Below are 144,179 nucleotides of genomic sequence, written 5' to 3'. Positions count from 1 at the left end.
CATATATGCATGTAGTTGAAGCAATTGATCTTTGAGTCTATGCACATCGTGGGTTTGGGTTTGGTGGTCGATTTTTAAGCTAGTATAAATTAGGATAATGGCCCAGTTAGTAGCTTAGCACCATGTTATTATTTTATTGAAGTAAAAATTTAGGATGAGGTCAATACATACCAAGAGGTTCCCTTTATTTGACCAAAATGTAATAGCATAATTTTTGTAAGCCTCTATTCTAATTTCTTATGCTTCTTTAGTGCCTCTCTAACCTGATGTGTATATATATGTGTGTGTGTGTGTGTGTGTGGTGTGTGCGTGTTAGTATCAAACCAAATTCGTATATCACACTTCTACACACATTTGTAATATGTATATGTGTGTGTGTGTGTATCGATATTTTGGGGGTTATTTGGAGTTATTCTTTTGTCTTCCAGGTTGCACAACTCATAGCTATAATAATCTGAAATGGTAGTCAACTTTAAGGTATGGCATGTTCCATGTTTATTGTGCCATTTCTAATATCGTTGATATGTGATATTTCCCTCATGTTTATATGAAGGGAAAACATCCTTGTAACATTAAAGTAGCATGAATGGATTCTTATGTTTCAAGCATGTAGTAAATAATTTGAGACACCCCTTAACTAATATGATACATCCATCGTCATCCCTTAGGAGTGATAATTGTATGACTATCGGGTTGGAATCCTAAAAACCAATTGAAGTGAAGGGTGGTGCACCTTGAAATGACGCCATCTTTCATCAATTCGAATATGTTTAAAAGGAAGTGGGCGAAAGCACAAAAGGTGTCACAGAAAATGTGAGCTACTGCTCAATTATACCATTAAATACAAAATTGATTCACATTACATACTTCAACCGAGATGTGGCTTGTCTCTCTTCTCACTTATTTGCTTCAATGAAACTTACTAAGTATGGAATCATGCAAACTCTAACTAGACTTGGAGTCTTCTTCGACTAATTACTTCATACAAACTCACACTCAAAAAAATCACATTCAGCTTGGATCTTTCAAGAACCACATGCGAGAGGAATTACTATTTCTAACACTACCCAATAACTATTACCTCATAACTCAAGCTTAACTTAATCTCACTCCAACATAACTTAAACATGTTTGCTAGTCTAAGTCTCAACTAGGCTTACAATGACTCAAAAACGTTTTACAATGTTAGATTTTTTTTTTGTTTCTTCCACATTGTATTCCCTTGAAACTACTTCATTCTCAATTGTGCTTTCTTGATGTAAGATAAATATTTCTTCACTTTTTGTTTCTACAATTTTTTGAGACATGTTTTTGGCAATAGTCGCATCAAAATTCATTTTTCAACACATTTCAAACCATCTAGTGTGGTTCTTCATCGTGTGGTTCATTGTCTTGATGATGAACCACATTAGATGGTTTGAAACGCATCAAAAAATGAATTTTGATGTGATTATCGCCGAAAACATGTCTCAAAATCTTGATATATATCACAAAATCCTAATTTAATAATCTGCAAATTTTCTTTGACTTCTCTTGTATTTGTTCTGAAAAACAATTTAAGTTTTCTGAGTCTTTCTTCTACATCTTCCTCTTCATTTTTTTTTTCATTCATGGACTGCTACCACAACTCTTCATTTTCAAACTGTGAACTTCTCTTTTCTACTTGTGTTTCATATTCTTAATCTTCTTTCTTCCATATTTCTTGATAACAAAATTTTATCTCTTCTTGACTCCATTGCTAAAAGGTTGTTTCAATTAATTCTTCATTGTCTTTAGAAACTTCCATATCCTTTCTTCCATCTCTTTCTTCATCTTGTATTTTAGTTATATTTGTAGCTATATTTTTGTCCTATTTACCTACACACTCCAAATCAATTTCAAAATCATATTCATGATCCACAGTGAGAGATTTCTCCTCTTCCTCTTCCTTCTCTGCCTCTGCCTTCTCTTCCTCTGTCATTGCATCATAATATTCATTTTCAACTATTTTTACTAACCTCTGTGTCTACAAATAGATTGTCTTGTCTGCCACTTGGATTCTAGACATAAGTGGTCTTCTCTCACCAAATTACATAAAAATACTAAATTTCCATACCATTTAGAAAATGTACTTGAGAAATTTAATTAAACATGGCATCACTGAAAATAGTTTAATTTTCCAACAAAAATAAAACAACAAAAAAGTATTGAATTGCTGTACCCTTCTACATAAAAATAATAAATATAAAACATGTGAATATAGATATTTTATGTCCAACCACCATTTTATAATCAATATATAGCATATAAATAGGTCCTTCTTAGATAATAAATTTGAAAACATTTTAGCCACCTCATCCATTAGGGTTCTAGTGGACAATTAATGCATGTCCAAAAAACCTGGAAACTGAATCCAACGGTTTCATTGTTGTATTGATCTGTACAATTTACATCATTCTTAACATAGTTGAACTCATTTTCCAATAAGTGGTTTCAACAATGGTATCAGAGCATTAGTTTATTTGCTTTGTTGATTAAGTTGAGCCACTAGTTTTGTGGCCTTCTCTGTTGAAGAGATTGAGCCACAAGTTTTCTAGCCATCCTCGACATTGGGCACTCTTTATTTATCAACATTTTATGCCCCTATTCATGCGTGTTTTTCACTCATTGTTTTGGCATGTCATGGACGATGTAAGGGGAGCGATGGTGATATGAACTACCAGTATGTTGTACAAAGTGCCGTGAGAATCAATGCGTCTAGTAGTCAGATAAGCGTGATGCAGAGGGCCAAATATTCAGTGGAGTGGTTTCAAACTTTTATACATAAGGTATGCCAATTTGTATTCCTGCATTTGCATTAATAACAAATACAAGTTTTGTGGTGATTGGCCTTTGAAGAAGACCTGACACTACTATTTTATGAATAATGGACCCGATCCTTGTTGCTATGAGTATGGAAATGTAATTTAAGAAGGTGATATGAACCACGTTTTGTTTCAATGAAGACCAATGGTTACAATTTTGAGCTCCTGAGTAAATGTGAAATTTTTGCAGTCGAATATAGTGTTTTTAAATATATAAAGATACTCAGTTTGGGTGGAGGGAGGGAAATTAGTTTAATGATTATTCCCTGGTGTGACAGTCCCATCTATTGGAATAAGGAAGGTGCTCATTCTCTTTTGGAAGCCAACCATTAACATACACAAACTTTGACAAAGGGATCGGGCTGGTCTGTTCCAACAAGTTGCTTTTCTAGCGGATCCGTGAAGCGCCAGGGAGGTCGTGGAACATCATTTGTTGAGCATTCTACAATTTCTGACTTCAAACCGTCCATGTAAAGTGTGGTAGAAGCAGTGTTAAAATTTGAACACATCACAGCCCTTCTGAAGCCCTCTAGCACGTCAGAGAAGTGCTCAACAAAATTTACCAGTCAAAAGAAATTTAAATTTTGATTTTTACAAGTTTAAAAAAAAATTAAAATAATATTATAAAATGCCCAATGAAGGGTTGCCTATCCGTAGGACATTTCAAAAAATTCCAGTTCTCTGTCTGATGTAACACTCTAAAGTCTACAGGAGGTTCTGACAACACTCAAGAAAGTGCAATGGGACGTAATGGAGGTTGTTCATCCATTCTCAGGCCATAGTCATAATGGCAACACTGATAGAGTTAGCAGTGATGATATGAGGTTTATGTTCGCATTCGTTGATAACAGAGGTTTCTTTTCACATTCATTGATAGCATAGGAGAAGTAGCTATGTATTGGTATCCGTGAACATGCATATTTTGAAGGTATCAAAGATTTAAAAGAAACAAATGAAAAAAGACAGAATTAACGATGACTGAGGTAGATTATTCTGAGCCTATGAATCTTGCCTGCATTGATTTTTCCAATCCCAACCTTACGGCGAGTGCATCACAAGTTCGCAAGGTATTTTAACTCTTAGTTATAATTTTCAACTTTCATTTCCCTCCCTTTCATTCAGTTCATTGATTTAGGCAGAACCGATTAAAATTATTATGTATTGAATGGTTGATTGATATTTATATAGTCATGTGTAGAACAAGTTCGCAAGGTATTTTAACTCTCAGTTTTAATTTTCAACTTTCATTTCCCTGGCCTTTCATTCGATTCATTGATTTAGGCGGAACCAATTAAAATTATTATGTATGGAATGGTTGATTTATCTTTATATAGTCATGTGTAGACTCTGTATTTTTTTATATCATCCATCATGTCATCGATGAAGATTTTTTGGACTAAGTCTTTGAGCAAAGTTGATGGTTTTTTTCCCTTCCTGAGGAGGAAAAGATGAAATTGTTGCGAAATGAGAACCATCAAGGTTATACTCGGTATCAAGCAGAATCTCTTAATATTTCCATTCAACTCGAAGGTTTGATGTGGATTTCTGTCTCCTTATATTTACTTCTACTTGTAATTACATCTTGCTCTGCTCAACTCTGAAAAATCAATCCATTGAAGTATTTCACTTCATATTTTTTCATATATTCGTTTTTCCATGGATTGGAAGGGGAGTTATGAAGCTTCTGAAGCGTCGATAAAGGAAAGCGATTTCACGGTCCCAATCAATGGCCTTCAACTAGTATGCAATGAAACATTTGAAACAATATTTTTCATACTTGTCCAGTGATTAAAAATAGATTAAAGTGACAATATTGACATTTTTACATCATAACCACATACTACATTTTCTGTGGTATCTCCATTTTCTTTAATTTGTAAAATTTTATTCTTTCTTGTCAACTCACCATTCACACAAGATTGTTCAATTATGAGATTACCTCATTAGACTTACTGATTCACAATTTTTTTCATCTTGTAAATAACTACTACCATCTACTACATCTTCGAGGATGTTGAATATATTCGAGTACTGATCATCCTACCACTATGAAAACAACTTCCATCCTACCTTTATGAGGACATATTCATGACATTACTTTGATGTTCCACATAGATATCTTGACATAGTATAATAAGGCCGATAGGGTTCCTTACATTTTCCATGAAGACATCATTACTTTGAAACTCTGATGTTCGACATGGAAATCTTGAGATAGCATAATAAGACCGATAGGGTTCTTTATTTAGGGTTTCTTTTTACCGAAAATCAGTATATAGACAAAGTAATCTGTTTATTAATTTGAGTTCTTATTTTATAGTAATAAATGAATAATTTTTCATTTTATAGTAATAAATGAATAATTTTTCATTTTATAGTAATAAATGAATAAATTTTCATTTTATAGTAATAAATGAATAATTTTTCATTTTATAGTAATAAATGAAATAAATTAGTTAAAGATGTAATTTTATCGTGTTTAAAAATAGATTAAAGTGATAATATTGACATTTTTACATCATAACCACATTTTTTGTTGTATCTTCATTTTCTTTCCTAATTTGCAACATTTTCTTTCTTTCTTGTCAAGCAACCATTAAGACAAGAATGTTCAATTTTGACAACCATTAAGACAAGATTGTTCAATTATGAAATTACCCCATTAGATGGTGGTAACTACACTAAGCGATTCAATAATTTTTTTGTATTCTTGTAAATAACTACTACCATCTCTTTTCTATTTTTAGATGATTCCGTGACTGACAACCATAATGCTTACAAAAGCCTAGCATTTCTTCCATTTGAACTTACTATAATAAAGCTTACTATTAAGCCTAGCATTTGTAAAATCAAACTTCATTTAAAACAGTGTATTTCTTCTCTTATCTTAAAAATCCTTTTTCTTTACTAACTCTCTAGTTTTTGAAAACATAGAAATTAATGCTATAAAAAAAATTGAGAAATAATAAATGTGCTTCCCATAAAATTATGTAGAGTTTTGAACCAGGGAGAAGTGTTAAAAAGAAACTCTAGGGCTATTTAATAACCACACAACATAAGATTGGTGTGCCTACATGGCTACAACTTAATTTTCTTTTTCTGGTTGGTCTTCCCAAAAGATATAGAATGCCAATAGTTATCCATAAAACTACTATTGTGTCTCTCGCTTCATTTTCTCCATTCGACATCTAGGAAATAAGTTGTGTGTGTGGGTGTCCATGTAGCTGCTGCTATGAAGGGTTTTTAAGTTGATGTTGAAATCATAGAAAAATTTTAATGAAAAGAAACCATATTATTAGAAAAAGACATCAACGAAAAGAAACTACATTATTAGATAAAGATATCAACAAAACTTGAATTCATTGTAAGGACCAAATTTGAAAACCATTCTTAAACAACAACAAAAACGACCAACCAAGCCATACAACAACAACACTGCAGATGTGTATTACATATTATAATATTTCCCCAATTAGATGTGGAAAACTTTCCTTATAATTACATAATTTTTTGAATCTATAAAGCTTGAAGTTTTTAATGGAGATGAAAGTCTATTGATAGTGTTCTTTGATTGAGCAATGTTAAGAGAAAAGTTCAATTCCCTTGGTTGTTGAAGGTATATATTTATTTTTTTGGTTTGCTTTAAATTGTTTCAAGCTGAACAAAACATATAGTATAAATTAGAAACAAATGAAACTAATTTTTTTTTTTTCCATTGTGCAAATAGATTTATATTTTCAATGATGTAAATTCAAATATTTTTGAATTTTATCTAATGAATAGAAGAAACATATGGTTACCTTTTTTCAATAGAATTTGAGAAAAATGTTTGCCTATTTACTAAATTCTATTAAGATTTTATAATATTTTAATGTAGCCACTTTTTAAATTTTAAAGATTCACGACAACATTTCATTTTGACATTTTTTTTTATAAAGAGTTTATTTAATATACACTTGTTAATAGAAGTATAACTTTTTTTATAACTTTTCATCTTTGAAGGGTTAGATAAATATATGCCCTTCCAAATAAAATTAAGACAAGCCCTTCACATTTGATCACTGGGTAGAAGTGAAATGAGGTATAAAGGTTTAATAATATTAGTTTATTAATTAGAATCCGGTGGAGCTTTGATGGTTCATTGATAAACTACATTGGCGTGAATGAATTTTTAAAGGGAACTACCTTAATTTAATAATCTTATTATTAAAACCTAATCTCCAAATCAGTATTTATTTTCATTGATGCCAACGTGAAGGGTGAGTGTTAATGACCTATTAAGAAAAGTTTGTAGTGCTTCAATGAATTAAGAGGCCAAGACTTTGGAGTGGTGATTTTAGAGGTTATTCATTTGCGCCCAACCACTATTATTGATGACTAGTGACTGACTACCTGACAATGATTTCTAGCATGTAATTGAACCCAATGTTATTGGTGTTGTTCCGAGAAAACCTCGTTGTCTCAAACAAAGGTATCATGCCCTCAACGAACTGTTTTATGTTTTTTGAGGTTTACAAATCTTCAAATGTTTTTTCTTAATTGGTTGCAACATTTTTAAATTAAGCTCGTTGGCAGAAGTTAATACTTGAGGCACAATTATTGATTTATAAAGTGATAGTGATTGAAGTGATTTTTATGGTTGTGGGTCATAATTAAGGAGTCTTCGTTGTTGTTTTATATATATATATATATAAATGGTAGGTGCCTCAATATTCATACTCTTTCCTGTGATTAATTCTAGTATTTGCACAATGTGTTAATCCTATGGTAATTCATATGTGTTGAATGATGCATCAATATTTCATGCGTTGGAGCCATGTTTTCATACATGTGTTGTGTTGGGCATTTTATATGTGCATTGGAAAATGACATATTCATAGCCTTGGTATATGTGTTGATGTTTGAATAGAGTCTTGGTATGTTTATTAAGTTATGGTCACTTCTCATTAGTGTTGGTTTATATGTATGTAACAATATATGTGTTTGTTTGTATAAGTGATGGTGAAGGCATTGGGAACAACACATGTGAGTTTCATAATTGAGAGTGGTAACTTATTTTAAAGGCTAGTTATCTTTTATGAATTCTTGTAGAATATTATTGAAAGTTATATTTTATCTAACATTTGGGTTCCATATATATTTTATTGGTTAAATTGCATTATAAGTGGGTGCATTTTCGATTGACCCTGAAACCCTTAATTTTGTGATTATAAAAGGCCAAACTTGAGGAAGTATTAGAGTTACTAAATACTCTAATGATGCTTAATATTCATATCACAGTGAAAATTAGTAGGGACACTCTAACATTCAAAGTTGTTTATAAAATGGTCAAGACAAGATTGATTTTTTGGAGCTTGAGTCACAACCACAATGAGAAGAACTACAACAGAAGGGACACTCTAACATTCAAAGTTGTTTATAAAATGGCCAAGACAAGATTGATTTTTTGGAGCTAGAGTCACAACTACAACGAGAAGAACTACAACATAAGGGTCGTGATTTTGAATTGGTTCTTGTTCATAATAACTCCTTATTTGAGTCTGAATCCCATCAATAGTCAAATATTGATCATAGATTCATTTTAGGAGCAAATTTGCATGCAGATGTGAAGGCTCAACTTGTAGTTCCCAAGATCTTCATTGGACCTTGGGAAGAGGTTGTGAACAACAAGAATAAAATTGGTCTCGGATATGACAAGGATGTGTCCTTTCATATTCCAGAATATTCCAAGCCCATCCAATTCCACAACTCGAGATTTCTTCAAGGTGATCCATATTTTCTTGCTCTTGTTACATAATAACCATAGATTGTCAAATACCAACATTGTGATTGAGTTGGCCATGTGAAAGGTCGGTGTTTTGATCTTCATCCTTGTTAGAATTGTGGTAAGCATACTCATCATTGAGAGAAATGTTTGAGAATAAAAACTCCTGCAAGAATGAAGATTGAGCTTGGATGGATCACTTCTTGGAAATGGTCTTCAACAACCAAGAAGATATACCAGTCATACCATTGAATTTGTTCCCAAGTATTGTCTAATATTGTATAGAAGACTTCTCCATATTCTCACATTGTATCTGATAGGGGGGGAATTCATGGTTAATTAGCAGCTTCAAATATCTATCATTCGAAGATTTAATAACTGAGCCTAACCCACATCCTGAACTTGTTGTCTGAGCATACAACTAGAGATTTCCATAGCCAAATTCAAAGTTGTTTCCAAAGACAGAGTAATGCCCCCATGAGCATGCATTTTTTTATTGGTGGCCTTCCTTAAACCATCACCTACAAAAGATTTTGGTTTCTACTACAATTTGTGTTAGGGAGCACTTCCACTAGCATAAGGCTTCAACTTCTAACCATATTAGGAATTATTCCAATAATTGCTTCAATAGTTCTAGAGTTGGTGGTCATCTTTAAACCACCACTGGTTGAGACCTCGAGTTCTCCCACCTTTTGGTTTGTTTGTGGTTTTCTCTTAAAAACCACCATTTCAGAGAGCTTATTCAACCATTGGTTGTCATGCATTTTTTCATTTTAGCTCTCTTCTTTGACTCTCATATACACCCCTTCATATTAAGGGGGGGAATGTTAGCCACCTAATCCGTCAAGATTTTGGTGGATAGTTAATTCATGTCCAAGAAACGTGGAAACTAAATCCAATGGTTTCATTTTTGTATTTATATGTATAATTAACATCATTATTCGCACAATTGAATTCATTTTCCAATACATAATTCCAACAAAAAAGACGTAAATAGTTAGATCACAAGAACATATGGAATCCTTCATCCATATGCACAAATAATTATGGTTATTCTTTGAGGAATGAAAATAGGTAGTAAATATTTTGATCAAGGGAGCATGAGGCATCCTTCATTCAAATGCATAGTAGAATCATAGTTATTCTTCAAGGAATTATGAAGAGGATCTTCATCTCCTCTTCATCATCGAGAAAAATGACTTCTTCCTATTCTTTATTTTGCACCTCACAACTAGCTACTACTTCAAAAATATAAGCTTTAACTTCTTCAAATATTTCCTCTAACAAAGAGACTTCAACAAGTATTTTCCATCCATAGTCCATGGAAGCCTTATCAAGTTCCTTCTTTCTGCTCAAAACGATGTATCCACAAATTTCCTACATAACATGATTCACTTGAGTCTGTAATATCTCAAGGTTTTCATAAATATATTGAGAAATTTTTAACATTACAGAAAAAAAATAATATCTTGACACCATCATCAATCAACTACATTACACAAGGAAGAAAAAACTATGTTATTGAATTGTACCTTAGGAAACATAAAAACTCTTTTTCCACAATTTGCAATGAGAACATTGTGTGGTATGTTGTTATTTTGAAGGTAGGTGTAGAGCTACCAACAACATTGTAGAGGTCCTATAAAGTATTAACCCCTTCAAAAACAAGGCCTCTCATAGGATAGTAGTAGAGCTTAGATATTTTGACCCCACCTTTCTCAAACTTCAATGGTACTCTTTTCATGGGTGATTTTTCAATAGGGAGAGGAAATGTCAAGTAATAAGCCTTCCATGGTGGTTTGATTTATCATGAAAGATTGAAAAATTATCAAACATCATAATTTTAATCCTATCTGTGTAGTTGAAAAAATGTTAGTGAAGCTAATGAACTAAACATTGAAAAAAATGGTCTTCTTTAACATCTTGTTACTATTTAAAATCTATATAGAAACACTTTCATCAACCAAAGCATCAAATTCTGTAAAAAAATTAGTAGAAAATCTTGAAAGTGCAGATGGTTTATAGTTGCAAAATCTTAGAGGCTATATAGACAAGATGAGAAGATGTGTTGCTAGCTTCAACAGCCAAATACAAAGCCAATATTAAACTATCATGGTCAATGCATTGGGGAAATTAATCCAATATTCTTGGCATGAGAAGCACATGCCCATATTAAATTGGACTCACCTGCAATATCAATGATGGTCAATGATCTTCTTTACGTAGAAAAAAGTTTAGACATTCTCCAAGTTCGTAGAATTCAAGGCACTGATTGAGAAAGAAGGTGAAGGATCTCAGGAGCAATAGTGATTGTGAGTACGTTTCAAATGAATTTAAAAAATTATGTGCAAAAAAAGGCATTCGATGACAGTTGACAACACCCCACAACTCACCATAGAATGGGGTGGTTGAGAGAAAGAGTAGTAACATTGTAGAAGTAGTGAGGGTGATGTTGCTTGACCAAGGCCTACTTCTGCATTTGTTGGCTAAGGCATGCAACACAATAGTCTATTTGCAGAACTAGAGTCCTCATTGAATTCTTGGCATGATTACACCAAAGGAGGATTTCTAAGGGAGGAATCTAGATGCATCACACTTCAGGATTTTTGGAGCCTCTATTTACTACCATGTCTCCAAAGAGTCAAAGAAGTAGATAGAGTCAACAATAGACTTAGGGGTATTTGTGAGTTACACAGAAACTCCCCACAACTATTGTGTTTACTTTTCATCTCTCATAATGACAGTTTTACAAATGGGTGTAAAATTTGATGAGGAGAAAAACATGCAGTGCTCTCTTGAGAGTGAGCTCCAGATCCTACTAGAGAAGGAGCATTTATCTCCAAAGGAGGAACCTTAAGAAGTTGTGGAGAAACCACAAATTGAGGAGTAGAGAGTGGAGACAACCACTCAAGCAGAACCATCTAGAGAAGGCATAAAAAGGACTAGGGAAGCTAAGAGAATTATGTAGAATGTGAGGGAGAATGTTGGTTCTCCTTGAAATCAGCGCAAGTAGAGAAGGTCATCAGATCGGTGCACTAGGTACATGGATATAATGAATGAGCTTGTAGAGACTAAGCCATCCTCTTTCGAGGAAGTGGTAGAGAAATATGTATGGGTTGATGCAATGATGGAGGAATATGAATCCAATGTAAAGAAAATTGTTTGGGAAGTGGTCCCAAGACGAATAGGTAAATCAGTTGTGGGTTCAAGATAGATCTTCAAGGTAAATAAGGTAGCATATGGAAGCATAGAGAAGTACAAGGAAAAAATTGTGGCCAAGGGGTACTCTCCAGTTGAAGAGATTGACTATGAGGAGATGTTTTATGTTGTAGTAAGGTACTAATCCATTAGATCAATTCTTGCTATGGCTGCATAGATGGGGTGGAAGATCCACTAGATGGATGTAAAAATAAGATTCCTTAACGGATTTGATGAGGAGAAGGTGTACATCAAATAATAAAAAGTACTTGAGACTTTTTATCGAGATTCTCATGTGTAATTGAGTGTTGTACGGTCTCAAGAAAGCATCCTGTGTTTGGTACACCAGGATCGATATCCATCTCACTAGTTTGGGCTTCACCAAAAGTGAAGCAGATGCAAACCTTTATCATATTTTTCTACAAGGTAAATTGTTGATTGTTGTCTTATATGTTGATGACTTTATTTTAACTGGTGATGAATAATTGATCAGATCTTGCAAGGAGGACCTTGCAAGAGAATTTGAAATGAAGGACATGGGCCTCATGCACTACTTACTTGGGTTGGACGTATGGAAAGGTGATGGGGAACTGTTTTTACTCTCAAGGCAAGTATACAAATGAGATACTACATATATTAGGTCTCATGCACATCTTCGTCAGGTTGGAAGTATGGAATGGTGATGGGGAATTGTTTTTACTCTAAAGGCAAGTATACAAATGAGATACTACAGATATTCAACATGGAGAGTTGCAAACCCATGGAAATGCCTCTAGTGACCAACAAGAGGAAGGAGGATGCCAATTCAAGTGAGGAAGTCGATGCTACCATTTATCGACAACTAGTGGGTTTACTAAGGTACCTAGTGCACTCACAACTAGATATGTGATATGTAGTCAACTAGCTGAGCCAAGCAATGGTTAGGCCAACCAAATTATTTTGGGGGGCAGCTAAGCATGTTGTACAATACCTCAGAGGCACTACCCAGTTTGGATTGTTACAGACAGAAAGAGGGAGTGAAGTTTTGTGGCTTCATAGATGTAGATTGGGAAGGGAGTGCATCACATCGAAAGAGTACATCAAGTGGAATTTTCAGTGTTGGGTCCACAATAGTTTCTTGGTACAACAAGAAGCAAAGATCTGTGGCGTTGAGCTCGGAAAAAGCAGAATACATGGTTGCAAGTCAAGCACCATGTGAGGTGATTTGGATGAGAAATATAGTTGTTGGATTGTTTGGTCAGATGCTGGATCTAATTGTGATCTACTGTGACAATAAAAGTTGCATTAATCTGTCTGAGAATCCTACTTTACATGATCGATCCAAGCATATAGATATCTGATATCACCATATACAGGATAGTATAAAGAGATAGATAATGTTGTTGCGGTACATTCCGACAAAGGAACAAGATACTGACATTTTGACAAAGGCCTTGTCAAGAGGGAACTTCAAGTTCCACAGGTGCAGGATAGGGGTGGTTGATAATCCCTTTGTTATTGAGAGGGAATATTGAAAAATGCAGCAAGAAAATCTCAATTTGATTTTGACTGGATTAAATTGAGAAAATTCAAATTTCCACATGAGAAGACAAATTGGATGATGTTAACTTGTGTGACATGGCTTGTGTCACCTATTTTACATAGTAAATTCGAGATTGAGGATTTAGAGTTCAATTTAACACGTGTGATTGCTAATTTGTAGCAATCAAGGTCAGTTATCTCTAGTTTTTTCAATTAAACTAGTTCCAACTTTTGGAGGAACTATTGGAAGGTTAGTTAAGTAGTGTGACTTCAGTCAAACTCAGTGATCATCCAGTTAACTGATCAATTAACCCAAAATATATAGTGCATGTAGAGAATTCGAGTTCCCTAGGCTTGATGGAGATTCCAAGGAAGTGTAACATCATTTGTAGACCAGTATTGAGTGTACAGGTGTTGCATGTAGTTAGATGATCAACCTATAGGAATTATGAAATTAATTTGAGGAATTTCCTAAATAATAGGTGCCTAATTTCTCAAGGAACAATGCAAGAAAATAGGATCTCAAGCAGAGGAAAATTTTTACCAAGTCTAGGTCAAAGCCTTTTGAGTGAGTAGAGAGATAGGTTCTACACTTGTAGGGTGTGCTAAGTTGAGAAAATAAATTGTAATACATAATTATTCTTCTGATTTAATGCAAGCAGGCCTTGGGGTTTTTAGTAGTTTGATTTCCCCGGGAAAAATACTTGTTGCATGTTTGTTATTTCTTATTACATGTCTAAATTTTTTGTTCTAGATTGTGAATCAATGTCCACAAAGTAGTAGAATAGGTTTTCATCTTTTGATTTTGATTAAAAATCATTAGTAGTTGCAAATATACATCGTAATTTCTACAAAGTAAACAGGACTATAAATTGGAAAAAATAATTATTGGTGTTGTTACACAAAAAAATTATTTACTACTGGTAAGAAGTAGCATTCATCACATAAATCATGTTGTTGTGATTAAGCAAAGATTCCCATATTAGTATAATGAAATATGGCAAATACAACTACATATTGCCCTAGTACCTTACTAGCAGTAATGACAACATAAGAGTTAGTCCTATGGACAATAAAATAATAAACCATTCCCCAATGCACCATTAAAAAATGTTTCAGACTAGAATGCAAACATAGATTCACAATTATATAAAATGCGTGAAGAACACTTATCTGTAAGTTTTCTAGGCAATTGAGTCAGGGACTATGACTCTCCACCTAACTGTAGATAGTTGCAAACAATCTTCACTTACATATATCACCCCCAAGAAAGATTCCAAAGACTGACGGGTCTATTTTTTGGGGAGTTAAGCATATCTATCAGTTAAACTAGGAACTCGTAGATTCTACCAGTTCTTCTGTCTAATAGAGTTGCAGTCAACCATTGCATAGGAAGATTGTGGTTTCACCTAGATTTATGTACTCCAGAACCAAAACCAATTGAAATATACATCAATTAGCTTTCATAAACCTTCCAAGGCTTTCCTTGGAGTATTTACTCCACCCTAGCCCTCAGGAATTTCTTAAAGATACGATATCCACCCTCTGGATCATGCAGATTTGAGAGGCAAATACCTCCTAACCTAGAATTTTTTTCTTCTAGATTTCCTTCTAACTAGAAAATTGTTTCTCCAATGGAAAGTTGGTTTGCACAACTTGGTTTGTTTCTCCCTCTATTCAGTAGATTGAACCCAATATTTTATTCAACAATTTTAAGTCTCTCCCCCATTCTCTACTCCGTTTCTAGCAAAATCCGACTCTCTCTTGTTCTTCCTCTTCTTCAACAATTTGAATATCCTTTATTATTGTTGTTGTTTGTTCTTTGAATTTGAACCATACTCTCCACCACTCCTACATTGTCCTAGCTAAAATTGATTTGTCTTTTCCATAAGGAACATTAAAAAAGGCTCCATGACAATCAATCTTGTCAGCCAATTAGATTTTTGCACCTATCTGCATATTATCAGGTTGTTAAATGCCATTTTTAATTTGTTTTAGTGAATGAAAAAAACACACCAGCTGGAAACTTCTTGTTTCATTCATTTTTAAAAACTTGTCCCTTGCTCTAAAAGCACAACTGACGGGAAAATTTACATTTTTTCTTTTTTCCCAGCTGTCAGATGTTATGCTCCAAGAAAAATTCTTTGTGGTCAAGAGAAATTTAACATTTTCCCCAGCAAGTAACCTCCCCAAATCTAGAATCTATTTCCCATTACTCAAGCCATATTATTATTATTCTTTTAAAAATTATTTACATTATATTGATGAGAGGAACATGGTTGGGTTTGTCACAAAAAGCTCCAGGTACAACAACACATGGAAAATCATTCCATAGTCTCATATCTCTTTAAATATATTTTCAATATCAAACATCCTAACTAGTTGTGGCCTTGTCATTAATGGGTACCTAATACCTAACGAGAGTTATAAAGTGGAAAATTTTAAATTAAGCAAATATCTATTACTATAAAACGAGCCTTATTCAAGTAGGATGGCCACATACAACATTTAACTAACTCATACATAACCTGAAGTAGAATGTTTATGATGGACTCTAACATGCCCTACCCTTTTGAAAATATTGTTGTCCTCATGGGTAAAGATGAAGGAAATGGATGCAATACCATGGCTGGATCTCATGTTTCATATTTACGTTAAATGTTGTTCGACTATATTAGTACTTTATTTGCCATGATACTTCTCTAATCATGATTTGACACAATTCAAATTCTCTAGTATCCAATATTGCTTCCATCTAAATCCAAATTTAACCTTATTCATAAAGTTATGGTAATCTAATTTATGCCTTGCAATTTGATCACGTGACATTTTTTAGACAAGACAATGAAATCTTGGATGAACGTTGGAGTGTGTTAGAATATCTAGTTTGTAATCCACTTGTCCAATACCTTGGATCATCTCGTAGGGCCCATACAATTTTGGTGCTAATTTATAAGGTATTTTTGTCTTTACGTGATATATATGCTTATAGGGTTGAAAATGAAGAAATATCTAATCCCTTGCAACAAAACAATGTTCGTAAAAATGTTAGTATGCCTATTGCTTCATTGTATTTTGAGCCATAACCAAAAATTTGTTTAGTATGTGGAAAATAGTTTTTCTAGTTTAGAATGTGTGATCCATTGCCTAAAACATAATATTTTCTAGTAAATATGAAGTGAGTGGTAACAGATGTCCTTATTTAAACAATATCATATGGTGTAATTTTGGTAGCTCCATGACAAGTGTTATTGGACCACCATTTTGTGAATGGAAGCTATTATCCCCATTAGCTTGTTTTTCAGTAGAAAAAAATCTAAAATAGGTTTTTAGGCACTTGTTGGCACTTCGATTTCACCATCTATTTGGGGGTCATACATAGTGCTTGTTTTCAACTTGGTACCCTATATTTTAGAAAACCCTTGACGAAATTTTCTAGTGAAGGTAGATTATATATCTAAGACTATGAAACTATGTAGAAATTTGATAGAAATTGCAACTGCTCAAGATTTCAAACTAAAAAACAAGAGACACAATTCTACTCCATTGATCTGCGGAATGGAAATCACAATTTAGAAAAACATGCATAAACATGAAACAAGAAAAACCACAAGTACACAATGATTTCTAGGGGAATCCAATTGGGAAAAACCCCTCAAGCCTCTTTGCATTAATTAGTTGAATAGAGAAACTATCACAATTGCTTGCTCCAACTCTAAGCATAACCTCCAAAAGAATAATTGTTCTCTCTCTTGAATGAGAAAATTTGGCCTACACTTAGACAATTATCATCTCATTTGGCCTCCTATTTTCTTCTACAATCCTTGAGGAAATTAGCTCCTAAAAGATAGGAGTTTCTTCCTATTTTCTTGCACAATTCCCAAGGATTGATCTCCTTACTGAATGCAACAACTGTACACTCAAACTAGTATACAACTCATGTTACACTGGCTTTGTCTCTTCCACTTCAGTTGAGAAATTTGAATTCCATGTATGCATTAGCTATTTTGGGCTCCTTGATCAATTAATTGATAGAACTCTAAGTTAGATTGTTGTCCCACTGTGCAGTTGACCTTCAACTGAATCTATCAATAGTTAGAGGTGATATAACTGAATACAACTGAAAATAACTGAACTAGATTGTTAAAATTTAACAATCAACACATGCATACCTAAACTCCAAGCCCCTAACTTGAATTTATTGATCTAACTAAGTGACAAGTTCCATGTCACACTAGTTAACTGCCTCCAAGTTGTCACACCAATGTGGAAATTTGATTTACTCAATTTGACTAAGGCTAAGGTCAAATTGAGCCTTTCTTGCTACATTTTTAGCACTCCATATTAGAAAGAAATGGATTTTTCACCACCCCTATCCCACACATGTGGAATTTGAATTATCCTCTTGATATTGCCTTTGCCGAGATGTCAACATCTTGCTCCTAAGTTGGAATGTATTGTAGAAACATAATTATCCTCTTCACACAATCTCGCAAATGATGACACCCTATATCAATGTGCTTGGACCTGTAATGAAATACAAGATTCTTAGAGAGCTTAATGAAACTTTGATTATCATAATATATCATTGCCAGATCTATCTCCTGGTTGAAAACACCCACAAGTATTTTCCTCATCCATATTGACTCACATGTTTCTTGACTTGAAGATATGTATTTAGCCTCTATTGAGTTGAGTTCCACAAACCTCTACTTCATGTTGTACCAGGAAATAGCTATGGAACCAACACTGAAGATAGCACCTTAATCACTTTTCCTATGAGATGGACTCCCTTCCCAATCTACATTGGTAAAGCCTTGGAGCTTCAATCCCTATATCCTCCTGTACCATAATCCATCATTGGTAGTGCCTTTGAGGTACCATAACACATGCTTTGTTTCCTTCCAATACAACCTTGTAGGCATCACCACAGCTTGACTAAGTTGGTTTAATACATAGCACATGTTGTGATCTGAAAATGGGGCACTTAAGATTCTTGTCTAACTTAGAAGAAGCTATCCCACTTCCAAAGCTTATTTATTGACAAGCCTTTATGATTAACCAATGCGGAATTAAATATGTGCTTAAAAATAAGGTGTATTCTTATGTCTTTTTAGAACTGTTTATGTGCTTTTAATATTTTGTTGTTATGATGATACAACATATATATATATTAGTGAACAATGCAGCAATAAGACAAAACACATAGAAAAACAATTTAATTAGGCATTCACCCAAAACACTTGGGCTAAGTCTCCATGAGCTCTAGTCAACTCAACTATGCTCTCTGGGATTATGGCAAAGTCCTTTTTACAAGCTATTGTCTCAACTCCACTGTTTTACACAGAAATAATGGGTTTAGACACCATTTTATCCCTGGCTCTTGAAGCTCTCGACTTTCTAGCTCTCGGCTCTGGCTCCGGCTTTGGCTCTTGGCTCTGGCTCTTTGGCTCTGGCTCTGGCTCTGCCTCTTCGCCTTTGGTTTCTTTGGCTCTCTGCAACTCTGTGGCTTTTCACTTGATCTCCAAGTGACTCCTCCGGCTGCTCTACACAGTAGCTTTTTGCTCCCTCTCTACTCTCTGCCTTTAGCATTCAGCTTTTTTGTCAATTGGGCTCTCTACCTCCTTTGAGGTAATTTTTCCTTGCTTTTCAACTGCCTCAGTCGTTTCTTTGCATATCATCATCTCTCTGTGGCTCTTCGTCTTCCCTGCTCCTTGTCTTTTCGATTGGCCATCTGGCTCTGTAGCTCTATGGCTTCTAAATGCATCATTGCCTGTAAAAATGCCTACTGCAGTGTGGCATGATGATTAGGAGTGGTTACAAAAGGAATTGGGGACGTTTCATAGGCAAAAATCCAAAGAATGTAGAGAATCCCATTACATAGAGAATGTTTGCAAAAACACTATCGGGCATGATTTTCGGACTTGAAATCCCATTCAATCACCCCTAAATCCCTATTGGGTCCGCCATTAGGCATCATATTGCATCGCATTAGTGCATTGAGAAAAATCCCAAATACACAGGAAAACCTTCAAAAACCTAACAAAATCCTTTTCATCGGATTTGAAAATGTATCGCAGCCACCCTATAATCATTTCAGTTCCGTCTTTGGCTGCAGTCACAATCTCCACCATTGATCTATGGGATCTCTAATCCAACGATCAATATCCCATTTCAGGCGGCTTAGGAGTACAAAGGTTACCCACCCGAAAATGCGGGTTTCCTCTCTCTTGCTCTAGCCATGTGTCGACTAGTGTGTGGGATTAGGCAGGGCCAGCCCAAAACCATTTACCACTTGAGGCCCGCTCGAAATCTGCCTTTACAGAACTCAATTTCTATGAAATCGGGCTTTTATATCCATTCAGGTTCGACTCTACCGCTTTGGGCATCATTCCTTTTTATTTCAGTTTTTACACCAAAAAAAGTTAATACACAAAATTTTCCCTTTTATCGGATTTCAAATTTTATGAATTGCGCTTATGAAATCCGTCCAGTCTGGCAATCGCCGATCCGATTTAATCCTGGCTGTCCATTCCTCTCGTGATCTGACGGTTTAGATTTCCCATCGTAATCACTATCACATATCACATCGCATACGGCCCAGGGTTTCTATACATCACCGATGCTGATTTGTTGATCCAATCGTCGGCGATCGACATATCGCATGATCGCAATTGCCAGGTCCAGGGTCCTGATATCACATATATGTCTGCCTCTGATCTGATACATCGGATCGATGGATCAGAGTTTCTTCTGCCTCCACTTAAGTCCTTCCCTTTGGCTTTTTCTGATGCGATTTCCCTTTATAACGGTTTTTTTCCCATTTTAAGGGTTTTTGCGTCTTTTTCCAAAGAACAAAGGGCATCTTCTTTGAGCGATAACTTCTGCATCCTAAGTCCATTTTTTCCCATTCTAGTTGCAGTAGATTCAGAATGAAAAGAACTTTGCAATGGGCCTATGTCTAGGAACTTCCTTGGACTTTCATTTTCCTCTGTGAGGAACACTTAGACTTAGGAGCTTATCCAAAATCCATTTTGGATCACGCCTTCCCACTAAAAGAACCTTTGGTCTCCAAAAGACTGATATACGATCTGAATAGTACCTGAGAGTAACAACACCCTCTTCTTTTGGCCTCCACACACTTGCCTTGCATAGTGCCTTTGAACCAAAGTCTCTGACCACTTCCCTTCCTGGATGGGCTGGTCTTCCTAGGAAGAATTGTCTTCCTCCTTGCCTTCCTGCAGAACTTCTGTTGAAATGGTCATAGAAGGTGGTTTGAACTTATTTGCCTTGATCATTGATCAAAGGGGGCTCAAACAAATGTGAAGTTCATCTTCTCCAAAAAACTGTCGTTTGTATCTATTTGAAAAGCTATCAAAAACAATTGTTAACAACAATAGAAATACAGAAAACAACTAGATGGCCTAAGCTCCTACTTCAACGAAAGAAATAGATTTCACCTCTGGTGAACACCTCAATGTCTTACATCTGCATACAAATGATGGACTAGATAACAAGCCCACAAAACATGCCTTTAAACAAATTACCCTTCAAGTCAAGCATGTAGAAAAAGACCATTAGGACTCTTTTTCAAAAGATGAAACACTTCATCATCACATGCATGTCAAAGCAACCAACCCTTCAAGTTAATTACACATACATGTTCAAATACAAGGACAACATCAACATCCCTGTGTTCATGCACAATATTCTCATGCATGCATTTCATCTTTCAACTTTTGCTTAAGCACACTGTACTTTCGAAGTTGAAATGAACATATAATGTTGCAGCAACAAAGTGAGTCACTATTCAACTTATCCATTCACCTACTTGGTAAAATCCTGCAACTTGCATTCCAATAACAAAGAAATTCAAATAGATGCATCAATAGACATGCAATCTTGATTGGATAAGAACTCTAACCGTTTCTTACCGATCCCTTTCAAAGGTACTACCTTTGTCTGCACATTAGGATCATCATGTGAATCATCTTGAGACACGTCATTCACGGAATCTTCCTTTTCATTTCTGCCATCTTCTCTTTCCACTTTCTTCATCTTTTGTGGAAGCTGGATTCAGAGTCCAACATTTTGCAGCAAGATGTCCTTTCCTATGGCAGTAAGTGCACTGCATGTGCATCCTCTTGACAGCATGATTTTCCTTGTCCAATGGACCTTTGGCATCTTGCTTCTTTTCCTTCAAAAGTTTGTTGTATGTGGCCATTCTCTTCCAACATCTAGAAACATTATGGTTATCCAACCCACAAAAGGAACATGCAATTATTTTCCCATACATATGTGGAAATTTATCATGCTTTGCACAATCAAAAGGAAAATGTTTAGAACCCGATTTATACCTTTCTCTTTCACCTTTATTTCCTTCATGAGGAGGTGAAGCAATTGAAGAAGTGGCTCCCTTTGGAACACCATCAATCTCTTCAAGGATGTTGGAGTCTCCCCAACTCTCTGGTTCAAGTATGTGCTTCTGAACACTAGCATCCAACAAATGATGTTTCAAGCTATTGCATTCCTCCTTAATACAATCTTCACACTCTGTAATGCAACTCCTTCTTGGAGCTATTTCAATGGCCTTCATGGCAGCTTTGGAACTTTCTCCATAAGCTTGTCCATAGCCAAGACCCAAATACTTAGGCCTTTCCTCAATCATTATTGGCTCAAAAATACCTTGTGCATGTCTACCCAAGCCTTTTCCTTCATAGCCCATCTTGGACATTAGCTTGGAACCTATGCCTTTGGTATGTTTTTCAAAAGAACCAATATAAGCATTCTTAGAGGAGTCTGAAGACAAACTGGAATGGTTTACCTCTTCTTCAAGCTGATACTTGACCAAGGCTTCTTGGGAAACAAAAAGCCATGTCTCCAACTCATGCATCCTTCTCAGGTTCATATTTGCAATATGAAGCTGCCTCTCCATTTCCTCCAATTTATCAGTAAGCAACTACTTCTCTTCCTTCATGGAATTCAATTGCTCTCTAAGTATGATGTTCTTCCTTCCATCCTCATACATTTCTCTCACCATATCCTTCATGGCGGACAAGTCTTGCTTCATGTCTTCATCAAAGAGTCTTGTGATGAAGAAAGAAGAATTTGAGGACTCACTTGTAGAAGTTGTCATTATGCCAATGAACAAAAGAACTTCAGACAAGATTAATAAAGAGATTATTCAACAACCTTTTGCAAAAAACCTCTTGTGCTCCAAGGATTGCTTTGAGGTCCTTTGGGATAGAAGAATGTCTTCATCCCTTCTTCCTTCTTGCCTTTCCTGGACTGAGCTATCAATAGATTTCCCTTCACCTCTACAAACTTAAACAATAGTCAGCCTACAAATCAAGCATACAATCAACCTCTAACTATTTAAACACCTTTCAGACAAGCAATCTTTTCTTTGTCAATCAAGCATTCTGATATAACCTTCTTTGAAGGTGTGGTTAACCAATCTCAAGCTCTGATACCACCTGATCTGAAAATGGGGCACTTAGGCTTCTTGTCTAACTTATAAGAACCTCTCCCACTTCCAAAGCTTATTTATTCCCAAGTCTTTATAATTAACCAATGCAGAATTAAGTATGTGCTTGAAAATAAGGTGTATTCTTATGTCTGTTTTAGAGCTATTTATGTGCTTTTAATATTATGTTGCTATGCTGATACAACATATATATATCAGTGAACAATGCAGCAATAAAACAAAACACACAGAACAACAATTTAATTAGGATTTCACCCAAAACTCTTCGGCTACGTCCCCGTGAGCTCTATTCAACTCAACTAGGCTCTCTGGGATTATGGAAAAGTCCTTTTTACAAGCTCTTGGCTCAACTCCATTGTTTTACACAGAAACAATGGGTTTAGACACCATTTTATCCCTGGATATTGAAGCTCTCAACTTTCTGGCTCTCGGCTCTGGCTCTTCACTCTGGCTCTTTGCTTTGGCTCTTGGCTTTGGCTCTTGCTCTTCAGCTCTGGCTCTGGCTTTGGCTCTTCACCTCCGACTTCTTTGACTCTCTACAGCTCTCTAGCTTTTCTCTTGACCTCCAAGTGACTCCCATGGCTACTCTGTGCTCTGCCTTCAGCATTCAACTTTTTTCTCAATTGTGTTCTCTGCCTCCTTTGACATATTTTTCCCTGCTTTTTAGCTGCCTTAGCTATTTCTCTACATATCGTCATCTCTCTATGCCTCTTCGGCTTCCCTGCTCCTTGTCTGTTCGACTGGCCATCTGACTTTGTGTCTCTGTGGCTTCTAAATGCATCATTTCCTATAAAAACACCTATTGTAGCATGGGATGATGATCAAGAGCGGTTACAGAAGGAATTGGGACCTTTTCATAAGTGAAAATCCGAAGAATGGAGAAAATCCCATTACATAGATAATGTTTGCAAAAACACTATCGGGTGTGATTTGTGGACTTGAAATCCCATTCAATCACCCCTAAATCCTTATCGGGTCTGCCATTAGGTGTCATATTGCATCACATTAGTGTATTGGATAAAATCCCAAATACACAGGAAAACCTTCAAAAACCCGACAAAATCCTTTTTATCGGATTTGAAAATGTATCGCATCCACCCTATAATCATTTCGGGTCTATCTTTGGCTACAGTCACAATCTCCACTGTTGATTTGCGAGATCTCTGATCCAATGGTCAATATCCCATTTCAGGCAGCTCAGGAGTATAGGGGTTACCCACCTGAAAAGGTAGTTTTCCTCTCTCCTCCGCCAGCCACGTGTTGACCAGTGTGTGGGATTGGGAGGGGCCAACCCAAAACTATTTACCACTTAAGGCCTGCCAAAAATCCGCCTTCACGAAACTCAATTTCTATGAAATCAGGCTTTTAAATCCCTTTGGGTTCGACTTTACAGCTTCGGGTGTCGCTCCTTCGTATTTCGGTTTTTACACCGAAAAACGTTAATACACAGAATTTTCCCTTTTACCGGATTTCAAATTTTATGAATTGCGCTTATGAAATACGTTGGGTTCGGCAATTGCTGATCCGATTTAATCTTGGTCGATCATTCCTCTTGCGATCTGATGACTGAGATTGCCCGTCACAATCACTATCACTTATCACATCGCATATAGCCCAGGGGTTTTGTACATCGCCGATGCCGATTCGCTGATCCGATCATCAGTGATCAGCGTATCGCATGATCACAATCGCCAGGTCTAGGGTCCTAATATTGTATATATGTCTGCCTCTAATCTGATACATCAGATCAGTGGATCAGAGTTTCTTCCGCCTCCGCTTAAGTCCTTCCCTTTGCCTTTTTCCGATGCGATTTCCCTTTATAAGGGTTTTTTTGCCCATTTTAAGGGTTTTTGCCTCTTTTTCCAAAGAACAAAGGGCATCTTATTTGAGCGATAACTTATACATCCTAAGTCCATTTTTGCCCATTTAAGTTGCGGTAGATTCAAAATGAAAAGATATCTACAATGGGGCTATGTCCAAGAACTTCCTTGGACTTTCATTTTCCTCTGTGAGGAACACTTAGACTTAGGAGCTTATCCAAAATCCATTTTGGATCATGTGGGGTCTTGTGTTCACAAGCTACATCCTAGACCCCAAATGTTGCCTATAAATGGTAACATCAACCTCTTCACCTGAAGTGAGATTCTTCTTCCTCCAGTTTGTAGCTAGAGGCATGTCCATGGGCTTATACCTCTCCATGTGAAATCTCTGAAGTATTTCAGAGGCATACTTCCCATGAGACACAAACAATTCACCGTCACCTTAACATACTTCTAGTCCGAGGAAGGAATGCATTAAGTCCATGTATTTCATCTCAAATTCACTTGCAAGATCCTCTTTGGAAGAGAATATCAGTTTCTCATCACTTTTCAGTATTAAATAATCAACATACAAAATAAGATAAAGTGCGATAGAGGTTCATATTTTCTTCACATTTGGTGGAGCCTAATCGATTAAGATAACTATTAATCTAAGTGTACCTTTCTCGAGGCACCTGTTTGAGACCATACAATTCTCTCCTAAGTCTACACACATGTGACTCTCAATCATATGTCTCAAATCATTTTGGGTGCTCTATGCAAATTTCCTCCTCGACAACACCATTAAGAAAGGCAGTCTTCACATCCATCTAGTGGATTTTCGACCTCATTTGGCCACCCATTGTTAGAATGGATTTGATTGACGAATATATTGGAATTGGTACATAATTTTCCCCATAATCCACTCCCTCAACTTGAGAGAATCATTTGGCCAAAAATATGTCCCTATACTTCTCAATGATCCCATCAACTGCATACTTCATTTTATAGATCCATCTGGAATCATTCACTGATTTCCCTTTTAGTCTAGGCACCACCTCCCATACACTTTTCTTCATGATGGATTCATATTATTACACCATGGAATCAACCCAAATATGTTGAAAAGAAACTTCCTCAAAATAAGAAGGATTTGTCTCAATGCGATCTATCATGAGAACCATGTAACCAATGTACTTCTTAGGTGACCTCCTCTGCTTGTGTACTAATCTAGGGGTGGCACATTCTCCCTAGAATCCTGCAACAATCTATCAACTTCTTTGGTTATCTTTCTCTATTCTTTGGAAGATTGTGGTTGAGTGGGTGCCTCCACTCTGCCTCCTGTCTGATCCACTGCATGTGGCTTCTCCACAATATCCTAAAGGTCATCCCAAGGATCCTCCTTTGGAGTTAGAAGCTCTTGCTATGGTGGTATACTCAACTCTCATTCCAGAGAGAATCTCATAGCCTTCTCCTCATCAAAATTTAAATCTCTCCTCACAACTATCATCCTCAGTGATGGTAAATACACTTGGTAATTGTGTGGAGTTTTAGTGTATCCTACGGAAACACAAAACTCTATTGTAGGCTCAAGTTTCTTCCTCGAATTCTTGGAGACATGACAATCAACTAACAATCATTTTCTTTTTCAAATGAGACACATTAGGATTTATCACAGGGAAATATTCCTCTGTTGTGATTGTAACCACCTCCTCCCACATTTACCAAAGTTCACAAGTCTACTAGGGTAAACATGTGACAAAGAGTTACTATGGTATGACCTGACCTCCTAGATACAATTAATAAAGTGGGGTTGATAACTAGAACCTTAATGACCTTCCTCGAGAGCTACAGGACCCCCAGGAGCTAAACCACTACTCTAGGTGCCCATACCCTAAGCTAGATTACTTTTTCATTGACCTAGGATTCCATTCACATGCATAAGCCAACGAAGTAGCGACCATAGTCCCAATTTCTTAGTTCTGAGCCTACAACCGTGAGACTCGTGCCACCTTTTCAGGGCTAGTCTCCATATCACTACCTAGAACTTGATGATACTTTCTAAAAAAATTAAAGACATAAGGCAAAAGCCTCTAACACAAAACTTTATCAAGGAATTGATATAACCAAACCTAACCTTGACAAATATTTTTTCAAACATATAGTGAACATGTAATATATAGGTCATGAATGCATAATTAAATATAGGGGTTTGATACTTATCTGAGAATCATCAAGAAGGCCTAATTACCTCTCATAATAACTCCAATAAAAACTATTATCTCATGGATTTATTAACCAATCATCAAAAAATAAAAACACATCAAGAGCCATAGCCACTATACATCATATAACAAGCCTATAAATCATGGCAACATAACCATAATATCATCATCATAATCAATACATATGCACATAAATCATAATAAGAAATACCTCAATGATATTATCATCATCATAATCAATACATATGCTCATAAATCACAATAGGAAATACCTATTATTAATATATGAAAATGCCAACCAAGTCAGGGACTTCCACATACCACTCGACCATAGATTGGGATGAACCAAATATTTCTTTCAACCAATCATTCACCGCCATATTCCAAGCATGAATGTGGGATCTCATGGAATAAACCACACAAAACCAAACTGCTTCCAAAGTAAAATACACCTCAACCCCCAACCACTCATTCCACCTCACGGTCAGACATCACTAACACCAACCAGATCCGTCTCTACCCTAGATGTCAAGGGCTCCAGAGAGTTTGTTCCAGCCTGGCTTCAAGATTAATAACTCAACCCACAAATGCAGCAGGGCTCAAGAGTGTTTGTCCAACCAAGGTTCTAGGACTATTAACTCAACCCATCAAGGGCTCCAAAGTGTTTTTCCAACCATGGCTTCCAAGACTAGTAACTTAACCCAAGTTGTTCTAGGGCTTCCAGAGCATTTGTCCAACCAAGGCTCCAGGAACTAGTAACTCAACCCAAAACCATAAGGAACATGAGAACCAATCATAAAACAAAATGGAAAACCCCAAAACACCATGGCTATCCAGGAAATGGAAAGGCTAGGCAAAACCACAGTCAATCCAAGCAATCCTCCATGCCAATGATAGATCATAACGAAATAACCACATTCATATACCATTCATGCCAAGACTAGCAATAAAATCATACATGCAACTCGATACCTGCAAACAAATCTTGATGTAGCTGTTGCTTCTACTATTCCCATGTGCTTTCCCGCTTTCCTTTGCCTTTTTTTCCAAATCCAATGAAAACTAGAGTGCTCCAAGCATGCTCCAAGATTTCTCTAAGTGTGGAAGAGTATGAGAGATAGAGAATAGAGAATGATCTCCAAGATAAAAATAACAAAAAGTTTCACACATTGATAAAAGCCTAACCAACAAAATCCATGAACTAATGCTCATAAGCCTTTATATCAATGAGGCCTGTATTTTCTTCATTTTCCTCTATATTTCCTTCATTTTCCTTATCATGCAAATTTTTGACCTTTCACCTTCCTTTTCATATTTTCCTTTATTTTAATAAATAAATGCAAAGTAATGCCTCTTTCCCTTGTCAATTCCTTTGACAATTTCCATAGACATTAATTAACCAAAAGTGACACCCACTAGTATATTTTTCACGCCCATTTATCTTATAATATGTGTTACATGACCTTGGTCTCATATCGTTTTTTTTACATGGAAATTAAACTAGGGGTTGTTATAGAACCCTCCCCCTTTGGGGAACACCATCCTCGGTGTTCAATGACACTTATTTTTGGGGCATATAGTTGTTCCTAAATGATCAACTCGCCTCTACACATTAAATCATAAACTCATAGTTTCATCTATTTATTTCAAGGATGCCCACACAATTTGTGCAAGAGACAATTATAATGTCACCTAAATTGTATGGTCCTAATGAAAAGTAAAGGAATAAGAATGAAAGGAACAATTCACACTTACTGAAAGAAACAACTCGTTCTCAACTTCTAGTCCGTAAGCTTAAACAATCAAGACTGCTATAGGAATCAAAGCATTAAGTCTTCTACAAAATATAGTGAAGTAATTCTACTAAATACAAATTTCATTCCTAGGAAACTGCATCTCCAAGAAGGGAACAAAGCTATACTAGAAATGAATCTTCTGGAAATAAAATCAAATCTTCAAAATTAACAATTCTACATTAATCACAAGAAATAATAAGGAAGTACATCACTTGAAGAATCAACTACAATAAATCTAACTCATTAATATCCAAAAAATCTCGACACATGTCCCAAGAACCTTCCTTGTTTAATACCGTGACCACTGGTTGGTACTTGGGTGTATGACTCCCACCTCCAATAATTCCTAAATGACCATTTAAACTTTATTTTATTTTTGTGCAAAAGAGTAATGATAGTGACATACATTTGGTTGTTGAATATAAATCCCACAAGCAATATCATGGTTATAATACCAATGTGAAGTTCGTAAGCCTTGTGGTGTTACAAATACCTATTGATGATCAGAGAGTACCAACTACAAATTGGGGTGAATTTCTTGTTGGATAATATTAAATACTTGTACAAAATTAAAATTTATCCATATTGGATCATTATATTTATTTTCTTCCATCTTGATGCTTTCAAAGTGGAAAAGGTGGAGGAATCATCCAACAATACCACTTTTACGGACGAGAACCAAATGGAAAAATTGGGGTCTAAAACCTTCTAAGATCATTTTGAGACATAAAATAATATATTTTTAGGGTAAAACATTTCCACTTTAGCTTTGAACATATGTTTCCTATTATACACATAGAGACCTTTCAAATTGTGCAAGAATTACATCAATTGGAGTGAGTATGCAAAAGTTATGCCACTCAAAAGTTGACCTTCCTATTTTCACCACCATGATTTGAGAGGATGCCATTCCAGCGCCCATTATTCATGGAAAAGGCATTAGCCACATTATTATGATGAATAAGTCTCTAGAAGTGTGCATATTTTAAATATTGTTAAGCGTTGAGGCAGTCGAACCTAACCGCTAGTAGGTTATTAAGCTATGTTATAACAAAGCCACTAGGAGTAAAATGGGTTCGATTCTTTTGAGTCCAGTTGTTCCATAGATGAGAAAAAAAATCCAAGAGGGATAGGAGATAGAGGTTTTTTCATTTCAGTAGGGCATGACCCACATACCATACTTTTTTATACTTGCAATGATTTTCTATTCATAGAAAAGGAGCAAAGAGACCACACCTTCGAGTTGGGTATTCTTATAAAAGGGTTTCCCAGGTCATATCTTGTGTCAAATCTTGGATTTTTGATTTTCGAGTTCATTATTTCTTGTTTTCTGCATATATTTAATTTGCATGTATATGTAATTAATAATTTTTTATATATCTAGAAATATAAAGAGAAATAAAACCCTAATAATGTATATTTAGGATTTCTAAATATAGTTTTATCAGAACTGTTGTGATGAACTCTCCATTGGAATATCCAGTACATTTTATAGATCAAAACTGTACATTAATACTTGAGCTCCTTTCTTCAATAATTTCATATGATGAGAGGTGATAATTTGAAGGGAACTAGATGTAATCCCCTTTAGGGTATATTTCTACCCTTCCTGATATGCAACCAACTCACAAAATAGAAGAAAAGATAGATCAACGACTTAAAAATTATTCTCTTCAAGGGGGAAACCTCCTTTACATTACATAAATGAACAATTCTTGGATGATACACCTCCTTTGTATATATAAGAGTCTAAGGGGTCATAGTATATATAGAGCCTACATAACAATAATAATGTAATGGCACAACAATAATAATAGTGGGCTTCTGTGGGGCACAAAAATAACAATATGGGGGCACTACATGGGCACAACAATAACAATAAGGGGGGTACACTAGTATTATAGGGACCTAACATGCCCCTCTCCTTCAAAAAAGTGTTTCCCTCAGCGCTTGAGTAGTTCTGGATGCTTCTATATAAAATTCTAATCCTCCCATCTAGAATCTCTAGCAGGTAAGTTCTTCCATTTAATGATATATTCTAAAATTAATGGGGTTCTTGTTTCCGTGACTGGTTCAGGCTCAAATATTATTTTTCCTTCTTCGTCAAGTTTTGGCAACATTGTTTGAAATGGAAGCTTGTCAATGATAACCTTCCTTAAGCATGAAACGTGGAAAATTGGGTGTACTTGGGAAGATATAGACAACACCAATTTTTATGCCATAATACCAATATTTTGCAACACGTTGTAGCAACCATAGTACTTGGGTGATAATTTATAATCCTTCTTAGCTTGATTGAGGGACATTTGTTTGTATGGTTGTAGCCGTAAAAATACCCAGTCGCCTACCTCAAAACTTTTTTCACTGTGATGTTGATTTTCCTGTTGTTTCATTGGATTATGTGCCAAAGTGAGGTTATCCTTTAAGAGTTGGATAACTTGTTGTTGATGCTCAATGTGATATTCCACTGCTTGAACCTTATAATTTTCTATGAAAGATGATATGATGGATGGTGGATGATATCCATAAAGTGCCATAAATGGGGTCATTTTTACTGCAGTATGGAAGGAAGTTGTATACCACCATTCAGTTAGAGGTAACCACTTAACCCATTGTGTTTGTTTATAAGATACAAAGCAACAAAGATATATTTCCAAACATTTGTTCACTATCTCAATTTTCCCATGAGATTGAGGATGATAACATGAACTATGAGATAATTGAGTACCAAGACAAGAAAAATAATTATGTACAAAAATTTCCAGTGAAAATGGGATCTTTGTCACTTACAATAATCTTTGGGTTTCCATAAATATTTGAATTGTTTGCATAAATGAAATAGCAACTATAACGGCTTTAAAAGGATGAGATAATGCACAAAAATGTGCATACTTGGTAAGCCTATCAACTACTAGCATGATGACACTCTTTCCTTCAAACTTGGGTAAATCTTTGATAAAATCTGTTGAGACCTCCTCCCAACGCTGATTTGGCATGGCTAAAGGTCGTAATAGACCTAAGGTCTTAATTGTCTCAACTTTATTTTATTGGATAACCAAACATTCTACCAAAATGTTCTTAATATCATATTTAAGGCCATCCCAAAAAAATTCCTTCTTGACCCTGTGGTAAGTTTAAAAAAAAACCTGAGTGCCCTCCTAAGGGAGAGGTGTGAAATTCCAAAAGAATCTTTTGTTAGAGTTGGGAGTTCTTAAAAATATATAAGAAATATTTGTACCATAATGAATCATTTTTCTATCTGAATGTATCAAATGTACTGAGATCTTGTTGCAACTTTTGAATGATTGTCCACACCTCTTCATCATTCTTCCATTCATCCCATGCTTCTATTACCCACTTAGGTTGGATAATAGAAATGACCCAAAGAATGCTTCCATATCCTCATCCTTTTCTTGAGAGTTCATATGCAACAACATTTTGCTTCCCTTTTCTGTAGATGATTTGAAAGTCATAACCCAACATCTTTGGGACCCATTTTTGTTGCTCTTCTGAAGATAATATTTGTTCTAAAAAGTATTTAAGACTATCATGATTTGTTTTTACCTTGAAGTGTCTTCCCATTAGGTAAGGTCGCCATTGCTTTCGTGCATGTAGTATTGTCAACATTTCCTTCTCATAAATAGGTTAGTGTAAATACATTAATTTGATTAAATGACTTTCAAAAGCAGTGGGTCTTCCTTCTTGCATTAAAACAAAACCAATTCCATTTCCCGAGGCTTTAAATTCCATAATAAAGGTTTTTGTGAAGTCTAGCATAGCTAAGACCAGTGCTTGGCACATTTCCTCTTTAAGATGTTCAAAGGCCTTATTTGCTTCAAGAGTCCAAGAGACTGCATCTTTATTCAATAATGGTGTTAGAAGTGCTGCTATTCTCCCATGATTTTTAACAAACTTGCAATATCACCTTGTCAACCCAAGAAATCCTTGAAGGTGCTTTATGGTTGTGGGGATTTTCCATTTCTTAATGGCTTTAACTCTGTTAGGGTCTACCTTAAAACCCTCATGAGATATATTATGACCCAAATATTCCTCCTGCTATACTCCAAAGAAACATTTAGAGATTTTTTCATATAATTGTTTCTCTTCAAATAGTTTGAGCACCCTATCAACATGTTGAACATGATCCTTCCAAGACTTGTTGTATATTAGTATATCATAAAAAATACTAACACAAATTTTGTAAGGAAGGGTTTGAAAATAGAATTAATCAAACCTTTAAATGCGAAAGGTGAAAAGAAAAAAGGCATGACTAGAAATTCATAATGACCCTCATGAGTTATGAATGTTGTTTTTGGAATGTCTTCATTCTTCATTATAATTTGATGGTATCGTGAGCGAAGATCTAGCTTGGTGAAATAATTTTCTCCATGTAATTCATCCAACAATTCATCAATAACATGAATGGGAAATTTATCTTTAATAATGAGCTTGTTAAGCTCCCTATAATATGGACACATGTGCCATGATCCATCCTTCTTTTGCACCAATACTACTAGAGTAGAGAAAGAACTTTGGCAAGGTTGAATTATACTAGCCTCTAGCATGTTTGTAACCATATTTTCAATTTCACTCTTTTGGGCATAGGGATATCTATAAGGCCTGATACTTGGAGGAACACTTCTTGGAATCAAATGAATAGCATGATCATGATCATGAATAGGTGGGATGTCTTTGGGAGTCTCAAATACCTTGGAATGATTGTCCAAGACTTTTTTGAAATTTAGAGAAATAGATAATTTCGATGTTGTAGGTTTTAACCCTGTACATAAATTGCCTGCATACAAATTCTAAAAACACAGAAAGTAAACAATGCGAGAGCATAACACATAAAACCAATATACATAGATATTTTCCCTTGGATCCCAAAACCGAGACTACCAGCTTGATTTTTCATTATATTCCTTTCAATGTTACAATACATATTTATACATGCTGAAGCATCCAATACCATGGACTGAAAACCATCGCTTCCAAAACCATGGACCAAAAACCATCGCATCCAAAAACATGTGTAAAAATCATGCACAAAACCATAGGTGGGTCCGCCCAACCTAACATAGGGTCCAAAACCAAAATTTTCTGGGGCGCTACCCCAGACCCCATAAAGTTGGGTTATGGGTACCCCTCAAACCCCCTGTGACCTCCCGCGCTCTAACCCCCGGTTAACTACGTGGGCTAGTCGTGGAAAGAATATAACAGAACCCAACATTCTCCCACTTGTTGTTTTCTTTCCATAGGGGGCCATAAGAGAGCTTAGTCATTTTTCCAGCCCTGAAATGCCCATTGTCTCTCTACACCAAGAAAACTTCTCAGAGCTCACATATTTTGTCAATGCATCTACAATATTCTTCAAAGTGTCCACCTTTACCAGTAACACCTTTTTTCTTCTATCATATCCCTCACAAAGTGATATTGGACATCAATGTGCTTTGTCTTTGAATGATATGCGGGGTTCTTTGCCAAGAAAATTGCACTTTGGCTGTCACAGTCTATCCTTATAGCTCTCTGTACTAACCCCATACTTGAACACAATCTCTGCAACCAAACTGCTTCCTTGCTTGCATGAGTGGCTGCCATGTATTCTGCCTTTGTAGTTGATAGTGCCACTACAAATTGTTTCTTACTCATCCAAATAACTGCACCTCCAAATAGGTTAAACACATACCCACTTGTAGATCTTCTCTAATCTAGATCTCTAGCCTAGTCTGTATCAACAAAGCCATGAATATCCAACATTATGTCCAATCTTGATCTTCCTTGGTAGCACAAACCATAATCACTAGTGCCACGCAAATACCTGAAAACCCGCTTCACTGTTGTCCAGTGCTCCTTCCCTGGTTTTGACATAAACCTGCTCAATACTCCCACTGCATGTGCAATGTCTGGTCTAGTACAAACCATTGCATACATCAAGCTACCAACTGCAATTTCATATGGAACATGGGACATGTCCTCTTCCTCTTCTTGTGTCTTGGGACACTGTTCAACAGATAACCTCACACCTACAGGAATAGGAACCTTCACCAGTTTACTATGCTGCATATTAAACCTCTACAATATTGTCTCGACATACTTCCTCTAGTTTAACCAGAGCTTCCTCTTTGCCCGATCTCTTTTAATTTCCATGCTCAAAATATAGTTTGCAGCACCAATATCTTTCATGTCAAATTTGGAGGACAATTGGGTCTTCAAATCCTGGATAATTTCTTTGTCATTTCCAACCAGCAACATATCATCCACATACAAGACCAGATAAATAACACGGTCACCAATTAATTTAAAATATGCACAATGATCTGCTTTGCTTCTGGTGAAGCCAAGTCCCCGTATAAATGTATCAAATTTCTGATACCACATCCTTGGTGACTGTTTTAACCCATACAGAGACTTCTTTAACTTGCATACCAGTTCTTTCTTACCCTTCACTGCAAAGCCTTCGGGTTGTTTCATGTATATTTCCTCTTCCAGATCCCCGTGAAGAAATGTTGTCTTCACATCCATCTGTTCTACCCAAAAATCAGAAGTAACAACAACAGATAAAAGTAATCTAATAGAACTTAGCTTAGCAACAGGAGAAAAGATATCACCAAAATCAATTCCTGGCACTTGGGAATAACCTTTTGCTACCAACCAAGCTTTGTATTTCTCCACCTTTCCTTCTGCATTTGTCTTCTTCTTGAACACCCATTTGTTGCCAATGGGTTTCCTTCCAGTTGGCAACTCTACCAGATCCCAAGCCTCATTTTTGTGCAAAGATGCCATTTCATCAACCATGGCCTCCTTCCAGAGTTTGTCATCTCTTCATCTTCTAATTCCTCCTCTGTTGTAGAGTATGATTCCCCCTCCTTAAGCTCAAACTCTATCTTCTCAGGTTCCTTTGGTTGGACTTCATGTTTAATAACATCTTTTACCTCTCTGAACACCACATCTTGGCTATACACAACCTTCCGTGTGACTGGGTTCCAAAGATTATAACCCTTTAAACCATCCTTATACCCAATAAAGATGCACTTTTCAGATTTACTATCCAACTTGGTTCATTTCTCCTTTGGAACATGTACATATGCATCACATCCAAATACCCTCAGATGTGAAAGAGAGAGTTTCTTACCAGTCCATACTTCTTGTGGAGTCTTATCCTCCAACGCTGATGAAGGTGACCTATTGACCAAGTAACATGCAGTATCCACCGCCTCTGCCCAGAATTACCATCCTAACCTGGTGCCATTGAGCATGCTTCTTGCCCTTTCCATCAACGTCTTATTCATTCTTTCTGCAACTCCATTTTGCTGAGGTGTATATGGAGTAGTCTTCTGTCATGCTATACCACACTTCTTATAGAATTCTTCAAATTCCTTGCTACAAAACTCTCCACCATTATCTGTCCTCAGCACCTTTATCTTCTTCTCTGTCTGATTTTCCACGAGAGCCTTAAATTCTTTAAACCTGTCAAAGGCTTCAGATTTCTTCTTAAGGAAATATATCCATGTATTCCTTGAGAAGTCGTTTATAAATGATACATAGGACACAGACTTACCCAGTGATGGAACCTTCACAGGTCCAAACACATCACTGTAAACAAGTTCTAATATATATTTCACCATCTTACTACCAGAGGGGAAACTCACCCAATTTTGCTTCCCATATACACAATTTTCACAGAAATCAAAATCCAGAGAGCTATTACTCATACCTTCTACCATACCTTTACCATTAAGTATTTGAAGGCCCTTCTCTCCAATATGTCCAATCCTTTGATGCCACAACATGGTCTTCTCTCCAGAGACCACTAGATTTTCTGCTCCACTTTCAAGAACCATAGAACTGTTGCACCCATCAATAATAGTGCTACCTTGCAGCTTTTACATAGTTCCAATTCGAACTCCCCGCATCAATACAAGTGCTCCCCAAACCATTTTGTAGGTATCCTTCTCGAACACTGTTTTTACACTTGCATCATTCATCTTGCTTACAAAAATCAGATTTCTGGCCAATGCAGGAATATGCAGAACACCCGGAAGTGTTCTAACCCTTCCACCTTGCAACTTCAACTTTACTTTTCCGCGACCCATGATTCTAGCCTTCCTATCATCCCCTAAGAAGACATCACCACCATCGTATTTCTCATACTCGCAGAACCACTCTCTATGGGGGGTGAAACGAAAGGATGCACCTGAGTCAATCAACCATGCCTCATGATCTACATGTGTACTTGAAGAAGCCAAGTACACATCCCCACCTTCATCTGAGGTGGTTTTCACCTCTACAAAAGGACCATCATCAAATCCCTTTCCTTTATCAGAAGCTTTAGATTTCTAGTCCCTTTTGTATTGTCCTTCCTTTCCGCATTTCCAGCACACCACCTTTACAGGTTTTCTTGGAGATTTAGATCTCCCACTCGATGACTTATTTTTGTTTCTGTTCTGGGACCGTCCTCGTACAGACAAGGCATCACCGTTATGGCTCTCCACATTTTTCCGTCTCATCTCCTCCATCAGTAAGGATGAAACTATTTCATCAAACTATAAGGCAGTTGCATTGCGACCTATTATAATAACCAGACTAACCCACGAATTTGATAGAGAACACAACAAACTGATGCACTTATCTTCATCTAAAATTTTAATATCAACAGATGCTAACTGACTTACCATAGTATTAAATGCATTCAGATGCTCTATCACCGAGTCTCCATCTTTCATCCTCAGGTTATACAGCTTTTTCCATAGGAACAGTTTATTCACCAGAGACTTAGATTGGTACAAAGTCCCTAATTTGTCCCACAAAGCCTTTGTCGTAGCTTCACCTGATACATTCAGCAATACTGAATTTGAGACACACAATTGTATTGTGTTCTTTGCCTTCCGATCCAACTTCTTCCATTCTTCATCAGACACTCTCGTTGGTTTAGTACCCAGATCTACCACGATCCATTGATCTTTATCCACCAAACGATCCTCCATCTCGAGTTTCCACAACTCAAAACTCTGACCATTAAATTTCTTGATCTCTATCTTTCCACTACTCGCCATCTTCTTTCACCACTAGAATCAATCTCTCACTGAACAGGGTCTACCACAAGCCCGAGCACAACCCCTCAGCAAAAAAGACATCCCCTTGAAGCCAAAACTGCTCTGATACCAAACGTAGGTTTTAACCCTGTACAAAAATTACCTGCATACGAATTCTAAAAACACAAAAAGTAAACAATGCGAAAGCATAACACATAAAACACATATACACAGAGATTTTCCCCTGGATCCGAAAATCGAGACTACTAGCTTGATTTTTCATTATATTCCGTTCAATGTTACAATACATATATATACATGTCGAAGCATCCAATACCATGGACCAAAAACCATGGACCAAGAAACATCACTTCCAAAAACATGTGCGAAAATAATGCACAAAACCATAGGTGGATCTGCCCAACCTAACATAGGGTCCAAAACCAAAACTTTCTGGGGCGCTACCCCGGACCCCATAAAGTGGGGTTACGGGTACCCCTCAAACCCCCTATGACCTTCCCCCCTCTAACCCTCGGTTAAGTACATGGGCTAGTCGTGGAAAGAATATAACACAACCCAACAAATGTTTGAACCTCTAGTGAGCATAACTGTGCAATTACACCCCGTTGTTCTTTATTTAGAAGCTTTTTCATGACATTAGAGCTAATTATATTTCATGGTTTCTCTGCGATACCCCTTAATTCAACTTCCTTTCCTTCCCAAAAAGTATTCAAGAGACGATTTTGAAAATTAAAATATATCATTCTCAAAGATTGTAACTTTTGGACTCCCAATACAACATCAACACCACCCATTGGAATGGAATGAATATGACTATTCGATACATATTCCCCCATGGATAGCTTAATATTATGGCACTTTCCAAAGAAATTTATAATTCCTCCATTTGCAACCATCACTTGCAACTATGGTGCTAGATATAGGAAGCAATTCAATTCATTATCTATCTTACAATGAATAAAATTATGGGTACTACCTGAATCAATCGACAATATTACCTTTCTCTTCTTGAAATGTCCTTCTATCTTGAGAGTTTGAGGATTGGTAATTCCTGCCAATGCATTACAAGATATGGTCAGATTCATTTCTTCTTTCTCTGGGGTTGGTTCCTAGTGTATATCCTCTTCTTTTGACATTTCTTGTTCCTTTTCTTCCTCCTCTTCACAATCTATGTAAAGTAATTTCTTCTCAAAACACTTATGACTTTTAGTGTATTTTCTTCCACAACTATAACAAATCCTTTTTTCTCTTTTTTCCTCCAATTTTTGTGGTGTCAACCTTGTAGGTTGTGAAAGACTAGGAGCAACAAGATTTTCATGTTTATATTTGTGACTAGTAGAATTCCTTGCTACCATAATTTTGCTTTCAACTTTTCTTTCCACCTTGAATGCCTTCTCTAATGAACCAGGTTCCTAGAGGAAAACCTCATGTTGGATTTTATCGTTTAAAGTCCTTATGAAGACATCAATCCTATGCTCCTCTAGAATATCATTTACCCTCATATTCAATTTTTGGAAGTCCTTAATGTGATCTGTCATTAAACCCTTTTATTTGAGATTTATCATTTGGATAAAGAATGTGTTTATTTTTGTATCCTCATAATGTGTTATCATTTCCTCCATAAAAATTGACCAAGTGACAAGTGGTTTATGAGAAAAAATCCATTGATACCATACAAATTGATTGGCTTCTAAATATAAAGATGCAATACGTACCTTTTGTGTGTGTTGCACACTATGGAGATCAAAATATTACTCCATCTATAGTATCCACGTTACTGGACCCTTGCCATTAAACTTTCTCATATCAATATTTGGAATATGGTTGGTCTTCAATCCAAAGTTAGAGTCTATGAGTTTCATCTAATACCTTTTCGCCATTAGGAAGCATTTCTTGTAGTAACTTTGTCAAACATTCCTTCAAACATTCCATTTCTACTTCTAAACCATCCTTCAAACCATCCATTTTTTATTCTAAAGCGTCCATGTTCCATTTTAAACCATCCATCTTAACATTAAACTTCGCTTCCAATTCATTTTTGGTTACTCTTTGTGAGAGTGAAATTTGTTGTACTTGGTCTCATAATTTTGATATATCATGCTACATTTCTTCATCTTCTTCATGTGTTATAGAAGAGACTTTTGGTTTCTTACTAGTTGTGTCCATTTTTTTTTTGAGACATTTTGTAATCAAAAAATGATATCTATTCTTCTCTATGCATTTTGACTCACTTCAAACAATTTTTTTCAAACAAAAGTTATGCAAAATTTAAAAAAGTCACACACTTTTCTTGTTTTTTAGGAGCTTGATCTTGAAACAGTTGTAACTTTATAATTTCGGATCTCCAATGTCTGAAATTAAGTCTTGTGGTATCCATATGAATCTTCTTTCAAATGACACAAGTTAGAAAAATATGTCATTCTTTAATATAGAGTTATGCCAAATCTCCCACAATGACTTGATTATGGACTAGTTCAGTAGAGCGAAGTTGTATTGGATGCCATGTGTCATTACTTCAACCTTCGGCCTTGAAAATGATACATAAAAATCTACAGTCCATGAAATTTTAGTAATGTTTTATGAAATTCCAATCCATTTCTCATAGAGAAAGTTATGGAGATTTTCCCTCAGTCACATGTTTGAGACTGAATTTTGAAGCCTATAAAAACCCTAACTTCCTTGCATCATATCTCCGAAAATATAACAAACCAAGATTTGAAATTTGTACATGAAGTTCATAAATATTTCCTCTCCACATGGTCAAAATTTCATCTTCTGAAGCTGCGTAGACAAAACGTTATAGTAAAAATTCCAAGATTACTTGTTTGAAGAAGCAAAACTCTAGAATTCCAAAGCTCTAATACCAAATGTTATGCAACTAGCTCACAAAATAGAACAAAATATAGATCAATGACTTAAAAATTATCCTCTTCGAGGGGGAACCATCCTTTAGATTACATAAATGAACAATTCTTGGATGATACAAATGAAAATACTTCCTTTGTATATATAGGAGTCTAAGGGGTCATAATATAATCAGAGCCTACATAACAATAATAATGTAAGGGAACAAAAATAAAAATAGTGGGCTTCTGTGGGGTACAATAATAACAATATGGGGGCTATATGGGCACAAAAATAAAAATAAGGGGGCTACAATAGTATTATAGGGACCTAACACTCCCTACGTGAAGATCATGTATAATTCTTTGAAATCCATGGTGAAAAGTTCTAAGCGCATCCCCATGTTTCCATGAGAAGTATATCACAACCACCCATTTCAATAGAAAAAATGGGTATTTTGAGATGATGGTCACTAATATATAGGCTCATATATTCACATCATAGCCTACATTTAATCATAACATTGTTAGTTATCACAATTTGAACACTAGATATGGGACATACACAACAATTGGTTTCTTGTGCCACTTTATTATGACTATATTTGTGGGTGATACCATGATTTATCAACACAATCACTTTGTGGTGCTTGATGTAGCCAATCAATTTCAATGTTTAGGGTGTTGAGAAACCTTTCATGGAGAGAAATTTAGGGTTCCTATAAAGGAACTTGCAAGGGGGATTTATGTTCCATGGGAGGGGTGGTGTCTTCCAAGGTGGATTTAGGAGTATTTTCTATATGAATTTCCTCTAAGAATTTGCTCTAAGACACCTAAATTTGAAATAATTTATGTTTAAGTTTTTTCCCTATGAAATATTACACATTATAATTATAGAAAAGATGGAGGTGTTTATGTTCCTCCATCTCTTTAGGAGATAACTTTTGGATGCAGACTATATATGAGTTGAGTGAGTTGGGGGTAGTTGTCGCAAGGGGGTCAAGGTGAGTGGTGAATAAAGGTACTTAGCTTGTGCATTGGTCACTATATCAAATTCTTTAGGTACATCATAAGCTTCTAACCATTTTCTTGGGTGCTACATCACGACGTGTGCCTAAATGGCTTCCTTGAGACCACTAATAAAAAATGATTTAAATTGGCCTTTTTTATGGATTTCATTTGCTTAAATGTAGTAACATACTCCACAAATGTGCCAATTTAGAGTAATTTTGTCATGCATCCTAAATGGTAAGTTTCATGTTCAAAATGAGAATAAAGAATTTGTCCAAATTCAGTCTAGGTCATGTATCATTTATAATCCTTCTTATATCATTGCCACCACTTATACCAATATTTAGTTTCCAAATATGAGACACCAACTTTTAGTTTTTATAGTTAATTGGTAATACCACCATTGATAGAGAAATACCATTATAATTGGGTAACCGACTTGAAGGGATCAGATCCATCAAATTTGTTCTTGTGAGCCTTTGCAAAATGGTGCCATGAATTATGGTTAGGAATACCTTAAAACATTTGTGTACCCTATGCATCATGGGTTGGGATTTCCTCTATAATTGTATCAATGTTAGGATATAGTATACTAAGATTCAAATGGGAACCTAATAATCTCACATTTCTCCTTGGGATTTAATTGTTTCATTTGTAATGTAGAGTGTAGAATCAATGTTAATATCCTTTTCTTCTAGAGTGATGTTAAGTGAGTTATGCCTATTGTTTGTTCTTAGAGGGTTGGAAATATTATTCATTCTTTAAGATGGCTATGTTACGATTTTGAACCATTGTATGACCATGTTTTTTGTGTAAGTGTTATTCCCTACTTATCTAACTATGATTAGGGGATTGGCAAGATTTTATTTGGATATACCCCAAATCATTGTACTATTGGGCCAACCCAAATAGGCTTACTAAAGAGGTATGTCCATGGGATCATCATGACACAAGTAATACCATAATGACATTGGGAGAACCTAAATTTTTAGTTTTTCTTAGAACTTCTCTAATGGGAGTATTACTCTCTTATAATTATCATTTTGTTGATAGAACCTTCAAATTAGTTTAGATGAACATATGTTGGAATTTTTTTAGTTGACTACAAAAGCTACGGTTTGTAAGTTCTTAGAGATAGAGGAGTGTTAGGTGCTATAACTCTTTGATATAATTTCAACGTCCAATAGGAGTACTCATCCAAATATACCATTACAATACGAACGATAAATCATGCCTTTAGTTGTATGACTTATCTACCTATATACTAAAGATTGATCTCCCCAAATATTGCCCTCCATATAGTACAACAAAAAAATGACTAGTAGGGTGGTTTTAGCTATGTCTAGGGGACTTGCAATATACCCAAAGGTATGTGGATGTGAAATTCCATATATGCTATCTAATGTGATATTACCTGAAAGCGGTACCAATATAGGTTACAAGGGTTTCCAATAACGTGATTCCACATGTATTTCCACCATGTATTCTTGCCTAAACATAATTTTACGTGTTGAACATGAGATCATTGTGCTCTTTAGAGATATTAGAATAGGTTTATAATTTGAAAAAAAAATTATGCTAGAATTTTGGGGTGTGTTGCTTCAGGAAAGAGCTCTAAGACTACTTGCATTGTTCCTTAACCCTTAAAATTGATACACAACCAAGTATATAGAGTATAATTTCAATAAACAAATATATGAGACAATAATATGAAAGATGTAAGGTATATGCTTGTACTAAGATAAGATACAGAGGAAACAATGTTCACTTGCCTCTTAAGATGGGGTGAGAGGTGCTCTCTTACCTCTTAATATGGGGTGACCTTTTACACAATATCCATACATAATAACAAAAAGACAAACATTTCATAGTCTCCTATCTCTTTAAATAGCTTTTTAATTAAAAATCCCTAATATTCTTAATTCCATCAGTAATGGGTACCAAATACTTAGTGAGAATTATAAAGTAGTCCAATTTACATAAAAAATTAGCCAATGTTTTCCATTGGATCTCATTTAAGAGAATGGTCACAGACAAGAATTAAGCAACCCCTTCATAACCTAAAGTAGAAAGGTTAGGGGAAGACCTTAATAGTCTCTAGTTTTACAATCACAAATATAAATGTTATCTAAACTACTTGAAGTCATGCTATTGGGATGTCATATTGACCTCTAAATATGAGGGATCACATATTATCCCAAAAAACACACACTTAAATTCAAGTGAAAGAAAATACTTCATCTTGATTATTTATTATGGCTAAGAAAACAATAAATTATTTTTAAGGTGTAAAAGTATTTCAATTTGAAGAGTGATCATGGCTAAAAAAACTAGTAAGCTAACCCTTTTTCATCAAGAGGCGCTATCTAGCTGAGTATTGTAGAGATGTAAACATTTTGGCTTCGTCAAAATAAAATAAAAATAAATATTTATTTATAATTATTATTATTTTTTTGTCAATCAAACCACTATTAATTTATCAAAACATTACATAAAATTTTCAATATATTCCCTTCTCTTGGCCTCACTCCAACCAGATTTTATTTCTAGGAGAGATAAACAAAAACTAATAGCCAAGTTCCAAAAACCATATTGTGTCCATACACAAAAAACACAACGTCTCATTAGCGGCATTTTGAGGTCTAAAATGAACCTCCTAAGAAAAATGTACAACAAAAATAAACTTTATATGAACTAATAGGATTCAAGATGATGATGTCAACCATGGGGGATGATTCACCATTTTTGGAGTAAAAAAGTAAAAAGATTAAAAAATAATAAAATAATAAAACTACTTTTTAAACTCATATTTTCAACTTATCTCCCTAAGCTTTTACTCAAATTTCGAGTGATATCAGTACTTGTTGGATGCAAAATTTAATTCCTCATCAAAGAAGTACCTGTGTGGCATACTTTTGATGCACCCTACTACATGAAAAATGAGAAATACATGAAAAAGTGTGATTGCAATCATGTTTTTCATGTATTTCTCATTTTTTATGTAGTAGGGTTCATCGAAAGTATGCATCATGGGTACCCCTAGATGAGGAATCAAATTCCAGATCCAACGACCATTGCTACTCAAAATTTGAGTAAAACCATAGGGAGATAAGTTGAAAATACGAGTTGAAAGAATAGTTTTTTCCTTTTCCCCTCTAAACTTTGATGATGAAATCTAATCTTATTTTATTATTTCCACTATTATTTTATAATTTCATTAGGAGGCCTATTTTAGACCTCAAATTCCCCTAATTCCAGAATAGAAAGAGAATACATATATAGCCAATTGTCATGAAGGATTATGAGGGAGTCAGAGCCTGTCTAATGTTAAAAGGGTCTAGGGTCTAGGGCTCCTATGTAGGTGGAACTCTAGGTGATCAATCCTGCCCTCAATCAAGTCTAGCCTCTCATTAATTCAACTTTGACTCCTTCGAAGCAAATCCATCCTATCCAAAATTTCCCATTTATTATGTTGTAATTCATTCATGAAAGAGATCACCTCGTTCTGATCATCTTGTCACTATTGGGTGCAGGAATTGCGCTTGAGAAAACTCCTCAACACTTAATTGTCAACCTGAGGGTTTCGTAAACTTAGAGATGAAGCACATGCAATGCCAGAAATGGTATGAACTTTTCCTATCTCTAATCCTACTTCTTAAAGGAAATGCTTTGCAGAATCAGACAGAAAACAATCAGAAAGGTAATTAACACCAAAGAAACTCTAGTGCTAGAATGTAAAAGACAATTTGCATGTAAATAAAGTAAAGAAATTCCACACAACAGAAACAATCTTAAATGCTAAAATGAAATGCTATGTTCATCTTGAGATGGATGGCTAACAGTTTGACAAGTGGGCCCTTGTAGAATTTTGTCTTCCTTTTGATCTTCCTTCCACACAAACAACCTGTCCTTACACTATTACAATATGCTTGCACTAGTGCAGGTACAATATCTCTGTGCAAAAGTATATGTGACCTCCCTTACTAAAGACTTATGTCTTAGTGAAGGTGCTCTAAGACTAAGGGCTTAGAGCACTCTGTTTCTGTGACAAGAGACCAGTTCTTGCACCAAAGCAGAGCTTCCTTCACCTAGTTTCCAAATTACTTTCAAAAAGACTAAAAGATGTGCTGGAAAATAATTGGAACTGTAAATGAAATTTTGAAGTAAATTATCTGTGAAAAAGGAAATGCTTCAATTCATTAAACCTTGCAAAGGAAATAAACTTCATGAAATAAAAGCATTTCAAAAGAATCAAATAGTAGTCTAAGTGTTTTGCATGTGTTATCTAACTTTATTAATCCATTCAAAGATGCTTATGTTCTTTTCAAGTATAATATGTTTATGATTATTTTTATGCAACTGCTTCCAGATCCTCTTAAAGACGTACTTTTAATACCGAAGATAGTTACTAAATTACTAATTCATTCACTTGCATAATAACTGGAAGCAATATGCAAAGAAGTGATTCACTATTCGCTGCAAAAGAATGATTAAACCAAAGTGCAGGAAACAACATGAACTGGTGTAGGAAAGAGTCCTCTGCACAATCCGATCAAAAATGAGTTAAAACAGAGATTGAGAATAAAATAAATGCAAGAAAGATATCTCATAAACAAAATAAACACAACTAACTCTCAAACCACAGATCTGTTTCACACGTTAGCTACAAAAGATATTTTAAATTATAACTTGAAAGACAAAGATTAAAACTATAAGATCACACAGCTGTAAACAAAATATCCACACCTTCTCTCTAAATAACAAAAGCGAGAGGGGTAAACGAGATGGGTTGGCTGGGCGCTAGCCAACCAACCCATTCCCCTTCTAAGGAATGAAAAAGCTCAGCACTTCGAAAGATACATCAAAGATAAAATAGACGATGTGTCTGCAAATCATGACAATTCTCTTGTATTACTTGATTAAGAAAATGTACATGACAGGGCAGTCCAGCCCCAGAGCTGAGGTGATAACCGAATTGCATAAAAAAAATCACAATCGATGGTTCTCTACTAGCCTTCTCCTACCTATAGCTATATTATATATCCTTTCTGCTCTAGCTCTTTTCACTAATTACAAACATTTCTTGTTCAGGCCTTTTGGCCGAACAGACTTAGAAACCGAAATTACAAACTTGGCCAGCAGTTATAATACACATGAACCTCGTTTGTTCGTAACCTAACTTTGGAAAATATTCCCCGATTGTGTGCCACCTATTATCCTGCTTCAATTCATCAACAGCTAAACTCAGAGTCAAGGATCGAGACTCGTCCTCGTGGAAGATTTGGCTTCTCAGAAATATCGAATAGTCCTTGTGGCAGTTCAAGAATCTACCTGCACTAGTCATACTCATTCATAATTAATACTGAGTTCCATGATTACTCTAGGAAATTAATATGAGTTACAAGAGATATGTAAATAGGCATTAAATACATATAAAATGATTAATAAAGTGCTGAAATAAATATTAATATAAAATATGAGCATGTGTAGGAATGGGTAACTATCTTGTACTAGTGTAGGAAGGAAGGGTTTTTTATTGAGATAAAACAAAGGTTGATTTTGATGGAAATGGGGTAGAAAATAGGGCAATTTAGGATACCAACATCCTCCCATCCCTAATTTGTTGTGTGTCCTCACACAACGTTTTACCTCTGCAAAACAACCTTCAAAAATGAATGGCCACCTCCTTAGTCCTGAAATTCAATGTTTATTCCTATTGTTACTATCTTTGGATTCTTGTCTCAGGCCTTTCACAGCTACTTAGTCACGTTCTTGAGGTGTCTATAGCATTTGGAAGCCTGATACTTCCATACCTTTACTTGCTGCTTCTGCCTCTTTACTTCTGTAAGTAACTCCACCTCGCTCTATTTCTGCCAACTCTGCTCTTTCATGACCTGGTTCAAAGCCTCTAGGTCATGGACTTGTTGCTCTAGATCTATTATTCTGCTATTGAGGAAAAGAGTGCAGGGTGTTGTGCTAAGATCTTCGGGTATGAACATATTTTCTACCACGTACTTGAAACAAGTTCCATCATCTTCGAAATCTTTCTTTATAACATTGCTTAGGGTTTCTATACTTGGGGTTTTCTCATTATTGAGGGTTTTGATGCCCTCACCAATATCCATGCCTTGTGCACTCAATTCCTCGGGGCTCTTAACACCTTGTTCTCCCAGCTTCTTAGGGGATTCAACACCCCGTATTTCCAAATAAGTAGGGGTTTCGGTTCCTCCCTCTTCTACAACTGCAGGGACTTCATTACCTTGTCCTTCAAACATCACAGGGTCTTCAATACCTTGACCTTAAAAAATTGTAGGGTCTTCAGTACCCTGACCTTTTAAAATCGTAAGGTTTTTAGTACCCTGACCCTCGAAATCATTAAGGGTTTCTACATCTGGTTCGCTAAAATTATCAAGACCCTCTGCATGTTGTTCCTCTTCGTTCTCTTCTGCTTGCACTTCACCAGTATGCGGTGTCGACGTTGTCTTTCTGCTCTTTAGCCTGTTGACAAATGTTGACAACAGGACGTCGTCTTCTGCATTCTCCTCATCTTCCACAGTGTGTGCCACTGCGTCTACAAGCACCGAGAGATTATGAACTGTGGGGGAACTTTGGGGTGTTTCATCGATTACAATTGGAGAACTCGACTAGTTCGTCCCTTGGGTGACAATTTTCCTCCTCATCAAGGCTCTAGTCTTCCTCTTCTTTGTCGTGGGTGGAGTGTTCTCAACGACCCTCTTCTCTGCTTGCACTGGTGAACTTTTACCTTGCTGCTTGGCAGGAGACAATGTCCCCACCTTTCTCTTCTTACCTATACTAGTGCTAGCAGACTCTTCTACACCCCTTGCTCGGAATTCTTTCAGAAACGCTCCCCACGTTATCCCCTTTTCTTCTAACTTTTTCTTGACTAGAATTGTAATAAGCCCGTGATGGAAAAGTTTTTTTGCAACCTAGCTTGCACTGTTACTCTGCATGTTTCTCACCATCTTCTCAAGGCTTTCGAGTAAGAGGCTAGGAAAATTAATCAATTTTCCTATCTTGAAAGGCAACAACAATCGAAGGTGGTATACAAATTCCAAGGTATAGTGTCCTTCTAAGGTTAAAAACTTCTGCAATATAAATAGTAAATCTTGCCACTTCCTGACCATGGAAGTCAATGGAAGTCCCTTTCTCCAATCGAACTTAATTTTCTTATCAGCCACAAACCGGTGCCAATGATTCTTTGCAAGCCACTCTTTTTTAAACCAGTGCTCCCCTTCTTATGGCAAGCCTGTGGCTTGTGCGATGAACTCCTCTGTAATTTTGAATTTTAAGGACCCGACCCTGACTCGACCTTCTTTTAATGTTCTTTCAAATTCTAATGCCACTGCCATGTTGAATCCGTCAAACTTATGCAGAAATGGTAGGAACCCAAATTCTTGCAATAGTGTAAGACTGTTCCTGTACTCGGCGGTTTGTTCAATTTCCTGCAAAGACAGCGGTTCATTCCTCACAGGCACCATTTCAAACCACAATCCACTTTTCTTTGTTCACAACCTCGAAGGAATTTCTGAGCGACTCCAACATTCGCTAAGAGTTTTACGCCGGAGGTTCATCACCCTCCATATTTTTAGAACCACTCACCCAGCTATGATGGAACAACCCCCCCACATCAGGTATCGATTCTTGTCAGCCCTCTATGGGTGAATCGTGATGATTGGATGCAATGGCAGTATAGGCAGTGGTAGCACAAAGGATACAATGATCAAATTGCGGGTAAGCTAATAATGGTCAAGCAACGCAGAATCATTTCAAGGAGGGTGTGTAGGTTATCGGATAGTAGTACCATCCTGTAGTTAGCGTCATAATTCAATCAGACATACTTCAACATTTATTAAGAATATTAGATTCCAAACCTTACAAACCTTGCACTTTAAATATTTGTTCCTAGATTAGTAAATAATGAAACAAAGCATCAATTAAAACATGGAATGAGATAACATATTAACATATGTGTAGGGAAGTACAGGCCCATAAATATCCCTGATAAACCATTCCAAGACTGTGTAAATTTCTTTCACAGTCAATTGTGTTTCTGCACCAAACCTACTTGTACTGATGTGCTTGCACCAGAGACTTTTACCAAATAGAGAATCTGATAGGATATACTTCTGTAGCTGGACTTAAAATTTTTTCCTCATTATACAATAAAAATGTATTTGACATCCTTTGGTGATTCTTGAACATGCCATTTAGATTAGCTGCATCAAATTATGCAATCAATTTATGAGGAAATAAAGAAGGGGGAAAGGGGTAAAAAAATTTTAAAAGGGGAAGGAATATTACAGCAGGGATTTCAGAAACAATATCACCAAGAGGGATAAACAAAACGGAATGTGCGAAAAAATTTAAAGGAAAAGAGGGATTTTAAGAAATCGTGTAAGGGTAATTTCTTAGAAGAAAGAGGAAGGTAATTCATTCGGGAATTTAGAAAAGAAATAGTGGGAAATTTTGAATGGGATATAGAAGAAAGACAATCTTTTTACCTTGAAATCTGCCTGCACTAGTGCAAGAAAAATAACTGCAGCAGGAAGTAAGCGTTTACTTGGATAAAAATGTCCATGCTAGTTACCCCAAACTTAGGTAAGTGCTCGGTTTCGTGAACCTACTTCTTCTTGGTGGCAGCTAGCATATCTAAAAATCACGTAACATTCCCTTTTTATTATAATTTTGATCTTCCTACCAGCATGCTAGTTTTTAGGTCAATCCTTCTGCAATCATGTCAGTCAACTGATTTTCATAATTACAGGAATTTTTTCTTTTTATACTTTTTAATTTTGTCATTTTTTTTCTTTGATTATTTTTTCTTAATAAGGACAAGAAGGAATCAATTCTTCAATAGGTTAGTGTTACCACCTACCAACTCCTTTTCAAATGGATGTTAGACTTGCTGCATAAAATCTCCTTTAGTAAGGGGCTGAAAATATACCTTCAATCTATGCCCATTTACCAAGAACATAGAATTCCATCCATCAATAGTTTTGATTTCTATCGCTCCATTTTCGAACACTTTGACCACCTCATAGGGTCCCATCTAGCGTGTATGGAATTTTCCTTTAAAATGTTTGAATCTTGAATCGTAATGGAGTACCCAATCACTTGGTTGGAATTGCTGCTTCTGAATGGACTGGTCACACCACTTCTTGTGCTACTATTGAACCAAGATGTTCTATTGAACAAAATCCCTTCAGATTTCATCTAACTCATTTAATTATAGAAGGCATTTCTACTTTGCTTCAGAGAGATCTAGTCCAAATTGGACTGTAGTCTTGAAAGTCTTGATCTGGAATTCTATCGGCAAGAGGACTTGTTTCCCGTACACTAGCTCATATGGTGTGTGTCTTGTGTTGTTTCTCTAAGTTGTTCGGTAGGCCCACAATGCTTCCAGTAATTTGTCAGCCCAATCCTTTCTATGCATGTTTACCATCTTTGTGAGGATGGACTTAATCACCTTATTCATGGACTCCACCTTACCATTTTCTTGCGGATGATACAGTGTAGATTTCCTATGCCATATTTCGTATTGCTCCATCATGCCCTATACTAGATTAGAAATAAACTGCAATCCATTGTCACAAAAAATTTCTCTAGGCACACCAATTCTAGTAAAGGTTTCAGTAAAAGGAAAATCAACAACAAATCTTTCAGTAGTAAAAGAAACAGATTTAGCTTCTACCTAGTTTGTAACAAAATCTATACAAACCAAAATCTGCATTTTATGTAATGATGCAGGATTTATTGGTCCTATGAAATCAATGGCCCATTTTTCAAAAGGCTCAATCATAACCTGAGGACATAAAGGCATTTCATTGGTTTGATTAGGCTGGCCAATTTGCTGACAGCTATCATATCGCTTGACATACTGTTTGGCATCCTCGAACAAGGATGGCCAAAAATAGCCAACTTGTAATACTTTGTATGCAATCTGCTTATCGGTGAAGTGACCTCCACAAGGTTCATCATGGGCAGATTTTAAGATATCAAACACCTCTTCCTCTATTACACATCTACGAATAATAAGATCTTCTCTGGTGTAAAATAGGTCTCCTTAGATCTAGGAATATGAAGCACTTTTCTGAATGATATTCTACTTTTCACGAGCAGATAAGTGAGGTGGTGATTTTCTAGTGACTAAATAGTTAGTTATGTCAGCAAACCATGGAGATTTTGTTGACACAACAAAAATATGTTCAACAGGAAAATCATCATCAACGGGAATTGCTTCACCAGGATGATTTAATCTTGAAAGAAAATCTACAACTACATTTGACTCTCCTGGTCTATCAACAATGGTAATGTTAAATTCCCGTAATAATAGAAACCACCTAGTCACTCTACCACTAGTTAATTGTTTATTCATCAAATATCTTATAGCGGAATGGTCAGTATGTACAAAAACTTATTATCCTGTAATATAGTGTCTGAATTTATTAATGGAAAAAATTACAAGTAAAAACTCTTTCTCAGTAACTGTATAATTGAGTTCAGCGGGTGACAAGTTTTTACTAATGAAATAAATAGCATAAGATTGTTTGTCTTCTTCCCGTCCTAAAGCTGCACCTATAGTAGTATCTGAGGGATAAGAGGAAATATGAAATGGCAGGGACCAGTTTGGTCCTCTCAACACTGGTGCCTGAACTAATTTTTTGTTCAATGTCTCAAAGGACTGTTGGCAAGCTATGGACCAAGAAAACTCACTATCTTTAACCAAAAGTCAGAAACGGGGGGTAACTATCCTTGAGAAATTCCCAATGAATCTCCTATAGTAGCCTGCATGTCCTAGAAAACCTATCACTTCCCTGTGAGTTTTGGATATAGGAAGACTTGAAATGACTTCTATTTTTGCAGGGTCAACCTCGATACCTTTGTCGGAAATAAGATGGCCAAGAAACACTCCCACCTTGCACATCAATCTACATTTATTATCACTCAAGGCGAGATGAGCTTCTTGGAAGCGAAGAAGCACTTTTTCTAGATTCTTTAGGGCTTCCTAAAATCAATCACCAAACACAGAGAAATCATCCATATAGATTTTTACGCATTCAAGGTCAGAAAAAATAGCCAAGACTGCCCTTTTAAAGGTAGTCGAGGCATTGCATAGCCCAAAGGGAAGCACTCGATAAGAAAATGTACCCCATGGACATGTAAAAGTGGTTTTTTCTTGATCCTCAGGTGTTATTTGTATCTAGTTATATCCGCTACATGCATCTAGAAAAGAAAAGTACTTCTTACCAGCGAGGGTATCGAGTACCTGATCGATGAAAGGAAGGAGGAAGTAATCTTTGAGAGTGGATTTATTCAATTCTCTGTAGTCAATACAAATGTGACATCTCCCATCTTTCTTTGGGACTAATACTAATGGAGAGACCCATTGGATGCCATAAATGGGATAGATGAAATCAGTATCTAAGAGTTTTTTCAATTCTTTTTTTTTACAATGTATCTTAGAGCTTTGGATTCTAGGGTTTCGCTGCTCCAAACAAGTCATCGTGGAATGTTAGCTATAAATTTTTTTCTGCAACGTTTTAGAAGCTAAGAAAAAACCCATTTGAGCTGAAATAGTTTTGAACTTCAGGTCTGAATTTTAGAGCTTGTCTCGCTATAGGTGCGGAGATATGATCTAAGGAAGTTAGGGTTTTTGCAGATTCGCGAATTGCATTCCAAATAGGTGATCTGAGGAAAATTGTCATAAGTTTTGTTTTGAGCATCATATTAAAATTTCATCAGAAGTTTCAGAAGGAGGATGGCCTATAGTTTTTTGTGTATCTGTTTCAGGTACTCAGGTCGAAACAGTAACATGTGGCACGTCATATAAGTTCGCTCTACTGAACTAGTCTATAATCAGGTCACTGTGGGAGATTTGGCATAACTCTTCCTTGGAGAATCCAATCCTGATCAGACTTGCGGGGTTAGAAAGATGAATCAAAGGGCTACTTCAGGATGAGATTCTAGATATTTGAGATCTACAGTTACAGAGATACAACGGATTCAATATCAAGCTCTGATACCAAATGTTATGAAACCAACTCACAAAAAGATGGACAAGATAGATCAATGCCTTAGAAATAAGCCTCTTTGAGGGGGAAACCTCCTTTACATTACACAAATGAAAATTTCTTATATGATACAAATGACTAAACCTCCCTTCTATATATAGGAGTCTAAGGGATGACAATATAATCAAGCCGACATAACAGTAATAACACAAGGGCACAAAAATAACAATAGTGGGTTTCTATGGGGCATACTAATAACAATATGGGGATAATAGGGGCACACTAATAACAATAAAGGATACAATGACAATAGTAATGGGAGAATCACTAGTATTATAGGGGCCTAACAAAAAATATGACTCGATGACTCAAAATTAGGCATGGTGTCTAGATGGTTTAGGAAGTCTTGAATCTCTCCCTCTTGTGAGGACTCAGCATTCTGATGTATCAAGGAAATAGGCTGAGTCTCCTCATCACTACTGTAGTCTAACCATAAAGTGTCTTGGAGCTCCTGAATAGATCTAGCGGGTGGATATAGGGTGACTTTCTTTCTGGAATCTCCATGGGAAATATACATATCACCAGAACGACATCCAATATAAGCATTGGCCGTAGCAAGCCATGGTCGTCCCAAGATCAAGGGATGCCCTCCCACAGGGTTCTTTGGCTGAAGCACAATGAAATCTATGGGATATTCCCAAGAATCTAAGGAGATGACCACATCATCCAATACTCCTTCTAGCTTGATTTTAGATCTATTTGTCAGTTCAAGCATAGTGGGAGTAGGACGAATATGGACTAGTCCAAGTTGATCCATGGTTTTCTTGGTCATAACATTAATGGCTGCCCCTAGGTCTATAAGTACATTGGAGACAAGAACATCACTTATCTAAATAGAGACAATAAGGTTTCTGAGGTCGGTATATTTTTCCATGTGCATACATCCCGTCATTAACTTTGTTGCTCTACCAACAAATTGAATGGTTTGGGGTTCCAATCTTCTCCTTCCTGGCTTCTTGAGACAGAGTTCCCTAATGATTTTTGTACAAATGAGGATCTCTTTGATAGTTTGGAGCAAAGGTACCCTTATGAAAAGGTTCCTAAGCTTGGAAGCCAGGCTAGACTCAGGAATGGGGTCTTTCTTCTCCACCACTAACCTCTCTGGATAGGGAAGTTGGTTGGAAGAAGATGAAAAGGGCTTAGAATGTACAGGGATAGGATGAATTGTGTCATCTTTTTCAGAAGGGTCAGTCGTTTCCTCCTCTCCTTTCTCATTGATAAACACCATGGGCTACTTTTGATTCTTTGAGGTTACTACCTTCCCTAATCTCAATTGGAGATCATTGACTCCAACTGGCATAGTCTGAAATCTGGATGAAGAAAGCGGGGTCATAGAATGTATCATTTGTACCACTTTATTATTGGGGTTGAGTAAAGGTTGAGCAGGCAGTTGAGAAGGTCAAAATAGTGGAGGTAACGGTAACGGTGGCATAGGTTGACTCAGCTGACTAAATGATGGTTGAGGCATTGGGTAAGGTGCATATGTAGGAGGGTATGATTGCATAGGTGCATGATAAGAATTATGTGAATGATGTGAATGGTTTGGCCCTCTCCATCCTTATTGCCAAGATTGGGGGGGTTGTCCATATTGATATTGATTCCCATGCTACCAATGCTGAGAGTTACCAATGTTAGGATAGGAATATGAATGTGCATTATAATCAAAAAAATGTGGTGGAGATTCAGGAACCATACCTGCACTTACTTCAGGCCAATTCCTTCTTGCTCTCATAGTATGCAATGATTCGGCTTCAGGTTATCCCCCTTCCAATACAACTTTCAGCCCAAGTATAGAGGGACATTTATCCGTAGCATGGTTATTTGCACAAATTGCACATTTATTAGTTTCTTTAATATCTAGAGGACATTCTCTTAAATGATGCTTTCTTCTACATTTAGGACATAAAATAGACAATATCTCTTGCTCTTCTACAAGTTTCTACTGAAACTTCAAAGAGTCTATTTGTTTACTAACAATATTCATTATTTCAATTTTCATATTATCCATTTTGTTTTCTAATCCAATAATCATAGCATCAGTAGATTCGGTTTTTCTGTTTTTATTCTAAATTCCTTTACCAGATCTATATTGATTCCTCGAGAATTTCCTGCACAAGTCACAGATCTAATCAAAAGTCTTTTGAGTAGTATCCCCTTACCCTAACAGAATAAGATTATTTCTAGCGTCATTAGTGAGCCCACGTAAGAACAAGGTTCTAATGATACTTAGATCAAATTCGTGCTTTGATCTTTGAAGGATATACAAAAATCTCTCCAAGTAGTCCTCTAAAGTCTCATCATTATTTTGCACAATACTAAATATTTCATCTTGAATATCTCTAGTTTTACAATATTCCTGATATTTTGACAAGAACACTCTCTTCATTTGCTCCCAAGAAGATATAGTGTTTCCTCCTAGTCCCATGAACCAGCAGAGTGCTGCATCCTTGAGGGTTGTAGGAAACAACTTTAACTTCTGGGCATCAGAGGAATAATCATAACTCCTACACAAAATATCAAACTCAAATAAGAAAGATTCTGGGTCTTCATGTGCCTTACCATAAAAATGAGGAAGATCTAATGGTGATATTGTTTTCATTTTTACTTGTGTATCAGGATCCACAATCGAGAATCCGAAAGTGGATTGTTCCTCATTTACTTGATTTTCACCACTTCCTTTTGCATGGTCTTCCATATCTTCCATTGCTATTCTTCCACTTGAACCACTCTTAACAAGCTGAGAAGGTTGACTATGGATTCCAACAGTCCCCTTCTTCCCCTTTATGGGCTATGTCACACCTGAACCACTGCTACCAGGGCCTAGGTGGACTGTTCTTGTGTGATGAGTCTGAGTTTATTTGGAATTTTTTCCTGCAAAAGAAGGTCCAATGTGAGTTTCGGTTTTAGATTTTTCAGTGTTTCTTTGGCCCCTAGTGGGCTTCAGACCCCTACCTCTTTTACGCATTCATTTCAAAAAATGACAACAAAATTCAAATAAAAACTGCAAGTTTTAAAAAATAAATCAGCATCTATAAATTCCTTCAAACAATAGAAGCACACTGCAGAAAAAATAATAGTAGACTTACCCCTATTGCAAAAAAAATGGAAAATTCTTACCAATTCAAATCATCTCCTCAGCAACGACGCCAAAATGTTGGGTGCAGGAATTGCGCTTGAGCAAACTCCTCAACACTTAATTGTCAACCCGAGGGTTTTGTAAACTTAGATATGAAGCACAGGCAATGCCAGAAATGGTATGGAATTTTCCTATCTCTAATCCCACTTCTTAAAGGAAATGCTTTGTAGAATCAGACAGAAAAAAATCAGAAAGGTAATTAACACCAAAGAAACTCTAGTGCTGCAATGTAAAAGACAACTTGCATGTAAATCAAGTAAAGAAATTCCACACAACGAAAAAAGCCTTAAGTGCTGGAATGAAACACTGTGTTCATCTTTAGATGGATGGCTAACAGTCTGACAAGTGGGCCTTTGCAAAATTTTGTCTTCCTTCTGATCTTCCTTCCACACAATCAAACTATCCTTGCACTGTTACAATATACTTGCACTAATGTAGGTAGAATATCTCTGTGCAAAAGTATATGTGACCTCCCTTACTAAAGACTTATGTCTTAGTGAAGGTTCTCTAAGCCTAAGGGCTTAGAGCACTCTGTTTCTGTGACAAGAGACCAACTCTTGCACCAAAGCAAAGCTTCCTTCACCTAGTTTCCAAATTACTTTCAAAAAGATTGAAAGATGTGTTGGAAAAGAATTGCAACTGTAAATGAAATTATGAAGTAAATTATTTGTGAAAAAGGAAATGCTTCAATTCATTAAACCTTGTAAAGGAAATAAACTTCATTAAATAAAAGCATTTCAAAATAATCAAATAGTAGTCTAAGTGTTTTGCATGTGTTATCTAACTTTATTAATCCATTCAAAGATGCTTATGTTCTTTTCAAGTATAATATGTTTATGATGATTTTTATGCAACTGCTTCCAGATCCTCTTAAAGATGTACTTTTAATACCGAAGACAGTTACTAAATTAATGATTCATTCACTTGCATAATAACTGGAAACAATATGCAGAGAAGTGATTCACTATTCACTGCAAAATAATGATTAAACCAAAGTGTAGGCAATAGCATGCACTAGTGCAGGAAAGAGTCCTCTGCACGATCCAATCAAAAATGAGTTAAAACAAAGATTGAGAATAAAATAAATGCAAGAAAGATATCTCATAAACAAAATAAACACAACTAACTCTCAAACCACGGATCCGTTTCACGTTATCTAGAAAAGGTATTTTAAATCAGAACTTGAAAGATAAAGATTAAAACTATAACATCACACAGCTACAAACGAAATATCCACACCTTCTTTTTGAATAAAAAAAGTGAGAGGGGTAAACAAGTTGGGTTGGTTGGGCCCTAGCCAACCAGCTCATTCCCCTTCTAAGGAATGAAAAATCTTAGCACTTTGAAAGATACATCAAAGATAAACTAGACGTTGTGTATGCAAATCATGACAATTCTCTTGTATTACTTGATTCAGAAAATGTACATGACAGAGCAGTCTAGCCCCAGAGCTGAGGCGATAACCGGATTACATAAACAAAATTACAATCGATGGTTCTCTACTAGCCTTCTCCTACCTATATCTATATTATATATATCCTTTCGGCTCTAGCCGTTTTCACTAATTACAAACATTTCTTGATCAAGCCTTTCGGCTGAACAGACTTAGAAACCGAAATTACAAACTTGGCCAAAAATTATAATACACATGAATCTCACTTGGTCGTAACATAACTTTGGAAAATATTCCCTGATTGTGCACCAGCTGTTATCCTGCTTCAGTTCACCAACCACTAAACTTGGAGTCAAGGATCAAGACCTGTCCTCATGGACGATTTGGCTTCTTGGAAATCTAGGATAGTTCTCGTGGCGGTGCAGGAATCTACCTATAGTAGTCATACTCAGTCATAATTAATATTGAGTTCCATGATTACTTTAGGAAATTAATATGAGTTACAAGAGATATGTAAATATGCATGAAATCCATATAAAATTATTAATAAAGTGCTGAAATAAATCTTAATATAAAATATGAGCATGTGTAGGAATGGGTAACTATCTTGTACTAGTGTAGGAAGGAAGGGTCTTTTATTGAGATAAAATAGAGGTTGATTTTGATGGAAATGGGGTAGAAAATAGGGCAATTTAGGATACCAACAGTCACTTTTTCCCCAGTTCCAGTAGGAGTACAACTACATTATGCAACTGCCTTTCCAATAACTCCAAAGAGGGAGTATCTTTCACAAGACTAGGGATGGGAATTTTTTCATGTGCCAAATCATCATCATAGACAACTTCAACACCTCCTTCATCATCCCTTGCATCTGTCCCACTTGCACGACTCGCCATTACACCATGGGGAGCTCCACCATGCTGAACATGCCTTATCTGTCTAAACATTCTTTGGGAGGATCTCAGCCATCATGACCAGATGAATTCAACCCCCCAGGCACTATGGTTTAGCAATGAAACCTTCTTGCAAAGCTCGGAAAAATGAACCCCCCCAACCCAACAAAACCATACCCCAAGGTCACTAGACATGCACCCCCCCAGGAACCCGAGACACCACCAACATAGAGTCCTCCACACAATGAGAGAACTAGTCATTTCGGGGTAGAAGCCAAGGACCCAATACCTCGAGCGACCAAACTCAACTTCAAGGCAACCAAATGGCACAAATTTGCAGCGTAAAACACAGGAAATTACTAATACTCTGGTAAAATCCACAGAGCACATAAAAGAAAAAACACAAAAGAATGTGATGACACCACCCCAAGATATCCAATCTTAGTGAAATTCCTATAATAAGGATGGAGTGCAATGACAATTACAATGCATACTAGTAAAAACCACCCCACCCTTAGAGAATTCATAATGAGACGACATAGAAAATATCTTCCTTGTACCATGACCACCCAGCCTCGGAATTTTCCACATCATCATTCACCAGGGTCCCAGACCCTATAACTCAACAGCTCGAACTTAACAGAACACCCACCCCTCCTCTATCATGCAGTTTCCTCCCTGTGACATTCAAGCTAGTGGGCAAGCATAGGTTGACAACCTATGCATACTCAACATTGGCATCAACACCTTCAAAATTTCCCATAAACATAAAAACCATCTTCCAGAGATGAGCCACCATCCGGAATATAAACAACCTTGCTTTCCTCTCAAAGTTTTTGGATGTTCATTGCCCCTCACTCCACTTGGCTTTATGGGTCATCATGAGCTGTCAGACCATCATGTGGGAGTACCAACCACTTGTCTCGCTCATTTAACCATCAGGTGGCAGTACGAACCCCTGCTCCCCCTCATTTAACCATCATGTGGGAGTGTGAACTCCTCGTCCTCCTCATTTAATTCTCCGGACTTTCTCACCTCCATAGGGGTAATTATTTTTATTAATTTTATTTTTATTAATTTTTGTTGGGTAGTTAATGTAAAATTGACTTGCTGAAATTACTGGTGGTTTTTCGGCTCCATGTTTATGAGAACCCGTGGTATTCATGTGGAATATAGCCTATTTAAATGGGGAAATTAAACCATCCTAGATCCATGTTAATTGTACAAGGGCTAATCTCTTTTCACATTAAAAGAGATTTTCATATTAAGAAATTTGATCTCTTTTAGCCTTTGGTAAAATCTAAAATCAAAATAAATCTAAATTAATAAGAAATAAAACTTCTTTCCAACCAAAATTTCGACCAAACTTTTTATTAAGATCAAAATTAAATACATAAACAATGTCAACAAAAAAAATTTACTCAAATTTTAATCAATTTTAATTTTAAAAAATCTAATAAAACCATGAATTCATTTAAAAGAAACTAAATTTCGATATCCCAAATTCCAATGAATAGAAACTAACAAAAAAAATTACTACAAAATGAAACTAATAGATGAGAAATTTCTAGAGATTCAAAAAGCAAACAACTCCCACAAAAATATTAAAATAAGAAACTAATAAACGTTCCAAATGGGATATTCGTTGAAATGTAATTTAAATACTTCAAATTGCTCACTACAATACAGAAGGTCAACTACAAGGTTTGTCTATGAATATGTGGATGAATTTTGCTAGTTGTTTTGTGTAGGATTAGAGCATTTATCTTTAGTTTCGATGTGTAAAATTAGCGGCATTTATATATATATATATATATAGGAGTATTTGAATTTGTTTAATCTAAGCAATTTTTTTTATTTATAATAAAATAATAAAATAATAATATATATATATATATATATATATATATATATAATTTAATTTTTTCAAAAATAAATTATGTTCTTTAAAATTATATTTATTTATACTTAATAATATAAAATTTTGGATTTGAAAATTTGTATCAATAAATTTAAATAAATGATATTAAATAATGTGAGAAAAATGTAAATGTGTTTACATATGGGTTGTGAAAAGTGAGTAAAGTAAATGTTATGTAGATGGTTGATTAGCATGTGATTACGCTTATATAAAATTTAAAATATTTAAATATTAAAAGAGATGAAATCTCTTTACAGTGTAATTTAATATAAAATATAAATAATAAATAAATATTTTTTTATTATTTTTAACCAATTATCTCATAAATTTTCAGCGGTAAAAAAAATTATAATTAATTAATTTATATAGTTTCAATATATATAAATATCTTTGAATTATTGAGGACATGGAGTACCTTTCTATTCAAAAAATTGAGTTTAAATTATGTTATGATGTCACTAAAAATCATAAATGCTGCCCATGAAAACTCCAAAAAAAGTCAGCTCAATGCAAGAGAATCAACTCGTTAAACGCCCAACTAGGCCAACAATACAAATGGGATTTGTCTAACAAAGCGGAGGAATTGGCAAAAAATGGTTGGAATCTGGGTAAAAAATTTCAAAAAATCTTGTAGTGATAGTGTTTGAATCGTGTTTTTGATGGTGGAAATAGATTCAGCACCATCAAAAACAACTAGGACACCTAAAATTTTGAAGTTTAACAACTATAACTTGAATTTACAAAAATCCTGGTCAGATTTTCTGTAAATATAACTGGAATTTCCATAACTTTCCGGGCAACTCCTCAGCCTCATTAAACTATGCGAAAAAAATGTTTATGTAAAACCATACATGCGATTTACTTTCAGCATTTCCGCTCTCTACATCAATATCATCATGGTGAGACGTTGGATGAAAATGAAATTGACCATCAACTTGGATGAAAATGAAATTGGCCATCAACTTGGAAAAGGCGGTGCACTCTTCTGTACGTAATGCACCCTGTAAAAGCATAGTTCAATTTGTGGGGCAAACAGTGCACTCTGTGGTTGCAATATAATTCAATAACTATCAGATCATGTGCTCATGCTGTTGTCTCATTATTCTGCACTTTATTTTCTCGAAGTATCGCTGTGCCCTCCACCCAAGGCCACAACAAAATGTTTGAAGCAAACTTTAATAAAGATTAGATATGAGTGCAATGGCCGGCAACGTTGGGTCATTATTGTGCACTCTATTTCTGGAATTATAGCGGTGCCCTTCACCTAGGGCGACAACGAGAATTTCCGAACAGACATTAATTAAGATTAGAGTGCAATGGCCGGCAACCGAATTAGGGAAAAAAAAAAAATCTCTCTTCCCATGCCAATAGGTCTGCATTTGGATTTAGCTGTTGGTGGGGAATCTTATTATAATATATTTGTTAAATAATTAGTGGGACCATTATTACTGATTATTTTGTTGGTGGTATGGGACAATTATTACTGATTATTTTATTGGCGGTCCATGAAAAAGGGAGTTTTACTCTTTCCACATATCAACCTATTTCTTAATAAAAGAAGACTAACAATTTCTTTCAAAAATGAATGAATTTAATATTACATTTTTATATTACTAAAAAAGATATTTTTGTTACAATCAAATAAGACAACGCAAGACAACATAGTCTGATGATTTCTATCTTGCTTAGTTTGACACCACTAGGAGTTTGGAAAATCTTCTTGTTGCATTAGGTGGAGGGCACGATGATATGTAGAAAAATAGAGTGCAGAGTAATGATCCAACAACTAATTATATTTATATATTAATCATAGATTTATTTTAAGTATAGATCAGTATAAGTAGAGATGGATCAAATTTTTTCACATGCAAACTTTTTTTGAGTGTAAAATACAATGTGTTATTTTTTATTGTTTAAATTGTATTTTTGAATGCTATATAGAATATATATACGACTAAATAAGCATTTTAACAATAAAAAATTAACTTTTTCATGTTATATGCATACTTTTTTAAAATGATATATAATCTATATATAATTGACATTAAAATATTTTACATAACATGTACAATTAGACATTTTATAGTGTAAATTAAAATGGTTTATTATTACTAATATAATTTTAGGTATTTGTCAATATTAATTTATATTAAAATATTTGATATATAACAATATTGAATATTTTTTATATACAATATTAAAATAATTTTTTGAAACATTTCTTTTTCTATATATAGAATTGATATGCTCAAAAAAATTAAAATATTTTTTAAAAATATAAGGTTTAACTATTTTCCTTATACATTTTTTTCTATTCATTTTTATTTATTATGATTGACATTATTTTTCATTTTTTTTATTGATATGGTCAAAAAATTGAAATATTTTTTTAAAATATAAGGTTTAACTATTTTACTTACACATTTTTTTATTCATTTTTATTTATTATAATTGATATTATTTTTCATTTTTTTTATTATGATTTACATTATTTTTTATTTAGTGCATAATTTTTATTTTTATTTTAGAGAGATATATGTCAACTAATAAGACCTATACACAGATTTACATATCCCTTATACTAAAGGGTTGAATAAACTTTTCGACTCAATAAAATACTATCATTATTACTCATCAAATAAAATAAAACAATAAAGCATAAAGAATCTCAACAATGTCAAGCTGACTTGGACACCACAAGGTGTTGGGAAAATCTTGTTGTCGCCTTAGGTGGAGGGCACGGCGATAATTCCAGAAATAGAGTGCACAATAATGACTCAACCGCAGGAGTACATGAGCTGATGGTTATTGAATTATATTGCTGCCCCACGATGCAATGCTCGTCCCCACAGACTTCACCATCGTTGTATACTTTTGCCAAGTTGATGGGCAATTTCACGTTCATCTAACTTATCACTATGATGTATAAAGCACAAACGCTGAAATAAGCATTTTTTATTATTGGTGTAGGCTAAGTGATTTCCTTTTTAAGTTTTATAATGTTCTATATTTTAAATCATATTTTTGTACGTAAAAATAAACCGAAAGCTGCAAAAAAAAATGATAGCTGCGAAAAAAATTGATAGGACACTTGGATTGTAAAAGTGAAAAACTTAAAATTACAATTTTTATTTTTTAAGATTTTAATTTTTAATATTTTATAAAAAAAATCTATAGAAAAATATAGCCAATTTTTTTTCTAAGAAATAGTTTTGTTAAACTATGCCCTTTACTATTTGCATCTAAAGACAATCCTGAGAATAGGGAAATGTTGTTAAAGATACATTAAAAATAATAATTAAAATTAGAATAGAAATAACAAGATAATGCTAGTATAGATAATGTTTTATTTTCACTGAAGTTGTATTAAAATAATAAAATAATATTTAAATTTAAGTATTAAAAGAATCTACAAATTAATGGTTTAATAAATTTAAATTATATTACATTATAGAGAGGGTATGCATTTATGGAAAAAATTATTTATCTTTATCTTTCAATAGATTCGAAATTTGTCCATCTTTAATTTTTAGTAGATCTAGCATTAACATTTTCATTTTAAGTTTTATATAATTGTCACTACATGTTAATTATCAATACTATAAAACATAATTTACTTGTCATATAATTATTAAAGTAGGTTAATCAATGACATACAAAACATAATGCACATACAATCACATTAATAATAATTTTCTAAATGATTTTTTTAATTATTTAATATTATTAATCTAAATTTATTAGTATACATTTTAAAATTCAAATTTTTATTTTTATATTGATGACGATGATAATGATTAAAATCCATTAAGACCAATGCCGTTTATCTACCTTAAAAAAATAAAAATCTAATTCGATTCTTCAAAGTTCTTATTTTTATGATAAAAAAGAAGGGAAAGAAGTGCTCCAAGATCACTATAGTTGGGTTACTTAAAATGTGAAGAAGATTGGAGATGTGGCAATGTTAGGGAAATGCGAGTGGATGTGAGTAAGGGTTGGGAAATCTAAGAGGAAGTGTTTTTCATCTTCCACCCTCTTAATATCGCAAAGGTGAGAGATTCTTTCGTCCGAGAGAGTTTTGGGAGCAGTCCACCACCCAATTTCACTTCGAACCACATGAGAAATAGTTCTTATCCTAGCGTTGTTCATTTTTTTCTTTGTGTTGGTCAAAACAAAGAGATCATTTTGGTTAGCAAGGGTGAGGTTGATCACCTCCTTATAATATCTTAGCTTCCTTTTTCTCTCCAACTCCTTATCATCCCACAATTTACCCTTAAATATAGAGGTAATAGCATTTTTGACACTATCATTGTTTCCCAAGATGATCTGCTCATTTATCCCCTAGTGGTTGAGCCAACAATAGGCATCCTTATACCACCCATGCTTGAGACGAAGGTGGGGGTTTTGACTAAAGCTAGAAGTAATTTTGGGAAGCCTCTTGGATTTCGTGTTGTAAAGCTTCTGATTATACATTATATATCTAAACATATCCATGCATTCAATGGAGGAAAAGCTAGCTTCAAAAGAAGATAGGATAAGGAATATTTCCCTTCATCTGAAGGTTGTAGATTACAAATTTCTTTTGAATCATCTCAATATTTCTCCATGATTCTCTAGGTATACTACAACCCCAAACTTCACATCCATATAAAATAACAGGGGTGATGAGGCTTTAAAAAAGGAACCCTTTTTTACTCCAAATAAAAATATCAACTTACTTACAATTGTTTTCAAGCTCATAATAAGTTTTCCAACCTCCAATAAACCTTTTCCCAATGCTATAGTTCAAGTTGAGCTGATGAATGTCAAAACCTAAATATTTATAAGAAGAAACTTGCTAAATGTAATTGTTATCATAGAAAAAATTACCATTGTTGATCTTTTTGGATTTAATTGTCATGACTTTATTCTTGTTGGTATTAACTGTCATACCCATCTTGGAGCAGTAATCATGAAGAGTCTTAAGTTGTTTGTCTAGGTCATCATGGCTTATGGCAAGAAGAACGATATCGTCAGCATAAAGGAGAAGAGTAATGATTATGCCAGCAAGCTCGGTACCATTGCACCCCACAGTTTCCAAACACTCCTCCAGCTTATCGATGTAAATGCCAAAAAGGGTAGCAGATAGGTGACACCCTTGCTTAACTCTGATATTGCATTTAATATCTTTAGACCATCCTTCATTGGTCTTAAGCTTGGCAACAAATATTTCGTAAAGATGAATAACAAGAATCCTGAGCTCAGGTGGAACCATTATCTCCTTAAGTCTTTTCCAGAGCTTCTCCAGGGGAACAATGTTGAAGGCTTTTGTAACGTTAACAAAGCAAAAAAAAGATCAGTTTTACTATTGCGATAATCCTTGACAATGTTCTTGAGAGTGACAAGATGGTCAATAGTTGAGTGATGTCTCCTAAAACTAGCTTGCCCTTTATCTCTTTTACCATGGATTTCAAGCCAAAGGCTAATCTTGTTTTCCAAATTAAGCCCATATAGTTTGGCTAAGATGTGGCTAATCATAATGGTTCTTTAGTTAGAGGGAATATTTTTGTCCCCACTTTTAAAGATAGGAACAATAAGGCTTTGTATCCAAGGCTTAGGGAAGACATGATTTACCGCCAAATTGAGAAGCTTGTCAAGATGAGGGATATGGATAGACCTTCCCATTTTAAAGGTTTCAGCTTGGTATCCTTCAATATCTTTTGCTTTTCCATTAGCGAGTTTTTTAATCCCAAACTCTATGTCTTCTAGAGAAAAAATATCCTCCTTAATATAAGTGTTTGAGATGATGCCCATGGTGTTCGGGGAGTGATACAACTTCTTAAGATATATGTCCAAATTCTCTAAAGGGACCAAATGATTATCTTTTGTTGTACGAACAAACACATTTTGCCAAAACTTTATTGGCGCAACTTTAGAAAGGTGAAAAAGGTGCTCTTGTCTTTTATTAATATAGGACCTCTTGTTTTTTTCGGTAAGAACTTTGTATATAATTATATTTCAAAACCTTATAGTTTCGTTAGGAGCATGTCCAATTGCTTTCCTGACAATTTTATTGTCTTTATCATACCAAGGATTAGAAGATCAATTATTCTTTTTATACAATATCTCAATAAAAAATTTGTTAATAATATTGAGACGAGTAATAATAAAATTGTAATAGATTTAATCAATATTAATATTATAAATCAAGAGACCTAAAATCCTTTTTAAATCCTTTAAAAATAAATTTACATTATTAAATATAAATAAAATTTAAAAATTCATAAATTATTTTTAATAAAAACCATTTTTATTTAAATAATATCCGCATATGTATGTATATATACACATATATATATAAAACCAAAAGCATACTCAAATGCCCCTTATTTTACGCATCGAAATTAAAGAAAATACCGTAGTCCTACACCGAACAAGTACCCAAACTCATCCACGACAAACTTTTAAAGTTAACCCTTTGTCTTGTAGTAAGCAATTTGAAGTATTTAGATTACCTTTTCACAAATATCCCATTTCGAACAAATAAATGGCCTTATGGTGGTTTGCTAGTTTTGACTTTAGATGTGTATTTTGGAAGTTGTTAGATTGTAGTGTTGAGAAAACAAATGGCATTCTTTAGTTTGATTTTGGAGTAAATTTTTCGTTACATAGCTTTTATCGATTGGAATTTGAGGATATTTTAATTGAATTTTGGAAAAATAAATTAATTTAGAATTATTAAAAAAAATTATAATATTATATATATATATATAAAATTAATTAATTAATTTAAATATGTGAGTGTTTTTTTTAGTAATAAGTAGTCATTAAAAGAATTATATTTATCTATATATCTATATATATATATTATTTAAATTTATATATATATATATATATATATATTATTTAAATTTGTGTAAGTGTTTTTAAGAGCAATAAGTGGTCATTTATATTTAAAGGTTAACCATGGAAGGACTTTGAGTAGTTTAAATAATAGTTATATTTGTGATTTTAAAATGAGAGAGTATTAATGTTATATAATAACTTTTTGTCGTTAGGTTATTTAGAGATTAGTTAATTGTTGTATGTGGAAATTTTATTTGAATATGGTTAATTAGATAGTGAGTTGTCATAAGTAAGATTTTTTGGAATTTTTTCCAGTCATTTATTGAAATCACATGTTTGATGGGTAACCCTATACAATTGAATTCCCTTAGAGGTTTTTCAGAGTGTTGAATCCATATATACAGTCAAAAAACCAGTTTAAATAATAAAAAACTAAATTTCAACTCTAGCTTTTCCATCGAATTCTGGCACCGGAAAATCCAAAAAGTCACACTAAAGCCAACTCCATTAAATGTCAGTGAATACTTATTTAATGTACACTGGTCCACTTTATAAGGCCCAATAGGTAGTCGATATCCATTAGTGATGGAACCACAAATAGTTAGGGGTTTTCCTATTGAAAAGTTATTTAAAGAGATATGAGACTATGAAATGTTTGTCTTGTGTTGTTATATCTGGAGCTTTGTTCAGTGAGAGGTCACCCCATCTTAAGAGACAAGTGAACATTATTTCCTTTTTCATATTATCTTAGTACATGGGTATATCTTGCCTCTTTCATATTATTGTGTCTTGTATTTCATTATTACAATTATACTCTAGAATGTTGGTTGTGTTACAATTTTAAGGTTAAGGAACTCCACAAGTGGTATTAGAGTTCTTTCTTGAACCAACACATCTCCAAATTTTAGTAATTCTTTTTTCAAGTTAGAAACCTATTCAATTCACATCTCTAAATAAGATAGTGATTTGTCATTAGCATGTAAAATTGTGGTTGGGGAAGAATACATGGTGGAAGTACATGTGGAATCTCTTTTTTTGAAACCATTGTAACTCCTATTGGTATCCTTTGAGTACTATCGCATTACAAATAAACTTTGCATGGAATGTCACTTCCACATACCTTTGTGGTATCTCAAGTCCCAAGGCATACCTAAAACCACTCTAGTTCAATCGATTGGCCATCTTGTTGCTATAACACATTGATAAAAACACTTGGGGAGATAATTTTCTAGTGTTTAGGTAGTCAGGTCATACAACTAAGGGCATAATTGATCCTCCCTGATGCAATGAGATATTGGGCTAAGTACTACTATTGGACCTTGAAATTATATCAAAGAAATATATACTTAAAAATCCTCTTCCTCTAAGACCTCACAAACCCTAGTTTTTGTAGCTTGCCAAAATAAATTCTTACATATTTGCATCTAGAAAGAATTTCAATATTATATCGCCATAATAATAATCATAAAATAGTAATACTCCCATTGGAATAATACTTAGAAAAAGAAAATTTAGGTTTCACTCACACCATTATGGGAGACCTGTGTCAAAATAATTCATGATTCATGCTATTCACATGGCTATACCTCTTAAGTAATCCTACTTCAATGGACTCAATAGTACAATTATTTGGAGTATACCTAAAAAAAATCTTGTCAATCCACTGATTGTAGTGAGATAAGTAGGGAATAAAAGTTCCAGAAAAATATTAGTGGTCTAATGGTTCAAACTTGTAACATGGTCAACTCAAAGAATGAACAATAGGCCTAACCTTCTCAGAACCAACAATAGGAAAAAATCACTTAACATCGCTATAGAGAAAAAATATATTAACATTGAGTGTATACTGTACATTATGAATGTAACAATAAAATCCCAAGGAAAAATGTTATAATATTAGAAGCCCACTTGAATATTTGTATATTGGATCCAAACATTGATGTAGGTAAGGAGGAATTCCAACACATGAAGCATACATAGTGGAAGTACATGTGGAATCACATTTTTTGAAACCATTGTAACTCATATTGGTATCCTTTGAGTACTATCACATTATAAATAAAATTTGATTGTAATATCACTTCCACATACCATTGTGGATATCTCAACTCCCTAGACATACCTAAAACCACTCTAGTTCAATCAATTGGCCATCTCATAAGCTATAACACATTGATAAAAACACTTGGGGAGATCATTCTCTAGTGTTTAGGTAGTGACATCATACAACTAAGGACATAATTTATCCTCCCTGATGTAATGGGATATTGGGCTAAGTAATACTATTGGACCTTGAAATTATATCAATGAAATATATACTTAAAATTTCTCTTCCTCTAAGACCTTACAAACCCTAGTTTGTGTAGTTGGCCAACAAAATTCTTGCATATTTGCATCTAAAGAGAATTTCAATATTCTATCACCGTAATAATAATCATAAAAGAGTAATACTCACACTGGAATGATACCTAGAAAAAAAATTAGGTTTCACTCACACCATTATCGGAGACTTGTGTCAAAATAATTCATGCTTCATGCTAATCACTTGGCTATACCTCTTAAGTAATCCTACTTTGGTGGACTCAATAGTACAATTATTTGGAGTATACCTAAATAAAATCTTGTCAATCCATTGACTGTAGTGAGATAAGTAGGGAATAAAAATTCCAAAAAAAATATTGGTGGTCTAATGGTTCAAACTTGTAAAGTAGTCAAATCAAAGAATGAACAATAGGCCTAACCTTCTCAGAACATGCTAGGGTCCTATAATTTTTATAGGGTCACTTGATTATAGATGATGATTATTATATTTTAAATGTTGTAAATAATATTTCGTCCTCCAAATTATTTCCAATAAGGGGTAAAACAGATAAAATATGGTTAATTTTACATCAAATCCTAATATTTGAGTTCAATATGTCTCTATCCAAAGTCTCGAGGCATTATGTATTATAACCAAAGTTTTTTGGTCATGTCATAAGGGTCAGAAATGACAAAAGGAGTTTGTCTCTTATTGTTAAGTCTCATGCACCATCCAACTGCCTGATCGTCACTCCGTTAGGTCAATGGTCAACAGGGTTTTTCGGCTCCCCCTTGCCATCCTATCTTCATTGGCAGGGGGTTCTGAAAAGTTGTTTTCTTCCCCACCAGACCCAGTCTACGTGTCATCACCTCACCGTTTCGGACCCCCCCCTTCACAACCCACTTACCACTTTGATCCCCCTCTGAAAACTACCAACGTCCTCACCTTTTCTTGCCATAATCCACACTCCCAGTTATGTCACCCCCCACTTCCACTCGAATGCCACTTCACTATTGCCACGTATCCTCCGCCTATTACTCCTGCACCAACGTCCACCCGCCATGTCCCTCCTCATCTTCCACTCCTGTTATACCACCTAATAATACTTACTCAAACCATGTGTCTCCATATTGTCTCCCACCTCCATTTCAGCTCCTGCCTCCATGTCATATGTCTGTTTCATGGCCAAGTAAAGCTATGTTTTTCCCTATACAACACAGTAATTTAAAACATGGTTTACAAACAATTGAGAACTAATTTTCAAAATAAGAAATATGTTTTTGTTGCTAACATCTGTGTGCATAAAAACCTCTCTCAGTTGTTTAACAAATGTTATGGTTTAGGTGATTCGGATGAATCTTTCCAGGTATATTTTCTCAAATTTTCCTGTTTTGAGCCAGTGTTTTCAAATGCAGTTTCCGAGTGGGTGGAATTGAATTTTCAAGAAATGAAAGAGTTTTTTGTTTCCAACGTCAGAATTTAGAAAAACCTCTCTTAGTTTTCTAATCGATATTATTGTTTGGGATGTAAAAAGATATTACAGGACCCTAGTTTTAAGAATTGTGGGAGGGAAAAGCTCAAAGACAATTAGTGACTTGGATGTCACCTCGTCAAATAAGAGTTATAATCAAATTCAAATTTCTCTTCTATGTGACTAGAAATACACAAAGATAGTGCTAAGTAGATTCATTAGTTTTGAATGTCCTATATTTTAGTTTGATTTGTGTAAGATAGTTTGAGATATTTGTAAACAAATATTGATATTTTTTCAAGATATTTTAGCTTAGAATTTGTATAAATGCTTCATCATTTCAAGTAAGAGATGTTGATTTTCGAATATAATTTTCCTCTACAAAAAGTTGTAATTTCCATGTTGCTGGACACATCAATAATACAAGGACATTTTCATAGGATTCATGTGGTGTAAGAATTGGTGATGTTTTTCTTCCATTCATGTGTTTAATCATTGTCTCTTTTCTCTCTTATTTCTGAAAAGCTTAATTACATAACATAAACTGTGCTGAATATGATATGTTATACAGAACACCCTATTCTCGTTGTTAGTGATTTATATGTTTCCTTCTGAAGTCAAATTAAGGAATTCTTCATTGGTCCTTAGTTTCTATTGAATCCTCTATTTCTTCTATTTCATAATCCGTTTAAAATTATGAAAGAGCCAACTAGTGCAACCTAGCTTGCCCTGTGAAACTCCTTCAAAGTTTGATGCAGATGCATTTAATCTTTAGAATCCATAGCCCAGTGGAATTATAGCAATTTAATCAACCAAACAATCCAATCAAAACAATCATCACAGTCATAACTAGCCTAAAATTCACATAAAACAAAGCTAAAATTTATAGAGAGATCCCTCTTTGAAGCTGGCAGGGCTAGATACCATCTTCCAAAGTCGTTTTGCTGTTGTCCTATGTGTTTACTCCCTCAACCTCAAAAATACAGAACGACAACATAGTGGCGACCATACTGGGAAAAGACCATAAAAGTGTATCAAGTTCTAGATCTGATTACTAATGGTGGACAACGATCATACACAAGAAGGTTGTATCACTTACCTGGCAACTCCACATTCAAAGTATCTAGAGCTTTAAATTTTTTAGTGTGACTCCACTGTCAAAGAATACAGATTTGTAGAAAAATCATGGCGACTCCATTGCAAGTTGATCAGATTTCTTGCTAAAAAAGATTAGAGGTTATGTGGCAAATCTTCTATCTTGTGAATTCGATTTTCAAATTGATGAAGATTTTTTAACGGTCGTGTTTCATTGTTTGAAATTAAGAAAATTTAATCCTGAAAGTAAAGTTTGTTTTCTTGAGTTAGTTGTTGCAAGATTCGAGAAGTATATTGAACTTTTGGATTATCAAATTCAGTCCTATAATTTCTGAGATCCTAAACAATTCTTGGAAAATATTCCTTCTCCAAAACAAGAGAAGATTGTATTTTCTTTTGATTTGCATATTGCTGAGAATTATGTTTTCGAGTACAAGACTGAAATTGAACAATGTGAATCGTGGTTTAACCTTGAGAATACAACCGATGAAATCTTCCATGCTCAATCGATCAGTGAAGGCCTGCAAGGTAAAATAACTAATCATGCCTTTAATGATCCTATAGAAAACTACATGGAGGTTATTTTCAGTTCAACTGTTCAATCATGTTTTCATGACCAGATCCAACAACAGTTGCCATTGTACTCCATACTTTTGATTTTATGGACAAAATGTCAAGCTATCTTTTTTATTGTGCTAACAAACAGTCAAGTGACACACTTTTTTTAGCAGCTACTTGACTAGCTTCATTGGCATTTTTGTATTATTTGATTCAACATAATTTTCAACATTGTAGAGTAGGTAGCAGTGTGCAAATAAGCTCAACACTCTAAGCATCTTTTTCAAGCATTATTTTCATTTTCAGTTTTAGATAGAAGTACAACTTTCAGTTCAGTTTGTATTTCAGATTTCAGTGTCCAGAATGGTTTTGATTCCCATCGGAGAGTTTTTCGGTATTAGAGATTTTATGGCAGAACAGGTTGCAAGTTTTGGGATCAACCCAATGGATCAGGCCATTAGTCTACAATGTTCTTGGCACCTCATAAGGAGAGTACCATCCCCAACTAGAGCCACTGTTAGGATCCTATAATTTTTATAGGGTCACTTGATTATAGCTATTGATTATTATATTTGAAATGTTGTAAATAATATTTCATCCTCCAAATTATTTCGAAGAAGGGGTAAAAAAGATAAAATGTGGTAAATTTTACAAGAAATCCTAATATTTGAGTTCATTATGTCTCTATCCAAAGTCGAAGGCATTATGCATTATAACTAAAGTTTTTTGTTCATGTCATAAGGGTCAAAAACAAAAAGAAGAGTTTGTCTCTTGTGGTTAAGTTCCGTGCACCATCCAACTGCCTGATTGTCACTTTGTCAGATCAATGGTAAACAAGGTTCCCCCCCCCCCCCCCCCCCTTGCCATCCTACCTTTCTTGGTTGGGGGGGGGGGGGGGGTTTGAAAAGTTGTTTTCCTCCATGCTGGACCCATTCTACGTGTCCTCACCTCACCATTTCGTACCCCCCCCTTCAAAACCTTCTTACTGCTTTCATCCCCTCTAAAAATTGCCAACCTCCTCACCTTTTCCCGCCATAATCCACGCTCCCAGTTATGCCACCCCCCACTTCCACTCAACCGCCACTTCACTACCGCCACGTATCCTCTGCCTATTACTCCTGCATCAACGTCCACCTACCATGTCCCTCGTCATATTCCACTCCTATTCTACCACCTAATCATATTTCCTCCAACCATGTCTCTCAACATTGTCCCCCACCTACATTTCACCTCCTGCCTCCACGTCATATGTTTGTTTCATGTCCAAGTAAAACTATGTTTTTCCCTATACAACACAATAATTTCAAACATGGTTTAAAAACAACTAAGAATGAATTTTCCAAATCTAAAAGCGATTTTCGCTTCTAACATCCTTATGCAAAAAAACCTCTCTCAGTTTTGTAACAAATTTTAGGGTTTGGGAGACTCAGATGAATCATTGTAAGTATATTTTCCCGAATTTTACTATTTCCAGTGAGTGATTTCAAATGCGGTTTCCGAGCAGGTGGAAATGAGTTTTAAAAAAAGGAAAGAGGTTTCTTTTTTCAACATCCGCATTTAAAAAAACCTCTCTAAATTTTCTAACAACTATTATTATTTGGGATATACAAAGTTATTACAGGACCTTATTTTTCAGAATTTCAGGAGGGAAAAGCTCAAAGAGAGTTAGTGACTTGGATGCCACCTTATCAAATAAGAATTGCAATCAAATAAGAATTGTTGTTCTCAATCACCAACAATCCACAAAGATAGTGCCAAGTAGATTCATTAGTTTTGAATTTCCTGTATTTTAGTTCTATTTGTGTAAGGTAGTTTGAGATATTTGTAAACAAATCTTGATATTTTTTCAAGATATTTTAACTTAGAATTTGTATAAATACTTCATCATTTGAAGTATGGGATGTTGATTTTTGAATATAATTTTCCTCTGCAAAAAATGTAATTTCAAAGTTGCTAGATGAACCAATAGTACAAGGACATTTTCACAAGATTCATGTGGTGTATGAATTGATGATGTTTTTCTTCTGTTTATGTGTTTAATCATTGTCTCTTTTCCCTGTTATTTCTGAAAATCTTAATTGCATAAAAGAAAATGTGAAGAATAGGATATGCTATACAACACACCCTATTCTAGCTATTAGTGATTTATATGTTTTTTGCTGAAGTCAAATTAAGGAATTCTTCATTGCTCCTTAGTTTCTATTGAATCCTATATTTGTTCTATTTCATAATCCATTTAAAATTTTGAAAGATCTAACTAGTGCAACCTAGATTGCCTTATTAAACTCCTTCAAAGTTTGATGCAACTCCGTTTAATCTTGAGACTCCATATCCCAATGGAATTATAGAAATTTAATCAACCAAACAATCCAATCAAAACAATCAGTATAGTCTTATCTAGCCTAAAATTCATGTAGAAAAAGATAAATTTTACAGAGAGATCCCTCTCTGAAGCTGGCAGAGCTAGATCACAACTTCCAAAGTGGTTTTTATGTTGTCCTATGTGTTTACTTCCTGAACCTCAAAAACGTAGAATGACAATAGAACCAACAATAGGACCAAATCACTTAACATCGCTATAGAGAAAAAATATATTAACATTGAGTCTAAATTGTACATTATGAATGAAACAATGAAATCCCAAGGAAAAATGTTATAATATTAGATGCCCACTTGAATATTAGTATACTGGATCCAAACATTGATGTAGGTTAGGAGGAATTCCCATATATGAAGCATACATGGTGGAAGTAGACGTGGAATCACTTTTCTTGAAACCATTGTAACTCCTGTTGGTATCCTTTGAGTAATATCACATTATAAATGAACTTTGCATGAAATCTCACTTCCACATGCCTTCATGGATATCTAAAGTGCCTAGGCATACCTAAAACCACTCTAGCTCAATTGATTGGTCATCTTGTTTCTATAGCACATTGATAAAAACACTTGGTGAGATCATTATCTAGTGTTTAGGTAGTGACGTCATACATCTAAGGGCATAATTGATCCTCCCTAATGCAATGAGATATTGGGATAAGTACTATTATTGGAGCTTGAAATTATATCAAATAAATATATACTTAGACCTCCTCTTCCTCAAAGACCTTACAAACCCTAGTTTTTGTAGACGGCCAACAAAATTCTTACGTATTTGCATCTAGAAAAAATTTCAATATTCTGTAGTTGTAATAATAATCATAAAAGAGTAATACTCCCATTGGAATAAATATAAGAAAAATAAAATTTAGGTTTCACTCACACCATTATGGGAGACCTGTGTCAAAATAATTCATGCTTCAAGCTAATCACATGGCTATACCTCTTAAGTAATCCTACTTCAGTGGACTCAATAATAAAATTATTTGGAGTATACCTAAATAAAATCTTGTCCATCCACTGATTGTAGTGAGATAAGTAGGGAATAAAAATTCGAGAGAAATATTGGTGGTTTAATGGTTCAAACTTGTAACGTGGTCAACTCAAAGAATGAAAAATAGGCCTAACCTTCTCAGAACCAACAATATGACCAAATCACTTAACATCTATATAGAGAAAAAATATATTAACATTGAGTCTAAATTGCACATTATCAATGAAACAATGAAATCCAAAGTAAAAATGTTATAATATTAGATAACCACTTGAATATTAGTATACTGGATCCAAACATTCTTGTCGGTAAGGAGGAATTCCAACCCATGAAGCATACATGGTGGAAGTACATGTGGAATCACTTTTTTTTAAACCATTGTAACTCCTATTGGTATCGTTTGATTACTACCACATTATAAATAGAATTTGCATGAAATCTCACTTCCACATACCTTTGTGGATATCTCAAGTCCATAGACATACCTAAAACCACTCTAGTTCAATCAATTGGCCATCTTGTTGCTATAGCACATTGATTAAAACACTTGGGGAGATCATTCTCTAGTGTTTAAGTAGTGAGGTCATACAACTAAGGGCATAATTGATCCTCCTTGATGCAATGAGATATTGGGCTAAGTACTACTATTGGACATTGATATTATATCAAAGAAATATATACTTAAAACTTCTCTTCCTCTAAGACCTTACAAACCCTAGTTTTTGTAGATGGCCAACAAAATTCTTACATATTTGCATCTAGAAATAATTTCAATATTCTGTTGCCGTAATAATAATCATGAAATAGTAATACTCCCATTGGAATAAATATAAGAAAAAAAAAATTAAGTTTGCCATTATGGGAGACCTATGTCAAAATAATTCATGCTTCATGCTAATCACATGGCTATACCTCTTAAGTAATCCTACCTCAGTGGACTTAATAGTAAAATGATTTGGAGTATACCTAAATAAAATCTTGTCCATCCACTGATTGCAGTGAGATAAGTAGGGAATAAAAATTCCAAAAAAATATTGGTGGTCTAATGGTTCAAACTTGTAATGTGGTAAACTCAAAGAATGAACAATAGGCCTAACCTTCTCAGAACCAATGATAGGACCAAATCACTTAACATCACTATAGAGAAAAAATATATTAACATTGAGTCTAAATTGTACATTATCAATGAAACAATGAAATCCAAAGGAAAAATGTTATAATATTAGATAACCACTTGAATATTAGTATATTGTATCCAAACATTGTTGTAGATAAGGAGGAATTCCAACCCATCAAGCATACATGGGGGAAGTACATGTGGAATCACTTTTTTTGAAACCATTATAACTCCTACTGGTATCCTTTGATTACTATCACATTATAAATAGAATTTGCATGAAATCTCACTTACACATACCTTGAACCACTCTAGTTCAATCGATTGGCCATCGTGTTGCTATAGCACATTGATAAAAACACTTGGGGAGACCATTCTCTAGTGTTTAGGTAGTGAGGTCATACAACTAAGGGCATAATTGATCCTCCCTGATGCAATGAGATATTGGGCTAAGTACTACTATTGGACCTTGAAATTATATCAAAGAAATATATACTTAAAACTACTCTTCGTCTAAGACCTTACAAACCCTAGTTTTTGTAGTTGGCCAATAAAATTCTTACATATTTGTATCTACAAATAATTTCAATATTCCATCGCCGTAATAATAATCATAAAAGAGTAATATTCCCATTGGAATAATACTTAGAAAAAGAAAATTTAGGTTTTACTCACACCATCATGGGAGACCCGTGTCAAAATAATTAATGCTTCGTGCTAATCACATGGCTATACGTCTTAAGTAATCCTACGTCTTTGGACTCAATAGCACAATTATTTGGAGTATACCTAAATAAAATCTTATCAATCCACTAATTGTAGTGAGATAAGAGGGGAACAAAAATTCCAGAAAAATATTGGTGGTCTAATGGTTCAAACTTGTAACGTGGTTAACTCAAAGAATGAACAATAGGCCTAACCTTCTCAGAACCAACAATAGGACCAAATCACTTAACATCACTATAGAGAAAAAATATATTAGCGTTGAATCTACATTGTACATTATGAATTAAATAATGAAATCCCAAGGAAAAATGTTATAATATTATATGCCCACTTGAATATTAGTATACTGGATCCAAACATTGATGCAGGTAAGGAGGAATTCCAAACCATGAATAATACATGGTGGAACTACATGTGGAATCACTTTTTTTTAAACCATTGTAACTCCTATTGGTATCCTTTGAATACTATCACATTATAAATAAAATTCGCATGGAATCTCACTTCCACATATCTTTGTGGATATCTCAAGTCCCTAGGAATACCTAAAACCACTCTATTTCAATTGATTGGCCATCTTGTTGCTATAGCACATTGATAAAAACACTTGGGACATCATTCTCTAGTGTTTAGGTAGGGAGGTCATACAACTAAGGTCATAATTGATCCTCCCTAGTGCAATGAGGTATTGGGCTAAGCACTAATATTGGACCTTGAAATTATATCAAATAAATATATACTTAAAACTCCTCTTCCTCTAAGACCTTACAAACCCTAGTTTTTGTAGTTGGCCAACAAAATTATTACATATTTGCATCTGGAAATAATATCAATATTCTATCACCGTAATAATAATCATAAAATAGTAATACTCCCATTGGAATAATACTTAGAAAAAGAAAATTTAGGTTTCACTCACACCATTATGGGAGACATGTGTCAAAATAATTCATGCTTCGTGCTAATCACATGGCTATACCTCTTAAGTAATCCTACTTAGGTGGAGTGAAGAGTACAATTATTTGGAGTATACCTAAATAAAATCTTGTCAATCCACTAATTGTAGTGAGAAAAGTACAGAATAAAAATTCCAGAAAAATATTGGTGGTCTAATGGTTCAAACTTGTAACATGGTTAACTCAAATAATGAACAATAGGCCTAACCTTCTCAGCACCAACAATAAGACCAAATCACTTAACATCACTATAGAGAAAAAATATATTAACATTGAGTCTACATTTTACATTATGAATGAAACAATGAAATCCCAAGGAAAAATGCTATAATATTAGATGCCCACTTGAATTTTAGTATACTGGATCCAAACATTGATGTACGTAAGGAGGAATTCCAACCCATGAAGCATAGGGAACACACATGTTTTTGAGTAACCCCCACTCACATTTTCAATATTTCAATTCATGTTACCATTTTCCAAAGGTAAACATGAAAAAAATTGATGGGTCTGATCCATTGAGGTGGGTTAAACAAATATAACACTAACTCCATATCCATGGCATTAATGCTGATCTACATGAACTAAAATTTGGGTTCTTATATTTGGATACCAAATTTTGGTATAAGTGTTGGTAATGGTATAAGAAGGCTTATAAATTATACATGACCTGGACATAGTTTGGATGGGTTCTTTATGTTTATTTTCAATATGACACTCGCCATTTTGGATGCTTGAAAAATTTACTCTCAACTAATACAGTTATGGACTACATTATTACTTGTAAGAAAATGGAAATCCACAAAAAATCCAATCTAGTTGACTTTTTCATCAATGATCTCAAGAAAGAAATTCAAGCACAGTCATGATATAGCACCCAAGCACATAAATAGAAGCTTGTGACATAGCTTAATAATTTCATATAGTGATCAATGCAACTATCCCTAATTCATCCAACTCATAACCAATCTACATCCACACGTTATCTCCTGAAGAGATGGAAGGGCATCAATAACTCCATATTTGTTATAATTACGATGAGTATATCCCAAAAGAAAAAATGTAAACATAATTTATCTCAAACGGATGTATCTCAATGCAAATACTTAGAGGAGATTCCTATTGAAGATACTCCTAAAGAAACCTTTGAAGGCACCACCCTTACTATGAAAGATCAAGCCACCATGCAAGTTCTTTGTTAAGAACCCCAAATATCTTTGCATGCCCTATCACGTTTCTCAATACCCTAAACCTTAAAACTTATTGGCTGCATAAATCACCACAAAGTGATTATGTCAATTAATAGTGGTAGCGCCCACAAATTTAATCATAGTAAATTGACACAATAAACACATTCTTATGTATATTCGATAACTAGTTTTCAAATTATATGACTAATGCTGGCATGATGAAATGTGGGGGTTGATGTCAAAATGTAAGCATATATATTGGTGAGTGTCATATCAAAACTCATGTGTTTTCTATTGAAATGGGTGATTGCGATATAGTTCTCATGGAAATGGGATTATGCACTTTGGGAATTATCACCATGGATATCAAATAATTATATATTATATTCCCTTAGGAAGGGTAGAAACACACCCTTAGGAGGATTACTTCTAATTCCCTTGAATGTCACCTCTCATCATATGGAGAAATTATTGAAGAAATAAACTTGAGTATAATTATATACTTTAATTCCATACAAGTAGTTAACATTTTCCCAAAAGAAATTCACCCCAATTTGCAGTTGGTTCTCTTTAAGCATCCATAAGTATTTGTAACATCATAAGGTTTATCACCTTCCCTTGGGGAGCACAAATATAGTATTCCTTTCAATATAGGTATTCAACCACCCAACGTGTCCTTATCATTATAGTTTTGCAAAGAAAAGTAAAATTTAAATGGCCATTTCTGGATGTGGTATTCACACACCACAGTACTATCCCTTACTCATTTCTAGAGGTTGTGATATTAAAGAAGGAAGGTACTTGAAACATGTGTCATGATTTTGTGGATATTAATGGGTTGAATATTGAGGAAAATTTTCCTATCCTAATTATTGATGAACTCTTGGATGAACTTCATATAGACAAGTTTTTTCACTAAATTTGACCTTTTTTGTAGACACCACCAAATCACGATGAAAGAGGAAAAATTCATAACACCACCTTTCATAAACATGAACCTCATAATGTGTTTCCTGTGATGAATATTGGCCTTATAAATACTTCATCAACCTTATAGAGCCTCATAAACAAGATATTTTGACTATTCCTTCTCTATTTTGTGATGGTATTCTTTGATGATATTTTGATCCAAGAAAACATGGGAATACCACATACATCATGTTGATAAAGCATTTCAACTCCCATAATACCACCAAATATTCATGAAATTCTCCAAATGTTCTTTTGAGTATTATAGCGTTGAATAATTGTGTCACATTCTAAGTTAGAAGGGGTACAAATTGATTCAAAGAAATTTGTACCAATGCAAGATTATCCCCATCCAAAGAAACTTAAGAGATTGAATGGATTCTTAGGAAATATGAGTTATTATAGGAATTTTATGTAAATTAATAAAAAAAATGTTTCTCCCTTAACCTTGCTACTAAAAAAGAATGGTTGTGTGCAGAGAGGATGCTAAACAAGCCTTCTAATCTTTAAAGGATGCCACATACATGACTCTAGAATTAGCAATGTCATATTTTACTAAGACCTTTTTCTTGGAATATGATTCCTTAGGTGTTGTCTTAGATTAGCTGATGGGCCTCCTAAATATGTAAATAATGAGGCCCATCTATTCACTCCTAGGCACATAAAAACTATATTAAATCTATCATTTTCACTTAGGGTGAACTCGCAGAGGTCATTTACACATTTTGGAAATCACATGGGGTGGAAGGTGAAGAAAAGAAGCTCTATTAAGAAAATTATTAGACATAGATCAAGTTGTTTGAGGGCTTCAATATTTATTCATCGAGTTGTAAAACCAACCCTCTATCGTGCTGTTATGTAACTCATGGTTACTTAGGGACTCGATTGAGATATAGGCTCAATCAAGCTCTCTTTTCAAAAATCTCAACAAAATGAAAAGGGCACAAATTTTTGAAAATAGAGCTTGATCGAGTTCATAGCTCGAATGATCCTATAGCTCAATTGAGTTATTTTGCATGGTAATTCATGAAAAAAGGATCTCAATCGAGTTAGAGGCTCGATTGAGATCTTTTAACTTGTTAAAATCCCTTGTCGCAATATGTGCACACATTTTTTTCACAGACTGTGACAAAAGGAGATTTACTGAGGAGAACAACTGTGTAATGGAGCTCGATCGAGGACGTTGGAATCACCACCATTTCAGTAACGTAAAAGCCACAACTATTGCAATAAAATGTCTAATGGTCGGGGTTAGTTTTCTGCCCTTGAATGATTCTCCTTTCTTCTTCTAAATGAAAAATGCATTGAGATTTTTCTGCTTGGTTTTGAAACGAAAAATTCATGTAGAAATTTTATTTATTTATTAATAAAATGAATTGATTTTAAATTAAAACCACCATTGAAAATCAACACAGGAAAACCACGATTTAAAACCACCACATGAAAACCATCATAGTTAGTTAATTCAAATTTCTTATATGTCATCAATGCTTTTTTTTTTGTCAACTCTTGAAGTGGGAAATAGTCCTTAGCATAAAACATTCCTAACAATTTTTAATAACTCTATGGTTTCTAATAATTTTTTGAACATGAGATATATGGGGATGTGCATTTTTTTTTTATATAGAGGAGAAACTTGTCTACACTTCGATAGACTAAAAGCAAGAAACTACTCCACTTACAACAAGATTGGAATATGACCAAATTCACCCATAATCACTTATATAGGATCTCATGCTTCCAAAAATATCTACTATTTTATCTACAACTACAAACTTGTATAATCTCTTTGAGACATACCTATTCCTACTCCTATTTTTCCTCCATTTAATGTTCAAGACTATAGGTTCAATATCATAAAGACCCATGTGATCAACCTTCTAAAGAAGGAAATCTACTAAGAAAACCATTCGATCAACTTCATCCCCTACCTATTGTCTCGAGATAAAATTCATGTCCCTTTCCACTAGCACATTATCCTTCCTTAATTCTACTCTTCCAAGGAAGAAATCCTAGAAAATATCTGTTTCTATGTATGGTGAAAACATTAAAAACTATATCTAACTCAACATGAAAAAATTACATAAAGAGGTAGACTGAAGAAGAGAAACATTCCTTGTTTGCATTAACTTGTACCATCCAACCACTATACCTCTAAATTTATGCCACCAAACATGAAGCTTGAAAAATCCATCTAAGTAGGGTGTAATTAAAAAATTCATTTGCTATATTTTCCTTGATAATGTACTTCTAAATTAGTAACACCTCAAATTTATCTGTTGAAACCAACCTCTTTATGGATATCCTTTGTGGGCACTCCCAAAACCCCATATGTTGTAATAGGGAACAATCATTTTAAAACCTTGAATAACAATTTATCACCAAATAATACCTCCTTATTTTGCTTTTTCAGTACATGATATAGATAATATTTCATACCAAGTCCTCCTAGGCTTTCACTACTTTTGATAACTACACCACTTTCGATAAATACTTATTTCATAACAATCTCCTCATTTTCCTATTAAAATAAAATAGCATTGATTATTTCATTCCAAAATAGATTGATTATTAGAGAAGTACATGGTGTTTATACTATATGTCAATTCCACCTCTTTCTTCATTGGAATGGACATTCCTTCTCTCCCCACATATGCCATCTAATTATGAAGATTGTATGCATGTGGAATGTTCTTCCCTAGAAACCTTTCTTGTTTAACAAATACTTTAGAGGGATATTTTTACCTCTAAGAAATCCTCAACCTCACTTACCTCCATGAAGTACATGATGGAAGGGCATCCATAGATAGTAATTCTTTTTTTTTTTAATGATTATCCTTTGTTCTCATCATGTCTACAAAGGAAAGTGGTTTCTGCTTAATATAGGAAGATGCTCGTTCTTGTAAACAATAGTTCAACCTGATCTAACTCCATATCTCAATTTTCTTTCACACTAGCAAGAACTCCCTTAACTCTAAATGTTTCTTGTAAAATCTTATCAACAATATTGGAAGTAGGTTTCTTGGAAATTAATCTACCTTTAATGAATTCTTATTATTTATTTTTCCTTTTACCACCTTTACCAAAAGTCTTCATGTTTCTTAGCTACTATACTCTCTTCCATGATGTCTTCACAAGGAAACAACTCCTTGGGTGACATTCTCCTAAGGTGGCCATACATTGACATATGCAATGCCAAAAATTAACTTTAGCATATTTCATCAACTAATGATATCCAACATCCATCCAATATTATTACCTATCATAGCTAAACCCCTCTTTTTCCCCAACCATAAAGGAAAAGTACAATGCATTTTGGATAACATGAGAAACGTAATTCATCCATAATGTCCATGTGTGTTTTGATAAAGTAAAAGCATGAAAAATTTAGCTATGGCTAGAAATGACAATGCTTCATATGTGTTTTTGAGATGAGAACAACAATGTGGTGTAAATCAATACTAAGGTCCAAAATTTTAACTTTCCTAATGCAAGTAAACCTAAGATGGTAATGTGGTAATTAGTGCTAATAGTGGTGAGGAAATTAATGACAATAAATCATAGGGACTTCACTAGGGGATAAATACCATACCACGTGCGTTCATATTGGGGGATATAAATTGAGGAAAACATGACGTAATATATTGGGGGATATATAGGGGGTAAAGGGTTTTTATATTTACAGGTATAAAAAATAGAGCTCAAAGTTAATGAAAAAATATAAAGGGGTATAAAAAATGTTAATGAAAAAATGGATACCTACAATATCTAGTGAAAGTTGGGGTTTCTTAAATTGGGAAGGTGTATTCAGTTCATATTGGTAGGGGGTTAAATAGTGTGATTTTTATAGTTATTTTCCAATATGTAGTCAAATTAGGGGTATTGTTTAGTATGCCACGAATGCACACGATATGTCACATGTTCATTGGGTGAAGCCCCTGTGCAATAATTATGGTTTCATGGGACCATTGTAGGCATGCCTTACTAAGGAAATACCTATTATTTATTCCCCTTGGATAACGACTCGATATGTAGTGTGTTGTATAAACAATGTCCTCATGTGCTTCCACCTAGAATGTCATTTGCCAAAGTCAAGAATTATAAGTTGTATTTGTCAATGCTAAACTAATAATGCTTAATAGGCAAATCAATTGCTCGAGTCATGCCTTAACAGGAACTAATAACTCTTAGCTTGAAATTTGTCACATTATGATCAATAATTTAATATTGAAATTGAAATAACACATAGGAGTTTTAAAAATATAAAAATTATATAGTAAATCAAAAGGCGAGTTTATATTTTAAAATTACAATTTTTTTATAATAAACCAAAAGACAAGTTTAGGGTTTGTAGATGGGTTAGGTTAATGCTGAAATTTGTTTTTGTTTTTTTTTTTTTAATTTAAAATTTGGAAATCATAATGTGGGTAACTTTGAGATAAGGAAGCATCCACCTTTTAAGATGGAAAACAATAATAATATTTATAAATTGATATTTATTCACATTTATAAATATAAAATTAAAATAAATCTAATAAAATTATAAAATATATAAAATTGTTTAATTAATAATTATAAATATGTTATTATTTATAAAATAAATATTTAACCAATATTTCTAATTTAATTAAAAAGGAATCAATTATTTTTAAAACTTTTAAAACTATTTTTTTTTTTAATCTCATTAAAATTAGAGACAAAAATAATATTAAAATAGTTCTTTTTAAACTTTTCATAATGTTAGACCATGAAACTTTGAGCAAATAAACTCGATAGGCTAAAATATGATCCTCATTATTGAGATTTGTTATTTGTCATATATTATTTGAAATGCGTTAGCAACCATGCTTCAATTCCATTAGAAGGTATGAGTCAAATGCTTGTTTAAACACTAATTGATAATTGATACATGTGGGAATGCTACAAAAATGGACAAAAGTGCTCCTTAATCCAAGTGATCATTTGCAATAAGAAAATGTCTCATGGAAGGGGAAAAAATTTCACTAGAATTGAAAATATATGTCATACAAAAGAATGGAAGAGTTTGAAGAGTTTTTCAAAGTTTAGTTTGTAAAAATATTAATTAATAAAGTTTGGTCTTATGGAGTATTTGGATGGCATGAAATTTTATTAGTTTTGCAAATAGGTTTATTTCAAAATGTGAGATATATTTACATATTTATGCTCTATGAATAAAATGCATTATTTAGAGATTTCTTGACAAGGGTATTTCGAAGTGGGGGGGGGGGGGGGGGGGGGGTAATTGGTAACGTTGGAGGTGTATTTCAAACTTGTGTATTTATGATGATTCTTATTTACTTAGATTAGTAGAACTAAACATCTCAAAAATGTTATTCTTAGGCCTTTGGGAAATAGCCTTAGAGTATTGATGCTATATTTGATCACTTTTTTTTATTTTGTCTACATGGAACTCAATATTTTGGTTGATAAATTATCAAAAATGGGGTTGTAAAGTTTAGGAAGGCTAGATGATTCTACTTGAGTTTAGAAATGGTTTTCTTCTCAACATTCTTTATTCAATCTAAACTTTCTATTTATATGTTATTTTTTTGTGGATTAGTTTGTATGTATTAGTTTTTTCCAATTCTAAAGGTCAATGATGGAAGCTTATAATTTTCTTCTAAGTTGATATAACTTTCTTAGTGAACAATTTGTAATTAGAAGAGAAGCTTCCTTACTCTAATTTTTATGAGTCCTAGGGGATAATATCTATTATATTTTTATTTTTAAGAACTTTGGGGACACATATTACTAGGAGTAAGATCTTTTGTTAAGTTCTTTATTCACATGAAATATGTAATTTTTGATTTGTCTGCGAATAAAAATGATTTTTTTTTGGAAAAGAAAAGAAGCTATAACAATGACCTAAGATGTAATGATATCTCAATAATCACTATCATCATACTCTCAAAATAACCATTTTAGTTCCTCCCTCTACTATGCTTATAACCATAATCATTACGCTAGATAGTAGATAATCTCAAGAATTCATTTCCTCAGTTTCAATGTGTAAGTGCACAAGAACATATGTGGAATAACGTTGATAATGGCCAACATATTTAAAATTAGGCCAAAAAACCTCATGAATCTATTCACATGGTACCTAAAGGAATTTCTTGTATTCAAGCTACCTTCATGTCATATATTGGATTATTTTGCTACTTGCATATCTAAGTGAAAAACAAAACCCATTAACTAGTAATCCTTCAACTTCCACTGCTTTACCTATATTAGGTACTTTAATTTAGATGGTTCTTACATACTTAAAATATAATTCTATTACTTCTATACCTCTATACTAGTCTTTCCTTTTATTCCTTAACTCTATTCCTCTACACATATCCCTATACTAGTCTTAATTTTAAATTATGATGACCTAGGAAACCTACCTCACCAACTCAATTTATTTTGAGGTGTCAATTCTTTATTATATTCTTTCATCAAATTAGCATTATATTTTATCATCCATTTATAATGTTTCTACATTTTAGTTAAAGCTAGATTTTTATTTCCAAAGTAATTAACCTTGCCCACTTAATGTAATTTTAGGTGCTGACACTTTCATATATGGTTTTACTTAACCTAACATTCTATTTTTTCATTTCTATTTATAAATTTCCTATATTATAATTTGTATTATATTGCAAAAAGCTAACATTATTATGTTCAAACCAATTAATCTTTCTTACTAAATGTAATTTAAAGTTTTGACACTTTTGATATGGTTTCCTCAACCTAACATTATGTATTTTTCCCATTTTTATAGTATTAAATGATTATATATATATATATATATATATATATATATATATATATATATATATATATAGATATATATATATATATATATATATATATATATATATATATATATATATATATGATTTGAATAAACTCTTAATTTTTCTACTTTATCCATCTTACAATCAATCCCCTTGAAAATCCTTCTCCACTTCCACCCCGATCAACAGGCCATCAGAGTGCAAGGGGATCAATGGCACATGGTTGGGCTCGACAACATTCATGTAGCTCGACGAGATTCCATGTTTCACTAGCAGATCTTGGATCCAACACGAGTGGAAGTGTGAGAGGTAGCATCTCTATTTCCACAGATAATGTTGCACACAATCCAACTTCACCTGTCCGAAGACAGCTCCTGCATTTTTAAATTGTCTTTAATTTATGTGTTTATATCTTTAGATTGTCTTCAATTTATGTGTTTGAATTTAATGTATATATTATTATGTTTAGTGTGTTACATATTTTAAATTATGTTAATGAATTGTAGAGTTTGATCAAGATGAAGCTAAGTGTGATAGTGAAACTTCAATCCATTTGTGGGATGATGCCACGACCACTATCTTGCTCCAGGATATTATGTCCCAAAATGACTAGATTACATGATAGCTAGCTATAGTCATTGTTTTCTTGTTGACTAAATTTATCTTGAATCTAATGTTGGAGAGCATCAATCAGTTAATGGAGTTCTACAAGAAGGTAGGACCACATAGCGACATCATACATGCCATACATAGGATTAGGAAGCGGGATGTTAGAGAAACAGACGATTGGGAGGAGGTGAAAGTCACCACTAAGGACATTGATGTGTGTAGGGAGTTTTCTGAGATCCCTACATGCCATGCTAGAGACAATGGTTCACTTAAAGTAAAGTATTTTAATGATGTTGATGCAGATCCTTATTTTTATGAGCAATTCATTAGAGCTTAGGGTGTGTTCCCCCACCATGATGAGTCCCCCCTATACTTTGGTTGGTAGTTATATATAGAGTTTGTGCTCCATATGAGGCCATATTACACTAACACCCCATCATGGTTTTATAGATTCGGGAGGGGACGTAGTTATGATCATCCTGGGGCTCATAAGGACCCTCCCTATGTATGACCACCATTGATATTGGTGTCACTATTGTCTCCAAGCATGGTATTGTTGATCGAGCTAGAGGACCTAACATAGCTTGACGCTAAAACCATGCAAACTGCATTGGTCAGTGCACATGTCAATGCACGGAGAGAGGAGTAGACCACCACCATTACCTCATTCCCGACTAGTTAAATTTGAGGCTAATGAAGCCTTCAGAATTCTACCTCATGAGCAGCTTTTGGCATATGCATGTAGATATGTGATACCATCCATGACACTTGGAGGATGTATGACCAGCATGACATAAGTGAGGTACATATATGAATTTTTTGACTATTATCATCAAATTATACATTATTTATATTAATAAGTTCATATAATGTTGCATTTATATTAATATGTTCATGATAACATGTAGACACAGGATTATATGGATCATCTTATGAGGCCATCAGAGGTATCAGTTGATCGTCTGGAGTAAGCTCCGTTAGTGCATGTGGCCATGCACTCTCTGACACCTCCACCTCCACGTAAGCACTCTCACATTAAGGAGAGTCACTTTGTAGAGCCACATTGACTAACACTTGAGGTAAGATTTATTTATTTCTAAGATTTAAACATTTTCTTTTTTTAATTGACATTCATGCTAATTAATGCGTAGATGACTTATAATGTCTTTGCCATGGTGTACACAGACCCAGATGTAGGGTGTTGTCCAGGCCACGACAATATGGGTTTAAGATTGGGATGGATATTTTGTAGGCGATCTTGATGTGGGCCCGTTGACACATGCCTCACCCTTGAGCCACTGTCCCAAGAGAACTAGACTCAGATTGATGTGACCCTTGTACCACACACCTCTCATTTGGACTTGAGTAAGGATAGTAGGTTTATATGTAATGAAACATAAATAATTTATCTCCATATTGTTTATTTTATAAATAATGATAATTAGTTTGAATTTGAATTTGTTATATTGCAGTATGAACATATGGATGTCAATTTTTATTAGCAATCACAGGGGTAGTGGTAATTAGACCACATAATTTATATATTTTTAGGGCCATTTCATAGGGCACATTCACATGTATTATACTTTGTATATTTTCATATGGACAATTTATGGATACATCAACATTATTTTACTTTATGGATGTTTATTATTTCAATTTATGGACATTTATGTAATGTACTCTCTACATATTTTCATATGGGCAATTTATGGAAGTTTATGGATTTTAATTATTTTGCGGGTTCATATCAATTTCTAAAATATAACTTTTATTGATAAATATAACAATGATAATAAAATTAATTAAAATACATATCTCATACATTTACTTCATTTGTAAATTGATATCTATCATTAACACATTTTTTAATATGAGCTAGAATAATCTACATCTTGTGATATTTGTATGCATAATAATAATGAATAAGTCAGATTTCATTGAGCCTAATCTTTCCAACAAAGTGTTCCCTTAAGAGCTATATTTATTTCCCAAATGGTTATTCATTCAATGCGTGATTATACCAAGTAAAAATATTTGAAAAGGGTTTCCCATTAATAAAGACATGGTCAAAAAGTAGAGGACTATCAATAAAACATTTTACAATCTTTTTTGGAACATTCACCACTTAGAAATGTGGAAAACATCCCAATCCAATAGGAAAAAAAAAAATTATTTGGAAAAAAAAGCTCTAGAGTCAAGTATCCAATGACTTTTTTTTTTAATTATTCAATTGATACACTAAGGTATCTTGAACCGTAGAAATGTTTTCCTTAAGAAAGAAAGGGCCTTTCTAAGTAATTTGCCTTAAAGTGACTTCACCTTTTGGTGCATGTACATCTTAAATTTTAAATTTCATTAATGATGATGGGAGGTAATTGGTAATATCATGTGGATTTTTAATACTTGTTTGAGGGAATCTAGAGTTAAGCCTATATTATATCACAATGATGAATTTTGAGTATATTTCTTTATATTTTTCCACTATTGTGACACAAAGTTCCATTATATTTAATAGTATAGAAGAATGTATGTATAAGTTTGAAGGTTTTCATGTGAAGTCATTTATCAACATACTTTTAGGTACAAAATCCCCATGCCATCTCCTATGTTTAAACACAATTTCATTTTTTTAAAGTTATTACATTTAGGATATGGTCTTAAGCTTCAATTCATTAATAATATTATAAGAAATCATGCACTCTAAGTTATTACATTTAGGATATGGTCTTAAGCTTCAATTCATTAATAATATTATAAGAAATCATGCACTCTTTTAATTAGTTGGAGTTTATTATATATGGTAATAATTAAAAGATTAGTTCGTTTTATGAATTAAATTCATGAATTTGTTGTTATATATACTTTTATTTTTATTTTTGGTAGTGTGTAATATTTTAATGAAGATATGAATTCTAAAGAGGTGATAAGGTTAAAATATTAGATCTATATGATAATTTTATTATGAATGTTAGATGAGTTCATTCATTTCTACAATCCATAGTGATATTAAGTCCTAAACATATTGAGTCCTAAGGATTTTAATGTTTGTATTTTAAAAGTTAAAGTTAAGATTCATATGTTTTCTAAAAACCTAAGTAGCCCGTAGGGGGAGAGGAATGAAATTTATATAATACTCTTGGTTTAGATATTGAATTTGGAACAAAAAATATATTCCCTTTATAGTGCCATGTACTATTGGACAAATTGTAGCATATTAGTTGTGGAGCTTGATTATCTTCCCGATTTAAAGTCTTATTTCTAACTCCATTTGGACCTTAGTTCCTAGTGGGGGTGTAGGGGGATCCCCCCCGCACTAATATTTCTTATGGTTCTAAAGGGTGGTGAAAACAATTATTTGGAGCCCCTCCTTAGTGGGGATTTAAAGGCAACACCCCCAAAGAGAATTTTTATGGAAAATTTTCTTTGTAGAAGACATGTTATATTTTTTTCTCTACAAGGCAAAGCCAATTTGGAACTTTCATCATTGGCTCATAATATTCTAGTAGAAGATATCAGTTTTTCTTCTCTAGAAGGTAACTCTCCTTTTTAAGAGGAGATTATATTGCAACCATCACTAGTATAACATGGTGAAATTAATGACTAGGTGACTAAAAAAGTTAGTCACCACAATTTTTCCAAGTGAAATACTACAAAAAATTAGTAATATTAAGAGACCAAAATAAAAATGACTAAAATAAATTACTAATTTAGTCCCAAGTTAAAATATACGACTAGCTAATAAGTAATACTACTAAAAATGAATAACATGAATGACTAATTTAGTCAAGAAACAAAGATATGACTACCTAACATGAAATGCAATAATATGAATTAGTCATTTATGTTAGTCATTTTAATTGTGTCACTTCAACTATCTAAACTTATAAGTCACAGGGAATTCAAAGGTTGTTATAGATTGGATGAAGGGTTATACTTCCTTATACAATTGTTTATTGGATGAAAGGATTATTAGAGTTATGGAGCTTATTAGAGTCTTTATCGCCATATCATTTGATCACATTAACAGGGAATTAAATTCAAAGGTTGATGGATTATCGAAAATGGGAGTGCTCCAACACCTCCTTTTGCAACACGACATGACCACCTATATATGTTAAAACAACCTTGCCAACTTATTTAGTGGGTTGCACATCTATTCACTAGTACAAAATGGCTAATTAATTACTAAAAAAATGATTAAATTTTGCATATAAATGACCATTTTGCAGTCGATGACCAGTGGTAGCTAATTTACAGTATCTTATAACGTGACAAACTTTTAGTCATTTTTAGTTTAGTCATTAATTGGTTGTCTCAATTTCATCGCCTAGTAATATATTTAGTCATACAACAAAATATATTAATATATAATAACCCAAGAAAACCAATTAATGACCAAAAAAATATGACCAAAATGTTGATCGTGTTATAAGATACTGTAAATTAGCTACTAATAGTCATATATATGCAAATTTTAGTCATTGTTTGAAACCAATTAATGACCAAAGAAATATGACTATATTTCGGTTGTGTTATAAGATAGTGTAAATTAGTTACTATAGTCTTATATATGCAAAATTTAATCATCATTTGTAATCACAAATTTATCATTTGTAGTAGTCATTTATATTCTTTTGGTAGTTTCATATTCATTATATAAACGACTAATTTAGTAGTTTATATTCATTTCATTTACTTTCATTAATAATCATTATAGACAACTAATTTAATTGTAGATTCATTTTATTTGAATTCACCATTAATAAATATAAACTACTAATTTAGTATTTTTAGATTGATTTTATGTGTTCATTATTAATCAACAAAATTAATTAGTATGATTTTGCGAATAAATTAAAAAAATGTCATACAATATGCATATTCATCAAATATGAAAACACAAAGTTACGTATGTTAATTACAATACTAAATATTATCAAGTGCAACTATAAATAATTTCAACCACATTATATTGTATGAAATGTCAAGTATTACAATAAGAGTTTCCAACTTAATATTGGCTGGATTGCAATTTACATGAAATATTGTTTCATCACTTCAAAACATTATCATTGTGTTGTCAAGGCATTGTAGGTGAATTCACCAACTCTAAAGACTTGATCATCATTATCTATGTGTGTGTCTGATGCAAGATATTGTCTTTAAGGGTATCACTTGACTGATTCTCTTCTCTCTCTTTCTTTCTGCATTTGTCGCTCTAGTGTTATTGTTCTCCTCTTTCTTCAATTCCTATTTTTGACCATCAATACTAAGTTCCTCTTCTGAAATGAAAGAAGATATAATGTTGAGTATAAGGCATGAAATACGATGAACACTGGAATATAAATTAAAGAATATTATAAAATATTTATACGACATACCTCAACATTAGCGATGTTAATGCCATTTCCCCCCAGAAAAGAAAGAAATTCGAACAAGTTTTCTTCAGTTGGGTGATAGTGGCCACTATGTGGCTAGATGCCCTGTGTAAACAAAAAAAATAAAACATCACCTTAGAAAAATAACACCTTGAGAACTTAATAACAATCATGTCAGCTAAGTTACAGTCTAAAAAGATAAAGTTGTAGATATTTTGTGAAAACAAATGAAAAGAAAAAGACAACATAAAATAAATAATGTATGACAACTAGCTGGAAAATTGCATTATAGAAGAAAAAATTATCCTATGGTTATCCATACATGTGGGTGGTTAACATGCCCCAATATGCCATGATCCTTAGGGTCCAGAAGAAGTAAACCTCCTACTAACATAATGATTCATTGGTTGTATCTTGATATTGCCTCTCTTGTGTGAGTCAAAAAAATAAAAATAAGTCCATCACTAACTAGTTGTACTTCATAGTATCATTTGTGCATGGTATCTCCACATACCTACTAAAAAATGTCATATATGCAAAACAAATGGAATTTTGAAATTGTTTCTAAAACTATGTCATTTATACCCTTTCCAATGTATCTAAATGTTATAGATCCATTTGGGCACATCAACCCCAACCTACAGATTAGTACTATTAGGACCTATCAAACCCTAATTCAGTTGTTACATGCCCTAAAGAAGTCAACCTTCAGAATTCCTAGCTTCCTAAGAAGTTACATGACTGAAATCATCCAACACAGGTAGGCAATCATTAGGGTGCACTGTAATGAAAACCGTACACTGATAGGGTGCTATGCAGTGCACTTGAGCCCTCTTTGGCTTGCGCTCGGCGAATTTGAGCAAAATTTCATTGGGGTTTGGGAATATTCTTATCCATTGGATGCATCTAGAATTTTCCCAAGTTTATCTACTCCTTTCAACTCATATTTGGATGAGGTAGGGAGTTAAGGAACATCAATCCCTTTATCACTTCCTCCATGGAACTAAATCCTAAGTTTGGGAGGGCCTTCATTATCACCATTTATGGCATAACTTCCTTCATTCACCTATAAAAAGATAACTCATCTAAGTGATCAGGGGCTAGAAATCATTGAATTATAGGGAGATGTTGTTAGTATGAGACTTGAGTTCATTTCAAGTATTGTAATGATGTCAAAATGTCTTGCTTGTTATGAGGAGAGGATGGGATTGAACTGGAGGAGTGATGTTGAATCGAGCAAATTGGGTTGTAACTCTTCCTTTTACTAATAAAGTGTTCAAAGTTTTTTCCATATGCTTGTGTTATTCATTTATGCTTTCATATGTGTATCATGTACTTGATTCCATGATATGTTTAATCAATAGATCATTATCATATTATTTGATCAGTTTTTGTCTTCTGTCTTTGTGTAGTTACTCTTCAAGCAGATTAAGTATGGACAAAAGTGACATAGTTGGTCAAGGGAGATAAAGACTAAGTGAAAGCTACAGGTATGCTTCTTTACCTCTTATTTGATCTATTGGTCATAGAAAAAGTAGAGAATGCTTTGCACTGTTGTTCTAGAATTGGCTACTAGTCTAGGGGTTGAAGCATTTATCCGTAGACACTAAAACTCCCAAAAACAAATTGGCGACTCCACTCCAATTCCAGACTGCCATTCATGACTGCCATTCCTAAACCTTCTGTCGTCAGTTGATTTTTCATCTCCAAAATCATTTACCTCGTTTCATGTCGTTAATCTGGGATACATAAAGGCCCTCCTACGATGAGTCTCCTCTTGTCGACATCAGCACCTCATCCAAGAAGTTGACTTAGAAACACCCCTTCAGTCCCTTGAGGCTTGCATACATCAATGGCAAGTTTCTTGCTTTCGGCGATAGGTTGACATCAATGGCCTTCGACCAAAAGAATATGTATGTTGTTCAACATAAAATCATTTATTCACACCATGTGAAATGTACTATAGTACCTTGAGGGTCATTATCATTATTGACGATTCCTCTCGCGCCTGTTAATAACTTACATCATTGGATGGTAATCAGACGATGTCTTCCCATGTTCGACTTCAGATTATCTATTCACATGGTTAGACTTGTACTTGAGTGAAAGATTGAACAAGATTGAAGACCTCAGATCTAGTTTCATCCATCCGGGCTGCGATATTTTCAGGAGAACTAAATCAAATGTACAATGGCCTTACATTCATGGTCATCCATTCATGGGTCTATATCTGTAGACAACTATATTTGTACATGTAATGAAAGTTTATAAGCTGAGCATGGGTATGCCTTCCCTCAGCAAGTTCATGAGAAAAAATCAAATTATCATGATATATGTATTGTAATTGATGTAGGTCACCATCCGACTCGAAACCTCCTCTCCACATGATAAAGCATTTCACTCGACATACATATTTACAACTTCATGATTTAGGGGGGAAACTGTTACAGATCCATTTGGGAACATCAACCCCAACCTACAGATCAGTACTATTAGGGCCCATCAAACCCTAATTCAGTTGTTACATGCCCTAAATAAATCAACCATTAGAATGCCTAGCTTCCCAAGAAGTTACACAACTGAAATCATCCAAAAATTACCTCTAAGAAGATCACCGCAGGCAGGCCTTCATTACGGTGCGCTGCAACACAGACCATACACTGATAGGGTGCTATGTAGCACACTTGAGCCCTCTTTGGCCTGCGCTAGGCAAACTTGAGGAAAATTGCATTGGGGTTTGGGAATATTCTTATCCATTGGATGCATCTAGAAGCTTCCCAAGTTTATCTACTCCTTTGAGCTCATATTTGGATGAGGTAGGGAGTTAAGGAACATCAATCCCTTTATCCCTTCCTCCATGGAACTAAATCCTAAGTTTGGGAGGGCATTCATTATCACCATTTATGGCATAACTTCCTTCATTCACCTATAAAAATACCACTCATCTAAGTGATCAGGGGTTGGAAATCATTGAATTATAGGGAGATGCTATTAGTATGAGACTTGAGTTGATTTCAAGTATTGTAATGATGTCAAAATGTCTTGCTTGTTATGAGGAGAGGATGGGATTGAACTGGAGGAGTGATGCTGAATCAAGAAAATTGGGTTGTAACTCTTCCTTTTACTAATAAAGTGTTCAAAGCTTTTTCCATATGCTTGTGTTATTCATTTATGCTTTCATATGTGTATCATGTACTTGATTCCATGCTATGTTTAATCAATATATCATTATCATATGCTTTGATCAGTTTTTGTCTTCTGTCTGTGTGTAGGTACTCTTCAAGCGGATTAAGTACAGAGAGGAGCGAAAAAATTGGTCAAGGGAGATAAGGAGTAAGTGAAAGCTACAGGTAGGCTTCTTTACCTCTTATTTAATCTATTGGTCATAGAAAATGTAGAGAATGCTTTGCACTATTGTTCTAGACTTAGCTACTAGTCTATGGGTTTAAGCGTTTATCCATAGACACTAAAACTTCCCAAAACACTAACCAAATGTACCAACATGATTCTATTCTTTTATATTCATTTACATCCTAAAAGAGATTTGTTTCAAAAACAAAAAAAAACCCAATATCTTAAGATCCTAATGCTGATCCATATTTTTCATAAACCATAAGAATTAATACTCTTATGGTCAACATTTTACAACAATGAAGCTACACAAAACTAACTATTCGTATTAAACAAAAATGAAGCTATTGGTATAAACAAACAATGAAGCTACACAATGAAGCTTAATTTCTATTGGTAACTACACAAAATAGAAATGAATTTATTGGTATAAAACAAACAACAATGAAGCTACACAAAACACTCAACATAAATTCCAAACATAATGAGAAAAAGAGCAGTGCATTATTCTCTACCACGTGTTCTACCAAATAAAATGGTAAAAATATTAGAGAAAATTCTCTTCTTTACAATGCATTTTAAGAAGAATAAATGGATACTTAGTTCTTTATATTCTATTTTAAGAAATCCATTTTCATTCCAATGCCAAAGTACCTCCACATAAAGAGATATAACATTTCAAGTTTCCACATACATCATAGAAATTCAGGATGATACTTCCATAAACAAGAAAATGAATTAGACAAAACAAATCACAGACTTGTGACAAGAAAAGGTATGAAAATTAATACTCTCTTACGATCTACCCACATATATATATATATATATATATATATATATATATATATATATATATATATATATATATATATATATTATTATTTCCATTCTGGATGCACATAAACTGATCTTCAATTATTTGGTCAACAAGTTGTCACTAAAAGTGACAATTCCATCATTTTTCTTGAAATGTCTCCACGCAACCTGGACAAAGATATCAAGAATTATGTTGGTTGTTATACCAAGATTTCAGAGTTAATAACATAGTGAAATAAGGTAGGACAACCATGCCAGAATGTTTCAACAATGTATCTGGTATTGCACAAAAACGTATCTGCTTGATCTCATAAATATAATCTCACTCTTGAAAAGTTGTTGCATGGCATTAGAAACAATTGATCGACATGTTGTAATCATAATACTTGTTTTTGCATGTTTTATAGCATTCCTAGGAATTTCACAGAACACAATTGCTTAAAATTACAAAGAACCAACAAAAAAACCAATCACTTGGTCCCATTCATTTCCAATGGCACACCATGACCAAATATGATATACAGGAGTTTGTTAGGTGTCATACCATCCTTTCAAAATGACAGTTGTTTTGACACAAGGCATACACACCAAAAATGTTTCGACATGGACTCTATCAAACTCATGGAAGAGTCTCATAGCACTTAATACATTAGCCTTACAAGAATGAAGGCCACTTAAAACCATCCATAGGGTGTCCACAAAGAAAGAAGACAATTATGATCTATTTTCATGCAAGTTGCATACTACTATTGGATTGTTTTCTTTATTTTGATAAAAATACTTAAATGTGATCATTCCAATTTTCAAATCAACTAACATGCTTAGGATCTACAAAGAAGAAATCAGTGTCTGCTAGCATTTTTCATTCGTTCACAAAAGTAACCATCCCATTCATACAAAAAAATAAGGAAATAATTTATGAAATGCCCATTATACTACAAAAATTTTCCTCCGAGGATCCAACAACCTAACATATGCCCTACATGGAGGGATTGGATTCTTCTAAGAAAAATTAGTGTGAAGAAAGTAGATATTTTAAAAAGCTCATAACAAAAAGATACGATATCAGCAACAATCTTGAGTAATCTAAAATATTATGTTTAACCCAACCAGTCTCAACTGAATAAACCTAAATTTAGATATTCCTCACCAATTCAAGACACATGCCCTGTGAAGTCCACCTAGCTACAAATGTAGCATCATGGATCCATCCTGGACCCTATCGCTGGCCAACTTCACTTAGAAGAGCTAATGAGAAGTCAGGATCTAGCCTCAATTCATCGATCTATAAACTCCAACAAAAATAAGAGAAAAAGTAGAAATTTAAAAAGATACCCAACAATTCAGTGTTTGACTATATTGTTTGAAAATGTTCTTTTTCTGTGCCATCTGATCATATTTTTGTTTTGAATGTCATAGCCAGCTTGGTCCATTAACAAATGGCCCATACCAGCCAATGTGATCTACATGTTTAACAACTGTAGGATATCCAATCTCCATTTCATGATCCGTGGAAACTGCAATAAATTAAAAAATCCAAGAGTGTTGATATGTGCATGAATTTCACATGCAAATAAAAGGGGTAAATGCCTATTTGAAAATTCATGGCTTGTCTATGTCTATCTACCTTGGAATGATGGATAGTTAAGTTATTTACCAAATATCTAGGAGGGAACTCTCAAGCCCTTTTTGAATCTCTCCCACTTTATAGATGAATGAGACTTTGTAAATGGTGGTCTAAACATAACGGTTCCAACTAGAGGTTGGTAAGAACTAGACTCTTCTGGAGCTAGTTCAACATAGCCATGAAATGAACAATTATAAGAATCTACCAAATCTATATCCTTAAATTAAATTTACAACACTTAACATATGCACCTTAGTTTCCATTGAAAAAAAATAAAAAAATAGAAATTGTGTTCCATGAAAGGTGAAAGGAAGATAAAACTTTAAGGTGCCAATATTTTTGATAAAAAAAATGATCATCAACTCATATATTAAATCAAAAATATTTTTTACAGTGAAATTACCTGTAGAAAGAGATTTACCCTTGGTTGAAAAGCGTTTTGGCACACTTTCTACCTCTTAGCAAATTACAAAGAATCTCTCCACAAGAACACTAATTGCATCTGGCTTCCACAATGTATGCTCAAAGAGGACTTGACCATCCTCCAAGCATTCTCAAATTTTAAGTCGAAATCATTTAGGAAATAAGTATTTGCAATTAAATGTTGACAATCCATAACCCTCAAGATTTTGTTCTATATGGACAACATACTTTCAAACAGAAAGATATTCTACAGCACAACAAGATTGTAAGTGATTCCAAAAGTGGTGAGGCACTTGTTTTATCTTGAGGATGTAAGAGATTAAAAAAGGTGTGGCATACAACATTTAGGTCTATAACATATTAACCTCCATGGAAGGCAAATATAGAGGGCATGCCACAAAGTGAACAAGTAGAGATTTTTGTATAACATAATATTAAAGAGTAAAAATAAGGCTAATAATACATGCAAGATGAAAATTGATGGATAACAAATGCAAAGTTGCAATTGTGAATCAAGGTAACCAAACTTAGGACTTTGATAATAAAAATAAGATTTATGAAACCCATATATTAAAATCCATCAAGAGGAACAATATAACACTTAGCATAACCTTGGTCAGTAGGGGAAAACTCTAATTTAGAGAAGCATTACCAAAGGAATGGAAAAGCTTCCTATGCTACTAAAATTAGAAAATATAAAAATCGCAATATGATGCAAATTTCCACATATTCAGTTTCTACTAGCTCTGTAAATATACTTCTCTGAAGTGCAAAATGTCAGAAATAACTCTAAACAAGGATGGCTAATGAAAAGAAACACCTAGAGAGCACAATCAAGGAATGCATGCAAAACAAGAAAACTAGTACACTAGTGTTAGAAACAAATAAGATATTTGACCTGGAATTAAAACTCACAAGAAAATTGTTGAATTGAAAATGAAGTACATCTCCACCTAGTGGTTTCATGTGAAGTTCCCCCACAGTTCAATTGTTCTGCTAAGAAGCACTTCCTCGAGCTGCCTCGAACAAGGTCACTGAACACCTTCCCTATGTAGAGTCCAACAATCATAAGAGTCAATTTCCTTCAGCAAGTTTCACCTTTGATATTTTAGTTTCTACATATATAAAAATTAATACATTTAGTTTCCTGCATAATGAAGAACTTCAAGAATTTGCAAGGTGTCTTCTAACGAGGTTTTTATTTTTCAGAAGATTAGGCACGAAGATGCATGCATTGTGTTTGATATTGGTTCCATTGAAAATCATGACAAAACTATATCATTGTCAAAGTAGTGAAAGTGGGTCCAAGGAATTCTTAAAAAAATTATATGAATTCTTAATAAGAACAAGTATATATGAGGATGTAAATATTCATAACAAAGGAAAACAAATGGTGTCGCTTATTTATCACTGGTATAAATTGGCCTAATGATTGCCCTAATAGAACTGGTCATGTAAATATGATGGGTATGCCCCGATCCTCGCATATGAAGGTGAACAAATTGATGTCTGTGAAAAAATTCTAATTAAGCTAGTTGAGGCTTATTCTCGAATCTCAGTGAGTGAGATCTCAAAATAATCTTTATCCTATATTTGAACATTCACAACACTAGGTTGTTGTAATTTTAATGTCATTGAAAAGAAAACAAAATTCACAAACTAGATCAGATTAGAACAACAAAAATGGAAAAATATTATGTACCTTGAATGTTTGGGCACAATTAATAAAAATGTGAAGGACCAAAAAGGACCACTAATAGGAACTAGATCTAAGTTACATCTAGCTAGGCTTATTAGCTTCGGAAAATTGGATGACTATGGGGACTTGGGAGCCTCTTCACCATGAAGTTTCATGGTCAAATTATGGAAACGTTTCATCAACTTGAGAGAGTACATTGTTTACTGGCAATAACAGAGAGACAACCTATATGCTTTTCACCATGGAAAGAGTAGTGAAATCTTGTGCCCGACATCATTGCTCCAAGTTGTGAAGGCTATGAAAGTAGCCATTATTTCAGAATGGTTGATGTTTCAGCCCTAACATCTATTGTGACAACCACAATGAGCTAATCAATATAGCATCTAATTATGTATTTCAGTGTGATATTATAGTGACAACAAGGTAAAAATACCAACACTTGAATGGATATGTCAAATACTTAAGAATTTTTTAGCTTACTTATAAAAAGAAAGGTATAAAATCATGTTTAACAACGGAAGGGGATAAATAAATATGGGAGCTCCTGTAGACAAAGCAGTGAGAAGTTTTTAAGGGTAACTTAATTTGCAAGGCTGAAAAAGGATGTCTACCTATAACAGCACAACGCCAGCTCCATCCGCAAAAACAACGCAAGAGATCCAGTCTATCCAATCAACATATCTAGAAAGAGCATCTGATCTAATAACCATTTTTTTTTTAAATCCACCACTTGTCATTTTTCTAAGAATACTAACCATAAGTAAATGAACTATACAAAAAATTGGATTTATCAGTGATCAGAATAGACACAACTCACCTTTTAGGAGACATGTATTTGTTACAAATTCAACACAAAGCCACTACAAGCAGTTGAATGTCGAAAGCCAAGGCTTTTATACAACCCACCTCACTTTGTACTTGATATCAAAATTGTATTTTTTTTTCTAATATAGAATCACAAGTATGAATAATTAATGCAAAACTTTACAGAAAAATATCTAAAACCTACACATAGTAAACTGTATTTGTTAAAATTATACAAATTGACACAAAAAATACCAATTTAATATGGTTAAGGGGAAAAAAGGTTATGTCCTAAAGAGATAGGTTGCCAACATGCAAAAAAATAATCCTAATAATAACATGAGATCCAAAAAAAATTGGAACTTTTGAGAGTTGAAAACAAAATATTTTATAGACCCTTGGTTGGATCCCATTTAAAAACTAGAACAAATATATATTTCCATAAAATCAACACATGCACAATAATAATATCAATTACTTTTCATTTGGGTATCACAATGCAAGCCACTTTGTGGTGGCAACCTCATGCAATTTTCATTCAAACCCAATAGGAATGTGGTTGCAGAAAGATGTTCATATACCAACATAATTATCGATGTAGATGGAATATTTTGTGGAACCATTTCATTACATATGTGAGAAGAAAATACTATTAACAGAAAACTGGAAATTTTGTAAAAACATAATACACACATGCACACAAGAACAATTTTTGAAGACACCAAATCGTGCTAATGATTGCAAAATTTATCCCAATGAGAAACTCTTACAGTGAAGTTCTTTGATTAAGTCTGTGTAAATACATTTGAAATTCGTTGCTACCTTGCATAGGTAACAAATGTAACCTCAGCCACAAGGCCCACAACATTGAAGGAAGCTCATTTGTTGAAAATTCAAAACATTAAACCTAACTATTGACTGAAGTGTGGTTTATTGACCATGGGACATGTGGGTTAGAGGACCATTAGATTCTGCTGAATGATTAAAATAGAATCTGCTTAACTGTGATATTTCATATGTTGTGCCAGTTAGTCTAGTTAGTCATATGAAAAACACTTTCTCATCTTGGTTATGGCCTACTTCTAGTTTGCCTGTGTTCTACCTTCCATCTAGTATCACCAAATATAAAATTCTATAAATTTTATAGAATTTTATATATGGTGATATAGACATGACCTATTTGATTTTCAAATGTATTGAAAACCTCTTTGGATATGCTGGAAAGTGGAAACACTCAGCTATGAGGGTTTCACTATCCAAGCAAAAATTCAACTTAAAAAAGTGGAACAACAAAGTCTCCTTGGGGAATGAAAAAATAATTACAAGCTTCTTTTTCTATACGTATTATATGTTATTTCCCAAATGATTTTTTGATCGGATTTTGAACTTCTGTGAGACTCAACTCAAACAAATTCATGAATAGGTGGCTAAATGGTAAATACAGGTATGCTCCAAAAGGATAGAGGATATTGACAGTGATGTTTTTATAAAAAAATACTCTTCATTCACTAAGAAGCAAGCTAATAAAATAACGAAAATAAAGGAACAACAAAATAAGGAAAATATGCATGCTTAGCATGTGGAAAATAAGGATGGACAAGGCACTACAAACTAATTGCAAGGAATAACAAACTAAACTATGATAGAATGATCATGTTTGACTCATAGATTTGCAAACAGGAGGCACAATTTCATTTAGAAAGTAGAAGGATTTTGACAAGGCAGTAGAAACTATTTGTGAGAAGCAACAGACTAAACTAGGATAATAATCATCTGATTTAAGTCAAAAAATTGCACATGTACAAATTCCTTTGCATGCAGAAAAATAATTTTGATAAGAGCAATTATATATAAGACCTACCCTATATCTCTCTATTATTAATTTATTATCAAACGATAAGTACTTAAACCAAACACACCCAGAACGTCCCTGAAATTTTCCAAGAATGTCTTGGGTATGGCTAGCAAGTCCCTTCATCCCCATTGAAATACATCGCACAAAGGGACATTTCCCTACTCCCCAAAAAACTAGAATAGTGGGTATGAGATTCTTTTTTCTTTTTTTTTATGGGCGGGGGGGGGACGCAAGAATAGAAAAGGATAATTTCAACCATTTTATCATCAACTTGTAGTTAACATCTTTAGAGCCATGTTTAGATTAGTGTTATTGAAATTTAAAAATGGAAAATCCAAACTAGAAGCAACTAGTTCTAGTACTACTTTGAGCATTCCAGTCAGAACCCACCCATGAAACTAGAATTGATCAGTTTTTCCCAATACTTCTAGTTCAAGACAAAACCAATCAAACTAGATAGTTTGACCAATTTTGTACCATTGCAGCCCCAACCCCAGAAAAAGGAAAAAATAAACCTACAAAAAATCCCAAAACTGCCATAAACCTCATTTCCCATCTATTTAATAATTCCCCTTATATTTGCTTCACATCCTTCTCATTGATAATTTGCGCAGAAAGAGTGTTGATTCAACAATATTCTTGTGTTGATTCATAGTGCTTCTCAGTCTAATTCAGAGAGTTTCATCCAATGATTTGGAGCGCTCAAGATTTGATTGGTGTCTTTCTTGGATCTATTACTAAACTTGATTTGGATTAAGACTTGGAGTGTTTATTTGAAGATTTGATTGGGGTGCTTCTTGTGTTTTTGGCAATGTTGTAAACATCATGTTAGCAAAAATATCACCAAGAATCTAGAAAAGAAAATATTGACAACATCAGGAAAATATCACAAAATATACGCAAATTTTAAAAGTACAAAATTATTCATAAACACAAATAGTTGACTTTATGCCCCTCAATCGATTAGTAGGGAAAATAATTTCATGCATCTCATGATAATGTCGAGATATTTACAATATTCTAATGATATTTTCAAGAATGAAAACACTTCACAGTTATCAACAATAATATCATTCTGGGTAAAATTTGTGACATTGCAATAATGCCATGACCATGATAATCACAATGTTTGCAACACTGGTTTTGGGAGTTAATCTTTTGTTGATTCCAGATGTTCATACAATATGTTCCTGCAATTTATTTAGATTTTCTCTTGGTATATTTTTTTAAGCTGCATCCACATGTCCAAATCAATAGTGAATAGAGGGGTGTCTTAAAGACTATGGCAAGACTAAATAAAAATGTTAGTAAAGTGACCAACATTATAGCACATGAGGGTAGAATAGACAGTGACAAAATACCTTGAGCATGACCATAGATCAAACCTTCTCAAACCTTGACACAGTACAAACCATTAAGTAAAATGAATGGCCTCCAGTTTCTCACCATATCCCTTTCTATTCCTTTAAGAATAAGATTGATCAAATCTGCATGTACCTGCTCGCTCATGTGCCTATTTCCAAGGATTTTAAACACACCCCAAGGAAACACTTACATGAATTCAAGACACATTTCTAGCCATTTAAATGGTAATAATAAAAAAAACAACCCAACATCAATGTGACTCCTTACAACACAAACTAACATTAACAAGTTAACGAAAAAATGCACGCAGAACTTCAAATTTAACTTCAATGTCACTACAGTTCATTTTTAGGTTAGTAAGATGCTTCTCTTTTAATCAATGCAACAAAGATAATGAGTTTAAACTTTAAAGGCATCCCCTTATATCAAATTATACACAAAAATTGTCACAACAAAGCCCAAATGTTGGCTACAAACATCATCTCAAAACAAAAAACACAGCAATACGAGGATTTTTGATATCAACAAAATTGTGAATTGTATAATTTCAAAATCCAGCACCTCTGAATTGAGATTAGCCTAGACAAACACAATTTCTCACCAAGCCAATCAATACATGATAAAAAAGAATTGGTTGCCACTCAATGAAATGAAGCTAAATTCCATGTTAATTTCTATAACATCAATAAAATATGATACCATCATGATATATATTCTATAACTAATAAATACCCATAATAATGCTAACGATATAGCATAGTCTCTCTAGTCCAAGTAGCTCCCATATTATGGAAAACATTAACTCAAACAATTTGAACCAAGCAGAAACATGAGAAAAAACAAAAATATGGAGTACAAATACATTAAAGTGTCATAGCTAGGTTAATGACAATTATTCATCTATAGATTGAATAAATATCATATGATACTTGAGGAGCACAACCAAAAAGATTATCTGGAGTAGACGTACACATCAAAACCAAGTCAACATCATCTGGCTTGACTTTTGCCATTTCAAGCGCTCTTCTAGATGACTCTATAGCTAAACCAATTAGTGTTTCATCACTTGCAAAGAAAAGTGAGCTTAATGACATTTTATTCCATGTAAGTGAGGAGGTTTTGGCAGGCATTTTTTTAGTATGCACAAAAAAATATCAATTCTAGACTTTCCTTCATCTATTCGTTCCTTTGAGTACAATTATTCAATCCCCATTCTTACACAGTAACCCTTATTTCCTTACATATGCAAGAGTTCCTAATTAAGCGTTCCTTGTAATGATGCTTCCTAATTCTTCATTAAATATAAGATATAGTACTACTCAGAGTCTCAATATGTATGGAAAATATGTTTTCAACTTATAGAACTTCAAATGGTCATTTGAGTTAAAATACCTTCAACAACTTTGTAGTCTTTTTTGTTTCTAATGCCTTTGGGATTCCACATACAATACCAAGCCATGTTGGCCAGGGATAAGCTTTCTTAATAGCCTGTTAGTGCTACTTCCACTCATGTTCCCAACATCAACATCAAAGCTGAGGTGCCCCGTTTGATTAATCCACAAAAACTGAAATGATTCGATTTCCTGGTGACAATGTGTTTGTAATAACACTTTCCCAATAAATATACAACCTAAATATAGAATTTTGGTAGCTACCTCACATAGAACTTGGCAGAAATTTGGAATTCCAACATCTCTATCCACTTTCTTAATATAACAAATAGGACTTTCTAGCAAGAGATGACAAAAAATATATATTTACATGAAATCTTTGTAGGCTTTCTAGCATTAGCTGTAAAAGTAATCAATAACAAATATTTTACAATAGCTATAGTAACCACCAAAATTACTATAGTGATCCATAGAATTACAATTTGGTTGTGTTGTAACTACAGGGAGTGAAGCTGGCATTTAAAAATTCGAGGCATAAGAAGTTGCTTCTGTTATCAGAAAAATATGATTAGATGCATTATTTCCATAATTATATGATGCTCCAACATCACCATTATTTTCCAAAAAAACACCTTCCTGTTTGGCCTGTTGCATGTCAGTGCTAATGAAATTTTCTACAAGACTACTACTACTGGTTTGTTGCAAATTAGAAGATGAAAGGTGGGGCATGCCTAGTTTTTTTCTAGGCATGCCACCAATGGGAATGGAAATAGAGACTATAAATTTCCCACTGTAATATTAGTAGCACCTTATGTGCCTAATTCCATGACACCACTGGCACTAACCGTAGTTAAAGTTGCACACTGAGCATTTCCCAAAGAAAATGTATTGCACAAAAGGGAACTTAACTAGCTTTGGTATAATGCATTACAACCCAAAATCAGTGATCTAGAATTCAAGCTTCTGTTTAGAACTACGAAAGTGACCAATATCATCATGTTGTAATCTTTGAGAGGTGAGAGAGTTCATATTGGGAAACATCTAATTTGATATTATTGCTCCAGTATTCCTTAGCTTGCGGTCTTCTTTCAATCAAAACTCCACCTACAACAATTAACCCTTGACATGCCAAATGTTTCTACTCGATATGTCAGGGATGGAAAGATTGCGAGGCGAGGAATTGCCTTGTGATGCTTGTCCAAGTTGAGTATTTTGCAACATCAGGCATTAATTAAGCATTTTAGCAGGGACCTATGAGCCTAGAGACAAATGAAAAGTGAAATGTTGTTCCAATGAGGATTAGTGAGTGAAGCAACTATTGTGCCTTTCTTATGTTGTAGTTCACATTAGAAGTCAAGTTAGGCATGAATAATTGATTTTTTTTTGCCAAAGGTTCTCCATAAACGATGCACATGGAATAGATCCAAACCATGACCTAGTGTGCTAAATCCTACTTTCTCTGTTATGAAACCAGCTCAAGAAAAAGATAGAAAAGATAGATCAACACCTTAAAATTCAGCCTCTTCAAGGGGGCAACCTCCTTTACATTACATAAATGAACAATTCTTGGATGATTCAAATGACAAAACCTCCTTTCTATATATAGGAGTCTAAGGAGTCACAATATAACCCAGCCGACCTAACAATAACAATATAAAGTCACAAAATTAACAATAGAGGGATTCTATGGGGCACAATAATAACAATATGGGGACAATAGGGGCACAACAATATTAATAAGGGGTACAACTACAATAGTAATGGGGTAATCACTAGTATTATAGGGACCCAACATGCCCCTCTCCTTCAAAAAAGTGTTTTCCTCAACGCTTAAGTAGTTCTAGATGCTTCTGTATAAAATTCTCATCCTCCCATGTGGAATCTTCAGCAGATAAGTTCTTCCACTTGATAAGATACTCTGAAATTGATCGATTTCGTAGCTGTTGAGTTCTTGTTTTTGTTACTGCTTCTGGTTCTAATATATTTTTTCCTTCCTCTTCAAGTTCTGGCAATATTGTTTGAACTAGGAGCTTATCGCCTATAACCTTCTTTAAACATGAAACATGGAAAACTGGGTGCAATCGAGAAGCTACAGGAAGCTCCAATTTGTATGCCATAGTACCAATCTTTTGCAACACCTTGTACGGACCATAATACTTTGGTGATAATTTATTATCCTTCTTAGCTTGCTTGAGGGACATTTGCTTATATGGTTGTAGCCGTAGGAATACCCAATCACCTACATCAAAACTTCTCTCGCTACGATGTTGATCTGCCTGTTGTTTCATCCTATTGTGTGCTAACATGAGGTTATCCTTTAAGAGTTGGAGGACTTGTTGTTGATGTTCGATGTGATGTTCCACTGCTTGAACCTTAGAATTTTCTCTTAAATATGATGTGATGGATGGTGGCTGATACCCATAAAGTGCCATAAATGGGGTCATTTTTGTTGCTGTATGGAAGGAAGTGTTATACCACCATTCAACCAGAGGCAACCATTTGACCCATTGTGTCTGTTTATCAGATATAAAGCAACGAAGATATCCTTCCAAACATTTTTTTACTATCTCAATTTTCCCATCAGATTGAGGATGATAAGATGAGCTATGAGCTAACTGAGTACCAAGACAAGAAAATAATTCTGTCCAAAATTTCCAATGAAAATGGGATCTGTGTCACTTACAATAATCTTTGGGTTTCCATGTAGCTTTTGAATTGTTTCCATAAATGCAGTAGAAACTGTACTGGCTTTAAATGGATGTGATAATGCACAAAAGTATGCATACTTGGTAAGTCTGTCAACTACCACCATGATGACACTCTTTCCCTCAGACTTGGGTAAACCTGTGATAAAATCCATTGAAACCTCCTCCCAACATTGGCTTGGAATGGATAAAGGTTGTAATAAACCCGGTGTCTTAATTGTTTCAACTTTATTTTGTTGGCAAACCAAACATTCTGCCACAAACTTTTGAATATCTGATTTAAGGCCAACCCAAAAAAATTCCTTCTTAACCCTGTGGTAAGTTTTTAAAAATCCTAATTTCCGTCCTAAGGGAGAAGTGTGCAATTCCATAAGAATCTTTTGTTTTAGCTGGGAATTCTTACAGAGGTATAAGTGATCTTTGTACCATAATGAATCATTTTTCCAGCTAAATGTATCTGACGTACTGGAATCTTGTTGTAACTTTCGAATAAGTGCCCACACTTCTTTTTCATTGTTCCATTCCTCCCTTGCTTCGTTTATCGAATCTAGTTGGATAATAGAAATGGCGCACAACAATGCTTCCACATCCTCATCCTTTCTTGAGAGTGCATCTGCCACCACATTTTGCTTCCCTTTTTTGTAGATGATTTCAAAGTCATAACCCAACATCTTTGTGACCCACTTTTGTTGCTCTTCAGAGGATAATATTTGTTCTAAAAAGTATTTAAGGCTATCATGATCCATTTTTACCTTGAAGTGTCTTCCCATTAGGTAGGGTCACCATTTCTTAAGTGCATGGAGTATTGCCAACATTTTCTTCTCATAAATAGCTTTGTGTAAAAACTTTCCCTTGATTGGACCACTTTCAAAAGCAGTGGGTCTTTCATCTTGCATTAAAATAGCACCAATTCCATTTCTTGAAGCATCACATTCCACAATAAAGGTTTTTTTGAAGTCCGGTGTAGCTAAGACAGGTGCTTGGCACATTACCTCTTTAAGATGTTTGAAGGCCTTTGTTTCTTCTGGAGTCCATGAAAATGCATCTTTCTTCAATAGTGTTGTTAGAGGTGCTGCTATTCTCCCATAATTCTTAACAAACTTGCGATAATACCCTGTCAACCCGAGAAATCCTCGCAGATGCTTTATGGATGTGGGGATTTTCCATTCCTTAATGGCATTAATTTTGCTAGGGTATACCTTAACTCCTTCATGAGATACAATATGACCCAGATATTCCACCTCTTGTACTCCAAAGAAACATTTGGATCTTTTTTCATATAATTGTTTCTCCTTTAATAGTTGTAGCACCCTGTCAACATGTTCGACATGATCCTTCCAAGACTTGTTGTAGATTAGTATATCATCAAAAAATACTAACACAAATTTTCTAAGGAATGGTTTGAAAATTGAATTCATCAAACCTTGAAATGTTGAGGGTGCATTGGTAAGGCCAAAAGGCATGACCAAAAATTCATAATGACCCTCATGAGTTCTAAATGTTGTTTTTAGAATGTCTTCAGTCTTCATTCTGATTTGATGATATCCTGAACGAAGATCCAACTTGGTGAAGTAAATTGATCCATGCAATTCATCCAGTAATTCCTCAATGACAGGAATGGGAAACTTATCTTTAATAGTGAGCTTGTTGAGCTCCCTATAATCTGGACACATGCACCATGATCCATCCTTCTTGTGAACCAATACTACTGGAGCAGAGAAAGAGCTTTGACTCGGTTGAATTATACCAGCCTCTAGCATTTCTACAACCATATGTTCAATTTCACTCTTTTGGGCATAGGGATATCTATACAGCCTGATGTTTGGAGGAACAATTCCTGGAATCAGATGAATAGCATGATCATGATCACGAATAGCTGGGAGTCTCAAATACCTTGGAATGATTGTCCAAGACTTTTTGGAGATCTGGAGAAATAGATGATTCTAATGTGGAAACATCTAGCAAACATAATTGTGCAATTACACCTTTTTGTTCCTTTTTTAGAAGCTTTGTCATACCGTTAGAGCTGATTATCTTTCCCAGTTTCCCTGCAATACCCCTTAATTCAACTTCCTTTTCTTCCACAGAAAATTTCATGAAAAGTTCTTGAAAATTAAAAGCTATTGTACCCAAGGATTGTAGCCATTGGACTCCTAATACAACATCAGCACCTACCATTGGAATGGAAAGCATTGGACTAGTCAATACATATTCTCCCATGGATATCTTGATATTATAACACTTTCCAGAGCAATTTATTGTTCCTCCATTTGCAACCATCACTTGACACTCTGGTGTTGGACATAAGAAGCAATTCAACTCTTTTGCTACCTTACAATGAATAAAATTCTGGGTACTTCCTAAATCAATCAACACTATTACCTTTTTCTTCTTGATTTGTCCTTCTATCTTGATGGTTTGAGGAGTGGTAATTCCCACCAATGCATTACAAGATATGGTCGGATTCATTTGTTGTTCATCTATGCTTTGTTCCTGGAGTATATCCTCTTCTTTTGACCTTTCTTGCTCCTTTTCTTCTTCCTCTTCACAATCTATGTAGAATAATTTCTTCTCAGCACACTTATGACCTTTAGTGTATTTTCTATCACAACTGTAACAAAGCCCTTTTGCTCTTTTTTCTTCCAATTTTTGTGGTGTTAACCTTATAGGTTGTGGAAGACTAGCGGCAACAACACTTTCGTCTTTATAGTTGTGAGTGGTATGCTTCCTAGTTGCCATAATTTTGCTTTCCATTTTTCTTGCTAACCTGAATGCCTTCTCTAATGAATCAGGTTCCCAAAGGCAAACATCATGTTGGATATTATCCTTTAAAGGCCCTATGAACACATCAATCCTATGCTCCTCTGGAATATTTTTTACCCTTATGTTAAATTTTTGGAACTCCTCAATGTGCTCCATTATTGAACCCTTTTGTTTGAGACTTATCAATTGGCTAAAAAAAGTGTTGCTTTTTGTATCCTCATAATGTGCTATCAATTCTTCCGTAAAAATTGCCCAAGTGATAAATTGTTTACGAGAGCAAAGCCATTGATACCATACAAACTCATTTGGTTCCAAATATAAAGTTGCAATATGTACCTTTTGTGTGTTTTGCACATTATTGAGATCGAAAAATTTCTCCATTTGTAATATCCATGTTGCGGGATCCTTGCCATCAAACTTCCTCATATCGATTTTTGGAATATCGTGCGTCTTTGATCCAACATTAGAGTCTATGAAATCATGATTAACATTTCCTTTGTTTGCATCATCAATTTCCTTTCCTCCCCTTTCACCATTAGTAAGTATTTCTTGTAGAAAATTTGTCAAATGTGCCTTCAAATCTATCTTCAAATCATCAATCTTGGCTTCCACGCCCTTTATCTTAGATTCGACTCCATTTATCTTAGCTTCTGTTAGCTTTTGTGAGAGTGAAATTTGTTGCACTTGGTCTTGTAATTTTGATATATCATGTACAATTTCTTCCTCTTCTTCATGAGTCATGCTAGAGCTTTCAGATTGCTTACTAGGTGTTTGCATTTTCTTTCCTCAGGGCATCAGTTACCGATACTAATTCTCTACTATGCCCTTTTAATTCCTTCAAAATAATTTTTCAAACCAAGCTTAAGCAAAAATTTAAAATCTACACACCTTTTTTCACTTTGTAGGAGCTCGATATTGCCTCTGATTTATCTCTGTAAATTTCGGATCATCCAATTCTAAAATTACGACCTATAGTAGCCCTATGTCTCCTCTTTCCAATGCCACCAGTTTGACCCCAATTGGATTCTCCAATGAAGAGTTATGCCAAATCTCCCACAGTGACCTGATTATAGACTAATTTAGTAGAGTGAACTTGTACGACGTGCCACGTGTCCCTGTTTTGACCTTTGGCTCTAAAAAATATATACAAGAAACTACAGTCCATCCTCTTTCTGTACCTTCTTACAAAATTTCAATATGATGCTCAGAGAGAAAGTTATGATGATTTTCCCTAGGTCACTTGTTTGGAATGTAATTCAGGAGTCTGCAAAAAGACCAACTTCCTCAGATCATATCTCCACAAATATAGCGCAAAAAACTCTGAAATCTGGAACGGAGCTTCAGCGTGATGTCTTCTCAAATGGGTTTTTTTTTTAGCTTTTGAAACGTTGCAGAAAAAATTTATAGCGAAAATTCCACGATGACTTGTTTGGAGTAGCGAAACGCTAGAATCCAGGGCTCTGATACCAAATTTTATGAAACCAGCTCAAGAAAAATTTAGAAAAGATAGATCAACGCCTTAAAAGTCAGCCTCTTCGAGGGGGAAACCTCCTTTACATTACATAAATGAACAATTCTTGGATGATTCAAATGACAAAACCTCCTTTATATATATATAGGAGTCTAAGGAGTCACAATATAACCCAGCCGACCTAACAATAATAATATAAAGTCAAAAAATTAACAATAGAGGGATTCTATGGGGCACAATAATAACAATATGGGGACAATAGGGGCACAACAATATTAATAAGGGGTACAACTACAATAGTAATGGGGTAATCACTAGTCTTATAGGGACCCAACATTCTCCCATGTAAGTAGCCATGTATGTAATAAATGCGTAAAATTCCACCTTGGACATCAATGTTAGAAGTACTAGACTAGAAAGACGAATAAATTTTTGTTCCTCCATATAAGAAATGACTTTAGCAAACGAATTGTATTCCTTGTGATGAATGGATTTAAAAATCAAAATAGATCCAACAATTTGTGAAGTTGTTGTTGCAAATTCTGCTATAGACACTTTGGGCAACCATACCAATTAGTATGAATAGCCATGCATAACCTCAAAGCTGCATTATTATTCCTACCATTTCATCCACATATTTCGGATATCAAACCACTATGCCACTTGTTAGCTTACCATGAATTTTGAGGGTATGGTAAAGATGTTTTGGAGAACCACTTGTGGGGTTTGATCCTAATAGTTGACTACTAGATAATCCCTATAAAATCGAACTTGGTACACATGGTTTTCTGCCTACAGGAATTTATCAAATTGAACAATGAAAGGGTACAATACTACTATGTATTTCATAGAACATAATTCCCTTGCTGACGTGTATGGGCTTAAAATCTAGTAAATGACTATTGATGGGCTCTACGAGAGTCACACAACTCAAATCCTTCATAAACTATTGTGTATAGGTTTGTTAAAGACTAATCACAACCTATTTAAGTGGCAATGGTATCTCTATCATCCAATACTTGCTGTTATATCAAAATAGAAGCACAAATTTGGGTAAGCAATTGCAACGATTACCTCTCATTGAAAACAACTTGATTCGACAATTTGAGTTTCATGGTTGTTTTGTTTAGTAAGACAATGGAAGACATCGAGTATTAATAGAATTAACCTCCAACAATGCACATTTTCCATAAAAAATCATTAAAATAGAGCTGAGAATAATCCATCATACTAGAGATCACACAATAGTAAAATACTCATAGTAGACAAAGGAATGCATCATAATGAAACCAAGTATTTTACCTTGAAAACCTAAACAAGAAATGCAGTTCATGGCTCAATGGTCAACTTTCATTTCTACAATCTTACGATACAACGTGGTTCATGGCTCAATGGTCATTGAACAATTCACATAGTTCCTCCTCTTGACTAACAACCCCTTTGAGAATGAAGTTACAAGGAAATATTGGAACACTGGGGGATGATGGGAAGGCCAAGAGACTAACCTTTCAATTCTTTTTCCTCTCCTATATTCATTTTTGACCAAGTGACATTACTTGGACTAGCCAATATAGCTAAATTAGTCCTTCAAATTTATATGCACTTACCAGCCTTGAAAACAGTCCCACATGTATGAGTTGAATATACATATATATGTATGTATGCCTTCTACGAATATAAATAAAAACATGATGTTACAACAAAATTAGAACTAATCAAACTTAAGAACACATCAATATTTAAAAACTTAATAAATCCACAGCTAATGTTATGATAGCTATAAAAAATAATAGAAAAATTACAGTAACTATACACATTTATTATTCTAATATGCACGTTGTAACAATAACCATAAGAAATATGAGTTACAATTGCAATTAAAATACATATGAAACAAATTCGAGGGTGAAAAAAACCCTTTCTCAAGGATAAGGCACTCATTCACCTTAATTTCCACTCCTACCAAATGCTCATAAATTCTCACCACTCAGATGCCATTTGTATTCCTTGATATCACTGATTTCAAGGGAAAGATAACAAGATTCTATACGCATGCTTAACACATGTGGATCGACTTCCAAAACTGAATGGAATTGGCACAAATCATAAAATCTACATATAAATGTCAACAGTAGGGCAAGAAAAATGACATTTATGTAGAAAAGGTTATTGTGGGAGCTTTTACCACCTAAACATACTAATTTGTCACAAATGCCACCCTGAAGGTAGGAATTTGAGTTGATCTGGGCAAGGTTATTTGTAGGCTTACTCTTCAAATTCCCCACACTAAGGCCATGTACCAAAAAACTAAGCTATACAAGAAATCAACAATATAAAACAACGAGAACCTTTTTCTAACCTACCTGCTTGTACAAGTTAAAAGGAAAACCCTCCATTAGTGATACTACTCCTTTGGGACAAGTAAACTTCAACATTGGTATGGATAAGTCCTCTACCAACCCCACCTACTTTGTTTGTATCACTGTTTTAAAACTCCGACTCAATTTCGGAACTGGCCAAGGGTCGACTCCGACTCTGACTCCATATCGAATTGGCCGATTTGATTTCGATGACTCGGTTGTTGTAAAAAATACGTCAAATATTTATTTTTTTATGAAAAAACATAATTTTAAATATTTTCATTCATGTTTCCAAACACAAAGAATTAGAATATATAGATAAGACAACATATGATCAAAGTAGGCTTAGAATATATCCATTATAAAAATGGTACCCAGTGCATTGTCCAATACATACATGATATAGAGATCAAAACAAAAATGCATAACCAAGGAGGCTCTAAATGGCCTCTACAACAAAAGTAGAACATCACTAGTCACTAGTCACTATTGGCTACTACTAGAGTAGCCAACATCATTTGGCTCAAACTTTGAATCAGAGTTAGACAAGGAAGCCCATGGCTTCTACTCATCATGATCTCCAACTGTAACTGTACAAGTAGTAGCACTAGCAGGCGCAATGAGGGAGTTGGGTAGCTTTTATAGGCTTGGGAGAGGTTAGATGGATAAGAAAAAATACTAAAACCAAGAAATAACCAAGTTTGGAGTCTGATTTCCCTCCAAATTCTGTCGCTAACCAGGTTTGACTGGCTCAGCTGGTTTAAGTTGGACTTGGCCGAGCTGGTGAGTCTATTACCAAACTGGCAGATTCCGTGGCCAGCTCGGTAGGTTTCTTAACAGAACAACCTTTGGGCCTATTTTTGTACCGAGCCGACCAAAGTAGAGGTTCGGCTCGATTGGGTAGGGCGATTCCAAATAGGTTCAGCCGAATTTTAAAACACTGGTTTGGATACACCATTTTCCAGCCTACTCAAGGATGTAGAAAACCTTACGCTAGGCTATGCGCAAGTATAGGTTCCAAGCTCAACAATTTTCTTAACCTGATTCCATCAAAATGCCAGACCTAGTTTCCAAAATGTTTAAGCCCAAATAGGGTATGTTTTGGCCCAAATAAGGAATATTTTGGTCCCAAAAAGGAAATTTATAGGTGCATAGGACCCACAAAGGGCATAGAAATGTCTAATGGTTTAAAAACAACAACAAACGAAGTATAAGATCATTCTAATTTTCTTGATCATTTTATCCAAATGTGCAAGATAATGTGCTTCTTACTGTCATTATACCAAGGAAATATGAATTGATTGGAATCCTCTCCAAAATAAGAGGTAAGTGGGAAAGGCCAATAGAATATTAAGATTTTGAACACTGGACACATGGGAATTTGGAGGAGGAAGCTCTTCCTCTACAAAATTTCTCATCAATTTGGCTTTCCAACATGCTTGACAGTTAATAAAGGGGGTCCTGAAATCTAGTGGTTTTAAAAGGGGCAACATGGTAGTCACCACTTGGGTCCAAGCCCCACTAGTGTTCCAAAAATGCTGAAATGGCTCCTAACTATATGTATCACTGAAAAGTGAATGCAGGGTTTCCAAGATTTCTAAAATAAATAAATTAAAGAGGAGAGTTGATCTCTAATATTAAGATAATTTTTGTTTTTGTAGATTAGATACAACGTTTGACACAAGAAGTAAGGTAGGTGGCATATTCCACTAAAATATTTGAATAGGGAAATATATTGGGACATGGTATCCACTCTTGCTATGGTACCCTATGACACAGGGCGAGGTCTTGACTCTTCCTTAGCCAATTTCAAGTCGAAATTACTAAAGAAGTGTGTAGAAGGCTAGAAACATAGCATTGGACACCTTGTTTTTGGAAAAGGTAAGTTATATGTTTCATACAAATTCTTTAGCAATGAAAATAAGATATTGCATGCAAATTCTTCAACATATGGTCACTATTCAGACCAAAGGACTTTCGGCAAAAGGCATGTTTCAAGAGAAGGGTGGGAATATTTTCCTCAGCATCTCCAGAAGAACAGACTTCATCCAGTGGTTTGAGAAGGGTGGGAATATTTTCTTCCGCTGCTCTAGAAGAACAACCTTCATACATTGGTTTGAAAGGAGATTAAAAACTACAAGTTCTTATAGAGGTCATTTTAATGATAACATAGCTTCTTCTAAGCATGAGGACCTAGATCCAGGGAAATTTTTTTTTATGGAATACTAGGTTTTCTTGCTTTCAATAAAGTTAATCACCAACATCTCAAAGAAAGAGAGCTTAGTTTGAAATCATTTGATGAATGAAGTTATTCCCTAATTTCACTTTTAGGTCGAATTGCATTGGCAATATATGTTGTGTTACCACTATTTTATCTTAGTCTTTCGAAGTTTTTTTTGGGGACTCTCTTCCGACAAATTTTCTCATACTTTGTTTTACAAAGGCTCTCCTTTAAAGTGGCTCAAATTTTTTCCAACTGGTGTCAGACTATATGCAGAAACCTATTTTTTTCCAATGTCTGCTAGACAAGTGTAGATTCATTAATAGGCTACATCGATACAAAGTTGTTTTGAATAGAAACCTTAGTGTTTAGTGTGCTCCTACCTCTTGTATGTCTGGGTTTGGTATGGCCATAGATAGGAATATTGGATCTATTGAGTCCTCATGAAATGTGCTTGAAACCAGGAATGAATGGTTTGACAGATCATAGAATTATTAGCATTTTGAAAGACAACATGTAGCTTATGTTCATCCAAAGAAGACCTAAATAGAGTAATTTCAAACTATATAAAAAAAAAGCATTTATATATCTGTTCCAAACCCTAGTTTATCTAAACTCTACTTCCTAGCCATCTGGATAAAAGCCAATATCCAACTAAAAACCTCTTAAAGATAAACATTCGTACAAAATCAAGACACAATACCATAGAATATCAAATAAATAAATTGATCCCACGACGTCTGTTCTACCACCTCAAAAAGGAGAACAGAAAAAAGCCGCAAATGAAAATCCGTAAGCACCTGTAAGGTATGCAAAAGATTCCATGTTGTTTCTGGAAAATCAGGATGTAGTGTCAAGACTTGTTTGTAACTCTTAATAATAGTTTCTACATGATTACTGTAGGATAGAAATGCAATTTGAGCAAAATGTATGCATAGCTACACCTTCATTCACAAATAAATGAATAATAGATCACCTCATAGTATCTAAAATATATACATATAAATGTCTTTGTAAGCCAAGGAAAGTTTTTTATGGCCTTCAGCCATGGTAGGTCTAACTGTAACAGCTCGTATATAATCCTGAATTAGCTTTGCTAACACGACCAATCTCTTTGAGAGTGTTTCCTCTGTTTACAAGACCAACTCCCATTGGATCTATCTGAGGAACTTCATTATAACAAGCAAGGTCTTCTACATAATGCCTCGTAAATTTCAATTTGTTAAGTTATAAAACAGATCTTAGATGCACCTTTAACTTCCATTATGTCTTAAAAATATGACATCATTAACACAGAGGAAAGAACTATAATGCTTCAGTATAAACAATCCCTACTAAATCTTTCTCACTTATTGTTTGTAGATTATTGCTAAATTACTGTAAGGGGTAGACAAGCCTATTTTTACAACTAGGGTTGCCTTATAAAAATTGGTAGTTGCACTGGTCATATTCTTGCATCAAGTTAGCATCAAGAAAATTACCAGAATTATATTATGTTAATGTGAAAATCCGCAAGCATTTATGAATATCGAAAGTGAGTTAAATGCATCACAAAACATTCAATATTGACATAACTACAAGTACCTCACCATTACACAACCTTTTATAATGTATAAGAATACACATAAAGGAAAGAAATGACAAAAACAATGTTTATGCAAAAACTTACCATTCCATATAAATGCTTCCAAGATTGGTGAGGGCTTGTGGATGATTTTCCCGAAGCTGAAGACAAGACTATAATTACAAGATAAGCATAAAATGAATATAGTAAATAGGAAATGCAATACAACATAATCGAAAAAAAAAATCAAACCAAACCACATCTTGAAACAACATCTTAGGAAGAATATGAAACATGTTTATACAAAATTTAAGAAATCAAAAGAATGTGCAATCTGGTAACAAGAAATTGCTTCATCCACTTGTCCAACATCTTTCAAAGCATTTCCGTACATGTATTAAAGCTACTGTCCACATTTAATGCAACGTGACACATAATCATGTCTCCAAATCCAATTAGCTTTTGCATGGGTCCGACTCCCCTATTAATAATCTATTTACAAGTCTATCATCCAAAGTAGAATGAAATTAGCCTACATAGAACTCATCATATTGTTGTAAGCATCCACAGATGTTGAATCCAACATTGTAGCTTGTTTGTAATGCATTATCACCAAATTCATTTGGCCTTTTTCATAGTACATGTTCGGTAAATTCCCTACACACAATCATGGCATATCCATCAACTCCCTATCACTAAAGTCTACTTAACCACTCAACTAAGATGTCTTGCACCAGAATTTTCATACTACAGTAATTGATAACTGCTACCAGCAACAACACCTGCTTGTGTAAATAATCATAACAATTAACTATTTTCCACTGAAATGCTTATTGAAGATTCAACAAATACAACCTACAAGGCATTGTTCAATGCCATGTGAAGGACTAAGCACAATGGTGTTGGGCACTGAACAAGTAAAGATGGTGCACTCAGAACTTATTTCAAATTCCCAATTTAAAGTGTTTGGGACCAAGCAATCCTTTTTGGAAAGGAAACACTGAGACATGCACTTTGGAAATGCCCATATTGGTGTCATAAACAATTTCATATACCAATTAGACAAAAGGAATTACATGACAAAAGTAGCCCTTGTATTTTTTCTGATTTTCTCATTGGCTTTGGGCCATATTCAGTTTCACATACCATTTAGCCAAAACTTAAAAATTTGCTTGCATGTCAACATTAGGCCTTGTAATTTTTTCACTTTCTTGTTGGCTATACAATCTACAAACAAAATGTAATATTTTTTACCTCAGTAACTGGTTAAAGGGTTATCCAAAATTTTCACCACAAAATTTTCATTTGTACAAACTGCATGACCAATATTAACTATATTTTGTAACTAACGATGTCTTATATATAACAAGACTCATTCTGGTGGGCAGGATAAAAAATTGTGCCTGGTCATTATCCCAAGCCTAGGCCTATCACCCATGTTAACTTTAATCTATGAAGTTCCAAGAGGGGAATCAAATCTTTCAAGGTGCAGACCTTTTTACTATTCAAATACATGTAAAGGGGTCTACACCTCAAATAATTTTCACTCTTGGCGTTTGATAGATCTGGGGTTAAAATGGACCTAGGATAGTTAATATTGAAGTACAATGCGATTTAATGTGAAAACCAACATGATATTAGAATTACACTCACTCATGACAAATATCCTCTACATATTGGACTCTAGAATGTGTTACTTGGTGCAATATATGAAAAAGAAAGGTTTAACAAATATACTAAAGAGGCCATGTATGGAAGATATTTATTTAAAATCAATCCCTCCAGAGTGAAATCTCTTGATGAATCCTAAAAATTAAGATTGAAGAATGACGGGAAATGTAACAGGGCCTATGGCACATTAGCAAAAATAAGTGGTGGTGGCAATGCATTTATAAGAAGAGGAAACACTTCCAAATCAACCAATACTGAATACCCTAAAGAAGGAAAGGGGATGAAATCAAACTTTAGAGGAAGGAATGGTTTCAAAGGTAGGAGAGAAGGACAGTGACTTCAAAAAGCTATCCAAGTATTTATTTGTACTTGCTAAATTTGGAAACTATGGCCAAACATCACTTTGGACGTCTCTTATGAGGCAGCTAATATTTTTCTTGGATTCCTCTTTTCGAGATGTGTAGGACTGATCTAAAGATCATCCTATTCTGACATGTACAAGGAAGTTATGAATTTATTTTGATTATGGACAAATTGTCAAGGCCAGGCAACGATCAAATTAGCCTCCTCTAATGTTCAACATTGCATATAAATACAAGGTGCCTCCTCATTTTGGAATCTCTTCTCATTCATCTTTCTCTCTCTCATCTTGATTAGGTACAGATTTTTGGGCCTCTCTCTCTCCACATATGTGAAAGTAAGACTGTATTTTCTAGCTGCTGCATTGACCATATTTGATAAAAATTTCAGGAGACCAAAATTTCAGGAGGTCAGAATTTCAGGTGGCTGACTTTGACTAGCATTAACCCTATTTGAATTCAGTTTTTTGAGGGAGACTTCTATTTGGGCACGCCACTGTTCTGGGCACAAAACCTATGGTGCCATAGCCGCAGGCATATGGTTCCCTAAACGCAGGCCTAAAGCGACTGCAAGTGAGGACTTTTTTAAGGCCTAAAACAAAGCACTGAGCTTCTGGAAGGAGGCCAAGGTTACTTGCCAGGTAGGCTGAGTTGAAGAAGGGTTGTTTGGGGCAGTGAAATTAAGGGAAGAATGTTTTGAGTGGGTTGTAGGTGACAGCGAGGGACTGTGGTAAGCTACATTCCTAACCAACTCAAAACAAGGACAGCGTGGAGAGTTTGAAGGTACAAACATGCCCTGATTAGCAGCATGCTAAGGGAGCTGTCTCATGAGAGTATGCCATAGTTTTCTTGAGGGTTGTTCGAAGACTGTGTGAGGAGTTTAGGTCTGCCTAGTGCCCTAACCATATCAATAATGAACAACAGCATAGAAAGCATGACCATCATGGAAATCATGGATACCATGGATACCATGGCAAGCATGGCAAGCATGGAAAACCTGGACAACATGGAAAGCATGGAAAGCATGGACATAATGGAAATCATGGAAAGCATGGACAACATGGCAAGCATGGAAAGCATGGACAACATGTACAACATGGAAAGCATGTACATCTTGGACAACATGGCAAGCATGGAAAGCATGGATAGCATGGAAAGCATGTACAACATGGCAAGCATTGAAAGCATGGACAACATGGAGTGATAGGTAATGTAGGTCATCAAGGAAATGACCAACTCTTCAAGAAAGAAAGGAAACCCACGTATGAAGAATCAAATGTTGTTTCTTTTAAGATAAAGAAGTGTTATCTTGTATTGTCCCTCTCCTTCAGGTTCTTTGGGAATCTGGCTTATTGATTGTAGTGCTTCAAGGCACTTCATCGGATAGAAGGGTGATCTCTCTAATTTAGTAAAGATGGAAACAATCATGGGATTATACTTGGAGCTGATGCCACCTATCCTGGAAATAGGGAATTTTACCCCTCAGTTAAATGAGGGTAACTTGATTCATTTACAAGAATCTCTTTTGTGTACCTGATCGCAAGAAGAACCTGGTGACCATTTTGGCAATGGAATTCAAAGGTTTTTAGGGTGGCATTCATTGATGGAAAGGTACATATTTGAAAATGGAATTTTGAAAGGTGCTTTTGAGTTCAAGGTTGTATCAAGTTGCAGGAAGTACATTAGGGACCATGTCAGTTGTAACATCTCATCTATAGCACTGGAGGTGTACTTATTATGGGACCCTACCCGATGTGAGTCAGATGATGAGAGGGATGCCTAAATCTAAGAAGAGAATGAAGGTACATGTCCAAGATGTACCGAAGGAAAATATTACAAGGGGACCATTCCCCTTAGGTAGAAGGTCCATAGGTTTGGAACCACCCGAGGGGTTTGAGATTCATGATTGGGAATCTCATGTATGCAGGTGGAAGAAAGCCCTATATGGATTGAAGGAAAAATCCCTGGTCTTAGTATGAGAAGATTGATAGCTGTTTGATGAAGTTGATATTAACTAGGAGTGAAGTCGATCCCAACCATTGCTTGAAGGTTATGGATGATAGATCTCTTATACTGGCACCTTCTGAAGACGACCTCTTTTTGACAGGTGCAGACCCTCTCATTTGCAAATGTAAGAGGGAGTTTGATTCCAGATTGGGAATGGTGAACTGCAAGCCTATGACTGCCTTGATGGAGCTTAACTTTCAGAAGTTATGTGGTAGTGATGCGAGACAATATTTGGAAAATGCCTCTGAGTTTCGTAAACTCATTCGCATTGATGTTCTTGGTGAACTTCCGTCTGGCTATATGTTTTGCAGTTAGCATGTTGGGATCATATTTTGTTGAAGCTACATGACTATTCGAATGTTGACTAGGAAAGCAGTGTGGAGGATCGCAAGAGCACTTCTTAGTGCTGGTTCTCTTTGGGTTTTGCTCGATATCTTGGATGCACAGGAAATAGCAGACGGTTGCTTTGAGCACTGTTGAGATTGAATAGATAGATACAAGTATGATCTCGTGTGATTTGCCTAGTTGTGGAAGCTCCTTAGTGAGTTGTTTGTACACATGATGGATACCACTGTGATCATATGTGTCAACCAGGGGGGGATTCGATTGTTGAGGAATCCCATATTCTATGATTGCTCCAGTATATAGAAATTAGATACTACTTTATCTGGGATATGGTACGTTGATGAGTGAGGAGGCTCTATCACATTGAGACTAATGTACAGGTCGCAGACATTCTATCAAAGCCCCACAGAAAGGAAAAATTTGTGACTTTCTTGAATGACTTGGAGTCATTGAGAAATCTTCTTATGAGGGTCCTGCATGTTGCATGCATTGAGATTTGGGAGCTTTGGGGGCTTGGGGTACTTATTGGTGCAACAAGTGACCATAGGGTGAATCACCCTTCCCTAATGGTGCACTGTATACAGAGTGAATGGCTCTACCTTCCCTTGTGATATCTAGTGGCCACTTAGGGACAGGATGAGTGGTTCTCCTATTGAGGAATCCTACCCATGCAGTCTAGGACTCATGGGAAGCACATCTCATCTGGCGAATGAGAAGGTAAATGGAGTTAGGGACCATAGTAGTACTAAAGATGGATGCATCATTATATATACCGTAATCCCTATGCTAGGATGACCTCCATTGATCTGGGATCAGTATGAGTGGATTGAGACACTCTCTTTTGATATTGATTTGGGATCAATTTGAACTGACTTCGGGCCAGTAAGAGTGATATGACTGACTCTCTTGGAACTGATCTGGGATCAGTAAGAGTGGTATGACACACTCTCTTCATATGAAACTAACTTTAGGTTAGTAGAGAATGGTATGAGACATTCTCAATCAATTCTTCTTCTTCATGGTTCAGAAGAGCAGAGCTCAGCAGAACAAAGTAAAGAAGAGCAGTGCAAGGCATCGATGGGAGAGATATTACAGTCAGACAGATGGATCAGCTGATGGATTTCTCCCTAGTTGAGGGGGAGCGTTAAAATTGGAAACTAGGGCCAAACTCCATGTGGGTCATCTTATTTATGAAGCTGGTATTTTTCTTGGATCCCTCTCATTGAGAGGTGTAGGATTGATCCAAAGATCATCTAATTTCAATAATTATTCATGAAGTTATGAATTTACTTGTGTTATGGGACATTTTGTCAAGGTTTGCCAACAACCAAATAAACCCCAGATGTGCTCAACGTTTTAGTATAAAAGGAGATGACTTGAGAGTCATTTCACACACACTTTTATCTTGATTTCTCTCCACTTGTCTTGGGTTTTAGTGGAAGATAAATCTAGGAGTGGAAGCCTTAGTTGTTGGAGGAAAAGAAGGCAGCTCTAACGCTATCCTAAGGTATCCCTAATGCAGTCCAAGAAGGCAGACCTAACGCTATCCTAAGGCAATCATAACGCAGTCCAAGAAGGTAGCCATGAAGCTATCCTAAGGAAACCCTAATGCAGTCCAAGAAGGCATCCCTAATGCTATCCTAAGGCATCCCTAATGTAGTACAAGAAGGTAGCCCTAACACTATCCTAAGGTAGCCCTAATGCAATCCTAGAAGCCAACCCTAACGCTATCCTAAGCCAGCCCTAACGTAGTCCTAGAAGGCAGCCCTAACACTATCCTAAGGTAGCCCTAACACTATCCTAATGCAGCCCTAACATTGTCCTAACCTAGAGGACGCAGTCATGAAGAGATGCCCTATCCTCTATGCTATCTCAATGGTATCCTAGCCATTATTAAGATGAGGATAGGCATTGTCCTAAACATATCTATGGTGCCATAGCCGTATGCATATGGTGCCCTAAACATAGGCCTAAAGAGGCTGAAAAGGAGGATTGTTTTAAGGCCTAAAACAAAGCACCGAGTTACTGGAAGGAGGTCGAGGTTACTTGCTGGGTAGGCCAAGTTGAAGAAGGGTTGTTTGGGGTAGTGAAAGTAAGGGAAGCCTATTTTGAGTGGGATGTAGGTGATAGCGAGGGACTATAGTAGGTCGTAGTCCTAACCACCTCAAAACAAGGACATCGTGGAGAGTTTGAAGGTTCAAACATGCCCTCATCAACAACATGCTAGGGGAAGTCTCTCATGAGAGTATGTCGCAGTTTTCTTTAGGGTTGTTCGAGGACTGTGTGAGGAGTTTAGGGTTGCCTAGTCCCCTAACCAGATCAATCATGAGCAGTAGGATGGAAAGAATGGACAACATGGAAAGCAAGGTAAGCATGGAAAGCATGGAAATATGGACAAGATGTACAACATGACAAGCTTGTACAATATGGCAAGCATTGAAATCATGGACATCATGGCAAGCATGTATAACATGGAAAGCATGGACAACATAGCAAGCATGGCAAGCATGGAAGGCATGGACAACATGGAAAGCATGGAAAACATGGACATCATGGCAAGCATGGATAGCATTAACAACATGGTAAGCATGGTACTACAAGCACATGAGACATGTTGTATGACAACATGGTGCAACAATGGCACATGGGTGTAGCATGGTGCAGCACAGTGAGGTGCAACATGATGATGAGGAGCAGTATAATGATAGGTGCCACATGGTGAAGGAATCACTTGGGAGAATCAGTTGAAGCTACCTAAACTGATTCTCACTCAGTATTCTTCAATTGAGTTCAGCTACCTCATGTATCATATACTTAGAGATGATCTATGCTCTTACTTAGATAAGTCAAAGTGTTGACTTCTGTTGTACATGTACTCTCTCTCTCTCTCTCTCTCTCTCTCTCTCTCTCTCTCTCTCTCTGTTGAACTATTCAAGAACATATAAGAAGAATTGATCAAGGGTTTCCCCACATTGGGGTTTGTCCTTGGCTAGTGCCACATCTTGTGTCCTCTTGTCTTGGCTTGTCTTCTATGATTTATGTTTATGTTCTATCTACAATTTACTTTAATGTTGATGTGATTTCTAATTTGGAAAAGATATTGAGCTAACTGTGAAAATTGAAATAAATTGCTCTTAGCATAGAACATACTTAAACTTAATGCTCGTCACGATGCTTCAATCTGAAATGAAAGAAGATTGGTGGCAACAATGCCATAATTGCAAAAAAGAGTAAAGAACCACACAAATGTCCTCGACAAGATTTCGTGTTGGGTTGTGTTATATTCTTTCCACGTAGTTAACAAGGGGTTTTGAAGGGCACCCGTAACCCCACTTTATGGGGTTTGGGGTAGCGCCCAGAAACTTTTGGTTTTGGACCCTATGTTAGGTTGGGCGGACCAACCTATGGTTTTGTGCATGATTTTCACACATGTTTTTTGGACACGATGGTTTTTAGTCCATGGCATTGCCTGCGATGGTTTTCGCTCCATGATATTGGATGCTTCGGCATGTATAAATATGTATTGTATCATTGAAAGGAACATAACTAAAAATCAAGCTGGTAGTCTTGGTCTTGGGATCCAGGGGAAAATCTCTGGGTATATGTGTTTTATGTGTTATGCTCTCGCATTTTTTATTTTCTGTGTTTTAGAATTCGTATGCAAGTAATTTCTGTACGGGGTTAAATCCTACATTTGGTATCAGAGCAGTTTTGGCTTCAAGGGGACACCTTTGTTGCTGAGGGGTTTTGCTCGGGACTGTGGTAGACCCTGTTCAGTGGGAGATTTGCGAGATCAATTCTGGTGGTGAAATAAGATGGCGAGCAATGGAAAGATAAGGATCAAGAAATTTAATGGTCAGAGTTTTGAACTGTGGAAACTCAAGATGGAGGATCTGTTGGTGGATAAAGATTAGTGGATCACAGTAGATCCAGGTACTAAACCAACGGGAGTGTCCGATGAAGAATGGAAAAAGTTGGATCGGAAGGCAAAGAGAACAATACGATTGTGTGTCTCAGATTTAGTATTGTTGAATGTATTCGAGGAAGCTACAACAAAGACTTTGTGGCACAAGTTAGGGACTTTGTACCAATCTAAGTCTCTGGTGAATAAACTATTCCTGTGGAAAAAGTTGTATAACTTGACGATGAAAGATGGAGACTTGGTAACAGAGAATCTGAATGCATTTAATATTGTGGTAAGTCAGTTAGCATCTGTTGATATTAAAATTTCAAACAAAGATAAGTGCATCAATTTGTTGTGTTCTCTACCAGATTCATGGGATAGTCTGGTTATTACAATAGGTAGCAATGCAACTACCTTGCAGTTTAATGAAATAGTCTCAACCTTGTTGACGGAGAAGATGAGACAGAAAAATATGGAGAGCCAAAATGGTGATGCCTTGTCTGTAGGAGGGCGGACCCAGAACAGAAACAAAAATAAGTCATCGAGTGGGAGATCTAAATCTAAAGGGAGTTATAAATCTCCAAGAAAACGTGTAAAGGTGGTGTGCTGGAAATGTGGAAAGGAAGGGCACTACAAAAGGGACTGTAAATATAAAGCTCTTGACAAAGGAAAGGGATCTGATGAGGCTCCTTCTGTAGAGGCAAAAACCACCTCAGATGAAGGAGGGGATGTGTACTTGGCTTCTTCAAGTACACATGTAGATCATGAGGCATGGTTGATTGACTCAAGTGCATCCATTCACTTCACTCCCCACAGAGAGTGGTTCTGCGAGTATGAGAAATATGATGATAGTGATGTCTTCTTGGGGGATGATAGGAAGGCTAGAATTGTTGGTCGCGGAAAAGTAAAGTTGAAGTTGCAAGGTGAAAGGGTTAGAATGCTTCCAGGTGTTCTACATATTCCTGCATTAGCCAGAAATCTGATTTCTATAAGCAAGTTGGATGATGCAAGTCTAAAAACAGTGTTCGAGAAGGATACCTGCAAAATGGTTTGGGGAGCACTGGTATTGATGCGGGGAGTTCAGATTGGAACTTTGTACAAGCTACAAGGTAGCACTGTTATTGATGGGTGCAATAGTTCTATGGTTTCTAAAAGTGGAGCAGAAAATCTAGTGGTCTCTGGAGAGAAGACCATGTTGTGGCATCAAAGGCTTGGACATATTGGAGAGAAGGGCCTTCGAATACTTCATGGTAATGTTATGGTAGAAGGTATGAGTAATAGCTCTCTGGATTTTGATTTCTGTGAAAATTGTGTATATGGGAAGCAAAATCAGGTGAGTTTCCCCTCTGGTGGTAAGAGGGCGAAACAGATATTAGAGCTTGTGCACAGTGATGTGTTTGGACCTGTGAAGGTTCCATCACTGGGTAAGTCTGTGTACTATATATCATTTATATATGACTTCTCAAGGAAAACATAGATATATTTCCTTAAGAAGAAATCTAAAGCCTTTGACAGGTTTAAAGAATTTAAGGCTCTGGTGGAAAACCAGACAAAGAAGAAGATAAAGGTGCCGAGGACAGATAACGGTGGAGAGTTTTGTAGTAAGGAATTTGAAGAATAATGTAAGAAGTGTGGTATATCATGGCAGAAGACTACTCCATATACACCTAAGAAAAATGGAGTTGAAGAAAGAATGAATAAGAAATTGATGGAAAGGGCAAGAAGCATGCTCAGTGGCGCTGGGTTAGGATAGGAATTCTAGGCAGAGGCAGTGGATACTGCATGTTACCTGGTCAATAGGTCACCTTCATCAGCGCTAGAGGATAAGACTCCACAAGAGGTATGAACTGGTAAGAAACCCTCTCTTTCACATCTGAGGGTATTTGGATGTGATGCATATGTACATGTTCCAAAGGAGAAATGAACGAAGTTGGATAGTAAATCTGAAAAGTGCATCCTTATTGGGTATAAGGATGGTTTAAAGGGTTATAAGCTTTGGAACCCAGTCACACGGAAGGTTGTGTACAACTGAGATGTGGTGTTCAGAGAGGTGAAAGATGTTATTAAACATGAAGTCCAATGAAAGGAACCTGAGAGATAGAGTTTGAGCTAAAGGAGGAAGAATCAGACTCTACAGTAGAGGAGGAATTAGAAGATGAAGAGCCACAAACTCCAGCGGTGAGAAGATCAATTCAAGAAATAAGGCAGCCTGAAAGGTATAGTCCATCTGCTTTCTGTTCAAATTTTGCTTTATCTATTACTAACGATGATCCTAAAACTGTGAAGGAAGCAGCAGATTCAGAGGATGGAAAACTCTGAAAGAGGCCATGGTTGATGAAATGGCATCTTTACACAAAAATGAGGCTTGGGATCTAGTGGAGTTGTCGGCTGGAAGGAAACCCATTGGTAGTAAATGGGTGTTCAAAAAGAAGACAAATGCAGAAGCAAAAGTGGAGAAATACAAAGCTCGGTTGGTAGCAAAAGGTTATTCCCAAGTGTCGGGAATTGATTTTGGTGATATTTTTTCTCCTGTTGCCAAGATAACTTCTATTAGATTACTTTTATCTATTGCTACTGCTTTTGATTTTGAAGTAGAATAGATGGATGTGAAGACAACATTTCTTCATGGGGATCTGGAAGAGGAAATCTACATCAAGCAACCTGAAGGCTTTGCAGTGATGGGTAAGAAATAACTGGTATGAAAGTTAAAGAAGTCTCGGTAAGGGTTAAAACAGTCACCAAGGATGTGGTATCATAAATTTGATACATTTATACGCGGACTTGGCTTCACCAGAAGCAAAGCAGATCACTGTGTGTATTTTAAATTAATTGGTGACTATGTTATTTATCTAGTCTTGTATGTGGATGATATGTTGCTGGTTGGAAATGACAAAGAAATTATCCAGGATTTGAAGACCCAATTGTCCTCCAAATTCGACATGAAAGATCTTGGTGCTGCAAACTATATTTTGGGCATGGAAATTAAAAGAGATTGGGCAAAGAGGAAGCTCTGGTTAAACCAGAGGAAGTATGTCGAGACAATACTGCAAAGGTTTAATATGCATGATAGTAAACCGGTGAAGGTTCCTATTCCTGTAGGTGTGAGGTTATCTGCTGAAAAATGTCCCAAGACACAAGAAGAGGAAGAGGACATGTCCCATGTTCCGTATGCAAGTGCAGTCGGTAGCCTGATGTATGAAATGGTCTGTACTAGACTAGACATTGCACATGTAGTGGGAGTATTGAGCAGGTTTATGTCAAAACCAGGAAAGGATCATCGGACAACAGTGAAGCGAGTTTTCAGGTATTTTCGTGGCACTAGTGATTATGGTCTGTGCTACCACGAAAGACTAGGATTGGACAGAGTGTTGGATATTTGTGGCTTTGTTGATGCAGACTGGGCTGGAGATCTAGATTAGAGAAGATCTACAAGTCGGTATGTGTTTAACCTATTTGGAGGTGCAGTCAGTTGGATGAGTAAGAAACAATATATAGTGGCACTATCAACTACAAAGGCAGAATACATGGTAAGCACTCATGCAAGCAAGGAAGTAGTTTGGTTGCAGAGATTGTGTTCAAGTATGGGGTTAACACAGGAAGCTATAAGGATAGACTATGACAGTCAAAGTGTAATTTTCTTGGCCAAGAACCCTACATATCATTCAAAGACAACGCACACTGATGTTCAGTATCACTTTGTGAGGGATATGATAGAAAACAAAAAGGTGTTGCTGGTAAAGGTGGACACTTTGAAGAATACTGCAAATGCATTGACAAAATCTGAGAGCTCTGAGAAGTTCTCTTGGTGTAGAGAGACAATGGGCATTTTAGGGTTGGGAAAATGACTAAGCTCTCTTGTGGCTCCCTGTGGAAAGAAAACAACAAGTGGGAGAATGTTGGGTTGTGTTATATTCTTTCCACGTAGTTAACAGGGGGTTTGAAGGGCACTCGTAACCCCACTTTATGGGGTCCGGGGTAGCGCCATGGAAAATATTGGTTTTGGACCCTATGTTAGGTTGGGCAGACCCACCTATGGTTTTGTGCATGATTTTCGAACATGTCTTTTGGATGCAATGGTTTTCGGTCCATGGTATTGGATGCTTCGGCATGTATAAATATGTATTGTAACATCGAAAGGAACATAATGAAAAATCAAGCTGGTAGTCCTGATTTTGGGATCCAGGGGAAAATATTTGTGTATATGTGTTTTATGTGTTATGCTCTCGCATTTTTTATTTCTTGTGTTTTAGAATTCATATGCAGGTAATTTCTGTATGGGGTTAAAACCTACATTTCATGCCTCCTCCTAAACCACTCTGAAGAGAAGGACGAGGGTGTATGCATTAACCCCTTTGTTTTTTGTTATAACAATTTGATTTTGTTTGTGTTTGAAGTTCATGGGAATGAACGTTGGAATGAAAAATTGCAATCGTCTATTATTTCTAATTTTTCAATGTAATCAAGCGAACTAAAGATTATTTTCAAACCTAGGATGTGTTGAGAATAGAGGTCAATCTCTAGAGAAGTGCAAATTTGTGAATAGTTTATTGGTATTTGACATGCATCTTGGAGCACTAATTTTGGATCACAGAGAATACTTTGTCAAATGACCTAACAAATTGCAAAATTCTTCATTAATAAGGAAATATCAGAGAGTGGAACATATTTATCCAAAAAATTTATCAGACACAAGTTGATAAAGAAACATTAAATGATAATAGAGTATATCGTATTAAAGGAAATGAATGCTTCCAAAACTATGCCCTGGACTGAAATTTGCCAAGGTCAATATGTACATAATAATTGAGGAGAATGATGATTTCGAAACCACATCTTGGATGCAAATGCCTTCATGGCTACATCTTGCACTAAAATTCACTAAGCTCAAAATCTACCCAACACTTTTAAAGTGTCCATAAAATTGAAAGGGCACTTTTATATCATATTTCAAATATCTTGTATAGAAATACATAGAAAAATTTAGTGGGTTAAATAAAAACGGAGTAATAAATTTCCCACTCACGAGGGAATTCAAAGGCTATTATAGATTAGATGAAAGGTTATAATTCCTTATACACTTCTTTATTGGATCAAAGGATGATTAGAATTATGGAGCTTATTAGAATCTTTAGGGTCATATCATTTGATCACATTGACAAGGAATTAAATTCAAAGGTTGACAAATTATCCAAAATGGGAGTGCTCCAACACCTCTTTTTGTAACATGACATGACCACCTATATATGTTAAAAGAATCTTTCCAACTTATTTAGTGGGTTGCACATCTATTTCACATTTCTTCTTCATCTTGCGAAGTGGTAGTGCTAAGGAGAGGGTGTGAACTTTGTTTAAGGGATGTTCACTTAGTACCACTACCAAGTTTCCTTTGTGTAGATTATCAAATGTCTTAAGTTTACTTCACAACTTCTCATGGTTCTTAAATTACTTATCTAAACCTCTAATTGAGACTACAACCCTATTCCAACATCTCTAACTATTCAAACTTGTAAACCATTGTTAGAGTCTTCTTAGATGTGCACTCATTCCTGAAGTGAAACCTAACACTAGCATCTCAAATGTGCATGTTCATTCCCTCTTTTGATGCCTCATTGAAACCACATTATCGCACTGCTTAAAATGAAATGTTCGTGTCTTAAGGAAAAACACTTACTTTTCTTATAGCAACCTAAACTATGTGAATGCCTAGGAGAGAACTCCATTTTCTCGAGATGAAAACATAGTGTCTTACAACCCCATTCACACAACAATTTGAATATATTTAACCTAAAGAAATATGTGTATCCTACTCCTTCCAAATTTGACATATGAGTTTTAATAAACTAATACTTGTTTTTAACTATTAAATCCATTTACTATATACTCTATTTTATTTTTACCCACCTAATATGCAAGAACACCTAAATATTTTCAATACAACCAAGTTAAAACACTTTTTTTCTTACAACATCTCACATTTTACCTCCATAAACTTTAATAGCAAAATCATTACATAAAAACATTACCTTAAAATTAAATTATTATTATAATAAATACCACCTAATATCACCACCAAAAACATGTAAAAACTTATTTGTTTCTCCAATACACCGAAAATATGTAAGTAAAAATAAAATATTATATCTATTTTCTTAGCATTGGAAAATTTTAACACTTTTTACAAATTTAAACTGAAATTTTTCTTTACAATACCCCTCCCAACCACAAACTTTTCATAAGGCTGGAAAATGACGTATGAGAGAAAGGCATGAATTATGGTTTTATGACTAGCTGACCCAATATTGATTTCCAAGATTGAATCTTTAGTCCATTGATAGAGGGAAATCTAATATGAATGACAAGATCACTCACATTACGCATAAGCTAAACTAAGGAATTAGCTTGTCCTGTCAATTTGATCCCTCTCAACACCGAAAACAACAGAACTGACTCAGACCGAAAGGTCGGCTAGCGAAGCACTAGACTGGAGGAACGTTCTAGGTTGGAACACATCTTCCCCACACCTGATTGCGAAAATGGCTGGCATAGATGCCATGACTTGTGTTTGAGTTTGGGAATCTTTAGTCCATTTATCGCGGAAGATCCATACTGAATGCCACCAACGAATATTCATTCAAAAACTTGGAGGCATCTATTCTAGTTGTCATTGGCAATATCTATCTTCCTGAAGCAACTACCCTCTTCTCGATATATTCAAAACCTGGTGAGTCATTCCTAGCTTTTAGTTCATCTTTAAAAGCATGAGACTACCATTCTGGTACAGATTAGGGTTTTATTTATACTGTAAAAACTATCCCATTCTCGCTTCCAGACATGAAGCCGCAGATAAATACCAAAGATCACTTTTGTACATTCCATTTGGAGCCCAATTTGACACTCCAAACTATTTTTCTATGGAAACCAAATCCCAAAAACTGAAATTGCCATCACATTGTGATCCCATATGGGTTGAGGCCTCCTCTCTCTAATAAAATCCTCAAGCTTGTTGAATCCATTGCCAGCCTCTTCCCAAAAGAGTGAAAGTAAATTGGCCCCTACCTGAGGGATAAGTTAAGGGTGCCTTGCATTGAGCAGTTGTCAGTGGAGGTTGCCACAGTGATCCCTCTGGCTAGTCTAGCCTTTGGTGTAGCGAAAGCTGAGGAAACACATGTGAGGATTGCCCTTTTGGTTGGGATCCATTCCTCTTCATTCAAAAGGGCCTTCATGCCATTCCCAAGCTTTCCAAAGATGACATGGAAGATTTTCTATTGATGGTAAGTGCATGCTGATTAGATTTAAACAATCTTATTCAACATTTACCATTGCATGATGCTCATTTTTGGTTACTTGAATGTAACTCACTTCTTGATTTCAAGTCTAACATGTATTTAGTAATGGCTATGCTTCTAGAACCATAAGAAGATAATGATGAACAACATGAAATTGTAGTTCATAAATCTCAACTTCTTTAGGATTCATTTGAGCCACTTGCTTATTTAGAAGCCGATGTTTTATAGGGAGGAATTCCTATAGAGTTTTATAGGGAGGAATTTCTATAGAGTTTGAAACTGTTCTAGGAGTTTTACATGAGTGGTTTTCATTAATATGCGGAGAAACTTTTGACCTTGCAAATGATTTCTTTTTATGTTGCCCCAGATGATCATTGAATATTTTTCGCCATCCCTCATGAGTGGGAAATTTATTTTTCGTTTTTTATTTAACCCACTAAATTTTGCTATGTATTGCTATACAAGATATTTGAAATATGATGTAAAAGTGCCCTTTCAATTTTATGGACTCTTTAAAAGTGTTGGGTAGATATTGAGTTTAGTGATTTTTAGTTTAAGATGTAACCATGAAGGAATTCTCATCCAAGATGTGGTTTTGAAAGAATCGTTGTCCTCAATTATTAGGTTAATATTGATCTTGGAAAATTTTAGTCCAGGGCATAGTTTTGAAAGCATTCATATCCTCTAACAAGCTATACTCTATTATCATTTAATGTTTCTTTATCAACTTGTGTCTAATAAAATTGTTGGATAAATATGTTCCACTCTCTGATATTGCCTTATTAATGAAGAAGTTTGCAATTTGTCAGGTCATTTGACAAAGTATTCTCTGTGATCCAAAATTAGTGTTCCAAGATGCGTGTCAAATACAAATAAACTATTCACAAATGTGCTCTTCTCTAGAGATTGACCTCTATTATCAACACATCTTAGGTTTGAAAACACTCTTTAGTTCACTTGATTACATTGAAAAATTAGAAATAATAGATGATTACAATTTTTCATTGTAGCGTTCATTCCCATGAACTTCAAACACAAACACAATCAAATTGTTATAACAAAAAACAACGGGGTTAATGGATAAACCCTCATCCTTCTCTTCATAGTGGTTCAGGAGGAGGCACGAAATCTTGTCCAAGACATTTGTGTGGTTCTTTACTCTTTTTTGCAATTATGGCATTCCTTCCACCAATATTCTTTCATTTCAGATTGAAGCATCATGACCAGTGTTAAGTTTAGGTATGTTCTATGCTTAGAGAAATTTATTTCAATTTCACAATTAGTTCAATATCTTTGCTATATTAGCAATCATATTAGCATTAAAGTAAATTGTAGATAGAACATAAACATAAATCACAGAAGACAAGCTAAGACAAGAGGACACAAGATATGGCGCTAGCCAGGGACAAACCCCAATGTGGGGAAACCCTTGATCAATTCTTCTTATATGTTCTTTAATAGTTCAACAGAGAGAGAGAGAGAGAGAGAGAGAGAGAGAGAGAGAGAGAGAGAGAGATAGTACATGTACAACAGAAGTCAACACTTTTACTTAACTAAGAGAATAGATCATCTCTCAGTAGATGATACATGAGGTAGCTGAACTCAGTTGAAGACAAGCTGCTTCAACTAATTCTCCCAGGCGACTCCATCACCATGTGGGACCTATCATTGTGTTGCTCCTCATCATCATGTTGCATCTCACCGTGTTGCACCCATGTGCCATTTTTGCACCATGTTGTCATACAACATGTCTCATGTGATTGCAACACCATGCTTACCATGTTGTCCATGTTGTACATGCTTTCCATGTTGTCCATGCTATCCATGCTTTCCATTCTTTCCATGTTGTACATGCTTGCCATGTTGTCCATGCTTTCCATGCTTGTAGAATGTTTCTACAAATCAGCTAGCTCATTGATATCATGTAGAAATTTCACCTGTAGATTAAACTGATATATACAATGTACTAAAGCATAATACTAGATCTACATCTACCATAAACTTTGTGGAAGCTTAACTGAACATGAGAAACATCAAGCATGAATAGATATAACTGAGAATGAGAAGTAATCAACCATAACATAGAAGATATAGCCTAGGGAAAGCACCATCCTGAAACCCCATCTCTATATTATCAATCAAGTGGAAATCCTCAACAACATACAAAAAGAATCAGCTCAAAAGCAATCCTGATCTCTCTGTACTCTGATTATGTAACTCATGGACTATCTAGGCCTGTATATATAGGCTCCACAAGTCCTCCAAGCCCCTATTTCCTTGCGCAGTTTTGATTGGGGTCCAATTACATAACATGTGTGAATTGGCCCAAATCATACCTGCTGTCACCTCAGGTCCAACTACGTAGTACAAGAAGGAATAATATTCCTTCCTCATGCAAGGAATATTCACTAGAAATATCCTAGCAACTGATAGTACATTGTCCCTCATCTGATCTCAACTGGGTCTCTGTCTGAACTAACATGCATCAGTTACTCATGAGTGAATACTCAGTTATCTAAAAATACCAATTGTCACATGCATGCAAGCATCAACAAACTGAATCTCATTAATTTAACAACTTGTTAAATTAATCTAACTAGACTTGACTAAGTTAAACTAAGTCAATTCATCCTCCCAATATAGAACCCATCCTTAATTCCTCAATCAGTGGAGAAAATCAAGGACATGTTCCTCAATCAGTGGAGAAATTATTGCATGTTCTCACAAAGACTTCAAGTTTATAATTCCTTAACTAATTAACTCAAACTGAATTAATTAATTAATATTCAAACTACTCGTAAGACCAAATTCGAATTTGACTTCCTATTTCTAGCCCAGGGACTGACTAAAATAGGAATCCACACTGCACTACTAAAAAGAGAACTTCTATTTTTAGCACTTCCATTTTTCATTCCCTGTTGCCCAATCCAACACTAATGCCCAAACTGCTATTTTTACCACTTCTATTTTTAGCAATTTCTTGTTGCCAATTTTGAACACTCCCTTTCAGCAAGAAAGGATTCCTCTAGAACACGATCCTGTAACTTTGGAATATTCTGCATGCAACAGATCTACCAAGTGCAGTTGCTCCAACAACTCTCAGAACAAAAAAAAACTCCCAACTGACCTCTCTGTTGAGCTAGAAACATACTCTGATGTTGAAGCTCTACTTGTTGTTGACTAGTGCTCCCTCTCTAACCTCTATGCTACTACAACATCTTCATGCATCTCGCACCGTTGCACCCTTCTCTATGCTACCTTGCACTGTGCAACACACTTGTGCCTCTCGCATTGCTGCAGCCTGCATGCTTTGCACTATCCTGGGATTCCTTGCATTGTATCTCTCTCTGCCACTCCATCTACATCTATCTCTACCCAATCAGTTAATTCTGCTACTCCTCATCGTGGCTCCTGTAGCAAAGTCGAATCAAAGAGGTTGGGTACCTCAAGGATCTTACCCCTCCTCCTTGGGACGATCACTCCACATCACCCCACCTCCTACCTAGAGGTATGGCTTCATGTGATCCCTATGCCCACCTGGCTCGAAGTTTCCCCCTACTGGAGGTCTCTACATGAGTAGATGTCTCTACTCGATCTCCTCTCAGCTTCTCTTGTTGTGGCTGCTCCACAACCTCTTGAAGTTTTTGCACCAATCGTGGCTCCTCCACAATATTTTGAGACTTCTTCTGGCCCTACATGTTGAAAGGTAATATACCCTCCCTCTCAACCACCAAGTCTCCATCAGTTGCCTTGCTATTTAAGGCTTTGAATGCATCTTGAACCTCAAGAGCATACAGGTTCTTGACCTGTTAACCGATATGCTTCACCTGTCTAGTGATGATGTGTCTAAGGAAAATATTTCCCTTACTGAAGACTACATCATAGCCTCTATCTTCCAGCATCGCGATCGACACCAAGTTTCTCTTAAGTCCTAGTACATACTTGACATCAGTCAAGGTAAGATGAGCTCCATGCTCCCTCTCAAAAATAACCGTGCCTACACCTGAGACACTATACTTTTCATCATTACCCATCGCTATGAGTATCTGGAGATATTTCTCCTCCAAAGTATTGAACAAACTTTTGTCGCTGGTCATGTGGAAAGAAGCTCCATTGTCAAGAAACCAACCACTTCCCACCATGGATGAAACCATGCATGCGAGGAGTGTGAAATCCAACTCAAACTGTGAAGCAAGTGCCTAACATTCAGATCCTTCCCTGGATCTCTTCATGGATTTCCTCAGTGGACAATTTGCAACAAAATGCACCACCTCATGACAACAAAAGCGTCACACTTTCGATTTGTCAACCTTCTTCCCACCATGGGAAGAACTGGATTCGGGAAGAGAAACCTTCTCCTTCCCCTTCTTTGCCTTACTCACTAAGGCACAGTTTTCTTCATTTTCCATGGATGAAGAACCATCTCTGGTGCTACGTCTGATCTCCTCCTGCATCAAATCTGACCATAGACGTTCCCAATCTGGCAATTTTTCCCTTCCATTAACCAAGTCCTAGTAGCTATGCTAGCTCTTAAGAAGGCCAAGGAGTGCTAGACCCACCATGTCATCATCAACTGTCATGATCCCTACACTTCCAAGCTCATCCCTGCATGAGGTGAGCTTGTTCAGATACATAGAGATCGTGTCATCCTCTTCACACTTGATCCTTCGAATTTTTCCTTCAATGCCAACTTCCTCTAATCACTGTTATTCTGATAAAGATCTTTCAATGTTTTCCACATTGAAAATGGAGTCTCCTTCCCATGGAGGCTCGAGACAATGTGATCTTGAACTCCCTCTAGAAGGATTCACCTCGCTCTAGCCACACACTTCTTCCATTTTGCCACTTGAGTAGCATCAGTCGGCTTTGGGACTTCATGATTAATGAAGTCCTTAAGGCCATTATCTTCTAATACTGCCTGCATGCGATCCTTCCAGGCTATATAATTTGAACTGCCATCAAGGGCATATTCGAGTCTCAAACCATAGAATGCCATCGGTGAAATAGATGTGATAAGAACGCAATTGAATATTTAGAAACCACAAACTTCAACTTCTCCCTTCTTTTATACTATTCTTCCTTGATTACCTATGCTCTGATATCATGTAGAATTTTTCTACAAATCAGCTATCTCACTGATATCATGTAGAAATTTCACCTACATATCAAACTGATATATACAATGTACTAAAGCATAATACTAGATCTACATCTACCATAAAATTTGCAGAAGCTTAATTGAACATGAGCAACATCAAGCATGAATAGATATAACTGAGAATGAGAAGTAATCAACCATAACATAGAAGATATAACCTGGGGAAGGCACCAACCTAAAACCCCATCTCTGTATTATCAATCAAGTGGAAATCTTTAACAACATACAAAAAGAATCAGCTCAAAAGTTATCTTGCTGTCTCTGTACTCTGATGATGTAGCTCATGTATTATCTAGGCCTATATATATAGGCTCCACAAGTCCTCCAAGCCCCTATTTCCTTGCGCAGTTTTGATTGGGGTCCAATTACATAACATGTGTGAATTGGCCCAAATCATACCTGTTGTCACCTCAGGTCCAACTAGGAAGTACTAGAAGGAATAGTATTCCTTCCACATGCAAGGAATACTCACTATGAATATCCTAGCAACTAATAGTACACTGTCCCTCATTTGATCTCAACTGGGTCTTTGTCTGAACTGACATGCATCAGTTATCCATGAGTGAATATTCAGTTATTTGAAAATACTAGCTGTCACATGCATGCAAGCATCAACAAACTGAATCTCATTAATTTAACTTGTTAAATGAATCTAACTGGACTTGACTAAGTTAAACTAAGTCAACTAATCCTCTCAATATAGAACCCATCCTTAATTCCTCTATCAGTGGAGAAAATCAAGGACACATTCCCCAATCAGTGGAGAAATTATTGCATGTTCTCACAAAGACTTCAGGTTTATAATTCCTTAACTAATTAACTCAAACTGAATTAATTAATTAATAATAAAACTGCTGGTAAGACCAAATTCGAATTTTACTTCCTATTTCTAGTCCAAGGACTGAACAAAATAGGAATCCACATTGCACTACTAAAAAGAGAACTTCTATTTTTATCACTTCCATTTTTCATTCCCTGTTGCCCAATCCAGCACTGATGCCCAAACTGCTATTTTTAGAAGTTCTATTTTTAGCACTTCTATTTTTAGCAATTTCTTGTTGCCAATTTTAAACAATGTTGTCCATGTTTCCAATACTTTCCATGTTGTCCATGCTTGCCATGCTATACATGCTTTCCATGTTGTCCATGCTTTCCATGCTTGCCATGTTGTCTAGGCTTGCCATGCTGTACCTGATGTTCATGCTTTCTATGCTTTCCATGATTTCCATGCTTTCCATTTTGTATATGCTTTCCATGCTATCCATGCTTTCCATGCTGCTATTCATGACTGATATGGTTAGGGCACTAGGCAACCCTAAACTCCTCACACAGTCCTTGAACATCCCTTAAGAAAACTGTGACATACTCTCATGAGATATTTCCCCTAGCACGCTGCTGATCAGGGCATGTTTGAACCTTCAAACTCTTCACGTTGTCCTTTTTTTGAGGTTGTTAGGATTGCAACCTACCACAGTGCCTCGTTGTCACCTATAGCCCATTGAAAATAGGCTTCCCTTACTTTCGCTGCCCCAAACAACCCTTCTTCAACTTGGCCTACCCAGCAAGTAACCTCGACCTCCTTCCAGCAACTCAGTGCCTTGTTTTAGGCCTTAAATAGTCCTCCTTTTTAAACACTTTAGGCTTGCGTCTAGGGCACCATATGCCTATGACTAGGGCACCATAGGTATGTTTAGGACCACATCTATCTTCATCTTAACAATGGCTAGGATACCCTTGAAATAACGTAGATGATAGTGTTGGAAATACTACTAAGAGTGGGGTGAATCAATATTATCAGATCAATAATTTTCTTTCCCAAACAAATTTATATACGCTACTTCAGTGAAGTGAACTAGCATGTACAAGTAACTGTGATTAAGGAAAGCAACGTATATCTAGAGAACTTGTGATTTAGACAATTCATCATGTGTTGATCTTAAACCAATACATCAGTAACTTATTAGACAGTGTAGTAAAAGAAGAATAAAGAATCACACATAAGCAACAGAAATGAACACCAAGATCTAAGGTGGAAATCTAATGTGGGTGAGAACCACCTGCTGTTGTCATCTCTGTCTTCTTTTAATAATAAGAAAATCTATTTACAATCTTGTATTGGTGTAGACTCATATACTAGTACGTAGGCACCCACCTGTAGAAGGCTACAACCTTCTCTCGTTTTCCAGCTTCTATTGGAAGGGAGATGCAACCCCCTAACTCTTGTACTAGCCAATATAATTACTAGTATGTAGGTGCCAACCTACAGAAGGCTACAACCTTCTTTCTTCCTCCAGGGACCACATTTCATGAATTTTTAGACTCGATACTCCTGGATCACAACACAACAATCTGAAGGCCACGTTTCATCCAATTTTCATACTGGACCCATAAAAAACTTTTTAAACTTAAACTACATCAACCAACATTCAATTAGTATGAACAATCAGATTACTGACACCAGAACACTGTGTTGAACCCGTAACCCTGCATCATTATTCAAAACTAGTTGTAACCTCAAAAAGCATGCATTGGAGTGTATACGCTACTTGGATGAATCCAAAATGCATGTATACACTACTTCCATTAATCAAACCTATGTATATCTTCAAAACTACTGCAAACATAAACTTTTGAATCAAGTCTATACCAACCAACAATATATTGAATATCTACTGTCAACTTAT

The 144,179-nt window shown here is 35.1% G+C and overlaps 1 pseudogene; it reads left to right on the top strand.

Annotated features, from left to right (window-relative positions):
* Positions 1 to 118,722: 118,722 nt before the first annotated feature.
* LOC149220842 (uncharacterized) lies at positions 118,723 to 119,616 on the top strand (annotated as a pseudogene).
* Positions 119,617 to 144,179: the final 24,563 nt, after the last annotated feature.

Source organism: Pinus tabuliformis, chromosome Q (genome assembly GCF_031772625.1).
Source record: "Pinus tabuliformis cultivar Carrire ecotype Pingquan chromosome Q, CPIR1, whole genome shotgun sequence".
Taxonomy (NCBI): domain Eukaryota; kingdom Viridiplantae; phylum Streptophyta; class Pinopsida; order Pinales; family Pinaceae; genus Pinus; species Pinus tabuliformis.
This window is presented reverse-complemented; position numbering and strand designations above follow the sequence as displayed.